Source organism: Ostrea edulis, chromosome 4 (genome assembly GCF_947568905.1).
Source record: "Ostrea edulis chromosome 4, xbOstEdul1.1, whole genome shotgun sequence".
NCBI lineage: Eukaryota > Metazoa > Mollusca > Bivalvia > Ostreida > Ostreidae > Ostrea > Ostrea edulis.
In genome coordinates, this window is record NC_079167.1 from 66,292,817 (window position 1) to 66,415,316 (window position 122,500).

A 122,500-nucleotide genomic window follows, 5' to 3' on the forward strand; every position below is an offset into this window, starting at 1 on the left:
TGAATCATCAATCTTTGCTTACGACAGATGTAACGTTGACTGTTCGTATCCAGGATATATAAGGCCATTTTGACCTATAAAACACGTGAGAAATTATCATCATTTTATAATCCTCTGTACCAATATAAATTCTATGTTTCCTGAATTCAATTAACCTGCTTACATATTCGCTAATTCCAAACTCTTATATAGATTCTCTCCTTTGTTTCAGGTATCAAGCCCTAGAACTTCATTCCATGAGATGGGTACACTTCGAATGTGCGAAATTTGTGGTGAGGAATTCAAGACCAATTCTGAATTGCGTAGGCATGTAAAAAGAAAACATCAATCAGAGAAATTGTCTTCGTTTGTGACCAGTGCAACACACACTTTTGCACATTATAAAAGAAATATGAAGTAAAAAAAAAAAATACATTGTTTTCTGAATACACGAGGTGCATACTTATACCATGGCAGCCGCTTTATATATCCGTTTATGTACATTATGAAACGATTATTTTTACGGTATTATGCTTTGTTTTACAGATATACTACTAATCTTTTACATTGCATTTTACACATGTTGATTTGTCATTTCATTGAACCAGAAGTATTCTTAAGTTTTACTTTTTATTAAATATATTTCAATGTTATTGCGTTTGTATTGAACTGATAACAACTAGTGAAAAAATTGTATTGAAGAGTAATCTCTGATCTGAGCAGCAAATATTGAAGAAGAAAAAACACCATGGACAAAACTGCTTTTCATTTAAGTTCATATTTCAGCTACAGGAGTGATATTGCGAATTTCTGAGAAAATATCCTTTTTATTTGCTTCATCAGTAGATGCACTATAAGGTTGAATTCAATGTAATTACAAGAAACGAAAGGTTTTGAAATACAAAAATGTTGATATTTACTACATTCCAACAAACACTTTTACCGTAAGTAATTATCCTTTAAGTGAGTTGGCCTCGATATCTTGCACGACATATGCACTCAAGATTATTAGAATTAAAATGATAGGGACATCTTTCAAAAGATAATAAATCCCGCTTTAACAATCAAAACTGGTTCCAGCAGAAGCATACATATGAAAGGCACAAATGCATGTGGACAGATCATTAAGTATTGAAAACATGAACACCTCAACATCTTATATTATTGTCTTTATTGTCATTGAAAAGCTTTGTGAAATGTAAACCATCATGCCTGAAGAGATTATTATACATGTACGTCAAACCATGCTCACTTTTAATAATTCCATGCAGATATCACAAATGTTAAGTGGTTGGGAATCGAACATGGTCTACATGTATATACAATATAAATGTATTTGCTTCTGCAAAATGAAGACTTTCCAGCATGTTGATCTTCGAAAACAAGGATCCTTCTAACGTGTGGCAGAACTTTAGATTCATGTGCGCGGTGAAATTCTCAAACACTTAAAGATTTTCGAGCTGGCTCTTCCCGCTTACTGATAGTTTCTTGCACCACGTGCTCTTTAAGATTTGTCAAAACCATGGTTTTAGTAGGAGACATAAAATAGAACACACTTCATTCACTTGCAACTTTTAAGCTTAAGAAAGTCCGCTCTTGACTGGATCTGTAAGAAAAAAAATGCATGTATTTAAGAAAGGGTCCAATCCTGAACCAAAATCGAGGTCCAATCCGGCACGTTTATCGTAGAAACGACCACAGTCCAATCCTGCACATTAGCAAATGTTCAAGTCAAGATATTTATTTAACTAAGGCGATTTAAGGGACAAGTCGCATACACTGGTTCAAGTTTTTATCAAAAGATATGTGCAGAGTCTATTTTACCGAAATTATTTTTCTTAAAATGCATGAAAACATGATTAGAAACATCTTCGCCCGCTTCGAATTCTATCGAGGCAATATCGTCAACTTTGATCAATGAATTTAGAGTTGTATGTGTACATGAGTAAGAATTCCAACACCCAATCAATTTAATGATGCCTCCCTGGCCAGGTAGTGTTTTAAATTCATAAATTCGTCGTCTAATAAGTCGGTAAAATGGAGAGTTTTAAGAGCCTACCTTTGTTTGGAAATGCCGTCTGCCATCTTGTTTTGTCCAATCCTGCACACGATCATGACAGTGAATCCGGGTTAGAACAATCAAGAACCAATCCGGGTTAGAATAGGTCCTCAGTACCCCCTTGCTTGTCGTAAGAGGCGACTAAATAGGGCGTTCCTTCGGATGAGACTGCAAAAACCGAGGTCCTGTGTCACAGCAAGTGTGGCACGATAAAGATCCCTCCCTGCTCAATGGCCATATACTTCTTTGTAAAACTTTGTCAGGAAGCTTTCATGAAAACTTCCCAGTGGTTCTTGAGAAGAAGATTTTTAAATGACCCCACCCTATTTTTGCAGTTTTCTTACTATATCCCCTTTGAAGGGGGCATGGCCCTTCATTTGAACAAACTTGAAAGCCCTTTACCCAAGAATGATATTGGCCAAGTTTGGTTATAATTGGCCCAGTGGTTCTTGAGATTGATTGAATATTGTTTTACATCCCTCTCGAGAATATTTCACTCATATGGAGACGTCACAACTGCCGGTGAAGGGCTGCAAAATTTAGGCCTATGCTCGGCGCTTATGGCATTGGAGCAGGGAGGGATCTTTATCGTGCCACACCTGCTGTGATACGGGACCTCGGTTTTTGTGGGCTCACCCGAAAGACCGCCCCATTTACTTAGTCGCCTTCTACGACAAGCAATGGGTACTAAGGACCTATTCTAACCCGGATCCCCACGGGATACCAGTATATGTTATTCAAATACGTCACTTTGGAAAAATGGGGGGGGGGGTCACCTAAAATATCTTTATTTGAATACCAGTATATGTTATTAGTCCCCTACCGACGAAGTCGAGGGGACTTTAGGTTTGCGCTCCGTCCATCAGTCCAGTTTTCCGCACTTTTTTCCTCTGTTCTTGTAGATTTTTATTTTATATTTGGTATGTTGCTTGCCATAGCAAGTTACAGATCAGGTTTGAATTTCGTCTCAGTGCATTGATTTTTCACTTAGTTATGGCCCTAGGACTTAAAAAAATAGCATGAATAATCAGTTTTCCGGACTTTTTTTTTTTTTTTGGTTGTGCTTGCAGATATTCATTATACCCCCCGCAACAAGTTGTGGGGGGCGGGGGGGGATATACTGGAATCGGGTTGTCCGTCTGTCTGTCTGTCTGTCCGTCCGTCTGTAGACGCAATGGTTTCCGGGCTCTAAAGCATTATCCTTTCCACCTACCGTCACCATATCATATATATAGACTACCCATGGGATGAAGATGTTCCCTATCGATTTTGGGGTCCAAAGGTCAAACGCACTGGACATCGAAGTAGCAAAATGGTTTCCGGGCTCTAAAGCGTTATCCTTTCCACCTACAGTCACCATATCATACATATGAACTACCCATGGGATGAAGATGTTCCCTATCGATTTTAAGGTCAAAGGTCAAGCGCACTGGACATCGAAGTAGCAATATGGTTTCCGGGCTCTAAAGCGTTATCCTTTCCACCTACAGTCACCATATCATACATATGGACTACCCATGGGATGAAGATGTTCCCTATCGATTTTGGGGTCAAAAGGTCAAAGGTCACACGCACTGGACATCGAAGTAGCAATATGGTTCGGTTTGTCATGCCATTTGTTTTTTACACTCAGAAAAGAGGTAGTTTATGCCTATTACCAACACCCTTTGGGAGATTGGGGTAAGCGGAGGGTATTCTTAGTGAGCATTGCTCACAGTACCTCTTGTTTGATATTTGGTACATTGCTTAGCCATAACAAGTTACAGATCAAGTTCGAATTTCATCTTGGTCCGTTGATTTTCCACTAAGTTATGGCCCTTGGACGTAGAAAAATAGCATGAATTGTTAGTTGACATCCAAGTTTCTTATCTCTATAGATAAGAATTAAGAATACTACACTCATTAAAACTTCCAACATAGTAATACGACAATATAGCTAAATTATTCATGATTATCTACATGTCACAGTTTATTGACCTGGTTAAAGACCTAAACCTAATTATAGATTTGTCTTTTTTCTTGATATACATGTAGTCTCTACTCGGATATAGTAGTTGATTTCCAACCATACCTATCCTGGTTCCCCAATTTTCCCTTTTACCATAACTTACATAATGAACTTTGAATACTGTTGTGGTAGAGTAATTTTTGCAACCGGTAGGGGACTATGTATTGCCATGCAATACTCTCAGAATGCTTATTCAAATAAAGATATTTTAGGTGACTCCCCCCATTTTTCCAAAGTGACGTACCTATTGTGGCTGATTTGTGCCACTTGACAATTCGTCGAGGCGAAAAGACGACAAAATGTAGGCGAAAAGATGACAAATAAAACCGTCAAATTACAAGCGAAAAGACAACAAACAAAACCCACAAATTAGCGACCAAATTTGTCATCTTTTCGCTTGGCGTTTTGTTGTCTTTTCAAGACGACAAAACGAAAAGTCGGCAAAACGATGATTAGCGAATTTTCGCCTCGAAATAACAAAAAGACGACAAAATAAAGATTTTCTAGGAATTCAATATCAAATTTGCTGTGTTTTCGATAATTATTAACAAGAGGTACTGTGAGCAATGCTCACTAAGAATACCCCACTCTTACCCCAACCCCCCAAAGGTTGTTGTTGATAAGTATAAATTACCTCTTTCCTGAGTGTAAAAATATGGTATGCCTTTGTAGAAGAAAATGGAAGATATAGTCCGAACACAAATCCATGGTATAATCCTATGAATTTTACCTTGAGATCAAAGGTCAAGGTCATAAATGTACATGACACATAGTCTCGTGGTGATACACCCATGTTTTATGGTATGGCTATGTCAAAACCCTATAATCAATTTTTACCTTGAGGTCAAAGTTTAAGGTTATTTAGAGGTCATGAAGGTACCCGACACATCGTCTCATGGTGATACACTCATGTGTCAAATATGGTATGCTTATGTCAAAGAACAAAGAAGTTATGGCCCGGACTCGAATCCATTGAAAAAAAAACAAACCAAAAAAAACTTTAATTTTGACATAGAGGTCATGAAGGTACTCGACACATCGTCTCATGGTGATCCACCTGTGTGTCAAATATGGTATGCCTATGTCAAAGAACAAAGAAGTTATGGCCCGGACACGAATATGCACAGACAGAGTGATTCCTATATACCTCCCTGAACTTCGTTCGGGGGGGGGGGGGGGGGTATAAATACATTTACAGAAAGGAAACATCTAGAATTAAATTATAGTTCTTATGTATTTGTATTCTATTGAAGAAATCTCTTTCTTTTTTTTGTAAATGTTATACCTGTCATGTTGAATTGGAGGCAGGGGTCCTGGTCTCTCCCCCTTTTTGTCCCCCACCGCAACGCGGAAGGGGACATAGAAATACCAGTGTCTGTCCGTCCGTCCCACTTCACTTTGTGGATGCAACTCCTCAGAAACCGCTCAACGGATTTTGTTCATATTAAGTAGCATTGTTAGTCATCATGTGTAGTTGATCATACTTCGCTGCCATTTTGATTCGACAATCTTTACAGGAGTAATGGGACTTTGTTGAATTTGTACGTGCTACACTATAGGAACACTTTGTGGACGCAACTCCTCAGAAACCGCTCAACGGATTTTGTTCATAATTTGTAGGATTGTTAGTCACCATGTGTAGTTCAGTAGCAACAACCACGCTCGCTAGGTGGCGCGTCATGTTTTATTTTTATTTCTACAGGAAAAGTGGGACGAGGTTCCATCCTGTTTTTTACGGGCTAGTATGGGTAAACCTAGAGACTACGAATGATGCGAAGTTGATTGTTCTGCTCCAAAATAGCTATTTTTAGCGTATCTCACGTGATTAGGCACATTCCAGAAAATCCCTTTGAGATTGACGCGGTTAAGCAGAGTGAATATATGTAAACATTGACTTAACGGTGAAATACGCAACAAAGAGTGACCTATCAATAAATTTTATATATGAATAAATTATACTGAGGTCAAACATGGACGATAATTGCCCGTGTTCATATAGTATTTGATTGGTTTCAATATCCATGGAAAGATAACTCCTGTTATTAACGTACACACAACGTACCGGATGTATACAATAATACAATGTTTATACATCACATGTATTTCTGAATGATGAGTGAATCTTTATTTTCATCAGAATTTTTTTCATCACACTCACATATCAGGTCCCCATACCCCTACTAGTGTCAACCTGTGACTGATAGCAGTGCGGTATTTAATTTGATATAGTCTAGAGGAATCACTGTTCGTTATCTTCACCTTTCATGGTAGTGACATTAAAGAAAAGTGGAGTATGGACTGGGGGGGGGGGGGGGGCTAAAAATGCTATTTGCCAAATTTTCAACAATATTAATTACAAGGCACGGCAAATTTAAAAGGGGTCATAAGCTACAGATGATACAATTTTCACATGCAAGTTGCACTGCCACTAGTTACACTTACTGACTTACTTACAGATAAATAAAGTAATTTGCAGACAAATATTTTATTTATTTATCTATCATTTCATCTCATTTTTTTATATCATGGTTGTACTTGAAGAGTCATTGTAGTAAAGGGACATTATTGATGTTACCAAAAAAATCTGATCGTGCAGTTTTTAAATTTCTGAATTCTGAAAAAATAAAAATAAACATTTCAACCATTCATTCTCAGACAGATTCTGATACCACTCAGCCCCCAGACTGGCCAGAGAGTTCTGCTTCTGTCAGTTCTGATGCAACCCAGACTGGCCAGAGAGTCCAGTGTTTCGGTAAATTCTGATAATGATGCAACTCACCACCCCCACCACCCCCGACAGCTCTACCAGGAGTTCTCGGAAAAGACTTGTTGATGTTTAATAAATCAGTTTTCCTATTAGTTTTACTTTTGCTCCTGTTCATTAGGCTATGGCCCAATCTGATTAAAGTTAAGATTTTTGATCCGCTCCGTATACCTCTTCTTTTCCCGTATCTGTGAAGTCCAGAGGTGAGATGTATTCTTTCCAAAACAACTAAGAATGTTCATGAAACAATTTAGTATCAATTGTTTTCCTTTCTATGTTGTATGCCTTATTTCAAGACATAACTTTGGATCACTTTTTAATGTGAAATGGAACATTTTCCGTTTTTGACAACACGGTAGGGGTGTTTAAGACACTATACCTCATTTTCTGTAAGAAAGTGGAGTAAAAGGAATTCAGATTTGTATTCAGCATACTCAAAATTGGTAATTACACCTGATTTTTATTGTTTTGGGTAATGATGTTTCAAGAAATAAAGTTGGGTCACTTTTTGATGTGAAATTAAACATTTTCCGTTTTTGGCAACCTGACGATAGGGGTGTTTAAGACACTATACCTCATTTTCTATAAGAAAGTGGAGTAAAAGGAATCCAGATTTGAAATTAGCATATTCAAAATTGGTAATTACACCTGATTTTTATTGTTTTGGGTAATTTTTTTAAAATGGATGGTGGTTGCTACTAGTAGTTGATCACATTATGCCGCAATTTTGATTCGACAATTTTTACAGGAGTTATGGGACTTTGTTGAATTTGTACATGCTACACTATAGGAACACTTTGTGGACGCAACCCCTCAGAAACAGCTCAATGGATTTTGTTCATAATTTGTGGGATTTGTTAGTCACCATGTGTAGTTGATCATTTTGTGCCACCATTTTGATTCGACAAATTTTATAGGAGTTATGGGACTTCGTTGAATTTGTACATACATGTAGTACACTATAGGAACACTTCTCCGAAACTGCTCACCGGATTTCATTCAAATTTTGTAGGATTTTTAGTCACCATATGTAGTTGATCATATTGCGCCGTCATTTTGCTTCGACAATTTTTACAAGAGTTATGGGACTTTTGTGCTTTAATATTTTTTTTTTTTTGCCGCGGTAGGGGACATGGCTACGTATAGCAATCTTGTTACAATTTACTTTTCCCGTTAATTTTACATACAAATCTCGTATTTTCTGCATGCAACGTTTGATTGATCTTTTCAATTTTAAAGTAGTAGTACTAGGTAGTTGAGGTTTGAAGTGCTGAATTGAAGAATACATGCAATGAACTAACCCCACCCCTCCTTCGATGTATAGGATATTGAGATTTGGGCAGAAGTACCCTATATCCATTTTATCTTATTTGTCAAGAATTTCATGGCAAGTGTGAAATGAACTCCGGCTTCCCCCTTCCCTACGTCGTAGGAAAGGGGGTAGTTCATTGCACGTATTCTTCAATTCAGCACTTCAAACATCAACTACCTTTAAATACTACTTTAAAAATAATCAGAGTACTGAAAAGCGCTAAGCTGACTTCATCAATTCTGTCTGTAATGTAATGAGCAGGAACAACAGTAAAAAAAAAAAAAAAAGTTCATGCGTTATTTCGCACAACTAAATAATACCTTTTCTATAAGGAAATAACAAATATGGATGAGAAACAATGTCCTGAAACTTTTCATCATGATGAAATATAAACTTTATATGATGTTGTTAAAAACAAATGGTCACTATAATAATTTTCGTCTCACCAGGAACTAAAACCCTGTCCTTGGATCATAAAATATACAGTTTTGGTCAAGGACACCTGCTCCTTTTAAATATCTATTTAATCAGAATTTAGTATCAATAGCATCACCACCGCTGCGGTGTTCTAGAGGTAGAGTGTCCGCCCTGTATGCGGACGGTCGGGTTTCGAATCCCGGTTGCCACAGACCTAGGTCGTTAAAACAGGTAGTGACAGTTCCATCGCCAAAACGCTCGGCACCAGGTGTGAATATCACGGGTCCTCGGAGATGACCTTGAAAACGATGTTCCGTGTCACAGTAGGTGTCGCACGCTTCAGAACCCTTACTGCTCAATGGCCGTAAAGGCCGAGCATAGGCCTACATTAGTAGTCCTTCACCGGTCTTGGTGACGTCTCCATATGAATTAAATATTTTTGAGAGGGACGTTAAACAAGATACAATCAATAGCATTAAAGGCGACGTTATTACAATATTTAAACATAAACACTATATACCCAGTTTGGCCCCCACCCTGGATTCATGAAATGCTCTACATGCCTATGCAATTTTTTTTTCTTATAGATGTAAAATTTATACGGTACCTATTTTGATGCACCAGATGCGCATTTCGACAAATATTATCTCTTCAGTGATGCTCGACCGAAATGTTTGAAATCCGAAATAACAATGAAGTTTTAGAGCTATTTAAGGAAAAACAGAGTGCCAAGAAAAGTGGAGTCAAATTCGTCTAAGGATAAGAGCTATGCGTGTGATGTTGTAGAGAAAAATGTTTTTGGAAATATTAAGTTTTGGTATAAAATGTGAAAACAGTTGTAATGGTAGTTTTCGGTAAGAAGTGTTCAATTGTTATTACACAACGGACGCTTATCAATTACATTAGATCTAGAAATGAATGGAAACTTTGAAGCCCATCTTCATTCACAACAACTAATATCTACAGAGTGTAATAAATAACTTGCTGTTGTATTCCAGTTTAATAGTGTATGAAACATTTTTTGGAATACAACTAAAATGAAGTAAAACAATAGTATGACACATACATGTATGTCAAACAAGAAAGAAAGGAACAAACAAAACAACTGGACAAAAGAGAAAAACACACATAACCACATATACTAACTAACAAGTGCCACAGATATGCAGGTCAAAACACACCAACATATGTAATAATGCAGGTCTGTGAAACACTCTACATTCATTTCATCACCTCACCAGAAATCATTTAAATGCATACATAAACATGCATCTGTATGACTTGTACTACAGAGTCCAGTGCATAATTATCTGAATATAGCAATCAAATCATGAAAGTGGAATTATTTATTGTAGTCAATAATGTTGATTTCAATTCAAAATCAAGTTGGAGAGAATGTGAATCCAAATAAGTCAGATAAATACACGTGTAATTGAAAACGCAATTTAGGAAGTTGTTTTAAAAAGATGTTCATCATTCATGTGCAATATTGATAACTTTAGAACTGAATGTTATCAACAGAGTGGAAAGAACTCATTTTTAACATGAAAGTTAGTGCAAGAGGACAATCTAATTAATATCAGACTCCATGGATCCGCGCCGTATACTCTGCGTAAGTAGCGATTGTGAGCGTATTTTAAGATCTGATTTTAATTAGATTGTGCAAGAGGATATACTAAATCGAGTATGATAAGTTAGACTAACATATGTGCATGGATTTACATTTAGGCATTTTCGTGATTTGTTTGTTATACATATAAATCTTTTTAAAAAAAAAACCACAAGTACATTAAACACTGTATTACACTCCTTGTGTAAAAGCTCATATTCATATTGCAAAGGAAACTCACCTGTTTGTCTTGGGTCTGAATGAGACATCATTCACATTGCTATTGTTTGAATTTTATAAAACGGTTCTTTATATGAAAATGCAAATAACCTTAGCAAAAAAGCATAATATTCGCCGCAGCTTGTGTAGGAATCCTAATATGAAAAAAAAGTAACAGAAGTGACCTGCAATAAACATATAAGATTTACAACATGTAAATGTATAAGTTCAATGAGAATCCCAAGCTAGGCACTTAAAATTTACAAAAGTAATTTTCAAACGGTAATGTTCAAACCGCTGTTATACGCAACTAAGCTTGACTGGTCCCTTAAAGGGAAAGGCAACCCAAAAAATGTTTACATTATAAATGATAAGATTAATTATATGATAAAGATTTGTCATATTATTCTGTTAATACATGGCCTAGATAAGCCTCAGTACTAATTTTAAAACGTTAAAAATTGAAATTCCTGCCTCTATAGAGGCTGCCATGAAGCGGAACGCTTTTGTATTCAAGACCACCAAAATCAATAATTTTGACGTCACACCGTCTATTCCGGTTTTGATGAGATTATAAGATCATCATTGATGTGCATGTAATAAATTTTAAGAATACATTGTAAATAGGTGGATGCCTTCTTGTCAAGCAGTTAATTACACTAATGCGAAGGGGAGATGTGGAAAAAAATTCCTGACCCAACAAGGTTGTTTGAAAAGAAAATACTATGTAAACTGTGGATCCATCATTTGCGTGATGACAAGTTGAGGTTTAAGACATGTACATGTATGAAGAAACGAGTACCATCTGCCTGGTTTGCGACTCGACTGAACGTCTTCTTTTCTGAAATTCCTCTTACGAAAGAACGGGCTCAAATCTATACGACTCCAAACTTAACTGTTCGTGACTTGTCATGTTTACAGTGCTGCTGATGAAATAAACTGGAACCGACGGTGTGACGTACGGGTATCCAGATACTCCAGAAGATTGCAAACAGACTGTGGCAATATATGTTTTCCTGAGAGGATACTCAAACAAACAAGCGGCACTTATTGCAATGGACAAGAACCCAACATCAGTTGACATTGCGATACAATACATGAAAAGTGCTATAACAAATCAAAAACTAATATTAGGTGCAAGAAAGTGTGAAGAAAGAAGGGTGAAATTTGAGAGTTCCGAAAGTGATAGTGAGACTGACGAGGAAACATCAAAGAAAGTTAGGGCTTTATACAACACAAAGCAAACTTCAGAACAAACAAGTGTATCAAAGTTAGAGTTAAAGGTTAAGAGAATGGAAGAAGACAATAGGGAGATCAAACATAGTCTTCAAAATATTCTACAAGTCTTCAAATCCTCTAATCAATTTAATAGATCCAGGTCAAACAGTCGAGAAAATTCAAAGGATAGATCTCCATCTAGAAGCCCGAGTAGACAAGTTTGCTTTTTAAGTGTGATAAAATTGGACACTTTGCTAGAGAGTGTCCTAATTACAGAAGTGGGTCACCATATCGAAATAGAGAGAGGTGATCACCTAACAAAAAGGGTTTAAACTTCAGCAGGTTGGAGATGTAGGTCATTCTTCAACCTACTCTGACACATCAGACAGGCCTCGCCCAAAAGTGAAATTTAAACTCCAAGAAATAGAACTTTACAGGAATGAGAATAAAACTAAAACACACTTTATGTTCCTTTTACAATAAATAACAAAACAACCAATGATGTGATAGATACTGCCGCACAAGTAACAGTTATATGAGTTTTGAATTTTTGGAAACTCTTCAGCCCAAGCCAATATTTCAAAAGGAAATTGTATTGAAAGGTGCAGGAAAAAATAACACCATCAAAGCAAAAATTGCAGAAAATGTGACATTAAGAATTGGGCCAATGGTACAGAGATGGGATGTGGTTGTTGGAGATATAGCAGATTCTTTATTACTTGGTCTTGATTTTATGAAAATGCACAAGGGTATTGTCAATATGAGAAACATGAAACTTACATTAGATCAAACGACAATGCCCATTACCAAGATCAAAACAGAAAATGTTGAAATTGATAGGGTTTCTCTTAAAAAAAAGAACTGTTATACCTCCTCAGTCGGTCAAAATTGCATCAGTCCAGACTGACAGACCATTTAAAGATTCATTATGCATAGAAACAGACAAAGATGTTTATAATGGTCTTTTGTCCCCTAATTCAATTGTCAGTTTAAATCAACAAATAATTCCTTTTCGAAACCCCACAGATCAATTTATTACTTTGAAGAAGGGTCAAAGTGTAGGTTTTGGTATAGAAAATGAGGATTTAGAGTATCTGGAAGATGATCAAGTCTCTGTTAACAAAATTGAAGTAACTAAGTCTTCTACTGTCATACCATCATCATCAGAATTAAGATCTAAGTTACCACTGCACTTACAAGAACTATATGACAAGTCAATTATTAATTTAGAAGAGAAAGATCTTTATGAAGTTTTCTCCCTATTCGATAAATGCCAAGGAGGATTTTGATCTAGGTCTCTTCAATGGGGAGATAACTCATAAAATTGATACCGGTGAAGCAAGACCTATCAAACAAAGGTTACGTAGAACACCTATGGGTTTTGAAAATGAAGAAAAAACACGTATTGACCATATGTTAGAACAAGGTATAATTCAACCCTCTATTTCAGAATGGGCATCTTCTCCTGTATTAGTTAGGATAAAAAGATGGGAAAATGAGATTTTGTATAGATTTACAGAGCTCTTAACAATATTACTACAAAAGACGCTTTTCCCATACCCAACATACAGGATTGTATAGACACTTTGGGGGGAAATACCTTTTTTAGATATGGCCTATATGAACATGTCAGGCTACCCTTTGGTTTATGCAACAATCCAGGCACTTTTAGTAGGGTCATTCAGCAAGTTTTAAGGGGTTTAACATGGCAAGAATGTTTAGCATACTTGGATGATGTAATCATTTTTGGTAGTGATATGATCTCCCATACTAGAGACCTCTCAGCTATACTTTCCAGATTTGGAATGTACAATTTGAAATTAAAACCTCAAAAATGTGCACTATATCAATTAGAAATCAACTTTCTAGGCAAACTGGTTGGCCAAAATGGTATCTCAGTCAATCCGGATAGTGCAGAAATTATCAAAAATTGGCCAATACCAAAAAAGAGTCATTTTTGGGATTTCCTAATTACCATAGAAATCATGTGAAAGATTTTGCAGAACTGTCACATCCATTGTACCAGGTTATAAAAATATCATTAAAGTCAAAATTTGAATGGTTAGAAATTCACCAAAATGCATTTGAAAACAGAAAACATATCTTACAGGCTCTGACTCATGGATATCCAAATTCACAAGATACTTTTGTTCTGGATACAGATGCATCAGACAATTCTATTGGTGCTGAGTTATGTCAAATTCAAAATGGGAAAGAACAAATTGTAAGTTTTGCAAGCAAAGTATTGACACCGGCCCAGAAAAAATATTGTACCACCAGAAAAGAACTCCCGGGAATCATCACATTTACTAGACAATTCAGACATTTTTTGTTAGGGAACTCATTTATTCTGAGAACCGACCATAATAGTTTGATTTGGCTTTTAAACTTCAAAAATATTGAAGGACAACTAACTCGCTGGATTGAAGAATTGTTACAATATAATATCATTTTACAACATAGGTCAGGTGAAAACCATGGTAATGCAGATGCTCTCTCTAGAATTCCTGATAATCTAGATCTCTGTAATGAATACATATCAGGGATAGAGTTAAATCAATTACCATGCGGAGGTTGCCATTTCTGCGCTAGAGCAAAACAACTGGTCCACCTTTGAAAATGACATAGATTATGTGGTTCCATTAACAGTACGATCTGTTGACAATTTAGATTCAATCCCTCTAGGTTTGTCAGACGTTTTCGTCGCAGAGGAAATAGCTAAATCACAAGATGAAGATGATGACATTCAGAAGATCAAGACAAGGTTAGAATCTAAGAGTTTTCCATCTCAGAGAGAAATATCTTTATGTAGCCCCAGTGTTAGATATCTCTGGTCATGTGAATCTCAATTACATCTAAGAGATGGTATACTCTATTACCTATGGGAAGATCAGGTACAACCTAGATATTTATTTGTAGTGCCAAAGAATATGCAACTTAACATTTTAGAATATTGTCATGACAACAGAGCAACAGGACTTCAGATTGAGAGGTCAAAGAAAAATACAAAGACCTAAATACTTGTCTGACTATGTTCAGGACTAAACTAACAGAACTGCATGTGACTAATCAACTTTATCCACAGCTGTTTAAAACAAAAAAAATAAAAAATAATAAAATACTTTTAAAATGTAAAATACAATTGTTTTAGAAATGTGTGACTCAGAAGAAAGTAAATTTGTGCCAGACTATGATGAAGATCCTCTACCAATCCACATTCAACTTTGAGTAAAAAAGGAAAAAATTGTCCTGTGTGTAATGCAAAGTTTACACATGTCAGACGACATGTTATTCAGGAACATATCCCATGGTATATATATCCCAAAACTTCTTGCTGGGTATGTGAACTTGGTTTTGGCCAAGAAAGGGTTTTTAAAATTGCACATAGAAAAGGAACATTTTGATGACTATTCGTCTTGCAGATATGATCCTGACAATCATAGTCAAATGTGGATTCAAAAAGTATCGACACTCATAAACAAGTTTAACCACATGAACTTAGAATTATTTATCAACTCTGATGATAGATTTTCAATCTGTCAAGGAGCAGTTTGGCAAGAGGATGACCTTGTACATATCAGATTTTATATGAATAGTACCAATCAACATCATACAGTACCAAATATGCCATATCCAGTTCAAAACTTCACTAGCTTGTTTCCATTGGAAAATATTAAGTATTCTTTTAAACATTACTGACATACACACAAATGTTCAACAAAATATTAATCACCAGAAGAACAAAAATATCCTTCTGATAGGTTCATCTATTATCTATTGGGCTCATCAAAGAGCAATTGCAGTGAATTCTACAGATCTTGGACTACAAAATTGTAATGTAACTTGGCAGGGTATTAGGGGTATAAAATGGTTTTCTTTTACAGAAACTCTCAACTGTCTGACAAAAGACATAACTCCTGATATTATCATCATACACCTGGGGTCCAATGACATCTCCTACTGCAGTCCTCTCCCCCTCATCAACAAAATGAAAAAGGATATTGACTTGTTCATGGGAAAATATCCAAATACTCTTTTTAGCTCTTCTGAGCCGAAGGCTCAAAGAGCTAATGCTATGGCCATTTGTGCGGTGTGCGTAAACTTTTTAGAAAAAGGGCTATAACTCAAGAACCCCTTGGCCAATTTTTTTCAAATTTTTTACTGGGTATCATTGGCCCAAGGGCTTTCATACATACTGAATAGAGGGATGTGACCCTTTAACAAGGGGAGATAATCAGGAAAATACGAACAAAAGTAGTGGTTGCTAAAAAATCTTCTTCTCAAGAACCACTGGGCAGATTATCACCAAACTTACACATAAGGATGAGGATATGTTGTAGATTAAAAATTGTTCAAGGCATTACCCTGGGGCAAAGGGCGTGGTCTCAATGTCACTTCAAAGTTGACCTAAATTTAAATTTCCTTAAATCTTTGATATTTTAGTCATTATAAGGACTAGGATCATCAAATTTTGACAGTTGATGCATCTTAGGACCTTGTGTCAAGTTGTCTCAAAAGTAGGTCACGGTGACCTACTTTTTGAATTTGGCAGGTATTTATTTTAAAATTAATTTTGATGCATATCTTGGACACTTTGAAGCCTATGATCATCAAAACTTGTCAGTTGGTGGATCATGGGACCTTGAAATGCGTCAACTGAAAAATAGATCACCGTGACCTACTTTCTGAATTTTATGGCTTATCATTTATAGATATATTTTAAGTTGTTATTTCAAATACCGAGAGGTTTAGAATCATCAAATCTTGTAAGTTGATGCATCTTGAGGCCTTGAAACATATTTATAAAAAAGTAGGTCACAGTGACCTACCTTTTGAATTTTGCAGATACTCAAATTTCACATTTTCAATTTTAGATGCATATTTTGGGCACTGTAAAACCTAGGATCATCAAACTTTGTCAGTTGATGCGTCTTCAGTCTTCGGTTTGTGTCGACCAAAAAGTAGGTCACCGTGACCTACTTTTGGTATTTGACAGCTAAATTACTATATTTCAGACACTATTTGACCTACAATCATCAAACTTTGTCAGTTGATGCATCTTGAGTCTTCCGAGTGTATCGGCCAAGAAATAGGTCACTGTGACCTACTTTTGGCATTTGACAGTTATATTTATATATTTCAGTCACTAATTGACCTACAATCATCAAACTTTGACAGTTGATGCATCTTGAGTCTACGGAGTGTGTCGACCAAAAAGTAGGTCACCTTGACCTACTTTTGGAATTGGACGGCTATATTTATATATTTCAGATACTATTTGACCTACAGTCATCAAACTTTGTCAGTTGATGGGTCTTGGATGTTCAAAGGGTTTCGACCAAAAAGTAGGTCACCTTGACCTACTTTTGGAATTGGACGGCTATATTTATATATTTCAGATACTATTTGACCTACAGTCATCAAACTTTTTCAGTTGTTGGGTCTTGCATGTTTGAAGGGTTTCGACCAAAAAGTAGGTCAACTTGACCTACTTTTGGAATTCGACGGCTATATTTATATATTTCAGATACTATTTGACCTACAGTCATCAAACTTTGTCAGTTTTGGGGTCTTGCATGTTTGAAGGGTGTTGACGAAAAAGTAGGTCACCTTAACCTACTTTTGGAATTTGACGGCTATATTTATATATTTCAGATACTATTTGACCTACAGTCATCAAACTTTGTCAGTTGATGGGTCTTGCATGTTCGGAGTTCGCTGACCAAAAAGTAGGTCACCATGACCTACGATTGGAATTTGACAGCTATATTTCAATATTCAGATACTAATTGGCTTAAAATCATCAAACTTTGTCAGTTGATATTTCTTGGGTTCTCAAAATGTGTAAACCAAAAAGTAGGTCACATTGACCTACTTTTTTGAATTCTTAGGATTTGACTAAAGATTTAGAATACTAAGAGGCTAAGAATAAAAATGGTGATGTTGTACAATTTATCAGAAGAGCGATTCTAGGCCCTTGGGCCTCTTGTTATCTTCTCTGAATTATTGTCCAGGAGAATTTGGGGAAACATCGAAGGTTGGGAGGGAGAAAACAAGAAATTACAAATAAACAAAGAAATAGGATTATTTATGAAAAAAAGGGAAGGGAAAACAATAATTCATCAGCAAATACAGTGGAGAGATAAAACACTGTTCAGGAGAGACGACATACATCTGACAGACAAAGGGAATGACATTTTACTTGCAGACTTTAAAGACTTTTTACAAACAATGTAATAAATGAAGAATGTAAATATAGATTTTAAAAGCTTTTTATGTGTTACATGTTGTATATATGTTAATTCTTATTTTGGTGACATTAAGTCGGATATTCTGATTTATGTCATATATGAGGAAATTTAATTAAAATAGGGAGGAATGTAGTATAATTATGTTCGGGTTCGGGAATCAGATCTATAAATAGAGGGACGTAACAATCAGCTATTAGTTGTACTCAGGGGATGCTTACTCCTCCTAGACACCTGATCCCACCTCTGGTGTGTCCAGGGGTCCGTGTTTGCCCAACTATCTATTTTGTATTGCTTGTAGGAGTTATGAGATTGATCACTGTTCGTTATCTTCACCTTGCACTCATACCCTGGACGAAGACGGACCATCCTGTCCCTTCCAGAGCCTACAACTCAGGTTGGTTGTAACGTTAGTTACCCATCACCATTACTAATTCATTATATCCCTATCTGCTAACAGCACTTCACAACAATATATAGGATACTTTTTTTTAAAATCTTCTCAACAGGGCCATGATTAATAGTACTGATATACAAGCATTCCCAGGTAATGCAGATTCAAGTTTGTTGAAATTGTGGTCCCCTGGGGCAGGGTGAGGTCATAAATGGGGATTAAAGTTTTCCATGGGGATATATAGGATAAATCTTTTAAAAATCTTCTTCTCAAGAACAACAGGGCCATGGTTAGTCATATTAATATGCAAGCATCCCCAGGTAGTGTAAAGTCAGGTTTGTTCAAATTGTAGTCCTCGAGGGTAGGTGGAGCCATAATAGGGGATGAAATTTTTAAATGGAAATATATAGGAAACAATATTTTAAAAACTTACATCAGGCCCATGAATACTCATATTAATATGCAATAATCTCCTGGTAGTTCAGCTTGAATTTTGTTCAAACCATGCCCCCCAGGGGTAGGATGAGGCCACAAAGGGGGATCAAAGTTTAAAGGGAATTTATATAAATCTTTAAAATTATTCTTCTCAAGAACAACAGAGTCATGATTGAGAATATAAGTATTCCCAGGTTGTGCAGGTCAAGTTTGTTCAGATTATGGTGCTCGGGGATAGAGTGGAGCCGAAGTAAGGTATCAAAGTTTTACGTGGGAATGTATAGGGAAAACATCCAACAATATTACTCCTGTTCTAATATATCGTCACTGGCTCCCAGTTGAATACATAATTCAATATAAAATCCTTCTTCATACTTTCAAATCTCTCAACAACCTATTTCAAGTTTACATAAAGGATATCCTTACAGTTTACAATCCCAACCGATCACTAAGATCCGAATCTCTGCATCTTCTCCAGGTACCTCGGACACGTACGAAAACATGGGGATCGATGTTTGGATAAGGCCGCATCGAGTCTCTGGAACTCTCTCCCTTTTAAACTCAAACAATATACTTCACTGTCTAGTTTTAAAGCGGACTTCAAAACGCATCTTTTCAGATTAGCTTTTAATTTGTGATTTTTTTTGTGTGGAAAAAAACTCCTTCAGTTGCTATTTGAAGTTTGTTATACTTATGTCTTTTCTATGTATTTAATCATTCCTAAGGGTTGTTTTATATGTTATTAGGGTAATTATATCATTACATTCGGCACTATATACATGTGTATTAATGATAATGATTATGCGTTTTAATTCTGACACTATGAATATTTTAAATGTATGTGCACATCGATTTTATATTATCTTTTCTCTCCTATTTGTAAAGCGCTTTAGAGAACTAATGTTGATATATAATGGCGCTATACAAATCTTTTAATAACGTTTACAGTAGGAAACATCTTCTTCTCAATAAAAGGAGGGCTGTGAAAAGTCATATTGATATGCATCCCCAGGTAGTTCAGATTGCAGTTTGTTCAAGTCATGACCCCCGGCAGTAGGATGGAGCCGCTATAGGGGATCAAAATTTTATGTGGACATATGTAGGATAAATCTTTTAAAATCTTCTCAAGAACAACAGAGCCATGAATACTTGAATTAATATGCAATCATACCAAGGCAATGCAGATTGCCGATTAAAATAAAATGCAATTATATGTTGTATTGGCAAACTAGACAATATTATTTATTTATATAGCGCCCTATATGACTATAAATAACCAATCTAAAGCGCTCCACACAATAAAAATGATACAGCATGTTATAAACGTAGTAAAAGGAAATTATAATAGCATTAAGACAGATAATATCAATACAATGCTAGAAATACATCAATAATGTGAAGTAAAATTACTAAAACATGATATGCATGAAAAAAAGTTCCACGCCGTACAATCAAATGATATAAAATACAATAGTTGAAATAAATATACAATTATACACTTGAAAAAGTCATGTTAAAATGATGGTAAAGAAACCATAGAGATTTAACCACCAATAATACTAATAATATGCAAGTCTAAAAAGATGTTTTTAAATGTTTTTTAAAAGTGTTCAAATTCTGACAACGGCGGAGGGTATCAGGCAGATAGTTCCAGAGTGTAGCTGCTGCCACATCCAAGCGCCTGTTTCCATATGTGGGGGTTGGACATCTAGGTCTAACTAATTTCAGTGAATTTTCAAATTCTTAGGGAACGATTCGGTTGGTAAACAGTGATCACCTCCAAGTATTTTGGCGCCATCTTCTGAATCACCTTGTATGCGTAGAGGATAATTTTGTATTGGTATTGGCTGCGCCTGTCAATAGGAAGCCAATGTAAAGAAATCAGCACTGGAGTTATGTGATCACTTCTCTTGGTACGAGTGATGATTCGTGCTGCCATATTCTGTATCCGCTGCAATTTTGCCAAGTCGGTTGTGTTAATACTGAAAAGAAGAGCATTGGCGTAGTCGAGCCGAGATGTCACGAGAGCACATACTAGGGTCTTGCACGCATCTTCTGTGATGAGCGACCGTATTCGTCCGATGTTACGTAGTTGATGATAGCAAGCACGAGACACAGATGAGATTTGCTTTTGCATGCAAAGTGTCTTATCAAACCATACACCTAGGTTCTTCACAAACGGTGTCTCACTGATAATAGTGTCGGCAAAGTTCAGATGGTACGATGGTGAGTCAGTGACTATGGTTTTCGGTGAAAAAAACAATGAACTCTGTTTTGTCCTGATTTAATTTTAGCATGTTAGCGGACATCCACATCTTTATTTTGTCCATACAAGCCTCAAGACGGCTAGCGGTATTTTGCCAGTCATGTTTAGGTTTGAAGACTAGATAGGCTTATGTGTCATCTGCATAACAGTGATTAAGGACATTGTTTATACGACATATTCCACCAATAGGTTTGGGGGAAATGGCATAGAGCCGAGGTCCTAGGACAGATCCTTGTGGTACGCCGCAATTGAGACGGAAATCATCGGAGAAGGTAGATCCTATGGCCACTTTTGGGGTCCTCTCTGAGAGATATAACTTAATCCAATTAAGGACCGAGCCAGAAATACCAAAAGCAAACTCAAGACGTCTTTTCAGAATAGGATGATCGATGACATCAAAGGCCGCCGAAAGATCTAACATGATTAATGCAACGCTGGAACCACAATCTAATGCTGCTACAATGTCGTGGTACACACGTAGTAGAGCTGTCTCCGTTGAATGGCAGGCACAGTATGCTGACTGTACATTGTTGTGTAAATGATTCAACTCAATGTGATGATCCAAACGTTTCAATCTTTTCAAGAATTTTGGAGAGAAACTGGAGGTTTGAAACAGGTCTGTAATTCCGGTATTCCTGTGTATCTATACCTGATTTGTTTATGAGAGGATGAACAACAGCTCGTTTAAAGGATAATGGAAACACAGTCTGACTGAGTGATTGATTAATAATGTTTGTAACTAGAACGCTATCTAGGCATGTTTTGAGTAAGTACGTTGGTATTGGATCCAATTCACAAGATTTAGGAGGTGCTGACATAATGACTTCAATGATTTCATCTTGTGATGCTGGTTCAAAAGTTCGCAGATGCACACCGGCAAACTCTTGATCGACACATAGTGGGTCAACATCAAGCTGTATGCCATGACACAATTCCCTCTGGATTTTTTGCATCTTAGATTGGAAGAAATCACCGAAAGTATTTGCCAGGATGTCTTCACTCCGATGAATTGGCAACACAGCCTCGGCCTTATTACTCATAAGTTTATTGGCCAGGCGATACAATAGTTTCTGATCTTTACCAGCTTCCTCGATTTTGTTTGAGTAATAGTCTTTCTTGCAGCGTACAGCAAGTTTTGATGGACGGGCGGAAATATTACGATACATTTCTTTATGGACAGTTAGTTTAGTCCTGCGCATCTGTCTCTTTGCCTTTCTCCGTTCCCTTTTGATAGTCCGTAGCTCAATAGTGTACAAAGGACAGTCTGGACGCAAGGTAAACCACTTTAGTCCGCTCTGGAGCGACAGCATCTAGAGCACTTTGAAGAGTGGAGTTGTAAACTTGTACTGTTTTTCAAAAGAGTCATCACAATTTTGAATGTTTGTATAGGCGCTAACAGAGTTCTTAAGATCGCTGTTGTCAACATCCCGTAATTTCCGAAATCTGATGGTTCTGCTTTCCCTTGGCGGTTTCGAAAGTGCAAGTTTCGAGCAAACAGTAAGATGATCACAGGTAAGGTTGCCATTTTTGTCATATAATGATGGATCCTTAACTAACCGTTCACCGATCAATATCGATGTCTCATCCCTCACTATAATAACATCCAGGGTGTGGCCTCCTGAGTGCGTTCATCCTTTGACACGCTGATCCAGCCCATGATCATCTAATAGCTTCAGAAACTTATCAGCTTCGGAATTCTCTGCATCGTCAACATGAAAATTAAGGTCTCCTGTGATAATACATTCCCTTTGATCAATCACCAAACTGTCCAAAAAATGAGACCATTCATCGAAGAAAACAACATTCCGCAGTTGTTTTTATAGATCATTATAAAGACCATATAATTTGCGAAATGCTGACTTTTAATAAGATTTTTGAAACTCCTATAAAATCAAATTGTTTGTCAGTAGCCTTCTTTGATCTAAAAACTGATCATACACAGAACAAGCTCTTGCGTATCCATTCAATTGAGAGATAGACAGGTGATAATGAACTATTGCCAAATAAATATGGGAAGTTGAGTATGGAGAACCTGAAATCACCCCGTTCGTCATAAAGTTGAGTTGTTAGTTTGCCGTTAATATCTATTTTCAATCAAATATCTAAGTATAAGTAAGAAGTAGATGTGTAGAACTTCATGATGTCTTTTATCTCAAATTCTGTCAGTAATGGGGTTTGTCATTACATCGATAACTCCATAAAGTACTCAGTGTTGTTTCGTTAATATGTTAAATGCATAATAGCTGTGACGCAGGATTTTAAACGTTATGTAAAGTAGTGAATCATGTTCCTACCAAATTTGAAAATTTTTCTGACCATTGTGTTAAGGAAGTAAATGCCATTTTAAAGATGTTTTATTCTGGGTCATTAAAATTGCTTGATATGGTGTACTTTTTATACGCCCGTCTTAGGACGGGACGTATTATGTTATGGCCTTCATGTCCGTCCGTCTGTCCGTCCGTCTGTTAGCTTTTTCGTGTCCGGCTCATAACTTAAATACTATGAGGCCTAGAATAATCAAACTTTGTCAGATGATGCATCTTGGGTAGAAGGTGTGTCGCACATTAAAACCAGGTCGCTGTGACTTTTAATTAAGAAGATATGACCAAATATGGCAAAACCCTGTCCGACTCATAACTTGAAAACTATGAAACCTAGAATCACCAAACTTGGTCAAATAATGCATCTTAGGTAGAAGGTGTGCCACACCCTACTTTAGGGTCACTGTGACATTTAATTAAGGTGATTTTTTTTTTTAAAAAGTGTATGTTTTAATGGGTACAATCCCTTCTGATCTAATGGTTTTTTAGTAACCTTATTCAAAAATTTTACATCAAGAAAATACATATTTTTTAAGATATACTGTACAGTTTTTTAAGCCTTTATAATGTTTCTTTTGTTTCTAACAGTAACAAGAGAAATTCCACTTGTCCCATGGGGGTAGCATGCAAAGGTCATTTTGATAAGATTAATTCATGGGTTTAGTGTAAGAAGACTGTCTTAATCACTTCTGGTAGAGCATCTCTGATCAAGCAGGTGTTATCTATATCTCTAGGGAATTGGGCAGAAGGAATCTAAGCCTCTTAATTAGTAGTGATCTGTCTTGGTGGCTAGCCTTTATTTTCAAAATGAAGTTATCAAAATTAATTTGACATTGTACAATATAATTTTTTTATTTTTTTTTACTTAGCAACCAACATGCAGAGTGTCATTTCTGAGTAAGATGAACAGATGGTTGCAATATGTATATAGGCATATTTTAATGATAAATAATTTGATGTTTTATTAAGATGTGGCAATAAAAAGATATACAATGAGCAAAGCTGCAGATTTGGCATTTGTTTAAATCCAAAACTACCAGTTGAAAAAATATATAAATGCACTATTTGTTTTCATTAAAAAACTACAGCAGAGAGAAGTACATATAGCATTATGAATGGAAAAATCATTTTAGATCTTTTTACTATTAAAGTTTGACATGATTTTCTTTCATCCACTCTTCTCTGTTTTGTGATAATTAAATAATGATTGACGGGCGTATCATGTGCTGTGGCGATGCACTTTATTAAGACACATTTTAATCAGCAGATCCGATTCAATTCATTGGGAATGGAGTTATTCCTCTATATCTTATTTGATAATCTCATCTGGTCTAAAACAATATTCTATAATGATTATAAATGTATCTATGAAAGGTGAAGATAACGAACAGTGATCAATCTCATAACTCCTATAAGCAATACAAAATAGATAGTTGGGCAAACACGGACCCCTGGATACACCAGAGATGGGATGAGGTGCCTAGGAGTAGTAAGCATCCCTTGTTGACCGGTCACACCCGCTAACACTGACAATCCCGCATTTAACTGCGTTTTCCATCCGCAGTTTGAACATTTATATGACAAAATCAAGAAGTGCATAAGATCAATAGGTCTACGAGTTAAAAAAAAACATATACGTGATTCTAACTTACCTTTGGACATCGTAAAACCCTCATCACCTTCTGAAATACCACCATGGAAACTACTAAAACCCAAAGTAGACACATCACTTTCTGAATCCAAAAAATCTTAAACAAATTCCGCCATTTTCAAGCAAATATTATCCGAATGCATATCTTGTGACTGTCCATTAACTATACATCACATTCTTTTAGAATGTAGTGATTTACACCCATACGAAATAGACTTTTAAGATCAATTCTATGTAAAAATCAAAGAAATCAGATAGGGTCTGGCCACTCAATGTCACAGATTTCTTTGATTTTCACAGTATTAACTTTACTTGCACCATCTTACATAATTTCAACCCCACCACCGAATTTCTACCATCCGTTGCCATGGAAACCGACAGCAGTCTATGAGGGCTAATTGAACTGCAAAATTCAGCCCGTTTTGCCCATGTTTTGTCCTTGTGGTATATAAAAAATTGAAAAAGACAACTAATTTTCTCCATAAATCTCGATTCCCCATAAAATTCCCTCCTTATTTATGATATCTATATCCATCTATGGTAAAGAGTGTGTTACTGACCGCTGTACCAATGTATTATAATTTGGCACTTTGCCAAAAAGTGATTTTTTGTTGGATTTCATTGATGAATTTAGATAATTTGGAAAATACATACAGCATAATCAACTGCCATCAAAGGATGTCCATATCAAAGACTCTTAATATATATAAAAAGATTAATGGTGAAACATAGTGCAATTGATCTGTAGTAGCATGAAAACTGTAGATTTGGGCATTTTGCCAAAACGGGATTTTTTGTTGGATTTCGTTGATGAATTTAGATAATTTGGAAAATACATACAGTATAATCAACTGTCAACAAAGGATGTCCATATCAAAGACTCTTAATATATATAAAAATATTAATGGTGAAACGTAGTGCAATAGATCTATTGTAGCATGAAAACTGTAGATTTGGGCATTTTGCCAAAACGGGATTTTTTGTTGGATTTCGTTGATGAATTTAGATAATTTGGAAAATACATACAGCATAATCAACTGTCATCAAAGGATGTCCATATCAAAGACTCTTAATGTATATAAAAAGATTAATGGTGAAACGTAGTGCAATAGATCTATTGTAGCACGAAAACTGTAGATTTGGGCATTTTGCCAAAACGGGATTTTTTGTTGGATTTCGTTGATGAATTTAGATAATTTGGAAAATACATACAGCAAAATCAACTGTCATCAAAGGATGTCCATATCAAAGACTCTTAATGTATATAAAAAGATTAATGGTGAAACGTAGTGCAATAGATCTATTGTAGTAAGAAAACTGTAGATTTGGGCATTTTGCCAAAACGGGAGTTTTTGTTGGATTTCGTTGATGAATTTAGATAATTTGGAAAATACATACAGCATAATCAACTGTCATCAAAGGGTGTCCATATCAAAGACTCCTAATTTATAAAAAAAAAAAAAGATTAATGGTGAAAGGTAGTACAATTGATCTATTGTAGTGCGAAAACTGTAGATTTGGGCATCTTGCCAAAAATTCATACTAATGACAAATAATACAACCTACACCATTTTCAGTTAAAATGAACAATATGAGCAATTGATATTTCAAAAATAAACATGGAGAAGTTTAACATATTAATAAAAATTAGTTAGAGTGATTAAAAAAAAACATGTAAACATAAACTGTAATCCAGTAGGACCCCCCCCCCTCCCCAAACACCAAGTAGATTTTGCAATCATTTCCATAAACGAGCTATATTACATGTACTGTATTGTCATGTAAACTATTATCAATAACTATAAAAAGTCTTCTCAAGATATTGGGTAGATACCAATAAATTGTTCATTGTACTGCCTTGTATTTGTTGACCTTTGACCTGGAAATCATTAGGGTCATCTACTATTCATAACCAACCAACATATGAAATATCATAATTGAACAACAGGCCCAAGATATTGGGGGGACTCCATTGCATAGAGTACTAGCTACATTGCACCTAGTCATTTTTAATTGATTGATTTATTGATATTTTCCGCCACACTCAACAATTTTTCAGTTTTCTGATGGTGCCCAGTGTTTATTGGTGAAAGTGAGAACCCAGATACAATGTACCTGGGAAGAGACCACCAACCTTCCGAAAGTAAATTGGGAAACTTTCTCACTTAATACCAGCGCGAGCGGGATTCGAACCCGCGCCGACTGAGGCAGTGTCATTTTGAACGCTATGCTCCAACCACTCGGCCACGGAGGCCCCTGCCATTTTTAATCTTTTGACCTGAAAATCAATGGGGGTCATATACTACCAGTGACCAACCCCTGTATGAAATATCACTATCAATCAAAGGGTTCTGAAGAAACTGGTCAGACATCAATTGTACAGAGTATTGTATTGCACCTGGTGACCTTTGGACCAGAAGATCAATAGGTGTCATTTTCTACTGCAGAAACTGCATGAAACTTTAAAATTTATTGAAGTTTGTTCAGTGTTACTGTAATCTATGTTGACATACCAGTAATTAGTAAATTTATAATATTAACACAGAACAACTCATTTTTGCAAAGTTGTTTATTCAAAAAACATGGATCACAATGTTATCCAAACAACACAATCATCTTTTTTTAAAATCATTATAGTAGTGATTTTCCTTCAACTGTTCAGTAATGAATCCTTATTCAGTAGGCTCACATAAGACACTTGCAGGTTAATTTTGCAATGTTTTAGTTACATTAGTCTTCTGACACCAAAACTTGATCTTAACTAAGTCATGGTGTTTCCTTAGAAGAACAGTTTACTGAATCAGGATGGACTTGTGTTGTGAGGTGTGTTCATTGACTGTAAAACTCGCAGTTTTTTTCCATTCTCAAGAGCTCTTCTTTGTCTTCTATATCACATAAGAGTCATGGAATGCATCTTCTGCTCTTCAAGTTCTAAAAAATGTGTTGAACAAATATTGAAAAGTTCATCTTATTTTTCACATTTTCATACAGTACACACCTAATTCAATTTGATTAAACTAAATTTACATGTACAAGATCATTCATGATGCTAGAATAGTAATTTTACCACTTAATTAATTACTTAGTTGATAGATTATCATGCCCGCCCACCCGCCCCTCAAAAATCATCTGTGAAATAACATAGATTTATATATCTGGCATTAAATTATGCACTTCTGTTGACAAAAACTTGTTTGTCATCAATATATTTCTCAGAAAATAAAAATTAAAAAATAAAATCTTCCCACAGTCTGCCCCATACTTTTTGGTGACCCAGGATGATAATCTTACTAATTAAGTTGAATTGGCCTAAAGGATGTTATGTTTTGATACAGTTTGTATACATGTGTTTATGCTGTATTGAAGAGCTATTGATAGTGTTAATACTCATAAATTAACAAGATGTCCACAAACCTTATTGGTTACCTGAGTATTAATCAAATTTAAAAAAATTCAAAGTATCACTATAGCTCTAAGGGCTACAAAATCCATGTTATACACTATATGACTCTTTTGGACCCACATTCACAACCCTGTGTTTTCGAAATTCGCAATTTTGGTACCCCTTTCTGTTTTTCCTTCATAAGCATTCAGCTTCATTTAAGGTATTTCCACCCTCCTGTGATGTCATAATATTTTGCGGAGTCAATGATTTAATAAGATTTATGCATAACATGAACATAAATTGTGTTCGAGTCTTTTTCAATAGTTACTGTAAAAAATCTTGTATAACCATAAAATATTTCAAACGTATATGAATATAATCAATGAGCTACATTTTTCACAATGCTATACGAGTTATTTCCCCCTGATTACAGGGAGCGCGCATCATATTACTGTCATTCGATGGTGTCAAGTAAGGAATAAATAGAAAATTTGCAATTTCTGATTGCAATCAATTGCCAGTTAAGGAATTTTTCTAAGAATTAAGTGTAATGGCTTGAAAACAGTATAACTGAACAAAATGTCTTAGTCACTGATTGTGTTTTTCTTGCAAGCAATGTATGGTCATGATGTAACAAAGTATGTAAATATTAACTAGTCCTCAATTTCTTTAGATCAGAATCATGATGTCCTTAGTATATCAGCAATTCTTCATTATTAATTTCTATCAATATTTTCAACAACCAAACACAACAAAACATGCAATAAGATATGCCTAAAACACATGTACAACCAACGCATACATGTACATTATCAATTTATCGTTTCACAATGAACAACACTACTTGTTGCTAAATGTACACCAGATGCCAATAAACAAAGCATGTTAATTATCTTGAATTGGCATCTCTAGTGTAAAATTTTTGTTAAAATTTAATTGTTAAGAATTTTCAGGCATTGTTATGAAGTCACCCCCCCCCCTCCTTATCACATGTATGCTTTCATTGTGCTCTTAATTCTAGGTGTCTGTTGTTTTAAAAACAGACTACTACTGAGATCCTCAGTATTAAGTACATAATTTGGACACAAATAAATGTCAAATACACTTATACCCCCCCCCCCTTCCCCAACTCTACAATTTAACGAAGTGTATATCTGAAAAAGTTTTCTCCATAAAATTGAAGAAATCAAACCCTGGTTCTAAAACAAAATTCTCAATTTTGGTATAGAGCATTTTTAAAAGTACCGTCAATCCAGAGTCCTTAGATTTACAATCTATGTTAATTCCCCTTGTCCCAAAGATGCTTAAAAGAAATTTGAAAAGAATTGGAAGGGTGGTTATCAAGAAAAAATATTAATGTTCAATTAACGTCTTATGATGACTGACGCACACAAATAGCAACATGTAGGTCACTTGAGTGATTCTCAACATTGACCTAATTAGAATTAATCATTTTTACAATTGATACTGAGCTCATACACATGTGTACATATATATGTGCGTCATTGACAACAAAACAACTAGTCTTTTTGAGTATGCTAATTAAGTGAAGTAATAAACATTTTTTAGGAAGTTGTGATGAAAACGTTTCAAGTCATCATGTCGCATAAAAAATGGATGGTCTCCTGTGATTATTCTAGAGAATTCAGTTTCCATGCAGGCTCCATAACCAAGAAACTAAACCCAATGTACCACATTCCCCACATCTATTAATTTGTTTTAGGATTTATAATACTGGGATTCAAATTTGAATTTCAAATTATGTATTCAATGTGTATGTATTAATGCTTAATATTTACCTCCTCAAAGTCAGCAACTTGGTCAACTCCATCTTTAGGTGATTTGCACAGTATGATGCTCATACAGCTGAAACACAGAAAAGCACACATTAATTACATAAAATAGTGGTCATGTACTTTGGCCAAAATATGTGATTATTGGATGAAAAAGTAAGAATTCAAAAGTATTTGAATATTTACAATTTACATTTAATATTTTTTGATTTACTTCAGTTGACAGGACCTACATGTATTAAAATTTGAGGGCCCAGTTACAGGACCCAATTCAAAATCATCAATTTTTCATAAATTAATTTTTCCAAATCAAGTGTCCTAAAGTTCATAATTACAGATATGAGAAAACTTTAAATCATAATAGTATTTGTGTGATTTCTTCTGTAGATTAGAACTATCACATATTAGTGGGGGTTACCACAGGTAAACAAACTTGAAAGTAGCCTGGCTCACCAATATATATGATTTTAACAATCTTTATCTAGAATGCACACAGGCATTCACATGTTTGTTTTTATTGTAAACTTGACAGTCAGAGAGAGAGAGAGAGAGAGAGAGAGAGAGAGAGAGAGAGAGAGAGGGAGAGGGGGGGGGTCATCACTTAGTATTACATAAATTAAGCCTAGTCCTTTTGAAAATTTCCACATGAAACATGATTTTATAAGTATTCCCCAATTTTTACAGATCCTGAACTCTGTGTAAATGTGATAGGAAACTCCCTGAGTGAATGTTAGGTTGGGGACATACTTAACTAGTATTCTATATTGTACACCCATGCAGTAAATGGCAGGACTACTTACAATGTTCAGTCTACATGTATACCACTATAGCTGACTAGCCTGGCTGGCAGTATAAAATAAATTGGGGTTCTCATATGTTTACTAAAAGCCAAATTTTCTGATACATTTTATTCAGCTTTTACTTTAGAATTTGAATTCTAAATCAAATAGAATACTTACGTCAATACAAGTTCCAACACGGCAACAGGCAGGGCTTTTTCATATTTTCTATGAATATGTCTGTAAGCCTTCTGTTTCCCTGGTCATTTTTTTAGTCGGATGTGATGCAATAAAGCGTTAAATTCCACAACATTTACTTTTTCTACGAATACGTAGACGATTGGATGCTAGAGCCCGGTGACTATGGCAAAGATCAAACGGATTTGTATTCCATGAAATAAACCGGAATCCTTTAGCACAATTGAAGATAAAGATCGTGGTAGTGAATTAAGTGAACAAAGAGCATCTGATATTGATAAACATCTGAAGAACAAATTGAATAAAAACTCAATTTCCACCTCCTGCCATACTGAAAACAAATGAAGGCTGTTCATATCTCCAATACAAGAGAGTGTTACAAAGGGCAATAACTCTTTCTGGTGTATTTTGGTTTGTGCACCAGAGGAAACTACTGGTTTATGTGTTTACCTTTGGTTTCTCCACAAATGTGTTTCTGTACTTTTTTAAAGTAAGATTCAATACATTTTACTAGCATGTGAGTTTACACCAAATGACTGGGCAAATATATTTTATCCCTCTCTAAAAATTACATATATCAAACCCTTATACATCATAAAAATAATTATTTCTATTGTTTCCAAGGATTAAATAAATACAAAAAATTTCTAAAAGCTAGAACCTAGCTCAAAATAATTTTTACAATTGTTGTTTTTATAAACAATAGCGTTTAATTTTTGATTATTCAAAATATAACATACATGTGCATATCTTGTCCAGCTGTTGTGAGAGGATCGGTTTCCATGGCAACCGTTGCTAAGTCAAACCTTTGCATGTCCTTTTTGTTTTATATCTATCATAATATTGTTACACACAAAGTTTCATAAAAATCTGTGACATACCGTGGCCACTGAATTTTGATAGTTACATAGAATCAGTCTTAAATAGTGTACAATCAATGAAAGAACTATTTACAAATATTGACAATCATTATATTATACAATATTTACGAGAATGTGACTTTTACAGAAAAATTTGAAAACTTATATAATACAACTGTTTATATACACGAATTGTTTTTAGTTTTTTAACCTCTTTATATATTTTTAACTTTTATGTCCGTCGGATGGGACGTCAAAGGGTGTCCCGTGTCAAGGATCACAACCCCCTTGGCACGCAAAAGATCGTTTCCCTTATGTTCGAAAAAGAGTAGGCTCACTGGGGGCCGTCAGGGAAACTCAAACACTCACAACCAAACATCATTCAATTAGTTAACCGCCGTGGAATGGCTGAAATATTGCCAAAACGGCGTAAAACCTCAATCAATCTTTGACATTTGCATACCATATTTGGCACACGGATGGATCACCATGAGACGATGTGTCAAGTTCCTTCATGACCTCCATATGACCTTGACCTCAAGGTCAAAATTAAAGGTTTTTTAACAATGGATTCGTGTCCGGGCCATAACTTCTTTGTTCTTTGACATAGGCATACCATATTTGACACATGAGTGTATCACCATGAGACGATGTGTCGGGTACCTTCATGACCTTCACCTCAAGGTCAAAATTAAAGGTTTTTACAATGGATTTGTGTCAGGGCCATGACTTCTTTGTTCTTTGACATAGGCATACCATATTTGACACATGAGTGTATCACCATGAGACGATGTATCGGGTACCTTCATGACCTCTATATGACCTTGAACTTTGACCTCAAGGTCAAAATTGATTATAGGGTTTTGACATAGTCGTACCATAAGACATGGGTGTATCACCATAGACTATGTGTCATGTACATTCATGACCTCTTTATGATCTTGACCTTTGATTTCAAGGTCAAAATTATAGGTTTACACTATGGATTTGTATTCGGACTATATCTTCCATTTTCTTCTACAAAGGCATACCATATTTTTACACTCAGGTAAGAGGTAATTTATGCCTATTCACAACACCCTTTGGGAGATTGGGGTAAGCGGGGGGGGGGGGGGGGGGTATTCTTAGTGAGCATTGCTCACAGTACCTCTTGTTCTTAATGCTTTCGACTGATTGCAGTTATTGTTTCACGTAAAAAAGCATGTTGTGTTTATAAAACAGAATTTGACTTAAGACTTCGAAAGGAGAATGGAAATGTATACCAATATACTACTACATGTATGTCACTAGCATAGTTTCGCAGACAGAGCTCACAGTGCCGTTTTCATATGGAATATTTATGTATACTGTTGGTGCACTTGTATTTATTCCTTTGCATTAGATGTTAGAAATACCCTGGGTAACCTTTGTGCTTATTGGTCAATACACATATAGTTTATTTTTTCTGTCTGAAATCCCAAATAAATCCGTCAATGGTAGAGACTTTTAAACCTTTACAAAGAAATCTTTATCTTCTCAGAAAATACTAATCGTTTGTGATCCGATTTCTCCCACTTATTTAGCTTTGCATGGTGTAAAAAGACACTTTCAATCAATCAATAACAGAAGCACTTATAACATCAATCATCTCTCTTCATCTGCCAACAGTTGACATCTTTCGTGTCTCAAGCATGATTCTCTGCTTCTCGAGAACACGTGCCAACAATAGTACTAGTCTACTACTCATATTTATCCGTATTCCAAAGACTGGCATTGTGTGTTCATACCTACAATATCAGCATATTATGAAACCTGTTCATTAGTACATGCTGTGGCTATATAATATGTGAGAACTGAAATCATGATAGAAAAAAATCAATTATTTCTCATTAGTCTGTGCGCCGATATTTGCTGTGTGTAGAATACAGCATTGTGAGCAAACTTTTTGACCCCCACCCCCCAAAAAAGAAGTTCCGAAATTATTAACATAATCGTTTGTGTCTAAAATGTTCAGAACATTTTCTTGTAAAGTTTATGTATTTTGAAAGTCGTAAAAGAGACTTCCGAGTGTGATCTTTGAAGCTTCAAAAATATAACAAAAAAGATGACCGACTGCTATTTAAGAGTAGCGTTAGAGTAAAATAAAATTGTTTTAAACTTTCTTTTAAATTTAAAAAAATTATGATCACATCCTTTTATGAAAATACTTTGTAATTCTATCTGTCTTTAAAGAGCATATCTTTATTGTTTGCGGTCATAAAACATTTCTATGTTATCTTAATATTGATCAGGAATTGAATAACTATATTTCTCTATCGTACTTGTCATTTACATATCAACTTGCGTATATATATATATTCTGCTATTGGACGGAGCTACTTTCAACAGATCTGTAGCAGACGTATGGATCAATACGCCAGCTCCGGCTGTTATTCTTCGTTTTTCTTCTTCAATCCATATATGAGAGTAGAGATTAGTTAACAAGAGCGATAGGATGGCGGAAGGTAAGAGATGATAAGTCTTCATTAAGCCTACATTAATGACTCTATTAAATACTACATTATTTGTTGACTATGTGCAACTTGTACTTCATCGATCAAAATTGTTGTTATTGTTGTATTCCAAGTAATTAAAATCAAATATATGATATATTAAGAATTTTTAAGAATGTATTTTGATCAAGCAGGGGGTTTCGATAAGTGGTTCATAAATGATAAGAGATAAAGATTTTTTTTAAATCTAATTTTTCTAATGATGGCTGAAAAATCAACGGATTACGTGGTTTATTTTGACTGTTGCACTGTCTACCTGATCAAGATATACGGATCACGGCAGGTGTGACCGGTCGACAGGGGATACTTACACCTCCTAGGCACTTGATCCCACCTCTGGTGTGTCCAGGGGTTGGTGTTTACCCTAATCTCGATTTAATAGTCTGTATAAGATTCATGAGATTGGATCACTGTTCCTTATCTTCACTTTGTCATTAAAGTCAATAATATATGTTTGTGAGTATGAATTGATAAACAATATAAAAAGTAGTGAATTGGATGATCAAAAATTATTTTTACAGCTATATATTTTTGGGTTAAATCATACCTTTGTGCAAATTGCGCTTTGTATGAACTGCTTTGCAATATTTAATATTATTCATGAAAGTAACCGGCACAAAACTACATGTATTTTATAACCCAATAACATATTGTATTCAATTCATCTCAAAGTATTCAATGTACATGTATTTATGGATAACAATTTATGCGTTATCGTGTCCGGCTCATAACTTAAATACTATGAGGCCTAGAATAATCAAACTTTGTCAGATGATGCATCTTGGGTAGAAGGTGTGTCGCACATTAAAACCAGGTCGCTGTGACTTTTATGCAAAACTACACTTACCTGACGAGGCGTATAAAAAATATGCATGGTTAGAAATATTAAGATGAAAATATTACGAAAAATCCGAACATTAATTCGCTACTTTAATATCATTTTTACAAATGCACCATTTGAGAAAGTATTCGAGACAATATTTTGAATACAGGAAAACATCTAAAGATAATAGATGTATTTCTTAAACCCATGAATTATATCATACTATCTACTTTTCGTTTGCTCTAAAAGAGTTTTTTTTCTTGCTTGGTTTAGTACGTTTGCTCTAAAGTTGTTTTTTTTTCTTGCTTGGTTTAGTACGTTTTTAAAGGCATCCAGTCCTTTTGCACCCATATATTTCATAAACAGGAAAATTTCGTCAAAGCAACAATGTAAATTACACATTTCTAACATGAGTGAAGTGCACTAGCAAAAGAACTTGCCCATACAACATCATTTATTTTAAATTCTGAAGATCCCAATTTCAAAATCTTGGAAGTAAAAACATACTACAATAATTTCCATTTATAGCATTACCAGTCACTTTGTTTTATACACAACATTTTCGATAGAAAACGATTACTAGCGTTCAACCATGGAAGCTCGCCGTCTTCGATTTGATCTAAACCTCGTACGGCACAACGGTGTTACGTGTAATTGTCAGGGAGAGGAATGTAAGTTCGTTCTTAACAGCTAACGCACTTCTCATGTTTGGAAAATTTCTTAAATTCCTACAAGTTTCGGTTACTGTAAAGGTGCTTTTGACCTTCAGGCATAATTTCCCCGCTACATTTTGTTGATGAAACAATATTATATTGATTTTTCCTTTCTGGTAAATCATACCAAATCTGTGAGGTCTTTGATGATCAAAAAAGGCATTCCTTCAATAATGATAATCCAAAGACTCTTATATCTACAATGTCCGGTATGAAATATTACAAAACATGTTTTAGAAACATATACGTCCCCGTGTGACATCAGTGAAAAAGATCAACTTTAAATTAAGAATATCTGTGATAGTAAAAAAAATATACTATTAGGCTATCTACTAGTCAGGGGCAACCACACTACTAGGGTTGATATTGTTTATATCCAGAGTGAATGGATTTATGACCTTCTGAAATTCAAAATGAAATGAAATCATAATAGCATAATACATTTTTGATCAATGCAGGTCGTCTACTCTTTGGAGGATCCCAGTGTACCAAAGTTCATGTTAAGGATTCACAAGATGTTGAGCGGAAAATATTTTTTTGTCGCCATTATAGTAGTTTTATCCTTGACCTTCTGAACTTAAAATCAATATGGGTTATCTACCCTTTAGGATGCATACAGAGCTTGATATCTGTCACCCAAAGGTTTCTAAAGATATTGAGCGAAATATACTTTCCTGTGTCCAAAGTAGTTTGACTTTAGATTTTAAGATACACAGGAGTTATCTACTCTTTAAGATGTGCTAGTGTAATAAGTTTGATGTATGTCAAGGAAAAAGTTCTCAAAATATGGAGCACACACTATCTTCTTGTGTCCAGAGTAGATTGACCTTTTGACATCGAAACCAATAGGGCTCAACTGCATTTTAAAGGGGACCAGTGTGTAAATACTTTGATGTCTGATCTCAAGATATTGATCGGACAATATCTTCATAGCTCAAGATATTGATCGGACAATATCTTCATAGGTCCAAAGTGGATTGACCTTGACCTTGTGACATCAAAATCAGGGGTCATATACTCCTTAGGATGTACAGGTGTACAAAGTTTGATACCTGTCAAGTAAAGGGTTCTCAAAATATCGATAATTGGATTGACTTTATGACCACAAATTATACAATTTTACAATATACCAAGTTTGATGTCTTTCAAGCAAAGAGTTATCAAGATCATGATTGGACAATAGTAGGTCAATCAACCGACGGGTGGAAACCTTTTTAAGATATCCGATCCACAAAACATTAATCCCCCCCCCAAGTATTAATAGTTATGTTCTGCAAAACCCAGTATCAAATGGAATATAATTAACTTACACAGTGAATCATCAAAAAAAAAAATCCAGAATATTTAAGAATTATAAGAAATGTCTATGATAGAGAATAACATTAATCCCTGTGAGAAAAATACATTTCTGACATATAAAGTCAATTAAGAAATCCAGTTCTCAGAGTTGCACTATTTACACAAGTGCTAATTTATGCTCTACGTTTTGTGATAGTCGGATGTCCGTTAAGGCCTGTGAGCCTCTCGTTAAAAGAGTGTTTTACATTAAGTTAAGATATACGATAACTGCTTCAGTGTCAGTTTCTATAACTGGATAATAAGTTAAATTAATTGTATTTACAGATGCAGGCCTTTTATATTACATTATTATATTGATTTATTAGCGCTTTGTCTTTATCCTTGAATATTTCGGTTAAACACCTATCGACCATTTATGATAGTTTCATCTGCAACACGGGTATCTGAGTGCTTGTTATGTAATATTTGTGTGGAATAATGTCGGTAAAATTAGTTTGTTCGTTGTTCTACCTTAAAATAAAATGTTTCAAATTATGTCGTTATCCTTTACTTTACAAAACACTATATAGTTTAAGGTGTTTTAGTGAAACTGCTGTGAAGCTTTAGCGCCTTGGAACAACTTAGACTCTCTATGTTAGCAGGTCTTTTCCCACTGTTCACAGGGGTAGCCTAGAGTGAAGGACGACTACTGCAGTGTGGATTTCGCCCCGTCAAATCTTCGAACATTTGCAAACCTCTTTGGATCGTTAATCTCCGGGTATCTCCCGAGCTTTGCCGAAGCTTTGTGTTGTTTCAGTTCACCTTTGTCTATCTATTTTCATCATAGTTGTGGCCCTCTCCTGAATACCGAGGTCTTAAAACTTGGCTTGACTCCCTGTCTCATATTGCACTGAATTTTCTCACCATAGAGATTACAATGAAATATAACCTCGTCTCAATTCTATGACCCCTGAGCTGGATGACCCATTTTCACACAGGGTTGTGCTCACCAAATAGACCCTGTACATTGTTGGTGTGAACCGTGGTTGAGTAAGTTGCTGTTCCAAACCCAATTACTTGTAATAAACTAGAACGGTATATTTTTTTGGAGGTTGGTTCACAAAAAATCGTCGCGATTTAGCACTATTTTAGTACTAATTTTGATGACATGCATACACACTAATCTACAATGCATATCACCTATATACTAACCTATTGACCTGCACATCATTATTAAATCGCCTTCAAACAAACACGTACATACATGTACGTATCAAGAGACTATGATGCATGCAATAAATTACGATGTCATTTTTTTAATCTTGAATGTTAGATATACAATGCTTCAGCATATTTTAAAGAATATTACATTTTCAGTGTGTACATGTAAAACTTATGTAGTAAAACAAACAAAATCACTGAGTTACCTCAAACTCTCCCAAATGAGAAGAGAATAATTTTTAAAGGGGCCATACAGGGAAAATCAACTTCTATTATATAAAGAATGTCTTTAATGTCATTTATTACTTTAGAATAACATGTTTCTCCTCATTTTAATCAATTTTGTTATTCAGATAGAAAATTAATCTAATGTCGATTTTCCATGGGCTCTTGTATTAAGATATTGTGGTTGAGCTCATTAATGACATACATGTATCGAAGGAAGAACGATTGAAAAAAAGCAATTTCAATATCTGTTACAATAAACTTTGGAAGTACCTGCCAGTTTTCCTGCAAATGAATGTTCACATTATTGAGGGAAGAATTGCGAGTGCAATTTCATTCGTGCCAACATCTCTCCTATTATATCTAACTTTATTGAGGATGGAGTCGACATCATTTTGATTACCGTAGTTCTTTTTTATGACAATGCCTCCCCGTAGACATGTTCTGTGATACCTAATTACATTCATCATTCTAATTTTCTCCACGTGTATATTCTTTCTCCTGTCACTGTTCTAGAAAGTTTCCTTCCAAAACGGGGTTTTTAAAATCACTGCTCAATCGACAGCGTTGATCGTAATGTTTTGTGGTGAGATTTTTGATTTAGACAAAAATCTCTCTTCTTTTTTCACTTTGTTTGAAAGTCTGAAAGATATATCATTCATCTGAATTAAGTATGACAAACTATACTTTCTAATAAAATTGGAAATACTCAGCCTCATTTTAATGAATGTATGTAGTGACAAATTAATTGGTAATTTGGCGCAGTGTTTATCGTACTTTACTTCTAGTCTGGGAATAGGCATCTTCTAATCATGCTGTATTACTATAGTAGAAAATAAGGATTGAAGGTCCGTTTTTGAAATAAGATTAGAGGCAAGTACGATCCCACGGCAGGAGTGTTCACACCATTTGACGGCTATCTGGAGAAGGATATTAAGATAAACTGTAATATATGACTTTTCTTGGACTTTCTCTCAGTGTCAGTTAATTTGGTTCACTTGGCAATTGTTTTTTAAACGCAGTTATTATGAGGGTCTCGTTTTACTTCCTTGCCTTATGGGGACAATAAATCGTGTGTTAATTCTGACAAAGTGCGTTACTTTGCCAACTCTGAAGGTCTGTCTTCTGCCAAACAAAAGACAAAACAATTTATAAAATGTGGATTTGTGATAAATTTCTATCCTTTTGAAAGAAGCCATGAGTGGGTTATTTGATGCACAGGAAATTGTAAAGTCGAGGCTTAATCATTTCTGCGAACTGTCGTATATGTATTTCTAGGATAGCTCCACGTGGGATTAGGCCTGTAGAGCTGTCGTATATATACTTGTAGGGCACACACACACACACACACACACACACACACACACACCCTAGTCTTGCAGTAAGAAGAATTACGCCATTTACAGGTATAATGTTTTAAACACCGGTCGCAGTTAGTGACTGTTGCTTCTCCAAGCCCCCGGAAATTAGAGAATACTCCAAAATGTTATAAAAGTTTGTAAATGTTGTAATACTGCTAGAACTCATATTTACCAGAATTTTTTTTTTGCATTATAAACAAATTTTTCATTCATATTTAGACGTCAACAGTTGTGGATGTATTATCACAAATTTAGACCCGTTATTGAAATTCTTTATAACCTATAGGTTATCAAATATGTACTAAACTATATAACAAGTAGCATAGAATTTAAGAATATACGTCTGTTTTGCACTTTTGTTACGGAATGACTCACCGACTGGCCTTAGATCTATTATCTAACGTTATGTAAGTTAATACACTCTCCATATACTGTTCCTGTATGTCTTATATCTTTATATCTACTGTACTGCCTGTATATATATATTTGTGTGTATGTGAATCCAATGAGCCATATGACTCGCAGAAACAAAGAAACTATCGTGACACACCTAATGTGACATGGGGCCTTGGTTTTTTCGGTCTCATCCGAAGGTCCACCCCATTTAGTCGCCTTTTACGACAAACAAAGGGTACTGAGGACATATTCTAACCCGGATCGCCACAGGACGGGCTGCTTATGACACAAGGGTTGAATCCAGTATTCTTTAAAGATAATAAGGTAACGATTTTGAATATTCAGATCACGGCGATATATTTATTGTTTTGCATTTTGTACTAGCAATATTACGTCATAAAAATTTGAATAAAAATCTGGGAACGTTTAAATTTTTATATAAGCTTAAGACTAATCTACATATAAGCTTAAGACTAAACTACTTATAAGGATGGATTCCTTTCATATTCCCACTGGACTCATTTTGTATGCAACAACTGTAGAATGCATGTACATGCATTCTCTTAAGATGCAGAAAAAATGGTTTTATCGCGGGGTGGTGTTTTTTTTTGGGGGGGGGGGGGGTGGATTATTTGTTTTTGTTATTTTTTTTTTCTTTAGTTTTTTTCTCTCTCTGTTTTCTTTGTTTGTTTTTGTTTTTTGTTGTTGTTTTTTTAGTTATTAAAATAAAAGTCATTTCACATACTTTTTATACCAAGGAATATTGGATTTCCATTAGTTCAGATGTACTTTTCGTTCATTTCACATATTTTCTTAATCTGCAGCATAATGACTTTGTATGGACATATTTCTGTCTGTTTGCAGAGCAAAACTAATAAACATTAGCAAACTCAGTAAGATAAGGTAGACCGAACTCCCTCTGTTAATTTGAGGTTTTTGTACATTGATCGTTATTTCTGCTATACTACTACTTTTTATATCATGACTCTGGGTGTAATATAATACACAATAAAACAAAGAAAGAGAAAATGATTTTCTCATTTATTTTTCAAGTAGGAAAATATGAGGAGTATGATATTTGAAATTGACTTTTGTCAGTAACGACTTATTCCTATAGTTTTTGAAAATCATTTATTGCTTTGATTTTGTTTTACTGGAAACAAAAGTTAATACTTTCTCGACATTTTCAAATGAAGGAATAAGTGATATTTTACTACTCCGTTGATTCACTAAAAATATAGTCCCCTCTAATTCAAGTTTATCAACCCTATTTCTGCGTTAAATGTTACAATTGTATGTAAATATAAGCAATGTGACTCTTTAATTCACGAGGTTTACAGGTGGAAAAAACACGCGCACATATGGTGCATATCATCTGATTTGTCTGAAAGACGATAAGAATTCATCCTTAAATTTTATATGTACGACTTTTCAACACCTTACACCACCATTCATCACGATATTTTAAAGACTGGGCTTTTGACATTATAAACAGCTGCTTCATGAAACTCGGAAATATTCATATCCTGTGATCAGTTATCCAAACTATTACTTTGTTATACACCACTCTGATTCAACACACAAGTACCCTGTGTTGATTTTAAAAAGATCCCGAGGTCATCATTGACAATATCTACACAGTCTGGTAATCAGGTGTTCCCATTGGGATCCGGGTCAGAATAGGTCCTCAGTACCTATTTGCTTGTCATAAGAGGGTACTGAATGGGGCGGTCCTTCGGATGAGAACGAAAAACCGAGGCCCCGTGTCACAACAGGAGTAGCATGATAAAGAACCCTCCCTGCTCAAAGGAAATGAGCACCGAGCATAGGCCTAAATTTGAAGCCCTTCACCGACAATGGTGACGTCTTCATATGAGTGAAAAAATTTCAAGTGGGACGTTAAACAATATACAACAAATCAATCAGGTCTTTCAACAGTCTGTTGGAATTCTCATGGGCACGAAATGTGCTCCTTATTGTTTTTTGTATTCTTATGATTGATTGATGTTTTCCGCCACACCCAACAATTTTTCAGTTATCTGGTGGCGCCCAGTTTTTATTGGTGGAAGAGAGAACCCAGATACAATGTACCTGGGAAGAGACCATCGACCTTCCGAAAGTAAATTGGGAAACTTTCTCACTTACCGGCGCGAGCGGGATTCTTCTTATGAGGCAGAATTTATTCAAAAGCTTCTACACGAGAAAAAAACCTAGCTGTGGTCTTCAATTGGATATTTAGATACATCAACATCGACAACGTTTTGTCTATTAACAATACTCACATTCATTCATATGTCGATTCGATATATCCCAGTGAAATCGAAGTAAATGGTATCACAGTCTTCCACATCTGCTTCGTATTTCGATATTTTATTGAACGTAAACCTGACAGCAAACTGACAACTCATCTTTATGACAAACGGGATGGCTTTAGTTTCTCCGTCGTCAACCCCCCCCCCCCCCCCCCCCCGTATTTATGTAGTAATATTCCATTATCACCAGCATATGATGTGTATGTCTCTCAACTGATTCGATACCCAAGGGCATGATCTGCGTGTGATCAAATTTTAAGTTGAGACAGGCTAATGGCAAACAAGGTGATATTATAGGGGTTTCAACAGGTTCGTTTAAAATCAGTATTTCACAAAGCCTATTGTCATCATAATCATATAATAAGGCAACCTTTCATTCATTCGTTTGAATGTAGTCTGACGTGTTTCATACCAATTGTTAGGCCGTTCTTTACATACTGATTTTGACTAAGGATGACTCCGTTTACCTGAACAAGATGTAGGACTCACGGCGAGTGTGACCGGTCAACAGGGGATGGTTACTTCTCCTAGGCACCTGATCCTACCTCTGATGTATCCAGAGGTCCGAGTTTGGTCTACTCTCAATCTTGTATTCTTTATAGGATATATGCGATTGATCACTGTTCGTTATCTTCACTTATTCATCGTCTTGTGCACATACACATGTTTTCTTTTCTGACATTGTTATACACAAGGTTAATCAAAAATGTGTTTTCTATTAATTTTTTTCTGCAAAGATGCATATATCATTATTCGAGCATCATACTAATCAAAAGCTATTGACAATAACACGGTGCATGGACTTTTCCTAATCCCTTTGCAGTTTGGAACTCCGCAAAACTAATAAAACACGTTGAATAATATTCCCATTTGCTGTGTTGAATAATTTTTGCAGCACATTAAATCAATCATTGTAGTTCCCCAAGTAAAAACGACATCCTCTGTAAATCAGTAATCAAATTTTTATGCAGTCTTTAAAGAGAAAAAAACCCAGCTAAGATTGATTGTCACATTGATGGAATATGTACCGGATCAAATGACGGCCGCTAAAATAGGCTAACATAGCCATAGCTCTAATTGCAAGAACATCCCGATTTTGTAACTGCTTGAATGTTATGTAATTGTGAAATATTGAAACTTCAGGGTGTCTCTAATTATCAGAATACACATTTATCAAACGATGTCAAGGGATATACATGGTGTGATATGAAATCTACCACCATTACTTTGTTCCGAGTTCTTTCTACGCATTACGCATTGACATGTAAGGCATGCTGGTTAGAATACACATGTTTGGTAATCAGATCCTTGTGCGTATACATGCACAAAATGTAAGCCATCGAATGAAGCAAATAGCGATTATTTTCCGTTTCTGTAAAAAATATATCAGAAAATTCCTGATTAATGGAAATTCAAAATGTCAACTGCGGAGAAAATGTCTCTCTCATTTTCATTGTATAAACACATTCTCTCATTTATTTCAAGGTAGGAATATATTCTCACTCTCTCATATAAAATGTAAAACTCAACTTTAAAATGAAATGAGTGAGATGTGTATTTAGTCGTGTCTCATCGTTGTGTCACAACCGTAGGATGTTGTTGGTACACAAAATATATTCAAGTCATCAACGAAACTTGAATGCATACATTTTAAGAATTTATCATCCGTAGGAGTAACTGTTAGATAAACAGACACGGAATTCCAGTTTATCACATCTTACCACTGGTTACAAAAATAGCACAAAGTAGTGTATGCAATCTATAATAGAGTATTCAATCATATGCTCCAGTACAGTGTTCATTTTTACCCACCCCTGTCTTTGAGTAAATATATACCTCTGTTCAAATCAATTGACGTTTTATCTACTAACAATAATAATTTTCATTTATATGTCGATTCGATTTATCCATTTGAACTCGAAATAAAAGACACTACAGAGTCGTCCACTTCTGCGTCATACTTATATATTCCATTGAAAATAAATACTGTAAGCTACCCAAGGATAGGGGTTTACTTGTATATTTCTGAATCCTCAGCAGATCCACTCATGTCAGGATAATTCCAAAGATCATTTAACTTCAATAAACAATATCTCGGTCACACTTCTCTTCCATTTTTGGTGAAGAATACTAGAAACTTTTCAGTCTTAATCTGTATTTATTATGATGAATAAACAAAACAAGGCACAAATAAAATCTCTTCATGTGGTGAACTCTGTATACTACGGCAGGCTTTATACAAGTGATGAATTTTCAGAAATACAAGTTTTGGTTGTCCAGTGTGGTAGGAGATTTCTAACTAAGTTTTTACTATGATTATTACATTATGAGTAGCCTCACCTTAATTTTCTTCTAAGAGATTTGAATGTTACCGCCGCTCAACTTGTAGAAATCTGCCGTAGTAACGTAGCGAGCTTACTTATATAACCTTTGGTCCTAGACCACATGACTACAGTTAACCAATCAAAATATGCCGTACAGGCCTCTAACCAATCAGCGACTTGTACGGTGGCATCGGCTCCCACACAATTTCCCACACAGAACTACTTTTTCCCGTACAGGCTACCGTACAAGCGCGAAAGGAATATCAATAAGTACCAATAATTAAAACTGAGTAGCATACATTAAGAAGCTCAATTTGCTAACCTAAACAAGTAAATAAATATCACAATATCTCATGCATGTGGGTTAAACATACTCTGTCTTGTGTGCGCATGAATACAGTTACTATCAACGATACCGTAAACAAATATAGTTCCTTAAGATATGACTGGTTACATGTAGTATGTAATAAATACCAACGAATTCTCAAACTCAAATTGTTAAAGAACATTAATTCATACGTCTAAATGATTCACATAGTAAATACTATCTCACAACCGTCGTAAATATCTTCGTCACCAAACCGGAAGTGACGAGTGATACTGCACTCGTAAAAAGATGATGGCAGCCAAAAACATGAAATGTAAATATCCACCCGACATTCCCCAATATTATTACTACTACTACCCCTCGTGAAACTAAAACTGGTAATTACAACAGGAACTAGTTCTAATTGTAACGGGGACCGTTACAGATGTTCCCCAAACCTCCCCCAATTAAAAAGTGATGTCCTTGTGAATCTATAGGAAAAAATCATTTTATTTTAGCCTTTAATTACATGTAGTACGTTCAATATGGTCATTTCAGTACCAAGAAATGAAAGAAAGCGTTGCACGTGCATACACGCGCACGCGTGTATGATTCCGAATTTTTGTTGATGTCGTTCAACAGGCATTTGTATCATATACCCACAGTATGAATTTCATAACGTTTTCACCAAATATAAGGAAGTTATAGCGATTTTAAAATCGTCCAATCAGAAATCAGCACACGTGCATGCACGTGCTGAGCAGTAATTCTAACCACAGCAATTTGTAAGGAGTACCAAGATACATCTAAACCCCTAATATGAATAGAATTTGATGAAAAACAAAAACGTTATCGGCCTTTAAAAATTGAACATTTAAAAAACGTTGCACGCGCATGCGCGTGTGCGTTGGCATTTTTTGTTACACCAACCTATAGATACACATATTGTCTACGTATGCTGTGAATATCATCTCATTCGCTTCATAAATAAGATAGTTACAAACGTTTTAGCATTATCCAATCAAAATGAAGCGCACGTGCATGCGCGTGCAAATTGGTAATTTTGACCATGTAAATCAGTTAAGGGTCTCAATATCTACCTATGATATGAATTTCAAGCCATTTCAATGAACAACAAAAAAGTTAGACTGATTCCAAATTTAGCGTACAAATTTTGTAATGCGCGTTCACGCGCATGCGTGCGCGTGCTGGCAAAATAACTATTATTTTTCATATGTACAAATGATATACTATCATCCTATTTAGGTTTTATATCGCTTCCTTCAATATTCTGATTTTCCATTTTTTGTACCAAAATTGCAATGCACGTGCGCGCGCGTGCATGCACGTGCAAACAAAATGACTATCACTATGCACATCTACAAACGCTATACTATCATCCTGGAAAGTTTCATATCGATCCCTTTTGTAGTTTCTGAGAACACTACCGGACAAAAAAGTACCGGAGAAAAAGAATAATAATAACTAGTTCTAATTGTAACGGGGACCGTTACAGATGTTCCCCAAACCTCCCCTAATTAAAAAGTGATGTCCTTGTGAATCTATAGGAAAAAATCATTTTATTTTAGCCTTTAATTACATGTAGTACGTTCAATATGGTCATTTCAGTACCAAGAAATGAAAGAAAGCGTTGCACGTGCATACACGCGCATGCGTGTATGATTCCGAATTTTTGTTGATGTCGTTCAACAGGCATTTGTATCATATACCCACAGTATGAATTTCATAACGTTTCCACCAAATATAAGGAAGTTATAGCGATTTTAAAATCGTCCAATCAGAAATCAGCACACGTGCATGCACGTGCTGAGCAGTAATTCTAACCACAGCAATTTGTAAGGAGTACCAAGATACATCCAAACCCCTAATATGAATAGAATTTGATGAAAAACAAAAACGTTATCGGCCTTTAAAAATTGAACATTTAAAAAACGTTGCACGCGCATGCGCGTGTGCGTTGGCATTTTTTGTTACACCAACATATAGATACACATATTGTCTACATATGCTGTGAATATCATCTCATTCGCTTCATAAATAAGATAGTTACAAACGTTTTAGCATTATCCAATCAAAATGAAGCGCACGTGCATGCGCGTGCAAATTAGTAATTTTGACCATGTAAATCAGTTAAGGGTCTCAATATCTACCTATGATATGAATTTCAAGCCATTTCAATGAACAACAAAAAAGTTAGACTGATTCCAAAGTTAGCGTACAAATTTTGTAATGCGCGAGCACGCGCATGAGTGCGCGTGCTGGCAAAATAACTATTATTTTTCATATGTACAAATGATATACTATCATCCTATTTAGGTTTTATATCGCTTCCTTCAATATTCTGATTTTCCATTTTTTGTACCAAAATTGCAATGCACGTGCGCGCGCGTGCATGCACGTGCAAACAAAATGACTATCACTATGCACATCTACAAACGCTATACTATCATCCTGGAAAGTTTCATATCGATCCCTTTTGTAGTTTCTGAGAACACTACCGGACAAAAAAGTACCGGAGAAAAAGAATAATAATAATAATAATAATAACTAGTTCTAATTGTAACGGGGACCGTTACAGATGTTCCCCAAACCTCCCCCAATTAAAAAGTGATGTCCTTGTGAATCTATAGCAAAAAATCATTTTATTTTAGCCTTTAATTACATGTAGTACGTTCAATATGGTCATTTCAGTACCAAGAAATGAAAGAAAGCGTTGCACGTGCATACACGCGCACGCGTGTATGATTCCGAATTTTTGTTGATGTCGTTCAACAGGCATGTGTATCATATACCCACAATATGAATTTCATAACGTTTCCACCAAATATAAGGAAGTTATAGCGATTTTAAAATCGTCCAATCAGAAATCAGCACACGTGCATGCACGTGCTGAGCAGTAATTCTAACCACAGCAATTTGTAAGGAGTACCAAGATACATCTAAACCCCTAATATGAATAGAATTTGATGAAAAACAAAAACGTTATCGTCCTTTAAAAATTGAACATTTAAAAAACGTTGCACGCGCATGCGCGTGTGCGTTGGCATTTTTTGTTACACCAACATATAGATACACATATTGTCTACGTATGCTGTGAATATCATCTCATTCGCTTCATAAATAAGATAGTTACAAACGTTTTAGCATTATCCAATCAAAATGAAGCGCACGTGCATGCGCGTGCAAATTGGTAATTTTGACCATGTAGATCAGTTAAGGGTCTCAATATCTACCTATGATATGAATTTCAAGCCATTTCAATGAACAACAAAAAAGTTAGACTGATTCCAAAGTTAGCGTACAAATTTTGTAATGCGCGTGCACGCGCATGCGTGCGCGTGCTGGCAAAATAACTATTATTTTTCATATGTACAAATGATATACTATCATCCTATTTAGGTTTTATATCGCTTCCTTCAATATTCTGATTTTCCACTTTTTGTACCAAAATTGCAATGCACGTGCGCGCGCGTGCATGCACGTGCAAACAAAATGACTATCACTATGCACATCTACAAACGCTATACTATCATCCTGGAAAGTTTCATATCGATCCCTTTTGTAGTTTCTGAGAACACTACCGGACAAAAAAGTACCGGAGAAAAAGAATAATAATAATAATAATAATAAGAAACAGAGTAAAAACAATATGTTCCCAAACTTTGTTTGGGGAACATAATAAGAAACAGAGTAAAAACAATATGTTCCCAAACTTTGTTTGGGGAACATAATAATAATAACTAGATGCAATCTCGTTGCGAGCAACGAGTGGGTCTTCCGTCCAATTTTAGATGTGAGGAGATAAGAATTTGACTGAGATTTTCGTTCATAAATAATGATACAAATATATTGTCTAGACGTACAATTTAGCTTCGGTAATGTTTTACAAATATTGATCATTTAAGTGCTATGAATTAAAGAATCTCTGCCGCGCTCGGCCACTAATGAAAGGGGTCAGCCTTTTTTTCGACAAAAAAGTTAATAATGTTATTTACTGCGATACAAAGTCGACTGATCAGGCGAGTCATGTCGCCCGGAGGCCTTTTTTTTTTTTATCATTCTAGATATACCTCGCAAAACTGAACAAATTTTGTTCTACATGTCCTATTAAAATTTTCTTGAGAAAAAAGTTATTGATTGCGACATTTATGAGACTGTTAAGGCGAGTCATAAGGCCCGTGGGCCTTTTTCTTGATATCGTTTGAAAGATCTTGCAAAACTGAACAACTTTTGTTCTACATGTCTTATCAAAAGTTTTTCGAGAAAAAAGTTATTGATTGTGACACTAATCAAACTGTTCAGGCGAGCCATGAGGCCCGTTGGCCTTTTTCATGATGTTGTTCGAAAGATCTTGCAAAACTGAAAAACTTTTGTTCTAGATGTCTTATTAAAAGTTTCTTGACAAAAATGTTATAGCTTGCAACAATAACCCAACTGTTCAGGTGAGCCATGAGACCTGAAGGCCTATTTCTTAACATCGTTAGTTAACGCTTGCGAAACTGAACAACTTTTGTTCTACATGTCTTGTCAAAAGTTTCTCGAGAAAAAAGTTATTAATGTTATTAATTGTGATACAAATTCGACTGTTCAGGCGAGCCATGACGCCCTGAGGCCTAGTTTTTGATATCATTAGATAGATCTTGCAAAACTGAACAACTTTTATTCTACATGTCTTATCAAAAGTTTCGTGAGAAAAAAGTTAATCATTGTAACAGAAATGCAATGGTTCAGGCGAGCCATGAGGCCTATGGGCCCATTTCTTGATATGACACGAAAGATCTCAATAAACTGTACAACTTTTGTTATATATGTCCAAGCAAAATATTTACGAGTAAAAAGTTATGATTTAAAACGTGGAAAAAAAAATGGACACTTTTTTAAACTCCATTTTCGACCCCTACCGAGCTTCCATACTAGGCACTTCCGGAAATTTTTAAAACTGATGTGCACAACTACAACATGTCGTCTAACATCACTGAAAATTTCAGCACTCTAGCTTTTATCGTTTTTGAGATTTTGGCTGGACAAAATAGTCATCTGAAAATCGATAAAAGGGGGATAACTTCCAACCTGAAGTGAATTTTCAAAAATTCAAAAAAAGATATAAACTTCAAATAGCAATGCATCAACCCTGAAAATTTGAAGTAAATCGGTCAAGCTATCTCTGAGAAATCCTCTGCACAAAATCGGTAAGGAAAAAAAAAAGAATAAAAATAATAATAATAATAATAAGAAAAGTGAAAAATCAACAATAGAATAATAGAAGGTTCTTCCGATGAAGACGGAAGACCCTAATAACTAGACACGATCTCGTTGCGAGCAACGAGTAGGTCTTCCGTCCGATTTGTTGATGCACTCGGAGTTAAAAAAAAAAAAAAAAGACAAATGAGTCCCAATTTAGTTTCCGACTTTAAGACACTTAGATATAATCAATTTTTCATATCATAAGCTTCTGAAGCAAAGTTGCGGTGAAATTCGTTTGAAATTCGACTCTCCAGGCGAGCCATAAGGCCCGCGGGCCTATTTCTTGATGTCATTTGTTAGCCCTCTATAGACTCAACAACTTTAGTTCTATATGTCTTTACAAAATATTTACCTGTAAAAAGTTATTGAGATCGACCGATATCGACAAAAAATCGACTCTACAGGCGAGCCATTAGGACCATAGGCCTATTTCTTGATATCAATCGATAGATCTCCATAAACTGAACAACTTTTGTTCAATATGTCCTTACAAAATATTTACCAGTTACAAGTTTTTGAAATCGACTGATATCGACAAAAATCGACTCTACAGGCGAGCCATAAGGCCCACAGACCCATTTTTTGATATTGATCGATAGGTTATGACACATTGAAGAACTTTTGTTCAATAATGCTTTTCAAAAAATATGTCGTTTTAAAGATATGAGGCGTCAAATATTTACGATTTTGGCCCTTAAAATCTCTAATTACGTAACATATGACCTACTTTTTGATTTGATAAGATCAAGCTCGTTGAGATGAACATTTCCGCTTCTACAACTTATTATAAAATATTAATAGTTTCTGAGATATTCTCAAAAACATTTGGACCCTTCTGAACCCCTAATTTAAAGGGCCAGCCCGTTTTGCTTGATATCGTAAGAAAGGCCTTGTCATTTTAAACATTTTTTGCTCAACAAGTATTTAGAAATTCTTTACCGTTCTCGAGTTATCTCTACAAGAAATATTTAGGGGCCAAACTGTAGCTCCCTAACGGGGCTACATAGGGAAAAAACGAAATGTACATATTGTTTAGATTATCATTCTGAACAAGTTTTGTTCAATAATGCTTTTCAAAATATTTGTCGTTTTCAAGATATGAGGCGTCAATTATTTATGATTTTGGCCCTTAAAATCCCTTATTACGTAACATATGACCTACTTTTTGAATTGATAAGAACAAGCTCGTTTAGATGAACATTTCCGCTTCAATGACTTATTACAAAATATTAATAGTTTCTGAGATATTCTCATAAACCTTTGGACCCTTCTGGGCCCCTAATTTAAAGGGTCAGCCCCTTTTGCTTGATATCGTAAGAAAGGTCATGACATTTCAAACATTTTTTGTTCAACAAGTATTTAGAAATTCTTTACCGTTCTCGAGTTATTTCTAGAAGTAATTTTTAGGGGCCAAACTGTAGCTCCCTAACGGGGCCACATAGGGTAAAAACGAAATATGCATATTGTTCAGATCATCATTCTGAACAACTTTTGTTCTTTATTGCTTTTCAAAATATTTGTCGTTTTCGAGATACAAGGGGTAAAAAAAATTATGGTTTGGCCCTTAAAATCCCTTCTTACGTAACATATGACCTAAATTTTTATATGAATAGATTTGGATTGTTGAGATGAACATTTTTTGTTCTTTGACTTATACCAAAATATTAACGATTTTTGAGATATTTGATCTAGACTTTGAGCCCTTCTAGATCCCTAATTGAAGGGGTTAGCCCCTAAATCTTGATATTTTCGAAAAGATCTCGTAAATGTGCACAACTTTTGTTCTACATGTCTTAACAAAATATTTGCAAGAAAAAAGATATTGGAGATCAAAGGTCAAAAATCGCCGAAATCGGCGAAAAATTTTGGCATCCATTTTTTCAGGTCCAGGCGAGCCTTTAGGCAAATCGCTACCGGTAAAATCGAATCCCCCACAAATCTTCTAAAATGTTTACTCTATCTTGTGTAGAAATTTCAAGACTCTAGCTTCAAAACTAACGGAGGAGATGCGTGGACAACAAGGCCCTTCAAAAAGTCACTAAAAGAGAGATAACTCCTGACCGGAAGTGACGTCAAGCACGACATTTTGCAAGCAAAGTCTCGTCACCAAAAGACATCTTTCCTGAAAATTTCGTGAAAATCGATCGAGAAATGGCTGAGAAAAACGCGTGTACTACCAAGGAAAATAATAATAATAATAATAATGAAGAAGAAGAACGCGAACAATAATAGTAAGGTCTTCCACAGGAGACGGAAGACCTTAATAAACAGTAGAATCACTAGAAGGTCTTCCGTTGGAAACGGAAGACCTTAATAATAATAAGAAACAGAGTAAAAACAATATGTTCCCAAACTTTGTTTGGGGAACATAATTATTCAAGGGAAGGCACGTAAGTACATGAAATGACTCGAGATTGCACTAAACTCGTAAATGAATAACTTAACTATCGGAACACGTGTAAACATGAGACATGTCAAAATATACGAGACCATTTCTGAAGGAATACATCGTAATGCACAATACAATGTCACTAATTATTATTGATCCAAACATGTTAAAAGTAGAAAATCAAGTAACAGGTTACACTACATATATTAAAGACAAACTAAACTTAACTTTATTATAATGGGGATGATTTCAGCTCTTCCATCGTCAATTTTCCATATCTATGTAGCAATATTATTTTATCACCTGCATATGATGTTTATATCTCTCAACTGATTCGATACGCAAGAGATTGTTCTGTGTATGGTCAGTTATTAAATCGAGGCAGGCTACTGGCGAACAAGTTAATGGGGTAGGGGTTTCAACAGTCTTGTTTAAAATCAACATTTCGCAAATTCTATGGTCGTTATAACGATCTAGTTTGCCAATACAAGCTCTCTTGGGTCAAATGCTGTTTGACCTATTTCATGCCGATTGTTAGAACGATTTTGACTACGGATAACTCCGTTTTACCTGATCAGTATATAGGGCTCACGGCGGGTATGACCAGTCGACAGGGGACGCTTACTTCTCCTAGGCATCTGATCCCACCTCTGGTGTGTCCAGGGGTCCGAGTGTGCCCAACTCTCTATTTTGTATTATTTATAGGAATTATGAGATTGATCACTGTTCGTTATTTTTACCTTCTACATGTATTTATTTGTAACGACACTTCAAAATGATGTCATGATTTAAATCATCCTACCATCCATTTACTAGATATGAAACATGGTCGATATACATTGCTTGTAGGAGTTATGAGATTGATCACTGTTCGTTATCTTCACCTTGCATTGAATACCTTAAAGCGTATTTATTCAAAGCTTGTGATTTTGTGGAATATGATCGCATTTATTGTAATCGGTGGGATATGCTGCAACAGTTTAGCTAAGAACATTGTAGTTTGTTTGCTTGGTTGTTTGGACGGATGTCTTTTGTTGGTATTTTTGTTGTTTTATATTTGGCTTCATGATAAAATTATAAAGTTTGAATTCACTAGATAAAAAGTCCAAATTGATGAACTGTATAAGATAAGTAAAAACTATATTATTATACAACTGATAAAGATCATGATCAAATTTGCCACAACTTAACGTGACCACGCTGATGGGGTTCATATTGTTAAAAACATGGATCTTACTATCATATGCAAATTTCACATTTTTGAAAGTGTAACAGAAAGGGAGAAAATCCCCCCTTTTTCATTTTGTTTTTTTTACCACCTTTTTAATGGTAATTTCTGTGACTACGTAAGGCGCTGGTGAATCATGCAGTAATTTTCAGTATACTGTAGGTCACAGACACTAAACATACGTAACACAGTCGTCAGGTGATTTCATCGAGTTAATTCATCAATAATCGTGTGACCGTAGTACGTCACTTCACGTGGAAGTCGTTGAAAACATTGGATTAAAAATATTTTTGGAAAACACTTTTCAATCCACAAGGTGAATATTTAAATAAAATTCAACAGAAATAGTCAGGTTATTTCTAAGTTTTAGCAAGAACCCTACATTATTTATTTGGTCGTGATAGCCTAGGGGTTGGGGGCACTAGTTTCGCTTCCGGGATTTACGAAATTCGATTCTCGATCCCTTCCCACCTAAGGCGTTCAATTTAGGTAGTGATCGTTCCCTCGCCAAGCACCATTAGAGATGAAAAGTATCGGTCTTTGGGATATTGGTCACGATAGACGTTGTCACGTTAAAGAACCCTCACCGACCGCTCTGAGCGTCACGGTAAAGAACTCTCACTGACCGCTCTGAGCGTCATGCATTGTTAAAATTTTGTGATTGTTGACGACGTCTCTATGAATGAAAAATTCTCGATCAACATTGAAATTTGTTTTAGGGTAAATGGGGTGTGTGTGTGTCTTTATTAGCTACACTACGCGAAAGTGACACTATGGGGTAGACATGAATTGCAGAATGCTGGACGACGACAGGAAGATGCCACCCTAATAAGCCCATCTATTGTCTTGTACAATTTGCAGTATACGTGAACTCACAGGGGAAATAACATTGATAGTTATGTATTGGTACCGTATAAGTTTTACATTACACAAATTAAGACGTCATTGGTAGCTTTTAATACGACCTCTATTTTTCAACAGGCTTGAGTGATTGAAAAGCAGGCAAAAAGACAAATATAAAACGACTTCGAAAGCAAGATTTTATATTATCCATCGTCATCTTTCCCATATTTATGTAGCAATATTCCATATCACCTGCATATGGTGTTTATGTGTCTCTCGGCTGATTCCATATGCAAGAGCTTGTTCTGCATATGATCAGTTTTTAAATAGAGGCAGGCTGCTGACAAACAAGTTAATGGTGCAGGGGTTTCAACAGTCTCGTTTAGGGTCAGTGTTTCGCGAATAGTATGGTTGTTATAACGATCTAGTTTGCCAATACAACCTATCATTGGGTCAAATGCCGTGCGACTTCTTTAATACCGATTGTTAAGCCGTTCTTGGCACACTAATTTTGGCTACGGATTGATCCGTTCAGCTGATGAGGATATAAGACTCACGGCGGATGTGACCGGTCGACAAGGGATGCTTAATCCTCCTAGGTACGCCCAGGGGTCCGGGTGTGCCCAACTCTCTATTTTGTATTACTTATTGGAGTTCTGAGATTGATCACTGTTCGTTATCTTCACCTCCCATACTATATACTTACTACATACCTGTCTTGCAAATATACGTCATAATGATACGAATATTTATCAAGAGGTCGCTCAGAAGCTAAATAGATGGTAAATTGCTTCGTTTTTGACGCCAAATGGCATGGCACACATCGATTCAAGTTAATTCAGCGCAACAAAAAAGTATTACTTTCAAATGTTTTTCGCGGAGTGACAATTTCACATGTTACGCTACAAAACATGTAATACTTTTGAAATAAGTCTCGCGGGTCTTTCGGATTAGACCCAGGTTACAATAGGTCCTCAGTACCCCCTTGCTTGTCGTAAGAGGCGATTAAATGGGGCGGTCCTTCGGATGAGACCGCAGAATCTGAGGTCCCGTGTCACAGCAGGTGTGGCACGATAAAGATCCCTCCCTGCTCAATAGCCATAAGCGCCGAGCATAGGCCTAAATTTTGCAGCCTTCCACCGGAAATGGTGACGTCTCCATAAGAGTGAAATATTCTAGAGAGGGACGTTAAACAATATTCAATCGGATTAGACCTTACAAACCGAGATCCCGGAAATCTCATTTATTTAGTCGTGAATAATTTTGTTGCATTTGTTAAAATTACAAAGGTCTGCCTCCTATAGATCTTGAAAAACGCGACAAGCATCTAGCAGTTTCCGGATTTGCATACCTTTCAAAATTGGACCGGTATAGGTTCTGCTAAATAGGCACACACACAATCCAGCTGGCATCACAAGATAGACAAAACTCAATAGTAGATAACAGAAAGGGAAGGTCGGAAGGGTGAATAAATTACACCCTAATTGCAAAAAAAGATAAAGTAGATATTGAGAACCTTAACTATTTTGCATGTTCAAACTTACCAATCTGCACGCGCATGCATGTGTGTTTCTTTTTGATTGGTTAATACATGTACTAAAATATCTTTAACGTTTGTCTTAACTCTCTAATGAATGAAGCGAATGAGTTGATATTCACGGTAGATAATGTGCATTTATATATTGGTGTAATAAAAAATGTCAATGCGCGTGCATCGTCTTTCGAAAGTTCATTTTTTAAAAGTACGAACGTTTTTGTTTATCTTCGAATTCTTTTGATATTGAGGTTTTAGGTTTGTCTTGGTACTCCTTACAAATTGCAGTGGTTAAAATCCAGGGCAAAGAACCTCACTGTTGCGATCCTGAGCGCTATAAAGCATAGATCTAAATTATTCCCTTACAGCTGGTGACGTCTCTGGATGAGTGAAAAATTGTCGAAGGAGCATGAAACAAATAACCAAACTAAACTTACGGTACATGTGTTCAGAGTTACTTCTTGTTTGTTATAACAAAACTTTACAATGATACCAACGTTCTTAATGAAAAATCACAAAGGCGGTACATGTTTTTATTGATGGTTATTTGAATGACCATTAGATTCCTGCTGACAGACCTCGCCGCTACTAGCAAACGATTACGTATTAAAGCCGATTCCACATGTACTCAGATAACGTGCAGTCCAATACGTACATGTACAGTGTAATTTTACTCTTGTGTATTTTTACGACCATTGATACCGTACATGTGCAGTATAATTTTACTCTCGTACTTGATTAATCTGTTAGCTCGCCATTATTTTTCTCATCAAGGTTGTTTTTTATATTCCGTCACATATATCCAATCTGCGCTTCCAGTAAGAAATCAGACGATTCTAATCGAATTCACGCAAATTAATTTCACGGAAAAAGTACAAAGCGCGAGGAATATGGTATTTTTACGTGGAATTACACATCGAATATAATGATCCTAAAATTACTAGAACGAATAGCGGGAGATGTGTCTCGCGCCTAAAACCCTTAACTCTGTTATTCATTAACAAGGGAAACTTTATATTCACCTGGGATCACAATTTCGATATTATTTGATGTAAGCTCGGATGGTGAGAGGGACTCTTGTTAATTGCTATAGATGACCAGCCTTAATCGCCTTATTCTAGCTTTGATATTTCATCTCCTGCAATCAATTGCAATTCTGCCCATGGAATGACTCCATTTGTCAGCGAAGAAGGCTTTCAGTGTTTTTCTGTTTTCATTTATGCTTATTCGTTGCTTAGTTTGTCTTTATGAGAATTGAAGAACCATGCAAGTTACCCTTGATTAACATTTTCTTTCTCTCTTTCGATATAGCCTCGATTTTTTCAATCATCACACTTAACCAGGGATGGATATTTTATGTGCAGCCTAAAATCATTGAACCATTTTCTTTATCCATTGCTACTTATTTTTCCCTTCGTCTTCCCTACTTTGTATTTACAAAAAATCCGGCTGCTAAAATCGTGCATGTCAACACGCGTGTCATAGCCAGGAAACCACATGCGGAGGTGAGAACACCAATGTATGTCAAAAGCATTCAACATATCGACATACGTTAATGGTACATGTAGATCAATGAAGGAGGAAGAATAAAGAACAGAAAATGTTCGGTGTAAAAGTGTTGGGTTTTTTTTTCACCGAAGCCGTCAATTTTGCAGTTGAATCACGCGACATGTAAACAAAATTAAGAAGGTTAGATGTGTTAAACACATCTTGAGACTTATTGCTACGTTTTACAAGAAATCAAATACGATCATATTAGTTATTAGATATCTAAATAATTTTTGTACCAAAATCGTGCCCATACCTCTTTAAATAACAACCTGATTAAACGGTACTGGGATCCAAAACGGGTTGGAATTTATAAAATCGGTTTAGAATCTTTTCAAGCCCAATAGCGACATCATTAACCGGTAGATTAATGTTACTAATTTCGTGAAACAACCCGGTGTGTTTTGTAATGAGGTCAAACGAAATGAAGTCATTAAAACTGTTGACACTGTTAGGTCATCTGAGACACCAAGGTGGCCTAATGGTATCTGTTTTCGTGGGCTTGTCGTAAACTTTTGAACATTTTCAACTTCGCTTGAACGGTTGACCTAATTTCAACCAATTCTAGTATATAACATCTATGGGGCAAAGGGAACACACACGTGAATTTCATGGCTGCTGCCTTCCTGCAACCTTAGGGGTGTGGCTAAAACCATCTGAATTAATGTAATCTTCAAATATTTTTATTCCTGAACATCAAGCAAACTATGACATGATTAATTATTGTAAGCAATGAGCCCTTTACCAAACCTTACAATTACTGTGAAACTCATGACTGCTGGGTTCAGGGTTTTGTGCCACAGAATGGAGCTAAACTGGTCATATATTGAAAATACATTATATCTCAGGAAAAAAAACATTTTTTTTTCATTCCACCGAGATCGAAGATGGAAGGGGGGGGGGGCAGTTTGGTTTTGTCCTGTCTGTCATTCTGTCTGAAACTTTAATCTTGCCAATAACTTTTGAACAGCAAGTGCTAGAGCTTTGATATTTCATATGAGTATTCCTTATGACAAGACCTTTCTGTTGGTACTAAACATTTTGACCTTGGCATTTAACCTACTTTTAAAAAAATTGACATTCCCTGAACCAAAACTGTGAAAACCCTGGATTCAGAGCTCATGTCTACAGGTGGAGCTAAGTTGGTTAGGTACATGTATTAAAAATACATTTTATCAAAGAATATATTCGTTACTTTGGATATCAAAGAGGCTAAATGTTTGCTTGATTATAATGAACATTGTGCCTTGTACGAAATTTGTGAAATTCAAGACGCCAGGGTTTAGGTACCACAGTGGGGCTAAATTAATCATATATATTATGTAATAAAAATGCTAAAGAAAATCTTCTTTACTACTGGAGATCAGGCAGGGGAAAAAACTATTTAAAGGATTAGAGTAAGCAGTGTGAAATTTATGACCCGCAGGGTGGGGCTTGGTGTATGTTGGAAATGCAATATATTTTAGAAAATCTTCTTTACTCCTGGAATTCTAGCAGACAAGATGTGTGCAAGATTATAATGAGCAATATGACATTCATGCCCCTGAGTTCAGGCCCCATTGTGGTGCTTAGTTGATCTTATGTTGAAAATGCAGTGTGTTTTAGAAAATGTTATTTATGTTCCTTATTTAATATGACCTGCCAAGTAGCCTTTGCTTGTTATTTGATAAAGGCAATGAAAAGAGACGGATTTGAATTGAAAAATTGTCATTTATTTTGAAAATAACGGAGTCATATAACAGAATAATTTAGTGGGGGCCAGAATGAGTCGAAAACAAAAACACAAGAACATATGTATCACATAGGTATGATTATGCAGTCTGACCCCCTACAACACATAATGAAATGTCGAAATTATTTACTCCTGGACATATTGAACTCCACTGTCACACACTTTACTGCATCTCTTCATTTTGAAAAATAATATCTAACACAAAAACTCTAAATTGTTTTCTTTCGTAAAAGATTTCATTGGCGAGTTTGTTCAACAAATGATCTTTTAGAACTCTAATAGAAAATAGCATTTTACTTCGTTGTGAAAAATGTTGTCTCCTATAAAGGAATTCTAAATTATCAATTGTGTATGATAGTTGTATGTATATTAACATATATATATATATATATCCTCAAGTACAAAGTAGAGAAGTATAAAAAGCACACAGTTAACACAATGATTATTAAAGACCAAAAACTGTGCATATTCGGGTTACTGTTAAGGCCTATGGGCCTCTTGTCCATCGTTAACCTAAATAAGACACAGGTGGATCTTAGATTTCATAACGTCTCCACGTAATTGGAGATTTTAAAATGTGACCATATTGAAATTCCAATTAATAGGGGGGTGCTTCAGGGTCAGAAACCGTGATTGATAATTAAGTGATAAGAACCTACAATTTAAAATATGTTGTTTGTAAACATAGGGAGGGGGGTAACTTACTAGTTACTTCCAGAAATACATATATTGGATTTGGGCAAAACAATGATTGGTTGATTGATTGCATATTGCTCGAGAATCTTTCACTCATATGGATTGATTGATTGATTGATTGATGTTTTCCGCCACACTCAAAAAATTTTCAGTTATCTGGTGGCGCCCAGTTTTTATTGGTAGAAGAGAGAACCCAGATACAATGTACCTGGGAAGAGACCACCGACCTTCCGAAAGTAAACTGGGAAACTTTCTCACTTACCGGCGCGAGTGGGATTCGAACCCGCGCCGACAATATGGAGACGTCACAACTGCCGGTGAAGGGCTGCAAAACTATTGGCCTGTGCTCGGCGCATATGGCATCTGAGCAGGGATCTTTATTGTACCACACCTGCTGCGACACGGGGCCTCAGTTTTTACGGTCTCATCCGAAGGACCGCCCCATATAGTCGCCTCTAACGACAAGCAAGGGGTGCTGAGGACCTATTCGAACTGAGAGAAAAAAACCCAGCACCATTTCTACACTAAATTAGATAAAACTACTCTCTGCTTAAACTACGTGATAGCATACAATTACATCGACATAACAATTAGTCCGTCTCACTGATCGGATGTGTTTTATGAAGCCCCGTGTCCAGTCCAAAACCCAATTATGTAGTTCGCAAAGTAGATGCTTCAATAATTTCGATGGTTTGGGAACATCCTACTGAAAATAATGTGTTTGGTCCGTAGAACAACCGTAGTAGACGATGAAATGTTTGATTAGATCTTCTGTTAATTCACAAAACATGGTACGAAATAGTAGGGTTCACAAGACCAGAAGTTTCAAATTTCATATTTCACTTGATCATTAAAAATTTATATCACTTCCTAAGGGACCAAAAGTAAGTCCTTGCCACATATATTCTATTTCTTTCAGAATTACTAAAATTTTGGCTTTGTTAGAATTCCCCAAAGATTGAGATAAGAAATTTTGAAACTGTTACAACAATATATGGAGAAGAAAAACTCATACTACACTTTTTCTAATTTTCCGTTTAAATGAACACACTTTCTGCTTCATGGAGCCAAACAATCAGATGATGAGTGAACAAATCTATTCTGATTTTCATTTTCCTGTCAACCGAACTTATATTCCGTCAGGAGCATTATTGATTTTCAGTGTTTTATCAACCATACTTTTATGCTCTCGCACAAATTCAAATCAAACCTTTCTCAGGAAAATAATTTTTATCATGAATATAACTCCAATAAATGGATTAATATTGAATATGACAAGTTCTCGACATCATAAAGAAAACTAAACGACCCCGTGTTACTTGTCGACTATGGCGTCTTGGCGCTCACTCTTATATTTTCTTTGTGATTCAACTTTCATCTTGGTCGCACGCAACTTTTCTCAATAATATATCATTTTTCTTGACATTTCAGGTACAATTCATTTGTATCCTACCTTGTTTCAATAATTAAAAAAAAGCATTTGGGTATATGACCAGGTCTGTTTTGGAGTTGCATGTTTTGATAGTTCTTGATTGTGGCAAGTGAAACTCTCCAGTATTAAAGAGGATGTATCTATAGACATTACTAAGTTATTGTATTTATAGACATTACTAAGTTATTGTAGCAAAAATAGGGAGACGTTTTTGGTATCCATTGGACAGGGGATTCTCGCATTAGTAGTTAGATTATCGATATAACCACTGAGCTAACCAGGCCGATATACAGATATACATTGTAGTTATCTTACTACAATATAAAATTTAAACCTATTTCTGATATTATACAAAAGCTCTCCTTATCGAGGAGACGAAAAAATGAATAGCAGACACGTCACATATGACCTTAACTGTAGTGTGCTGTTTGCAATGGAACGCAGTCACACAGATACAAAGGCTAAGATAAGTGACATACTATGTGTATGAATATTAGGTTCTTGCTCAGAATTCTCTAACTCTGTGTGTGAATTTTAGTGTACATGTACATGTAGTTAAATAGGTCATCACTCTGTAAAAAATGTTATCACTGGGTGTATGAATAAATTATTACTCTATAAATGTTAAATAAACTAGGTACATGTATGTATGTCAGTTACGAAGTTCCCACTCTGGGTACATATATTGGAATAATCGGTAATCACTCGTGTATGGATGTTAAGTACATGTAAATTAGATTCTCTAATTTTATAATTAAGTTGAAAGTAGGTTATTACTCTCTATAGGAATGTTAAGTACACATAAATTATATTATCTATTGTTATGGGTATCTTGAAATACGCCAGTTTCGAGATAAGAGCTCTCCTGTGTAGGAGGTACATTTAGTAGAACTTTGAGTGCCTAAGTGGGACAGAGTGAACCTACAGTCAGCGAGTAAGACGATAAAATGTATTAAAAGCGGCTTCTCTTTAAATATGTAAGTGTAAGAAATACAAAATACTATCGAAAGAAATGTTTTACTAAAGCAGAAACATAAAAACAATGTCATATTTGAAAGCAATATCCTGGATATGATACCTACAACCAACAAAATTACGTGATATAATAAGAACTCCATGTATTTAATTACTCCCTGAATACTTATCACTTACTTAGTTTGTGTATCAGTTGAATTCAGGTGATGAAATAATGTATGAGAAAAATACTGAGTACATTTACTTATGCAGTGATGAATATTCGTCCCACTCCCACATGTAAACAAGTTATTTCGCGCCTTACTATGTACGAGAGTTTTTCAAAGGGAAATAACTCTAACATATCTCGAAACCTGCGTATTAGGTTCTATGTATGTATGTTAAGTAAATGGGTTATTATTCTGTATATGTTAAGTAAATAGGTCATTATTATTTTTAAATAGGTCATCATTCTAAATGGGTTATTAATCTGTGTATGTTAAGTAAATGGGTTATTATTCTGTATAAGTTAAGTAAATAGGTCATCATTCTAAATGGGTTATTAATCTGTGTATGTTAAGTAAATGGGTTATTATTCTGTATATGTTAGTAAATAGGTCATCATTATTTTTAAATAGGTCATCATTCTGTGTATGTTAACTAAATAGGTCATCATTCTGTGTATGTTAAGTAAATAGGTCATCATTCTGTGTATGTTAAGTAAATAAGTCATCATTCTGTGTCTGTTAAGTAAATAGGTTATTATTCTGTTTAAATAGGTCATCATTATTTTTAAATAGGTCATCATTCTGTGTATGTTAAGTAAATGGGTCATCATTCTGTGTGTATGTTAAATAAATGTCTTGTTATTTTGTGTATGCTAATATGTGAATATTCTGTTTAAATGGGTCACCATTCGGTTTATATTAAGTAAATGGGTTATTATTCTATGTATGTTAAGTAAATATCTTGTTATTCTGTGTATGTTAAGTAAATATGTCATCATTCTGTTTATGTAAAGTAAATAGGTCATCATTCTGAGTGTGTATATTAGGTAAAAAGGTTCTCACTCAGTGTAAGACAGTTTTGGAAGTTCCATGCTGAGCTGCTCTGATATTTTGTTGTTGCAGATCATGAATCCTTGGTGAAATCGGATTTTACAGGAGTGTGCGAGGAAAACTCTTGTATCGGCCATTATGACACTGATGACATTTCGTTTGTGGACTGTATTCACTTCGATCCACTGGAAGACGAGTTAACTCAAACGGAGAGCGTTGAAGTGGACATTTTCTACACGGCCCCTCCACTGAAGGACCTTTATCGATATCACATCTTTTTCTCGCATTCTCTAGAGGATTCTAAGTGGATTTCCGGAATTGTTTACCGACTCGAATCAGAGCCTTACAACTACAAATGTCATTACAACGACAGTGTTACACAAACCAAACAAAACATTCAACAAACTCTGATGAGCGCAGTGATTTTGAGTGAAAGGGTTGTAATTGTACTTTCGCCTAGCTATAACAAAACGAATTGGACGGAATTTCAAGAATTACTCCAGAATCTCACTACGTGTAGTTTACACCAACAGCGCATGCTCGTTGTGTTGCTTAAAGATTGTACTATCCCAGAACAACTCCAACCATTGGGTTTTCTCGACGCAAGGGAATGTGATTTCTTCGATTGCTTAGTCCGATATCTGAGAAGTGGTAATATGATTTACAAATTCATTTCATACAGTGCACGAATGTAAGTCTGCACTCTACAAGGGGTCTTGTTGGTCTCTGACTCTACATTCACCTAAAAAAAAAAACAATAATTCTAAATAAATCAATTACATGAAATGTTTTTCTTCACCAGGCTGGAATGAAGATCTATTCAGTTTCTTTTATAGTTGATATATGTTATAGCGTGTACTTTTATGTATATTGTTAAAGGCAACAAATTGCACTCAAACTACAAAACTGCGCCGAATTAGATCGATATCATGCAATGAATTTCTCCCAAACAATCACGACTGAAGTCTCAGAAATGAGTTTCCAATACTCAGAATGCCTCTTGATAGCTGATTTGTTTATCAAGAAATGTACTTTTCAGTTGACTTTTTTTTTTTTAAATCGCGAACTTACTTTTATGCCGTATAGCTGCTTCACTTAATTGTTCTAAAAGCGACATTTCACCGCTATTACTACTAGTAGTATATCATTTTGCCGATAATCCCTGAATTCATGTTCACATGCATTGCTTGATAAAGCTTTATGCTTTCAAGTGATTTTTTTCTCACAACTGTGCAACTTTCTCGTTTAACGGATTCTCGGACTTGTCTTCCTTTACTGTTCATCCAGTGGTGGGGATAAACAGAGAATTTGTTATGCGAGAATGCTGCATGTTAGTGGCGGATCCAGAACATTTTTAAAGGAGGAGGAGGGAGTTGCGATCCAAGTTTGTGCCGCCCTCCCCAAAGAAAACGTGGGAGGGGGTGAAGACCCCAACATGGCAAAACAAAAATTACTTGTTTTAAAAAGATTATTCAACCAAATGGGGAAGGATAGCACCCCACCCACCCCCTAGATCCACCACTAGTTACAACTACTGTAAAAGTGGTTATTTACACTGGGGGTTAAGTACGCGTTTCTGTAGGTCCAACATTACGAGCGGGGAAAATTACGCGGTAACTAAATATTTATATTTATACGGGTGGAGGAAATATACACGCTTACTACGTAACCACGTTATTAGTGTAAATTTCCCCCACGCGTAAATTACCAATTTTAAAGTACCTAACTACCTACGCTCCAAAAACAATTTCAACTTTTGGAATCCCCCCAGTTACCTTGTAAATTCAACCTCAAAAATTTGACCATAGTGCAAGATAGAATTCCTGCAAGTTTGTTGTTAAAATCGAATGCCAAATGTTGGATAAACCAAGAAACGCACGAACAGGGTAGTACATCCCCAATAATGTAAGACAAGGGTATATTTTGTTTATCATTTTGTTACTTTTCATATCCCGTTTTCCATTGTTGTAAATCACTTCACACAACCAACAAATTAGACAGTGATTCTTTATATTTGAAATAAAAATATTGAATCGACATATCAAAAATACAGCCTAATAGAAATTAAAATACACATGACATTCCATGTTAATTTCCATAGTCCCACCCACGTCACTGACCTTTTATTTAACATGAACTGAGAAATTCCATGTGGGGTAAATTAACATATTGGCACTTCAAAGGTCACAGAGAAAACAGTTGGAAATATAAATTTATACATGTACTGTGAATGATAAAACTATGCATTATCCACTACATTACAAATATTTTTTCTAAATGCATGAGAGGTTGAGATACACGTACGATTCCTGAATTTTTCGACTTTGTATTTGTAAAACAGAAGCTATAAAAAGGCAGTTTTGTGTACAGAACAATGACATTTTTACTTGGCAGTTTTGTGTACAGAACAATGACATTTTTACTTGGCAGTTTTGTGTACAGAACAATGACATTTTTACTTGGCAGTTTTGTGTACAGAACAATGACATTTTTACTTGGCAGTTTTGTGTACAGAACAATGACATTTTTAAAATGATTTAATGATATGTACCGGTCGTGAAAGTTAACAAGACAAATTCTCCGAAGAATTCTGTATTGTAGTCACTGAGCAGTAGAGTGTCTAATGGTTTTAAAACAAATTGTGAATAGATCCAAATATCCCACTGACGATATGACACTAGTCGCGGCTAGTGATCAGTACTTCCGCTTCACAACCAAGAGGTCCTGGTTCGATTCTCGATCCGACCGTCGCTTCCAACCTTAGACATGTAACACAGATATCGCTTGTTCCTTCGTCAAGCGCCCGGCGTTAGAGGTAAAAGTCATGTGACATGACCTTAAAAACGGAGATCCCGTGACACGGTAGGTGTTGACACAAAATAGAACCCTCAGTGCTACGTTTCTGAGCATCATGCAAAGGTCAAAATTTGTGACACTTCACCTAAAGCTGCATATATATGAAAAATTCTAGCATGGGATTTGAAACAACAACCAACCTTCCCCTTGGGGAAACATGTTGGAGTTACCGGTGGCGGATTTTTAAAAAAAAAATTAAAACTTTCGAATTTAAGGTAAATCGTGGTCTCTTGTTTAGAAAAATGTAAATGATAAAAGAAGCAATAATTTATTCTACTCTCGGAGAAATAAATGACAAAAATGACCAAATCTTTTGATTTATGGAATTACTTTTATTGGGATAACTTACATTTTTTTTCCAAAAACCCTTAAAGTCTGCGTCATTTTATTAATTTCACCTTATGAAAAATGACAGAATATAGTAGAAATAACTATATAAGTGACATATTTCAAGCCCTATAAAATCTGTTAACGCCAGGAGCTTCCGGGGGCTTCGCTCCCTGGGCTTCAAAGCTCCCCCTTTACCGCAATTTCTGGATCCGCCCCTGGTTACACTATTTACATCTATGGAACCTTCTGATGAATAAGGTATCCAATGTATAATGAACGGATAATGATCAATTTTGAATGATTTACATCAACATAAATGTTTATTGTTAAATAATGATGAAAGTGAAGTCGATCAAATTTACTTGACTGGTACAGGATTAGAAACTGGCCTTTTTGCACTTTAGACTTTTTTAAAGTTATCTGCCCTTGGTAAAATTAAGAAAAATCTAATTTTATAAAACTGTGTGCGTTAAATGATTAATTTTATTTCGTATTTTCATAAAGAGAAAGTTTATGTAACTTTTTACCAAGAGATTTGTATGAAAATATAATTTCTTTTAAAAATATGTTGATAAAACATGCCTTTCCCATTGACTTCAATGTAAAATTCTAGGTAAAATAAATCAAGCAGTAATCAAAATTCAGAGAATTCCTATGGTGGATTATTTTTATTTGATGAACCCTTCAGAATGATACCATGATTACAAAAATCCCACCTTTCATTTACTACAGTGTATATATGAAATATGATCGTTATACATTGAATACCGTATCTGCAAAGGTTCTTCACCTTTCTCATTGTTAGGAGGGTTTTTCATTACCGTGGATATATTGATATTCTGACGATGGTGTATCATGTACACTTCATTGATTAGCTATTCGTTCAAAGATTCAACGGGAAGAGATTTGGGTGTTTTTAAAGGTATATTTTCCTTGCTTGTGTAGTTGAGGATTTATAACTTCGATCCAAATGTTCCATATATATTTGGTTTGAAGAGAGACAGTGTAACTTGTCAAAGCGCGAAATTTAGGTGCATTTTTTAATTTGCCTGTATTTTATAATGTTTTATACAATACAGTTGGTCACCTTAAGGATAGGCAGAACACTAATCACTAGTCACGTGATTGAAAATAAAGGTAGCTGTCTTCGTTTTACAACATGTAGCTATGACATCACACCTACTAATCCACGTTATGATGTGCAGTAGGTTGTGACGTCATGGCTATCACTTTACCAGATAACATTGGGCTAACTTTCAATTTTCAAGTGCAAAAAGGTCCGCTTCTAATCATTTACCAGTCATGTGAATTATTAAATCGTTCAAAATTGCTCAATCTCCTTTCGTTATAATTGAATATCTTAAATTGTTTCTTTCGATAAATAGTACGAGTTAACAGATTCTGTATACCGAAAATGTTATTAATCAAATCCATAATAAAATATATATAACTACTTAATTTGATTTAATAGAATGATCATATATATAATCAAGTTTACTAAATTTCATTATGTTGACTCGTAGTAGTGAATTACCGTCGTCTTTCTAAAACCATAACATGTCATCACCCGCCTGCTGGCAGCCAGTGATGAAAGGCATTTCCTCATGAATGCAATGCAGTTGTAAACAATGCACGCATGAATCTAGTGATTAATCATCCTATTACTGAATCCTTGCTTCTTGGAAGATAAATCCGTAAAATAAAATTGTAAACGATAGACAAAGCAACATACATGTCACAATATAAAAGCGGGGGTAAGAGTCAGGGAGATCTCGGATTACATTGCAGATAAAAACCTCGTTCTGTCAGAATGAAAATCCTTTTAAAACTCTGTTCACAAATAATGACTTTGCCAGTTGGTATGCATCCAGTAGCTTGTTCTACCTTTCTCCTTTCATTTGCATAATGATTCGCAACCATTGTATCTTGGAGACATTCTCTATATTTGGATGTAAATGCATCTAAAGTAATTCATAGCATTCCAGCTTTGATTTTATTCTTTGATAGAAACGATTTCGGAATATCATTCATGCTTTTACAGAACCTTTACAGAAATAGCAATACTATCGTTATTTATTTACACTTTACGTCTATCTTTCACTTAGATAATTCCAATTTGTGCAATTTTGACACATACTTTCCCCTGCAGTTCAAAACGTGGAACCCTTTGCAGCATATTTGTATTAAAATAATACTCTCCGATTACCTTTACGTTTCTGTAAGGGGGTACCAAATATAAAATACAACAGAAAATATATAGCCTTGTACAAAGAAAATTAAATTTGGAATTTCTTTTCCATTGGCACTACTCTTTCATCATTAGCATTGAAAACGTTTGGCATTCAGGTACATGTACCATTACTGAAATTTAATAATTTCACAGTAACCTTTAAAACCAGTCTGAATAAATTCGCGGATTTTGTGGTCGTTGAAATGATCTTATTCACAAATACGCCTTGTCATTTGCGTCGAATGCTGTCTGGTATGTTTCAAGCCAGGTCGTTATATGAGTAATGATTTCGATAATGGATTGCTCCATTTGCCTGGTCAAGATAGAAGGTTCGTGGCCGATCGGCAGAACGTGTGCTTACTACTCCTGGGCACCTGGTCCCTTCTTTAGTGTTTCCGGGGCTCCGTGTCTGTTCCGCCCACTGTTTCGTAGTCTTAATAGGATTGAGGTTCGCAGTTCATTGTCTTCACCCTTTTCATGCTTTCACATTACCTTTGTAAAAGTTCAATTAATACCAGATAAGAAAAATAGCTTGAATCTTGTTTACAAAAAACTTCAGACCCCATTAAAGCCAGCTTCATCTTGTGTATTTTGACCTTGAAAACAAATTGGAACGCAGATCTATATTCGTGGTGCCGTGCCTGAAAGATGATTTAAACCATTTCAACACTGCATGACAGAAATTTTGGGATTTCACTTTCTGTGACCACACCCTTTTACATTTGACCGTGAAAACAAATTAGATTCCAGACCGTTGAGCTACAGTTCATTTCTGACTCCCAGATCTATGCACAAGGTGCCTACGAGTATTATTAAAACGTGTATGAAATGTAACAATACAACAAATGTCGGACTTTCATATCCAGTGTTCTTGATCTTTTACATTTGACCTTGAAACTCAATGGAATCCCTGGTTTTCATTCTAAATACCCTTCATGGACCAAAAAAAAAAAAATAGAATCGATCAAAATGATCTTATCACTCATTGTTTTACTGGAATTTTCAGACAGATTACCAAGAAGTAGCGAGTCTTTTTCTAGTGAGATGTCCAGCATTCTCTATCGGCCAGTATGTATGTATCTCAAAAGTACTCTCATTCATCATAGCTTTGCAAGATTTACATGTAATGTTGCGATATTTACATTAGCATGTTTCTTTGCATTGCAGCTGTTGCCAATGGCCAGGTGTTGAGCTCGGCTCAGATCTCGTTTTGTGGTGCTTGGAACGCCGAACTCCGGTACACAGAGAATGATGACGTACCCGCCTCACTATGTTGCCATGGCATAGGGGTAAATTACAGTTTTATTGTATACAACATGATATCAATTTTCAGTACGTACAATATCAATGATTATTAAAAATGTAAGAAATGTCTACTATCTTTTATGTGTAATTATTATAGATGAATTATGCAAGATACATGGAGATTTTGACATCCATGACAACCATAAGCGGTTGTGACGACTACCGCCTTCTTTTTTCCCTCCGTCCCGGAATCATTCTCGCCGTTACTATGTTTGTGTGGATGGGTGCATTCGTCTTTGTTCTGGTTTGCATGATGGATGACTCCGACAAGAGTAAGTTAATGATACATGTAGAATTATACATTACACCTGATCCCACCTTTTGTGTGCAGGGGTCCGTGTTTGCCCTATTCTGAATTTGTATTCTTTGTAGGAGTTATGAAGAGATATAGGGCCCACGGCGGGTGTGACCGGTCTACAGGGGATGGTTACTCCTCCTAGGCACCTAATCCCACCTCTAGTGTGTCCAGGGGTCCGTATTTCCCTACTCTAAATTTTGTAGGACTTATGAGATTGATCACTGTTCGTTATATTCACCTTTTCATTAAGAATTTCTAAAAACAAAATCGTTACCTATGAAAATTAAAGAATATGTTTTCACTATTGTTTTACATGAACTATTCTACCAACATACCAATACTGAAACCATTTGATCTTTGATTTCAATATATTTACTTTGATCCTTTTATGGGTAAACTGTAAATATGCGCCACGGTGCTTTTGTGGGTAAAGAAATAAACAACGCTTTACAGTGAACATGGTATTATGATCAACATTCACTCTGCAAGCATATCCCATGACACCCTAGTGTAAATATGTCTGCAGAGCAACTGTTGTTCATAATCATAAATTATCCCATATTCACTGAAAAAATGTTTAATTCTATTGTTTAAGTGAAAAGATAATTAATTGATGGGTAGTATATTTACGTGGATACAATTTGCTGGATCTATCCTCAATATGCTTTATTTTGGTGAAAAATAGTAATCTGAGTCTTTTTTATCTAATGGTTGAAATTGTGGCAAATAATCGCAGAATATTTTGTGTATTTTGAAAGAAAAGGCGCGTATTGCCAACTGTTTAGAAGAAATCAGGCAAGGAGTTTTTGGTTTTGTTATTTATGTAAAACTGGTCACAATTGGCTAATTTTTTTATTTATCTAATTAGCTATAGTTATGGTAATGACATTGGGTTGTGGTAATGACACCCTGTTAAGGTAATGACATATTGTCTAATCAAAACATATCTTCCCAAGTCAAGGGTTTCTGATCCGCTCCTCTCCTCACAAAGGAGAGGAGCAGGTCAGAAACCCTTGACTTGGGAAGATGATCAAAACATCACAATGATAGCGTTCAAATTAATATTTCTCTGAAATTCTTGACAACCAAACCAAATATCGAGGAAAAGGGGGTTTAGGGTCCTCATAAACTAAAACTTCCTCAACTCTTACCCAGGTTTCGATTTCTTTAGTGGGGTGGGGTAGAACACACCCTTCACCACATGGCTTCAATTCATAGCCCGTTGGGATCCGGGTTAGAACAGGTCCTCGGTACCCCTTGCTTGTCGTAAGAGGCGACTAAATGGGGCGGTCCTTCGGATGAGACAGCAAAAACTGAGGTCGCAGCAGGTGTGGAACGATAAAGATTCCTCCCTGCCCAAAGGCCGTAAGCGCCGAGCATAGGCCTTAATTTTGCAGCCCTTCACTGGCAGTTGTGACGTCTCCATATGAGTGAAAGATTTTCGAGAGGGACGTTAAACAATATTTAATCAATCAATCAATCATAGCTTGCATTCTTCTCATTCACTACTACCATGAAAAATAGTGACAGTCACCCAAAATATCTTCATTTGACTATGAAAATAACAATTGCTGATTATTGTCAAAAAAGTCCCTCCCCCCAATTCTACGTTCCCGTATTGCCATGATAACCCCCTAATATTCAAGTTCAGTCAGAAAAATATCTGTAATCAATGTTGCACAAGTATTACAAAATGAAATGCAGAACTAAATAGTATTCATCCCACATTTTTACAGTGTAAGCGTTTCATGTTCACTGAACAGTGATATAGTGTTTACACATATAATAGCCCTACATGCTATGTCGTTAAAAACGTCATTATAGTTTTGGAGACGTGTACTGAATCATCATATGGACAGTAAACTTCAGTTTGTATGCCCGCGTGCATGTAAGAGTTAATTCATACATAAATCCTCGTATTTGATATTTCATTTTAATGCATTAAGAAATTGTATATGAGAGTAATATATCTGCGTAACAGTGGATGACGTGCTAATTGTTAATTGCGCAAACAATTGTACCAAATTACTTAATTTTAAATATTTCTTTGTATTATAATAATTTCAAATTAATTCACAATTATCGCGTGACAAACTGAAAATCGCAAAAGGAGCAAACTTTTTGAAGAGTGCATTATGGACTTTTCTTTTAAAATGTTGTGATGGTATATTCCTGTTGGTTTAAAATGAAATATTTAATGAAGATCACGGAGGACATATAGACCAATATTCCGACTAAGCTGCAAGTTTAGTTTATCCGTTACCTAGATTTAAGGAGGAATGCTACACCAGAGAAATTTGATATGGATGAAAAGAGGCGGATATATACAAAAATGTTTTGAAATTGAAAACTTTCAAATTTACTTTATTTAGTCAAAAAATGCAATATTGGTAAAAAGCAACCTGGACAAAAAAAATTGAAAACCCTTGATGGACTTTGGCTTGTGATCTACAGTTCAACAGACGACGTATTATCCTACTCGGTTAGACAATGATATTTAAAATGAATTGACAAATATTGCTGATATTTATATTTTCATTCATGTTTTAAAAGGAAGTCAGCTATCATGACGATGTAGAGTACCTCCTAAATTCATCAGGAAAAATATCTTAGTTTTATGCTGCGCTAGCCTCAACTGTCATAACCATGGTATATTCTTTCATCAAAATTTCTTTTAACGTAAGTGATATAGATGTTCTGACGTTGCGTTTTTAACGTTGTTTTGACGTGACTGAAATTGACACCAATAACATACACAATGTCCATCTTATTCAAACAACACAATGATAGTTCTCAATGAAATGAAGTGCCGAAATTCAACAATGTTGGACACGAAATTTGTTAAGAACGTCAAAAAGAGGATTATTCAATACAAAAAGTGTTTTAAACGACACCAATGTCGTCATTACCGACACGAAATGAAACTTCAATATATTTGCGGTAATGTTTGTTTCGCTGGTGAGATTTTTTTTATTGATATAGGAGGCGGGTACAAAAGTTAATGGCGGGTATTCTTCGATTTTGCTCAATTGTTACAATTGTACAATTACCAGTGAAGAAACAACACCAACAGAGTAAACAACACATACTAATATATCAAATGTTCAGTAACGACAGGTAATAAATTCAGGGCTCGTGGTATCTGGGGAAAATGCTTTCTTTTACCTTGACATTGCCGGCTTCTTGGATAAAAAAAACCCACATTAGTCCGTCATTAAAATTGCGCTTTCTTCATAAGGATCTGCACACTTACAGGCTGATATAATCATACGATGTCGTAGTAACCAAAAAACATTCATTTAGAACAGCACATTATTGATTTTTTTCTCTCTCGAAATTCTAGAAATACGGATATTTCTTGGTTCGTATAAGAAATAATGACGTCGTTTTCTTAAAGGAATTATCAGTAAAGAATTAAACGAAACAAATCAAAATTGTTTATTTAACTCGGTTGTATTGATCACGTTGAAGAATAGGGGCACATGGAAAGTAAATAATATTTGACCTTAAATCTGTCTTGAAGTATGAAATACTGCTTTATTAGGGGTAAATATGGATGATTTTATTGTGATAAAGGTTTATTCTGCCCATTGACAAGGAGCAAAGTCTAGAAAAAAATAACATCAATGGATTAACAATGGTCAAACATTCCAGAACATGAGTTGCTGGTGTAGTTGAAAAATTGTCCTCTTGGGCATGGGTAATTCTTTGTACTCCAGTTTATTCTATTCTTTGTCCATTTACCTTAACTCATTAAATATTCGTGTAGGATCCCTGTTTGTGGTAGAAATCCATATTGAAATTGCCAAAAGTAGCTAAATTGTCACCATCTACTTTAGTTCAGCAGTAGATCAAGGCAGACGATCAAAGAGCACACCGAATATGCACTATTTACTATAAATATTTTTTTTAAAAACTACATTTTTCGATATTGTTTATGTTTACATTATCATGCTTATTCTGTGTAAAAATAGTTCCCCTCTTTTCTTATATTACTACGCTAAATGACGTGTCAAAAGATACATAGACATATATTCTGTAGTTGTTGCAGACAAAATATAATATCTTAGCGCATCCAATGAATATGAGAAGAATTTATCATTAACGAATAAACCCTTTCAAATTATAATTGGAAGAGGCATCTCAGCAATATTACTTTCCTTGAAATAGGAGTTGCATTCATGCAAATATGTGTACAAGATGTTAGGTATAATTTATAGAGGGGAAAAATACCACAAATATGCAAACATTACGCTTTTATATGCACCGAGATCCTTTTGTATGCATATTTAAGAAATAAATTTCATTTTTGAAAATACACGAGGGTATGAACTGCGACACTTTACGTCAGCATACTTCATGATGGGCGTTTGCTGTCGTGAAAAATTGCGGTCCATACCCTCCTGTATTTTTAAAACTGATTTTTATTTTTTTTTTTTTTTTTATATATATATATTTACATTTTACTTTCATTTCTGTCGAAATGTCCCCCACCCAAACTTCCGCCAGAGTTCGTTTGCTCATAAACGTAGGTGACGTAATGAGGCCTCGACGGGGAGTTTGGTCCCCAGCCGTGAATTAGTCGCACTACATTCATGAAGATTTATGAGCACATTGTTCACATTCATGAGGAAATGGCTATCATTTCATATTACTAAATATACCGAAGGTAAAAACATGGAAAATCTAAAATATTGTGCTTTATCATCGTTGGAAACCCACGGTTGATTACACTCTGTTCCTCTCTCCATCACCCGTGGGTCCATTCATACCTACTTGCTCGTTCTCATGAATAATTAATGAGGCAATTTGATTGGGCGCTCATCCTACACCCTGAGCGAATTTGTCCAATCAACAAGACGCTTTCAGCCCAATTTCGGTATACAATTGTTGTGATAGCAAAGTTAAGTTAATGCTACCATTAAAAACAGAAAAGATCCGTTACTATAACGATTACTTTGAATGGACGATATTTTTTAATGTTTATTCACGAGAACGAACGAGTAGGAATGAATGGACCCACGGGTGATGGAGAGAGGAACGAAGCGTAATCAACCGTGGGCTTCCGACGATGGTGCTTTCTATGCACTACAAATCTTCAGTAAGTAAATCGTGTTTTATGTATACTATGATTCTCTGTGTAGGTATTTTGCGCTTTATGTGTATCGTATGATTCTCTTTGTAGGTATTTTGTGCTTTCGATTGGTTGTGTTCTCCATGCCTATGTTGTTTGTTTTTGTGGGTTATTTTCTTCGATGGCGGAGACAAAAAGTGCGACTACGGGTATGATCCTTCATTAATCAAGAAACCAAATTAATCACGCCAACAAAATATTCGTTTATATTCACTTGTGAATCTGTCCATCTTCTCTAATCCATAATGTGTTGTAGATTGCTAGGAAAATGGTACTTCGATGCATTCCAATAAACGAAGATCTATACAAACTGGAAATGCCACTGCTGCTGACTGCAACTCTGACGAAAAGTGGAGAATTCAATGTATCCTGAACCTAATTCTCAATTGATTTTGTCGTATTACGATTAATTTAACCTTGGTGAATGCGGAAATTGATGTATCATTTGGGGGAAAATATTTTAAATGTAACAAAACCATGAATATATTTACCACCAATTTCGCGCCATTTCTTCCAAAAATAAATTCACCAAAATTGCCATTTCAACACCTGTTTTCATTTAAAAACAAAGCGATTTCGTTTATTGATACATCAATGACGTATTTAAATTTCAAAGCAATATATGTAGCATCTACATGTATGTGAATGTTGTGTATCTGGAATTGAAAATAATTCTAAAATGTGCAAGTTTTCGTCAAAATTTTCAGAAAACCGTACAAAGTCTTAACATTTATGACGTCATACCTTAGGATTGCCAACAATAATATATAAAAATAGCATGCATAAGAAAGTTTACCTGCAGAACTGTAGCTCTCTTGAGAAAACTTTGGATATTTCAGAAGGCTACAAATCCCCCCTTATAAAAACCTTCGACTTACTAGGCAACTTTTTACAAGCACGATTGAGGTCGTATACCGCAGTATTCTTGCATCATCTCATTTTCATATGAAATTTTTAAAACATAATTATTTTCACACTACACTTGTATCAAGACATTCGTTTAACATTACGGTTAGATTGCCAGTCAATTTTAGCCTTCGTTGATTATGCATAATTCTAATATTACCGTATCCGGTCTTTATATTATCATAAATACAAAATAACTTATATAAAATGGGGGGGGGGGGGTCCTATAGACATGAAATAAGCTCTCGAGACTCAGCTTTGTGTCCTATAATTTAATATTCAAACCCATTTAAATAATACTTTTTTGACCAAAGTGCTATTGTTTCATCCAATATATTCGACTTGAAAATATTTGAGGAAAAAATAGTTAACATAGACAGGATTGTTTCTAAACTGCCTGTTATCAAACTTTCGTAAAAATTTGAACGAAATCCATGTTTTGGAGGTTTCTTTATCTCGTACACGGATTAAATCAAAACAAAAAATGCGATATTTTTGAGACATTCGCGTGTTATTTCTTTGTATTGATTGGTTTTCCTTATCGTTAGCTAGATACATTTCATATACTATTCATTGTCCGATTGCACGGTGAGTTTTAAAGTACTTTTGTTTGAAGTGTTTTCACATTGTTTATAGTGTAAGCATGCACCAAATTCGCCCAAATATCCAAACACTATATTAGCTGAACATTTTCTGTTGTAGGGCATTGCAGAACTATTGCTTCAAGCATGTAACGGCGGTGAAGAAAGGAAAATTACAAACTTCATAAGTCGATATACGGCTCGTGACGATTTTCTGTTATCGGTAAGTGCTGGTTACTTTTAAATGATTTTACTGTCCTTAAACTACCTTTCATCAGTGTGATGCCGAATGTCGTCGGAAGAATATTTTGAGATCGTTTAATTTCAATTTTATTTCAGGGATCTTTAACAGAGCGCCTGTGTGTGATGGTATCCCCAATCTACCTCCACAGATTCATCATGCATGAACTTCCGGTGTCCCCACAACAAAGACACACGGAGTTCCGGTTGTGTTTATGTCAATACATGGAACACGTGCTGGATGATTTCTTCAGATGCTTGGAGGCCGGGATAGAGACTGCCAGCCTTGTCAAAACTTACCAAGAGAAGTTCATGTTTCGTGTACCGGTTGTGAAGTCGAAGCAGGACATTGACATACCCACATATGACAACACAATATCTCTGTAATTACAAAATTTTCTTTTAACAATTCTCCGAGACGTAGATTCAATATCACGTGTAACAGCAGACGAAGTAATTTGTGCAACAGCAGACAACCACATCAAACGTTAAATTTATGTTGAGGTAATAAACGTTACTGTATACACTAGCACATTTATTGTAGTACATGTATATACCCCCCCCCAAAAAAAACGGGCCCAAAAATAGGATGTGCCTGCTGTCCATTCTTTGGGAATAATAGATGAAATTATGCCTTTTGTGCGCATTTGTTTTTGTCCAAATTTATGCTCAGGTGAGCGACGTGGCCCATGGACCGCCTCTTGTTTTAAAATTTAAACATGGATATAAAATTTTGTTAGTGTACATCTACTAAGAATATCATATCTATCATTATGTGCATTAGGTTTTTGAGCCAGTAATGTAAACATTGATCTTCGAAACTTTTTTTCTAGTTGGGGTGGAGGAGTTTGCATTCAACCTGGTTTGTAATCAGAAAGGCCGTCATAGATCACCCCCTCTCGATTTTCATGCCAGTAAAATCCCAGATTCTGTATCATGACTATATACAAACAATCAAAATTTACTCGCATATATATATATATAATTATGATAATCTTGATAAAAGACAAGATTTCGACGGTCACGTCTATACACGAGTGAAACATTCTCGTATGGGACGTAAAACAATGTACAAATACCAAGGAGCCTTATGGTGGTCAAACCTACAATGTCCGCTGAACCAGAAAAGAAATTTTATTATAGAAAATGAACACCTTTTTAAAGGGGCATGGACACGATTGAGCTGAAATTTTTAAGATAATACTACATGTATATGGGAACTTGTACTGCCTCGCTAGAGAGCTAGCTTTTCTGGTGATGTGGTAGAGTGTATCTCTTCATCACGCAAGTTAAGCAACGGCCAGCGTGATCAGTACTTGGCTGGGTGACCGCTACACGTTACAGTCTAATGAAAATCACATGTCATTTATCATCATGATCAAACAAATGACATTATAGATCAAAATTAATTGGCTGGGACAACTTAATGCAGACAACCGTTTACTAATGACTAGGTTTGCAAATGAGCAAATAAACATGTAAATTACACAAACTGATCCCAGCCAATATACATCACAATTAAAGCAATTAAACATGCGAACAAGTTGCATGTAAGTGGTAGCTGCGCCACCACATCTATATATGTTAGGTAGTCACGATATTCAAAACGAGGCATTACAATCTCAACATCGAAGACGTGTTGGTGTAGTCATGACGCCCAATGGTTTATCGCAAAGTAATGCATAAATACAATTGGCAAAAATCATTAAAAATGAAAACATTGGTAGTGTGTAAACGTCAAATATGTACTGTCCGCTGAGTTGCGACATTATCCATGCATTACGATCAGACTTGGATTTGCAACCTTTGTGTCAGAAGTTGGAGTATATTTGCTGAAGTTTGTCTAACCTTGTGAAATTGGTATCAGCTAAATGTAAATATAGAAAATAAATGTTATGAGGGTATGAACTGCGACGCTTCGCGTCGGAATATGTCACGCAGCGCGTTACTTGAATACACATTTTTCAGACTTAAAAGAATATATACATCTGTCTTTCAGTTGTTAACAATGTATAGTGTTCTTTTACTGTTGCCTGTCACGAAACCAATAATTACTCTCAACACAGTGATCAGGAAATACTCCGCCATTTTGAATAAAGATTATACAATTTAAATATGGTACACCGTCGTATATATCAGACATAAAGTAGACAGGGAAGCTTCTGAACGTGTACATGGATACCATATCTAGTCGCCAACTTTGTTAATTAACAGGAAATTCCAACAAAATCTCCAGGGTTGATATAAATGGTCAATTACAGTGCAAGCATTTTGCTATGCGCAGTTCCCTTCGGTTGTTAGTCAGATTATTACATTTGTACGTGAGAAAAATTGTGTAATCCTGCTGGGATGTCGGAGCGGGGGTTGAAATGTTCGCCAGTGTTCACTTATTTGTCTGAATAGTTTGGTTTAAACTTGAACATGCCTAATCAAAACTTGTTTGTCTTATTTCAATTTCAGCGAAACTCCACGTGTGCCTCCGATAGAAGTTTCTTGTCTTAGCACGGAATGAAGGAAACACGAGAATATGTGTAATGCAACTACATTTAATATATAATGTTGACAACATATTAGTGAAATTTTCAGAATATATATATATATATATATATATATATATATATATATATATATATATATAAAGCAATGAACTCTTAAATGAACAAAACTGTCCTAAGTGAAGAAATATTTAATATAAAGCACAGAAAATTTCACTTTATTTGGATACCCACACCAAATTTGCTTCCGCAGGTCGTGAGTTCAACCCTGGGTAGGGGCGGAAGTGGGTATATAAAATATTTCAAATGCAATGTGTATCTTGTATGATCCTCTTAGATGTACGTTAAATAACTGTAATCCATTCTCAATGACCGTGTAGCGTGTAACAGCATGGCGAGAATTCCATCGTCATCGAAAGCAAATTTAATTCCTTGTCTAGATGGTCGAGCGGTCTAGCGCGCTGGTTACATGCTGAGCGGGAGATTTGGTTCCGCAGGTCGTGAGTTCAACCCCGGGTTGGGGCAAAAGTGTGTATCTAAATAAAGTGAAATTTTCTGTGATATATATATATATATATAATATATATATATGAGAGAGAGCACTAAAATTACCAACGTCACGTCCAATATTCTAAAGCCTAAATTTCGGGACGACTTGTCCCTTCTTCCGATCGGTAGAATATATCTATACTTATAAATTTAACAATTTTTGCCAATAAACTCCGAAACGCTTGCTCCAGAGTTATTGCTTGCACCTTTGATATTGTTCCATATGTGAGTCCGTATAAAGCTATAATAGAATCTTACTTAATTAGTTAATGTCGTAAATTTAATTAAAAACCTACTTTCGTTTTCGATAAACTTCCCTGAAATACCAAAAATGAGAGCACAGTGGCGGACACGCTTTGGCGGATTTATACCAGTTTTATTTTTATTTTATATTTTTAATGACAATTTAAGATAAAACAATATGGAATAAACCCGTTGTCTATCGATGCTTGATTTTGATCTTACAAAAGAAACAAGTTTCGATAAATTTTGAATGATTAAAATTTGCCTGTTCGTTTCTTCAATCTGTGATTTTAGTCTTGAATCAGCCTCACGAAAATTTCCAGTACGAAGCGCCAAGAACGAGACATTACATCACTATAAACGCTTAGGTTTACAAGCAATCGTAAATTCTCGGGCCTTTCCGGCAAGCCGAGAAGTTGTTATTGGTTTACAACATGATCAGTATAAAATTGTGTAGGTGTTCAATGTTAGTTATACTTATAATACATTTGGTGCATTATGTTTTAATTGATTATCGTGTTTGACGAGAAGAAACGACGTGTATTCATAAGTTTGTCCATAAATTGTCGCACTGGACAAAACCTACCATTATAAACACATTCGCAATACTGAGTTTCAAATTTTGAAATTATGAACGACCGTTCATTTTGTCTTTGGTCGACTATTCGGCATGACGGATTACAAATACACTCGTAAAATCATATCTAATGTTACATAAGGGACATAATTTGGATCTCCAAGTGACTTCCTAATAATCAAGTTTTATTTACCGTATACTGTATGATATCAATAAATATAACAGAACTAATGCTCGCAATTATTCATAAATTGGTCTTAAATTCATTTGAATATTAAAGATATCTCTCATTCAATACATGTGCGCAACAATTCAAACACACATTAAAAAGTATAATAAAATAAAAACTGGCGCTAAATCTAATATACAAAGATCAGGAAGAAACAGGGCGTCTAGCTATTCAAATCGTCAGGTTTTTCACAGGGCATTGTGATAACACACACACACTCTCGGGAGGTTGTGAGTTCGAGGCCCCCTCGTGCCATGACCACGTCAAAATAGGTTGTGATTGCTCCTTCACCAAACTTTTGGCATTTAGAAGTGAGAACAAACGGGTCTTTCGGATTAGAATATAGAAACCGAAGTCTCTTATAGTTGGCTCAAGGAAAAATCTTTACTGCCCCGAGCATCATGTATAGGTCTAAAAATATGGTACTTCACCTACGGCTGATGGCGTCTGCATATGAGAGGAAAATTCTCTACGGGACGTAGAACAAACAATAAAACACACACATATACATATCACAGAACAATAAGCTGTTGTAGTATACACATAGAGGGATAACCACGACATATTACCATTATAGATACATGTACATTAACCAAGTTAGTTTGGGGGGAAATCTTGATTATAAGTCCATGTGCGTATGCACCTTTAACTTTATGTAAAATAATCCGGAAAAAAAAACCCAATGGCTGTGTAAGTTTCAGCATCGAATTTATCGACTGTACGAATAGGAATAAAGACCTATCCTACTAAATTCATTATGCCAGATCATGTGTAAAACTTTAATGTGGAGATCCAGATTGTTAGAAAAATAGCACGTGGTATACTAATAAGACAGTCACGTGGTCAGTATTCGGCTCGTTTCGGAAAGAAAGTGTGTTTTGAGAAAGACAGGCTGTATTTTGAAACTACTATTATGTTATCTCTACAACCGTAGATTTTTGTATGCATGTTTCATTTTATTCATAGAATACCGTAGTATTGACATCTTCACTAGAATCTAACATAAAAATTGGAACATATGTACCTTAACTTTAAATTTAAATGACGGCCATCTTGCCAGTAACTCTTACAGTTTAAATTTAAATGACAGTCATCTTGCCATTAACTCTTACAGTTTAAAACTATCATACAATTGGTTCCAGACATTTACCTTTTGGCTTGCGATTCTTTGAAGGTTTCATTTCGAAACTTTTTAAACAAGAGTACCGCAAACGGTACATAATACGCCCGTGAAATGCTTACATAGGGTGTTTTTCTTGTGCTATAATTTGTATAACTTTGCTTCAGGTAGTATCAGCCATCATGAGGCTGTGACAAACTTTCATATGAACAAAGGGTCTTAGCTTAAAAATCGAGATTTCCTCAAAATGGACCAAGTTCAACAACCTGTAATTCTTTCAAAAATGGAAGAAAATCAAAATCCTTCCCCAGAATTAATTTCCAAATAGACTAAGTTCAACAACCTGTAATTTTCTCAAAAATTGTAGAAAATCAAAATCCATCCCACATGCACATCTTCAATACCCATACAAACACTCCACAAAATAAGAAGGTCCTCACGTGAAACCTGTGGGAGGAGTAGGGCGTACAAATTATGTACCCTCCATAGAATATTAATTTCTAAATAGACTAAGTTCAACAACCTGTAATTTTCTAAAAAATTGTAGAAAATCAAAATCCATCCCACATACACATCTTCAATACCCATACAAACACTCCACAAAATAAGAAGGCTCTCACTTGAAAACTGTGGAAGGAGTGGGGCGGACAAATTATGTACCCTCCATATAATAAGTATTTCCAAATAAAGGGGCAAAACTCCTGGAAAAAAGGTCGAAATGGATCAAAATTGCGGTATGATCTAGAGTGACCCACAAAGAAGCTACACAGCACGTTTCAGCATATGTGAAAGGGAAATGAAATTATAAAGAGAAAACCCCGAACAGACGGACGGACGGACAGACGGAAGGACGTACAGACATCGCTGTACCATAATACGTCCCGTCTAAAGACGGGCGTATAAAAATGCATTTGATTACCTCCAAAGTAAATAGTATATTCAATATTGAAATGTTTGCAGTGACTGCAAATTTTCCTCGTTTTGTCCGATGGCCTTTTTATTACTTTTGTGAAAGATTTCATTGTAGAGCGAACTATCGAAACACCTCTTGGATTCCATTCTACGCATTCTAACTTTGTGAAGTTCGTGATATCATAATAGCACGCCATAGTTAGATAACAGTAGAACACGCCGTATCAATAGTTACACAGATAACGAGAAGAGACGTGACTAAGGAAATGACACTGTTTATACAGTTACCGTAGTCAGTCGCAAATAATCACTGTACATTTTATATACTTACAAGTCGACACGACTCGGGTACACAAGATAGAGACGGGGTTTTTTGGGGGAGAAATTTTAAGGAATTTGACATTGGTGTCCGAACTATAATTTCACATCTTAAAACTTAGACATTTAAGAAACAAAAATTTATTATGAGGTGCCCAATGTCCAAATTATCTTTCCCTAGGAGGTGTTCACTGTCTAAGCCATCCATCTGGTAAAATGTGATATCGGGTATCGATATCACCGCGTGCGCCTCTTTGACCATACCGCGGTCCGTAAATGCATAATGACACGCACCCCTTTTGAAAATTGAATATGTGGTGAATATCTTGGGCACTGTATCCATACAATGAATCAGAAAATACAGAATACAATTACAAACAATTCGGGCTCGTTCTTCGTGAAATGCTCGCATATCGCAAAGTACGGTGGTATATTTAGGAAATTATTTTTCTGATCGGGAAATACTATCTTATAAAAACAAGATATTATCTCATGTGCACGACATACTATCCTGTGACCTTGACATATTATACCATGCGCACGACATATTATCGTGTGACCACGACTTATTATCTCATGCGCACGACATATTACATCGTGATCACGATATTTATAGGTTATAGACTTTGTATGGGAAAATATGACGACCGAGTTTTTTGGCGCGTAGACGGACCGAACTTGCGAGGTCCGTTCGCGACAAAAAACGAGGTCGTCATATTTCCCATACAAAGTCTATAACCTTTTTATTATATACTTTCAATTTCATTTAGAAACTAACAATAATTTTATTTTTAACAATAACTTTATCGGTTCAACTTAGTAAAAGATGAAAAACACGAAAAATTTGAAAATTAACGGCGTAGAAATTTGATTGTGACGTAATGTTTGCGGGCCGGAATGTTTCCGGGCATATATCGTGTGATATATGCCCGCAAATTTTTAAAGAAAAAAGAAGAGATGAAATTGAAAGTATATAATAAATCATCTTATGACCATTACATATTATCTCATGCGCACGACATATATATTATCACGTGACCACGACATATTATCGCATGCGTACGACATATCTTGTGACTACGACATATTATCTCACGCGCACGATATATCGTGTGACCACGATATATTATCTCATGCGTACGACATATTATCTTGTGACCACGACATATTATCTCGTGAACAAGACATTTTATCACGTGACCACGACATATTATCTCGTGACCACGACATATGATCCCGTGCACCGTTCTCCAGAAATATGCTGTTTCCCCATCTATCACCTTCATAATTCGTTTTGAATAGTCAGTTTGTACTTACTGTAAACTTTAGAATGAGCACTCGAGATGTAAGGAAAATACTATGCAATCGTTATAATTAATTTAGGTAAAATGTATATAATTACAAACTAATTTGATTTTTCAAAAGGAATTAAATGATATCCAAGTCTTTGCAACCCATTCGAAAGTAAAAAACAAAACAAAAAAACAACAACAACCATGTATGCAGCGGATGCCCCGTTATATTGTATCACCAGACGAATATAGTTCGAGAGATTATAAAAGTAGACTTAATGACTAGTATTTAAATGTTTGCAGAAATGAATGCACGTATGATGGCAGAGCTAGGAGTGATCCAGAGACTGATAGCATCTGTCGCGTTCTAATGGAAGGAAATGGATGGCGAATGTCAGCTTGCGCATTGCCTGGCCGAGATTTGTATGAAAAACGGAGAGACAAACTGCGAAGCTTTGATTTAACAACAGTACAAACATTGCGTGCTTAGCTGTGAGGGAAATGTGCAACTAGACATAACATTGCAATAATAGGTATCGTGATCTGGATAGAATGAACGAAATGATTTAAATTTGTACTTCCGTGTCGCCGCATTGAAGTCCACTACATACAATTACACCAACTTGACACAATTTACTCGTGTTCCGTGTCGCCGCATTGAAGTCCACTACATACAATTACGCCAACTTGAAACAATTTACTCGTGTGGTTCTTGAGAACATTGGTCATATATTTAGGGAAAAATAGATATTTCTTTCAATAAGTACTAAGGTACAGATTGACAAATGAATATGGACGTATCCTTAAATTTTGTAGTGCTGTTTCAGATTTATCCATACCATCATACCCGATGTAGGTTGATATGTCAAAAATATATATCAAAATATCAGTTGAAATTGTAGATGCATCATATACTCACTACTATAAAGTCTACATTTAAAATTTGATTATTATGACTGGTGTGGTTTATTTACAAATATATTTTTATATTTATGTATGTGACTTGGATGTTGTACAAATGACGCGGGAAATGGTTTACGTTAAATGTGATAGGCAGCGCATTTATTATTGTACTCAATACTGTATTTCAATATCATGTACATGTATGTGTATAATACACATCTTGGTAGTTAAAATATATGTTAGAAATGGTTTTAAAGGCAAAAGAAAAAGCTAATTCAGCACAAAATCGCAGATGAAGAAAATGACGTCAGAGCATGTGACGTCACCAATTTTTACGAGTATTACCAGGGCCGATACCTTAGTACTTGACCATAGTGATTAAACTAAGTGAAACCAAGTTTTAGATTTACCCTAATTTAGGGGCGAAAATAGGGCCTAATGTAACTAGCTCTTTAAAACGGACAGCGCCATGATATATATATATATATATATATATATATATATATATATATATATATATATGAACAAACTTTAACCTACAATAAACAAACATGTCGATGCACGAACAAGTTAACCCTCTTCCACGCATGTGTAATTTTCTTCGACTGTGTATTCGAAGCATTTAATATAATTCGTCAACATGAAACTAAATACATGAATTTTTTTTTTTCAAAATAGATCTAGTACACCCTACTATCTCATCTTTTTCGTCAGCAAAAAACACATCAGTAAACCTAGTCCGTATCAGATATATATATATATATATATATATATATATATATATATATATAAAGTCAAAAAATAAAATCCAGTACTCAAACTTTTATCTATAGCGCTTTCGCCCTACGGCTCGTCAGTAGATTTTTAAACAATGTAAACAAGTTCCATTATGACGTCATCCTCGTGACGTTATGTGGGCAACGTTAAACATAATACAGTCACGATTGTCACATCAGAACATTTATATATAAATATTGCCAAACTTCCACCAGAGTTCGTTTGCTCACAAACCAAACTCTTCCACTTAGGCATTATGGGATATCGATTTCTTTGGCCGCGTATACTGTGACGTCACTGTAGAATGACGAAAAAACATAACGTCAAACGTAAACAACTTTCAAAACAAGAACGTAAACATCAAGTTCATTACTTTACACAATAATTTGAACAGAGTCTCCCTACTTTTTAATGATCTTTTGATCATTTTATGTTTAAAATAAAATCCATACTTTTATATTAAAATGCTCTTAATATCAATATCTTCAAACTTTTAACTACTTCTTTAGTGTTATTTGCCTGCGTGATAATTGCGGACTCACAATATACAAATCTGTATATTGTGCTGCGTCACATAGGAGAGGTCTATTCGTAGGTGACGTAATGAGGCCTCGATGGGGAGTTTGAAATATTGTATGTAGTTGAGGGTAACATTGAAAATTTTCACCCCGAGAAAACCATTGTCAACCGAGGCGCAGCCGAGGTTGACAATGGTTTCTCGAGGGGTGAAACTTTCAATGTTACCCTCAACTACATGCAATATTTGCTTTATTATACTGAATGTTATGTAAACTGGAAAGCAGAAAAACTTACGTCTGTTGACATTTGATCAATCACTGTCATGCGATATTTCGTATTTCGATGCGGGTACTCGCGTTTATTACAAATGCTCAAACGACGTCGTCTAGCAATCTACGGCGAACTGTACGCACATAATTTTGACGCATGTGATAATTTTTTATAATATCACCCGTTGTCAAGTACTGTTACCCGTTGCTAGATACTACCACCCTGGGGCGCGTGTTTTCTGTTCTCAGAGGGTAACAATATGTTTTTTCAAATGCTTCTCAACCAATCAGGTTCGAGTATTTTACATGAAAGTATAACAATATACAATGTTAATGTTAGGCACTTTTAAGAATACAGACATATTTAAAATAGTTCAGTCTATAAGTTTTAAGCGCCTCTGAATTCCTGTACATTAAAGGTGACATTCTATGTAAAATGTACATGTTAAATAACATGAAGTAAAAAATATTAACAGTTTAGTTTCGGTTTAAACAGTTTTATGAAATAGTTTTCCTTGGCTCTGCGTAATTGTTCATTTTCCTCTTTTACTTTGTAAAATGGAAAAATATAAAAACTGCCTTCCCCGCACGAATCAAAATGTCCGCTACACGGTGTGTTTCTTATTGTAGGATCTCTGATCTGTTGTTTATGTACACGAACACGGTCAGCCAATTTGGTTCCTGTTTGACCTATATAGTTTTCTCCACATGTAGAGCACGTCATACAATAAAGTAGATTTTTAGATTTACACGTCATAGTTGAATTTACATTGAAGTTCATTCCGTTTTTGAAAGTTATGGAGTGGCCGGTTTGTATAAATTGGCAAGTACCGCATCGTGGATCCTCGAATTTGAAGACTGCTGGTTTTTCGGGGTTTGATGTAAAATTGGCTTTAGTGAGAATTTTTTTTTCAAATTTGGTGGTTGACGTGGGCTGAATGAGGTCATTTAATGTTTCTGATTGTTGAAGAATAGAGAATAACTGCTTGGCTGTTTTGAACGAAAGGAATTTTGTTGTTGGTTTCTTCATGTTGTTTAGATATATATATATATTTTATAGCTCTTTCTCTCTCTCTCTCTCTCTCTCTCTCTCTCTCTCTCTCTCTCTCTCTCTCTCTCTCTCTCATTTTTAAAATTTTAAAATAAAAAAAGGGGGGATGATAATAAGGGAAAAAATGTATTGACCTTGAAGACTAGTATTTTATTAATATATCATCTTAAGACCTCTAAAATATGGTAAAACATTATTCTAAATCAACATAAATTCGGATTCGCATAGCTCTTTATGTTGGGATATCAGAATTTCTAGAATGCGGCTTCAATTTGTCTGACCTTGAAAAATATATTACCTTGAAAAATAAAAATATTATTGAATCTTTTTCTTTAGACTTCTCTCCCATTCACCTATTCGATTGTTGATTTTAATGCTAGATCAGTGTCCATTGATTGACTTTGTTTGTTGTTTAATCGTGTTCTTCTGGCAATCATTATTTTTCGCTGTTCACCATATCCGAATCATCAATGGTACGGACTACCTAATATTGTTTTGAACTTAATCACTCCATATCATTATCTTCCCACCATTTTATTCCATAATCACATTGTTTTGTAAGATTTCCCTCTAAATTTTTCTGATTTCTGTAATTTTTCAAGAATAATTTTATTTTCATCCCGACCCGACCATGGTACAAACTCTCTAAACCATAGTCAGTAAACACGCTTTACAACGTAACCACCACCATTTTTATCACTCAGTACAATAGTGTATCACTCTTCTCACCAATGTAGTTTATCGATACTTGTTTTTGTGTGTTATTTGTTTATGTAATTTATGTCTCTTGATAAAGACGCGGGTTGCGTCGAAAATTTGAGTTTTAAATAACCAACAGTGTCGTGGCCTTTTCAGTGCTTTTATAAATTTCTTTACTGGCCTTGTATCTTCTCAGATCCGACACTTTAAGAAAGCAGGGTGTTGTTGGGTTTTTGTGCTTTTATATATATATATATAAACGATTTCCGAGCCGGCCGTAGCACAATAAAAATAATTCTTATTTTCGTGGATAATGTAAGATAACCTCTTCGGTCTCGAAATGTTTGAAATGCAAAAACCTCAGCTTTCAAAACAACAATTGTAGACCTCTGAGGTTATCCTGCAGCATCCATGAAAACGTGAACTTTATTTCTGAAATGTATAACAATTTTAATTACTATACTCTTCATATCGTAAAAGATAATATGAGTAAACCTGAACCTTCAATCAATGAGGATGGCTGTATATTGATTTGATGTATTGTGCTCTTTTGGTTTTTGTATATTATACTTAAAGGAATACATGTTTAAATTGTTTGTATTTTGGGTAAGTGTAGGTGAAGGAAGGCGGGGTAGTTTGTGTACATGGTAAAGCCTATTATTCAGAAATTACCCTATGTATCCATTGTTTAATATACATACAACCTTGACATTTCCCAAAATTGACAACAAAATCATAATTCATTGTTTAATGTTACAACAGCAACAAATGAGCGGAGTATTGGACGCGTTTGTAGGTCTATAATACAAGTATACGCATTTAACCATGTTACGTAAAGTAAGGACACTAAATGGAACAGCAACTATAAGTGATCACCTTGACAGTTATTATTCAAAGTCATATTTTGCAAGATATAAAGGATAGAGATATTTTTATTCTGAATAGCGTTCCATACGAAGTAAATCTTTTCATGATGTAAGCACGAGTAAGTAGTGGCTGATCCAGGAATTGCGGTTTGGGGGCGCAACTTTATGAGGCAGGGGGTCTGGGGGCTGCCTTGAGTGGGTCCAGGGTGTGAAGCCTCCGAAAGCTCCTGGACTTTACTTATTTTATAGGGCTTGAAATATGTCTCCTATGAGTCATTTTTACTATTTTCTGTCATTTTTGATGAGGTGAAATTGATAAAATGACACAAATTTTAAGGGTTTTTGGAAAGAATGCAAGTTCTCCCAATAAAAGTAATTTAATAAATCAAAAGATGTTGTCATTTATTTCTCCAAGAGTGAACAAATTTATTTCTTTTTCTATCGTTTGCATTTTTCTAAACAAGATGCCACAATCTACCCCTTAAATCCGCCACTGATAAGTCGAAGTTGAAAATCAAGTGAAAGTTAGGGGTCCGACTAATAGGCGAGACATACTGTCAGGTTTTTCTTCAGGGCAGAAATTTCTTCGATATTTTGGACGCCATTACAAGTCACTTGTCAAATTTGGACTTCCGATCCCGACTACACAGTTCGATTTGTTTTTTATCACGAGATAAAGATATGCTAAAAATTATGCAAACAAAAACATGTTTTTTATTGTTATTGTATATTCATATCATAATAGTAGTACATATCAAATAGAATTTTCATCGTTGGAAATTCACGGTCGGTCGCACTTCTTTTACCTCCCGTGAGACACAAAACCGATGTTTTCCCATAACTCATTAAACTGCATGACCTTACGTAACATATCGAGGACTAATGGGAATCGCCGTAAATATTCCCGAAACTCTAAGCGTCAACATCCAGTGATGGCGGCGCCCATGAAAGTGTGTGTTTTGTTGTACCACTATCAAAGATCGGGGTTACAGGGCTCTGTCCATGGTTTCATCAAATTCCATAACTTCTCCAAGACCTCAACCCATTTTCCATGACCTCAAAGACAGACAACGGACTGATGACTATGACACAAATATGAAGTTTTCTTCTCACCTACGAAAGTGACTTAGTAACTGCACTGTCAGGAAACATTTTCATTTGATTTGTACGAATTATGCATTGTTACTGTATGTATAGTCCACAACATTTCACCCTAAAACGTTTCATTCCCCTCATATGAAAATGGTAGAGTGGTTACTACGTAATTCGTTGACATTGTCTCCGAGTGAACTATACTACCAGTACTACTGCTGCTCTTGTTCATTCGCACCTAAACGCTTACAGCAACAGAAATTGCTTTGTGTCAAGCACTTTTATGATGCAGATTAAAACTAATACGGTTTTAATAGTTTCAGATTATGGAAAATGATATCGATTTATTTTAAAGGAATTTGAAACCAGGAAAAAGTGAAATTCCATGACTTTTCATGACCTCTCTAAAAAATCCATGATTTTTCAAGACCTAAATCCAAATTCCATGACTTTCCATGACCAAGGTCAAATTCCATAACTTTCCATGACTCGTACCAACCATGCTGTCGTCAAAAACTTCACTTGAACAATATAGCTATGCTCTAGAGTGCTTCAACAAACGCATCATTTGTGTGCAGCTTTTGTACGAATAAAATCATTCGGGTATGCAAACTCATCGTGTCAAAGGTCACAAAAGTGGACCAAATGAAGGAGGAAAGAGATATGTTGTAAAGCATCTCGCTGAAAGCTTTGTAACTTGTCAAAATCTTCGCTTCGAAAGCCATGTTTTTCTATACTCCCGAACACTAGAAATAAGGGGCTTTTTCATCGGTTGAATATCGCAATAAGGAATGGTAAAGCGACCAATCGCATAAAGAAGCCGAGACACACCTTTCAGCGAAAACGTCGGTGTTGTGTCCCACGGGAGGTAAAAGAAGTGCGACCGAACGTGGGCTTCCGACGATGAGTATGTATGTGTTCTTCAGTAACATGTGTTTAAATATTCATGAAAATCGTCATGATCGAGGTCAGTATGCATATACTTTAATTTTTGACACCAGTTAAGACAACTCCAAAAAGTCCATAGAAAAGTTATATTATTGATGGTAAACTGTGGTAATTTCTGTAGACCAGTTGTTGTAAAAAAAAAAAGTGACGCGACATAAAAACGGGTCAACGATAAAACTTTTCAAAATTAAGCTGAAAAAATCAACCGACTTATAGGTGAACATATACGGGAGGAGGATATACTGGTATTGAACGGACACCGGATCATTATTATTGACGAAACATTAGAGAACTTACCTATAATCCCAACAATATGTAAAACTTTCAATCCCTCATGTGGCCACATCGTAGCCCCGGAAATGACGGTATAAACAAACTCGAACCTACATTAAAGAAGGATGATTGTACATTGAATTATCGTAAATTTTCATGAATATGCCTGCATAAAACTTTGAACCCCTATTGTCGTATAGGGTCTCATACTTCATTATGACAAATTTGGTTCATTGGTTTTTGAGATTGTTTTAAACACAGCACCCAACTTTCACCTTTTTGAACTACCTCCGCGGTGGCCGAGAAGTTAGAGCGTTCGCCCCGCATGCGGAAGGCCGGGGTTCAAATCCCGGCCGAGACAGGTAGTGAAGGTTCCATCGCCAAACGCTCGGCATCAGGTGTAAATGTGACGGGTCCTCGGAGATGACCTTAAAAACGGATGCCCCGTGTCACAGTAGGGGCACGCTAAAGAACCCTCACTGCTCAATGACCCTAAGCGCCGAACATAGGCCTAAATTTGAAGCCCTTCACCGATTTTGGTGACGTCTCCATGAGTGAAAAATTCTCGAGCGAGACGTTAAGTAAGATACAATCAATCAATCAATCTTTTGAACAAATCTAAATACTCTTTACCCAAGAGCGCTATGTCGAAATTGGTCTAAAGTTAAAAAAAAAACAAAAAAAAAACAAAAAAAACAAACAAACAAAAACCCCACAAACAAACAAACAGAAAACAAGTTTACAGAAGAGAGACAATTTTGTTTAGATAAACAGCTAACCCACATGTCAACGTTTAATCAATGTACTCTGTCGATGTGCGTGCTGTGTAATAACCTTCACGATTTGGTCCATGCAATTCTGACATGCGGTACACAACATGTTGCGTAATCAATAATACTGGAAAGGTTGTCGGTTTGTTTGTTTTACGTTCCATCGAAAAAAAATGTCCTCATATCACACGTCACCAGCTCTAATTGAATCTATAACTTTAACAATGATTATACTACACACAAAAATAAAATACATCGCAATGAATCATTTGAAGAAAAAAAGATGGTCAAAGTAGAAATATTTATTTCAAAACAATGAGACATATAGAAGAGTGCAAACTTACATTTACTTTAATAAGGCTCTTTGTCACATGAGGAACATACACCATCGATACTCCTCTATTTAACTATGGGCTGTCTGTGGCCGAGTGGTTAGAGCATCGCGCACAAAATCACACGGCCTCTCACCTCTGTCGGCGCCGGTTCGAATCCCGTTTGCGCCGGTAAGTGAGAAAGTTTCCCAGTTTACTTTCGGAAGGTCAGTGGTCTCTTCCCATGTACATTGTATCTGGGTTCTCTCTTCCACCAATAAAAACTGGGCGCCACCATATAACTGAAAAATTGTTGAGTGTGGCGGAAAAACATCAATCAATCAATCAATCAATCTTTACTTCTGTTCAGATGGTTCCTTGGCTCCTCAGCTCTTCCGTGTCTTGCCTCCAACTGTTTCGTGGTCGTCTCTTCCTCATACCTTGTGGATTCTATGTCAGATCCTGCCGTGTGAGGCTGGATAAAGGTGGGCTGAGCATATGTCCACTCCAATCCCATTCCAGGCGTATGATTTGTTGTTTTGCAATCGATTCTTGGCCTGTCCCCCCCCCCCAGAACTTCATTAATAATCTTTTCTAGCCACCAGTTGTTGAAAATAAGTCTCGGACTGGTATTGATGAAATTTTGGATTTTTTGCTGTGTCGCCTTCGTTGTTCTCCACGTCTCTGAACCGTAGAGCAATACAGATTTGACATTACATAGTTTGGTGGCATGCGGATTTCTCTAGAGATCCATATGTTTTTTAGCATGACGAATACTGTCTTTGCTTTGCCAGTCTTGGCGGCGACATCTCGACCAGTACTTCCCTGTTCACCAGTCACACTTCCCAGGTAAAGACTTCAATTTCTTCTTCACCTACTATTATTGAAGCACCATCAGAGGGGTTGATCTCTATGATGTTTGTCTTCCCTTTATTCATGAAAGATGGAGATAGCGAACAGTGATCAATCACACAACTCCCACAAGGAATACAAAATAACGAGTTGGGCAAACACGGACCCCTGGACACACCAGAGGTGGGATGAGATACCCAGGAGGAATAAGCTTTCCCTGTCGACCGGTCACACCCGCCGAGAGCACCATGTCTTGATAAGGTAAACGTAGTAATCCATAGTCAAAATTAGTGTACCAAGAACGGCCTAACAATTGGTATGAAATACGCCAGACAGCACTTGACCAAATGAGAGGTTGTATAGACAAACTAGATCATTATAACGACCATAGAATTTGCAAAATGCTTGCCTTAACGTAGTTCTACCCTCCTGTGACGTCATAAGATTTCGCAAAGTCAATGATTTGATAAGATTTATGCATGACAGGGAGATAAATTTTGTTGGAGTCTTTTTCAATAGTTATTGTATAAAATATTTCAAAAGTCTAAGTTATATATGAATAATTTAATTCTTATTGTATCCTTGTTTCTGATTAGTCAAATTCCAATTGAGGAACGCAAGTTATTTTTGTATAACCTGGTTTGGTATGGGGACACATCCCCTTGACAACCAGATGTCGGAACTATTTTTTTTTTTTCTCTCTCTAAATTTACATCGCAGCACTGTTTTTAGCCTTCTATGGAATAGAAAGTCAACGTGCACAATAAGATACTTCGGTTTGATACACATGTTGTTTTCTCCTTGTCAATATTAGCATGTACTTGTACGCAAATCACTGTTGTAAAACATCTTTCTCTGTATGTATGGTCGAATAATAGATTAAAACAAAGATATTATATTCGAATTAATGATTTGCCAAGTAAGCATTACCCTGTTCATTTTGAAATACATTTCTCACTGGGGAAAAGGAGGGGGGTGCGTTGTTTCATTCCTTGATCCGTCTTTCAACAAAGCAAACAAAAATTCATACATCACATTTTATCACATGACGTCAGACACATTGACATGTGGATCGCTATTTGTTACTTGCTTACATATTTTCTTGTGTCGGATTTACTATTAGCGAGAACATTGCATACCAGGGTAAGTTTTCATCTAGTAGGAGTTTTCACAGAGTTGAAAGCCGTAAATTATTGCATTTTCTGATATTTGAAGATTTATTTTGGGTAGGCCTAAACAATGCAATTTCCCGTATTTTCTCAATCTGTCGGAGATCAGCGACTTCAAAGTCGATCTCTATCTCTAAAGGGCAGCGAAATACGCATTGCATGGTTAGTCTACACATAGTTTCTATCATGATAAACTTCACTTACGATACAATATTTTGATAAATGGCTGGGCTCCGTAGAACTAAGATTAAAGATGGCGACCTTCGGCTTCGCAGCTAGACGCTTCGTGTCGCTGTTGCTAAGTAAATCATTGCGCGGCTTAGTTGACTTCTATTTTTCCGAGTTGTGTACATTTTGATAAACGAAGGTTAGCATCTTTGTCTCTTGCATTAAATTATAAGGAATGATTTTGATTCTGGGGCAAGTTATACTCGTATAACTTGCGCCAGAATTAAAGTCATTCCTTGAATAATCAATTATATATTTCAAAGTATTGAATTTATTCAAAAACTTCTATGTGAGAAGAAAAAATCTCTTGCTGTCGCCTTCAATTCGACATTTAGATATATCGACGACGTTTTGTCTATTAACAATAATAACTTTCATTCATGTCGATTCGATATATCCCGGTGAGCTCGAAATAAAAGACACCACAGAGTCGTCCACTTCTGCTTCATACATAGATATTTTATTGACAGTAGACATTAACGGCAAACTGACAACTCAACTGTATGACAAACGGGATGATTTCAGCTTCTCCATCGTCAACTTCCTATATTTATGTAGCAATATTCCACCATCACCTGCATATGGTGTTTATATCTCTCAACTGATTCGATAAGCAAGAGCTTGTTCTGCGTATGGTCAGTTTTTAAATCGAGGCAAGCTACTGACAAACAAGTTGACGGTACTGAGGTTTCAACAGTCTCGATTAAAGTCAGAATTTCGCACATTCTATGGTCGTTATAACGATCTAGTTCGTCAATACAACCTATCATTGATGCTTACTCCTCCTAGGCACCTGATCCAACCCCTGGTGTGTCCAGGGGTCCGTGTTTGCCCAACTATCTATTTTGTAGTGGTCTCGTATGTTAAATGCCATTATGCAGTTTTAGTAGAAAGCAATCTGAGAAAATTTTAAAACCCCTGCTGGACTCGAACACGCGATCTACAGTTCAGCAGTCGACGTGCTAACCTACTGAGCTATTCAGCTAGGTGAGAATGTTCAGGATGGATAGACAAATGTTGCTGATATTTTTGTTGTCATCAATGTTTTAAAAGGAAGTCAGTCATTAGGACGATGTAGAGTACCTCTTTAAGATGTTTAGGGTTCACGGCGGGTGTGACCGGTCAACAGGAGATGCTTACTTCTCCTGGACATCTAGGACTGCAACGGATACCCGAAATAACCGAAAACTGCGGATCGTGTTCGGTTCCATTTTTCCGTATTTCGGTTCGGGTCTGGTTTTTAAAATAGAATCATTATTAGAAATCCGTTTAAACGAAATGTTGTCAAAATCCTCAAAGGTGGTGTATTTTGATCAGTTGTTAAATGATGGCATTGTGGACAAAACTGTAAATAATGACATATTATATATGTAAGATATGTCAGATGCATTGAAAATATGCCACAGGATCAGTATCGTCAATGACAAAACATTGAAAGCATGGATGGAAACGAGTAGAAGTGACAATGCTGTTTCTAGTACCATGGATGTCGAGTCTAAACCGTCCACGTCCCCGAGTAATTATTGTGACAAAATACAATAAAGGTTTTTGATTTTAACTATATTATATTTTTGAAATATACTTATATATACCCGAACGGAAATACCCGAACCCGAAGTAAAAAATTTAGAACCGACCCGACCCGAAAATTTTTGGTACCGTGACAGCCCTATAGTCTATATCCAAACTATCCGACCCCTGAAGTACCACCAGACACCCAAGCAGCAGAGACGAAACTACCAATCAGCTCTGTTAAGCCAAATCAAAAAGACTATTATATAAATTAGAAAACAGTAAAACAGCAGGTCCAGATGAGATACCGGCAGCAGCTATCAAAGAGACATGGGGACTACAGTTGACATATTGCACGGTCTCTTCAGCAAGATCTGGGGAAAGAAACTATTTTGTATTGCTTGTAGGAGTTATGAGATTGATCATTGTTCGTTATCTTCACCTTTCATTGAATTCATGAAAAAATCAGAAGCATTATCAAAAGTAAAGCATGTCTGCCAAAAAACATCAAATGCAGATAACTGTTTACCTAGGGTTACTGTAGCAGACCAAAGACGAGCACATGCCGAAAATATTCCCATCATTTCAATAAATCCACGAAATAAAATGATCAACTGTTAATATCCCCAAGACAAGAACGTTGTAAGGCTGTGACACATTTTGCCCACACCAGTCAACTGCATGTCTTCAGATGGGAGACATCGGAGCAGAATATGCCTACAGCAACTTGCAGCTTTGGAAAACCAGGAAACTATTTAGGTACGTACACTGTACATATAAATGCAGTATCTACATTTCCTTGATCAAAGTACTGAAAGTACTGATGGGAGTCTATTTTAACCAGATGCTTCTAGGATTGAGAATTATTGCATATAGAACAATAGAGAAGTACACTTAAACGTCATAAACTCACGTGTATATTATGTATGTTGTGTCTTTATAACAATCAACGCGAAATTGTTTATGTCTACATACAGTCAATGGACATTTAAGTATTCGGCATTTTCCTTGGCGTTGCGTCAAATTGTAATACAATCCTCGGCTATTTTTAACTCGCGCTAAAGTTAGAATGTACAAAAATAAATGAAACTTTCCACCAAGAAACTAGAGAAATTGCTTCACGAATTGGTCATTCTGTCATCTGCAAGTGCGTAAACACTGAAAATCACTGCTAGAAAACATGGGTCGGAAATCGAAAGAGTTGAGCACGGAGGTGAAAGAAATGATTATAAAACCTGCGAGTCATACACCAAATAAAGCAGAATTGGCAAGGATGTTTGGTATACCTAGGTCGACAATTGTGAGTATTTTGGATAAATTTCATAGGCAGGGTACCGTTGAAAACATGCCGAGATCAGACCGTCGACTTTCGTTTACGACACAGGATAAGTCGTCTCGCTAAGGCCAACAGAAGAGACAGTTTACCTGATATGACACGCAAACTAAACGAAGGAAGGGGAAGACAATTTAGTGAAAAGACAATGTTTAGAAAGTTACATGAAGAAGGGTACAAAAGGAAGCGTGCAAGGAAAGCGATGGTGGTGCAATGTGTTAACAGAAAAAGCCGGGTTAAGGTAACTCCATACTCGCAGTTTTATCTGATACAAGTTTAAATTGTGTATTTATTTCCATTCATTAGAGTTAAAACTAACAAATTATCAAATAAAATACATAGGTCATCACACTTTTTAAGATGTAAGACGTACATAATCAGAATCATATATCACCGTCAGAAAATTGCAATTTTCATTAAACAGCGTTATCAAAATCTCATAAAAACGATATAGTAGTATTCATAACAATTTCATGAAACTGTATCTTCACAAAAATATACAATATGTATGTAAAAAATAAAGGAAATCATTGCATAATAGACTTGATAAAGAAATCAATAGAAACAGAATTATTGCCCTTGGATTCAATATTTTGAAACGTATCATTTGATTATTCATCTATAACTTAGACTTTTGAAATATTTTTTTAACAAGAATTTTAGCTCACCTGAGCTAAAAGCTCAAGTGAGCTTTTCTGGTCACCCGTATTCCGGCGTCCGTCCGTCTGTCCACTTTTAACATTTTTAACTTCTTCTCAAAAACCACTGGGCCAATTTCAACCAAAGTTGACACAAAGCATCCTTAGGTAAAGGGGATTATAAATTGGTAAAATAAAGGGCCAGGCCACCTTCCAAGGGGAGATAATCAAGAAAAGGTAAAAATAGGGTAGCGTCATTAAAAAATCTTCTTCTCAAGAACCACTGGGCTAGAAAAGATGAAATTTATAGATAAGCTTTATTAGGTAGCGAAGATTCTAAATTGTTAAAATCATGGCCCCCGGGGGTCGGATGGGGCCACAATAGGGGATCAAGGTTTTACATACAAATATATAGGGAAAATCTTTAAAAATCTTCTTCTCAAGAACCACTGAGCCAGAAAAGCTGAGATTTATATGAAAGCTTCCTGATATAGTACAGATTCTAAATTGTTAAAATCCTGGCCCCCGGGGGTCGGATGGGGCCACAATAGGGGATCAAAGTTTTACATACGAATATATAGGAAAAATCTTTAAAAATTTTCTTCTCAAGAACCACTAAGCCAGAAAAGCTGATATTTACATGAAAGCTTTCTGACATAGTGCAGATTCAAGTTTGTTCAAATCATGGCCCCTGGGGGTTGGATGGGGCTACAAGGGGGGATCAAAGTTTTACATACAAATATATAGGGACATTCTTTAAGAATCTTCTTCTCAAGAACCACTGAGCCAGAAAAGCTGAGATTTATATGAAAGCTTCCTGATATAGTACAGATTCTAAATTGTTAAAATCCTGGCCACCGGGGGTCGGATGGGGCCACAATAGGGGATCAAAGTTTTACATACAAATATATAGGAAAAATCTTTAAAAATCTTCTTCTCAAGAACCACTAAGCCAGAAAAGCTGATATTTACATGAAAGCTTTCTGATATAGTGCAGATTCAAGTTTGTTCAAATCATGGCCCCTGGGGGTTGGATGGGGCTACAAGGGGTATCAAAGTTTTACATCCAAATATATAGGGACATTCTTTAAGAATCTTCTTCTCAAGAACCACTGTGCCAGAAAAGCTGAGATTTATATGAAAGCTTCCTGATATAGTACAGATTCTAAATTGTTAAAATCCTGGCCCCCGGGGGTCGGATGGGGCCACAATAGGGGATCAAAGTTTTACATACAAATATATAGGAAAAATCTTTAAAAATCTTCTTCTAAAGAACCACTAAGCCAGAAAAGCTGATATTTACATGAAAGCTTTCTGATATAGTGCAGATTCAAGTTTGTTCAAATCATGGCCCCTGGGGGTTGGATGGGGCTACAAGGGGTATCAAAGTTTTACATCCAAATATATAGGGACATTCTTTAAGAATCTTCTTCTCAAGAACCACTGTGCCAGAAAAGCTGAGATTTATATGAAAGCTTCCTGATATAGTACAGATTCTAAATTGTTAAAATCCTGGCCACCGGGGGTCGGATGGGGCCACAATAGGGGATCAAAGTTTTACATACAAATATATAGGAAAAATCTTTTAAAATCTTCTCAAGAACCACTAAGCCAGAAAAGTTGATATTTACATGAAAGCTTTCTGATATAGTGCAGATTCAAGTTTGTTCAAATCATGGCCCCTGGGGGTAGGATGGGGCCACAAGGGGGGATCAAAGTTTTACATACAAATATATAGGAAAAATCTTCGAATATCTTCTTCTCGTGAACCATTGGGCCAAAGAAGTTCACATTTACATGAAAGCTTTCTGACATAGTGTAGATTCAAGTTTGCAAAAACTATGGCCTCCAGGAGTAGATTGGGGCCATAATAAGGACTACGGTTTTACATGCAAATATATATAGAAAGTCTTCTGATATGGACCAAGGTGACTCAGGTGAGCGATGTGGCCCATGGGCCTCTTGTTTACAATAACTATAGGAAATGACTCAAACAAAATTTATGTTCCTATCATGCATAAATCTAAATAAATCATTGACTTTGCAAAATCTGATGACATCACAGGAGGGTGGAATTACTTTAAATGGTGTCATGAGCGGAAATGTTGGAAGTGACCACGAGTGGAAACAAGAGATGTTTGTAAAACACATATGCCCCCCATGGTGCAAAATTAAAAAGGATTATACACACACACATCATTTAATTGAGAGTAGTATCATCAATTCAAGATATTGAGCAGACAATATCTTCCTATGTCAAGAGTGGATTGACCATGTGACCTAAAAATCAATAGGGGTCATCAACTCCTGAAGATGTACCAGTGTACCAAGTTTGATGTCTGTCAAGCAAAGGGTTCTCAAGATATTGAACGGACAGTATATTCCTATGTCCAATTTGACCCTTGACTTTTGACCATGTGACCTTAAAATAATTAGTAGTCATCTTCTCCTGAAGATGTACCAGTGTACCAAGTTTGATGTCTGTCAAGCAAAGGGTTCTCAAGATATTGAGCGGACAGTATATTCCTATGTACAGTTTAACCCTTGACCTTTGACCACGCAACCTCAAAATCAATAGGTGTCATCTTCTCCTGAAGATGTACCAGTGTACCAAGTTTAATGTCTGTCAAGCAAAGGGTTCTCAAGATATGGAGCAGACAGTATATTCCAATGTCCAGTTTGACCCTTGACCATGTGATCTGAAAATCAATAGGGGTCGTCTTCTCCTGAAGACGTACCAGTGTACCACGTTTGATGTCTGTCAAGCAAAGGGTTCTCAAGATATTGAACGGACAGTATATTCCTATGTCCAGTTTGACCCTTGACCTTTAAACATGTGACCTCAAAATAAATAGGGGTAGTTTTCTCCTGAAGATGTACCAGTGTACCAAGTTTGATGTCTGTCAAGCGAAGGGTTCTCAAAATATTGAACGGACAGTATATTCCTGTTTAGTGTGACCCTTGACCTTTGACCATGTGACCTCAAAATCAATAGTGGTCGTCTTCTCCTGAAGTCGTATCAGTGTACCAAGTTTGATGTCTGTCAAGAAAAGGGTTCTCAAGATACTGAGCAGACAGTATATTCCCATGTCAAGTTTGACCCTTGACCTTTGACCATGTGACCTCAAAATCAATAGGGGTCATCTTCTCTTGAAGATGTACCAGTGTATCAAGTTTGATGTCTGTCAAGCAAAGGGTTCTCGAGATATTTGATGGACAGTATATTCCTATGTCCAGTTTGACCCTTGACCATGTGACCTCAAAATCAATGGGGGTCATCTTCTTCTGAAGATGTACTGGCGTACCAAGTTTGATGTCTGTCAAGCAAAGGGTTCTCTAGACATTGAATGGTCAGTATATTCCTATGCCCAGTTTGACCCTTGACCATATGACCTCAAAATCAATAGGGGTCATCTACTCCTTAGGATGTACCAGTGTGCCAAGTTTGATGTCTTTCAAGCAAAGGGTTCTCAAGATATTGAGCGGACATTATATTCCTATGTCCAGAGTAGATTGACCCTTGACCTTTGGACCTGAAAAACAATAGGGATCCTCTTCATAACTAACCCACATATGAAATATCATTATCATCAAGTGAATGGTTCTCAAGATATTGAGCGGACAACACATGGTCTACAGACCGACCGACAGGTGCAAAACAATATGCCCCCTCTTTTTCAAAGGGGGGCATAAAAATACATATTTTCTGATGAAAGTCAGATTCAGATCGGGACATATAATCGTGTGTATATATGGAGAAAAGACACCGAAGCTAACAGTCCTCACTTAGTGTCCGCTCCGTCTAAGAGGAGGATATCATTAATGATCTGGGGATGCATGTGTTTTGATGGCATGGGAACTATTGTACCTGTAGAAGGTAATATAAATGCTCTAAAATACATGTACATGAAATAGTTGATAATTTCTGGCCGGTAATTGCCCGAAATTTTCCCAACAAAGGCTTCAGTTTATCAAGACGATAATGCCCCGTACATAGTGCCCTCGTGGTGACAAACTACATGAAACTGCACAGAATGGCCAGCTCAGTCTCCAGATCTAAACGCGATTGAAAATGTTTGGTTAAAAATCAAAGCTGAAAGGGGTGTCCGCGACTCTAAAGACACGCGATCAGCTGTTTGCAGCTATCAGACAAATATGGGTATCTACGCTTCTATTCCAGACAGGATTAAGGAAGTAATCCGTATGGAAAGGAATCTGACAAAATTTTAGACAAGTGTCTTCAATTTTAATTACACTTTCAGTTTAAATATTCCGTTGTTAACGTAAACAACGCGACGCCATTTTGAAAATGCCGAATATACTTTTGTCCATTTACTGTAGAGACACTGGTAAGTAATCACCGAGAATTATCCCCCATAGCCGTAGGATTCTTTATTGTGTCAACGCCTGCCACACGAAACCTAGCTGCTTTAAAGGTTTCATTCAAAGATCCACGATGCTGAACGTTCCGCGGCGCAGCAGTCACACAGTAAGGTCCAACGTACCCAAGGCACGACCAGTTACGTAGAATTCACATTACGTTAGTGGCAAGTTACTTTTCCTCGTCTTCCGGAAAACCATTTCCTATTTTGACAATTTCCAATCCAAGTCCATTCTAATACTATGAAGCATTACATAAACCAAGTTATTCAATTTTTGTTCAAAAACATTCCAGGTTCATTTCCCATACTTATGGAAAACAAACTGGTACCTGGACATAGTAGAAAAAGCGCTTAAATATGAAATTCTCATCACTGTACTGTACATTTCATTGTACCAATTCCGTACTTTCAACAAGCCCCTTCCACCGGTTATATCTCAAGTTTTCGGCAAATCAGTACACCCGGTTCTGAAAGCAATTACTATTTCAAGATTAATCATGTTAATCGACAAGAACAAGAAAACTTTCCCCACCCCCGGATACCTGGGCAATTTAAAAGGAATGTACGTTTTACCGATATTTGTATTTCAATTGAGAAGTCCGCAATTCTGACGATGCATTATTCCTCCTCAACAAAGCAAATGAGCACTCGTAGAAAGTCTCCGTGCCAACTCGTAATACGCAGATGCGACTTCCATCAAGTCCACTATGATGAGGATGGAACGGTCTCAATTATGAAAGGCACGATGTAGGTACTTTCCCCCCTTCACAAAATGCTAAAGTATCAGTTTATCTATGAAAGTTTAATCTCGCCTTTCATTCAATCACAAATTCTAAACATCAGGGACAGACAGGAAAGCATACATTTGAAGAGGTATATATACCACAGTTTATTTCTCTTCAAATAAAGTGAAATAAACAATTAATTACAAATATTTTTCACACCAAATATCAATTTGTTAATGTCATTATAACAAACTGAATCATAACAGTTTCATGGTCAATATTAAATGAATTGTCTGTAAATGAAAAAATTAACATGCTCATGGTGTGGTGTGTGCATCATTTGTTACATACGGTAGTTTGAACATCGTAAACGAATAATAAATACCTAAACAAAGCACTTTTTTAGCACAGTACAAAAGGTCATTACAACCAATCACGTCTTTCTTTCACCAACTTTTAATTAATATGTCCCATCTCTCTTCCAGGCAGTTCACTGTAGTTCCGACAATTCACACAAGTTTATGTACCATGATTACTGTTGTCGAGATCTTGGTTGGTTGCCAAGTGCAACCAACATCCACAGAAATGTGGACAAAACAAATTTACATAATACAAAATAATGAAAAGATGGATTCACATTGAGTTGTGTCCTGCAAGAAACTTCACTCCCATATTTTCGCTTCTTCAAGCAAGTTCCTAACACGCAGTATGAAACTGTATAGTACTTGGGGAAAATATTGTAAGCAGCATTGCTGGGCATTATGCCTCAGTCTTCACCAGACTGGGAAAGTCATTTTCATCATCGAACTTGGGGGCAGATTCCCGAGGTCCCCGTCTGTCGCCTCTTCCTCCGCGGCTGCCACGTCCACCACCACCACCTCCACCTCTCCTTTCTCTGGGACCCCGTCCACGTCCTCCTCTTCTGGTGTCAGTATTGAATACAAACTTGAAACTATTCACCAAGTTCTTCTGCCTGGCAGCTTCTTCATCCTATGAAAGAGAGAGAAATTACAGGTTAGGACATCCACTAACTCTTTTTATTCATATGCTCTTAACCAAGGATATTTTGTACATCGCTCTTATGCTTCAGTACTAGTAATTTAAATAAAATTTCCTGGATTACTGTTTCAAATTGCTGTAGTGCAAAAATTGTCACAATACAAGAGAAATTTAATTTTTAACTATACAATTTTTTCTTCTATTTTTAGTAAAAAAAAATTCTTCCATTGACATTTTTATTTAGAATCTCCCTTCCAAAGCTGATTTTAAACAGTACAATTTTTTTCTTCTGTTGAATTTTTTTTTTTATAATCTCCCTTCTCAAGCTTATCTAGCTCATCGTTTACAGCTGCGCCAAGACTTATCTTTAGAAACTTGTTCAGCATTATATAATGCCCTCAATATCCACCACAGAACACTATAAAACCAAACCATCCTCAGCTTTCTACCTCCATCACAATTTACTCCGTTAATCATTTTAATAATTCCATGCTTTGTGTGCTTGCATATTAGAATTAAAAATTTTAATTTCTCTTGCCTAATCGTATCCAAGATTTCCAACCCTTCCAAATAAATAGAGTGAAAGTCTTGCATCTAAAGTAGGTCTTGGGCAGAACTGAATTACATTCCAGTATAGTGAGAAATTCTGTCTACTATTGCAGTATTTTCTAGAATACTTCACAACAAAATATCCTTCAGTTTACAAACTATTTCTATAGTTTATGTTGTCTTCATGCTACAAGGTAACAGTATTACCTCTTCATATTCCTCCTCTTCATCCGATTCCTCATTTTCCTCTTCCAGCTTCTTTCGGTAGACTGTGCCCTTCTTCCATTGGCTGGTTGAAGTGTCACCCTCACCTGGTTTTCGAATGTTAAACTGGTTTCGTAGTCGATTCTTTTCTTGTTGGGCCTTCCATTCATCAAGAGTCATCTGTTTGGGGGCTTCCTCTGTGGGTTGTTCAGTTGATTCCGTGCTTTCACTACAAGTTAAAAACACTACATCTCAAATTTCATTAAAAACTGATTACATCAAAAGACTTTCACAGCACAATTTCAATACCTGACAATGCATATATTCTCATCCCTCAACAGTCCAATTTCATTTAATAATTGTCCTATTCCAAAACAATAAGACAGTCAAGAAATGCATCAGCAATAACAATCCCAAGAAGCCTGAGCTGCAATCAAGGCTTACACAAAAACCAAAACCTATTATTCAACAAATATACACTACGTCTTTACCAGCGTGCCTACATGATTTTAAGGTAGGTCCTTAGTCCTGGATTTTTGGGGTTTAGGTAGCATTTTTTTGTTTGGAATCAATAAATAAACATTCAGAGTAATGAAAAAAGGCAAAACAGTTTAGGGTTTCCATATTAATTTTCATTACATACACCACTAAAGTCATATACCCCGATGTAGATTTTTATGAAATTCATTGGAAACAGTTATTTGTTGTTATTTCAATATAAAAACAACAAAATATTTTTTGAATTGCATTTATCGGGAAACATGTCAATAACTAAAACACATGTCATTTTCAATATGTTCATCAAGTTTTAGATTAATATGTGGAAAAATATTGAATTAGTGTTATTCCCCAAAATGTTAAAAAACAAACAAATGTGGACGGCATTTCCCTTATAGCATGGTTTACATATCATTTTTTCTGTTTATATTAGTAGAGTTACATCTGTTATAGTTATTCATGGGAAAAAATCCATACCTTTCCTTAATAATTTCAAATCTATAGCTTCCAGATTATGTATACCCCCATCAAAAACTGAAGTCTGGCACCATACAGCTGAGCTATTTAAATCACTCGGGATTAAAATTGTATGTAATTTCATGAAAAAACACAGATAATGATTCCTTATCACCTTGGTAAAATGTTTGTCAAAAATAAAGGAAATATATCGCATTATGGACTTGATAAATAATTGAATGAAAACAGAGTTATTGTCCTTGGATTCAATATTTTGAAACATATAATTGACTATTCAAATATAACTAAGAATTTTGAAATATTTTATGGCTAACAAGATTTTTTACAATAACTATTGAAAAAGATTCCAACAAAATTTATGTTCCTATCATTAAATTATTCACTTTGCAAAATCCTATGACGTCACACGAGTGTGGAACTACGTTAACAATTTGTGACGGGCAACACTTCCATCCCTCTGTGGCTCACGCAATCATTTTGGCCCTCAACCCCAATCAAACTATAATAAATTGTCCAAAAAGTTTGTATGCCATTGTAGCATTATGGTGAAAATGCAACATTTAACATTTATCACAGATGTATCAGTCAATCACACATATATACATGCACATCGTTTTGTGGCTGCACGGCTTCAATAACATTGACACTAAATGAAAATGCTTGCATTCATTTAATCATAACTACTAATGTCCTACAATATCAAAGATTAGGGTGTGGTTGATGCATTGTATATTGTTGAACATCCCGCTCGAGAATTTTTCACTCATATGGAGACATACCATTGCCGGTGAAGGGTCACAAAATCTAAGCCTATGCTTGGCGCTTATGGCCATTGAGCAGGGAAAGAGCTTTATCGTACCACACATGCTGCGACAAGGGGCCTCGTATTTTGCAGCCTCATCCAAAGGACCGCCCCATTTGGTCGCCTCTTACAACAAGCTAGAGAGTACCGAGGACCTATTCTAACCCGGATCCCCATGGTTTGATTAGGGTGCGAGTCAGCCAGACTTTTGGGGTGGTGGTGTGGTGTTTTGTTTTGTCTGTCTCCAACACCTAGGCCAAAAATAAAAATTGATTTGTTTGATGTACTCCGACCGACCCATCAAATTTGCTCCTACCCGACCATTTTTTTCCGCTATTTAAAATTTCTTTTTAGGGTTCCCTTGAAAAATAGAAAATTCTCCTTATTTTAGAAGAAAATAAAAAATTTCACGACGTTAAAAAAAAAAAAAACCCAAAAAAAAACCCTGCCTACCGACCCATCTTGAAAAATGTGGGTCGGAGTACATCAAACAAAAATATTTTCAATGATGGCCCTAGAAATTACATTTTGCACCTCAATGACCTCCCATGACGGGGGCTATGACCTGAACACATCTAAATCTACACTGCATGAAGATGCTTATATAATGCTTTGATATATTCCAGTCTTGTTCAGAATGATATTCCAATTGTAAAGCTACATCCCTCATCTGGCCCTCGAGGTCATCATTTTAATTTCAAAGTACATCATAAGCCAAGAGGATACTTGCAATTGTATTTTGTTTCTGCAAAATTGTAGATGATGTTCCTTAACATTAATTTCGGTGTAAAAATTAGACCCACTATAGTTCTCGTCTAGGTTAGTGGTTTCTTCAAGAAATCAGGTCAATCTTATCAAAATAACAACCTTTGATCTCCTCGTGTACTTCACTATGATCTATTTATTATTAGGGGTCATGTCAGCAAGTGAAATCACTTGTGGAAATCTTTGCACTTTTTTTTTTGGTGTTGGAAATTCCAAGCTCCCCCCCCCCCCCCCCCCCCCCCCCAATCATTTATAACACTGCAAGGCATGGCTAAAAACTGGAAGTTAATGCTATATATGGAGAGTAAAGACCCAATTTCTCTTTACAAGCAGAGTTTAGGAACAATGTGTTACGACAAGTGTGATAATGAAAGAGATTTCCTGATTGAATGTAGATATGCTATATGCACGTTTGGCTCCCGGGAAACAAACCTGAAGGTTAGCTACTACACAAGTTGATACTTAAATATTACGTCAATAGGAAAAGAACTTTCACCTACACCACTCCAAATGTTGCGTATTTAATTTGTGCTATTCTGCAACATTTTATTAACAGGCAAATAAAAATCCCATTAATCCAAACATATCCATGCTAAAACAAAAAGTAAACGAAGACTTTAAACTCTCTAATTTCTTGCTTCACCGTGCTGCAATTGGCTAAATCAGCATGTTGGTTATTCATTATCTAAGATCACCAGGACATAACCCCCATTGCAATGTTGTGAGACGTTAGTGTACTATGTATGCGAGCCAATCAAACATTTTAATTTCAATTAGACTGAACTCTGGGGGAGCTTAAACTCGATTCCACGAGTTGGAATTCTATGATGTCACATAAAACTGGACTTACTTGGGGTCCTGGTTCTCCGCGTCTTCTGATGGGTTCCATTCCTTTGTTTCCGTTTCCACATTATCCTTCATTTCCTCCCTAGAAAAACAAAAGGACAAATATACAACAAAATAAAAAATTTCTCTTGACCCTTAGTGATCCACTGATCCTTCTGCGATCTACACTCCCCTCATTCAGAGGTTCATACCTGCTTTTGAACTCGCAATATGTGGAAATGGTGAAGCATGCCTGCCTCTATCATTCACCAATTGTTATCAACATATATGCTGGCATTTCAGACAACCTTATTGTATCGAGTTGGCATGGAAAATAAATTCCAAGGTCTTGCATTTCCCTTCCAACTTTTAATAGTCAACATACAAATAGGCCCCCATCAACCTACTTATTGTAAGTTTATCATATACAACTTCCATGAAATTCCATCTTAACAACTTTGCATGTATGAACAAAGGCAAGTTGGTGGGGAGGAATAATTTCCTACTTTTACATAGTGGGCGTGAAAGTTTCTTCACCTCAGACATAATTGTGACTCGGTGCCCATTCATTAATTAATGACTGTTCAACTTTACACAGGATTTTCATCAAGAGTAAAAATTTTATAGTAAAGGCAAACAAGAGGCCCATGGGCCACATCGCTCACCTTGGCCCATATCTGAAGACTTTCCATGTATAGTTGCATATAAAACCTTATTGTGGCCCCAACCTGCCCCTGGAGGCCATGATTTTAACAAACTTGAATCTGCACTATGTCAAAAAGCTTTCATGTAAATGTCAACTTCTTTGGGCCAATGGTTCTTGAGAAGATTTTTAAAGATTTCCCCTATATATTTGTATGTAAAACTTTCATCCCCTATTGTGACCCCAACCTAACCCCGGGGCCATACTTTGAACAAACTTGAATCTGCACTACGTCAGGAAACTTGCAAGTAAATCTCAGCTCTTCTAGCTCATTGGTTCTTGAGAAGATTTTTCCTATATTTTTCTATGTAAAACTTTGATCCCCTATTGTAGCCCCTACCTAACCTCGGGGGACATGATTTGAACAAACTTGAATCAGCACAGTGTCAAAGCTTTCATGTAATCTCAGCTCTTCTGGCCCAGTGGTTCTTGAGAAAAAGATTTTTAAATGACCCCACCCTATTTTTGCATTTATCTCCCCTTTGAAAGGGACATGGCCCTTCATTTGAACAAACTTGAAAGCCCTTCTCCTAAGGATGCTTTTGACCAAGTTGGTTGAAATTGGACCAGAGGTTCTGGAGAAGAAGTCAAAAATGTAAAAAGTTTACAGACGGAGAGATGACAGGCGATCAGAAAAAGCTCAGGTGAGCTAAAAAAGTTGTGCTGTATCACGATTAATTGAATGAAATACTGATGTTGTCGTTCGGGAGTAAGCCATTCTTACAAACACTTCACAAAGCAGGGTTCGACACAAACGTTAGTCTCAGACTAATAAATTTTAATTCGGACTAATAAAAATTTCTGCTTGACAACTTGTTCAAATTTTTGATGTACGATTGTCGACAATTTACTGGAAAACCCCAATGTATTTCTAGCTATCTAGCATGGCGGGTAGTCACGCAATTCCTAGTCAAGTCAACGCTTACTTGGAGTAATTGATTTAAAACATGATTAGTTTGACACATGCCACAATGTAGTAACTAGTCTCGTATAACCAGACGCTCTGCGTTCTCCGTAAATCTGACGAAGATTTGCAGAGACAACTGAGTGTCTGGTTGAACGAGTCCATGAAGCTACAGAAGCTGTTGGACTTTTTCAAAGCAGATACCAAGAGTATTAAAAAAGCGAAAGGTAGACACAAGTATTGAGAAGAAAGAACATGATCGGGAGTATGATCGGACTCGCCAATCAGATTTCCAGGAATCTTCCAAGGACGAAAAATCGAGACTGGTTATGTTATAAGTGCATTGTATTAATTATAAATTACATGTATTTTTGTTTTTATGACGGACTAATAAAATTTCCCGCAGACTAGTAAAGGAATAATGCCTAAAAAGTAAAGTGTCGAACCCTGCAAAGACTATTTCCGGTTTTGTTTTTGGTTATCCTGATTTTCTTTTCAGCAAAATGAAAGTAGCGTCTGTATCATTAAGAAATAACAGGTTATTTCGCAAAGAAACCCACTCTACATAGCATTCATTGGGAGTTGAATCTTGTGCAAATTTATGATAACCTTTCTACATATTATGTTGAACTTTTAAATATTGAAAATACTAACACTGTTAGTTTGTTACATCATACAAGAACAAAAGTGAACCATTGGTCATACGACTTTTATAAACAAGTAGTCAGACTCTGAAGCACTGATATTTCCCCCCCAGCATTTTGAAGATATTGATTATAACATTTGTAAAGTCACTAGGCTTGTGGGGATACCAGCTAGATAGAGGGAATTAAGAACTTGTTATGCTTAACAAGTTCTGTCCCATCGTCTGAAACCTTGGGTGCCAAATCATGAGTTTTCATCTATATACACCTTTGATAGTGGCACACAACAAAACATGCACACTTTCATGGGCGCCACCATTACTGCTGACAGAGTTCTGGGAATAATTACGGCGATTCCCATTGGTCCTCGACTGGTCATGCATTTTAACGAGTTATGCGAAAATATCGTCATTGTGTCCCACAGGAGGTAAACTGCCCAAGCTCTCATCTTTTCGATCGCATACATGTAAATTGACACATTTTGCCGACACTTTACAAATGACTTTAATGCCAAGTGCCCAAAACAAAGAAATGCTCACATGAACTTCTAATCTTCAAAATTTTCCAAAGGCATGGGTTGGGGGAGAAATGCCTTAGACCCAAGCAGCAACATGTACCCGAAAATAAACCGCAAGTCAGCAAGTCATGTTGTTCAATTCCATTTTTTAAAATTTCAGTTCAGGTCCAGTTTTTATGATGGAATCATTATCACCATTTCAGCGATATTTCATCCTAGTGATGAATTAAGTTTCATCGATCTTGGTGTACCAAATGCATGATGGTCAGGTGGCTGCGTTTTTCTTACCACACTAAGATCACTACATGTCTCAGTTTTGAGGTATTCAAATTTCGGAAGTCTGATCAGTTTGTACCTACACAAACCTGACACTTTCCTTGTCAATCGAGTACATCAGTTATCTCCATTTAGGCATTGGTTTAGTTAGGCATTAACCACGAAAAATTGCTTTAGTTATAAGAAATGTAAAATATTTGATATAGAAGAACTCGAAACAATATTTCAAAAGAAATCAATTTTCTATAGAACAAATTGACATGCACAATACATAAGTCATTCAGTGATTTTTCAACATTTTGGTCAAATTGGGAAAAACCAAAATCATTGTAAATAAGCTATCATTTCAAACAAGTAATCAAACAGAAATTGATTTCATTCTTCCCTTATTTTACATCCTTATCTGTTTTTTGTTTAAAGGGAAAGGCAACCCTAACCACATTGCTGCTTTCAGGAATGAAGTATCACTTACTGATATAGTAAATGAGTCTTTATCAACAACAATCCTTGCTTAACGTTTAAATCAATATTGATCCATAATATATTTTAAATTACCCGCCACCAAGAGTGCGGATTTTTTAAAATTTATGACGTCACAACGTCGGTTCCTGTTTATTTCATCAGCAGCACTGTAAAAATGACAAGTCATGACCAGTTAAGTATAGGTCATATAAATTTGAGCCGGTTCTTTTGCAAGACGAAATTAAGAAAAGACGTTCAGTTAAGTTGCAAACCAGGCAGACGGTACACATTTCTTCAAAAAAAGGGTCTCGAATCTCAACTTGTCATTGCGCAAATGATGGATCCACAGTTTACATAGTCTTTTCTTTTCAGACGACTTGGTGGGATCAGGATTGGGGGGGGGGGGGGGGAAGAAAGAACGAATTTTTTTTTTTTCACCTCTTCACATTGGTGTAATTAAATGCTTGACAAGAAGGCATTAACCTATTTATTTGTAAAATCTACCACATGAACATCTTCGAATCTCATCAAAACTGGAACGGTGCGACATCAAAATTGATTTTTGTGGTCTTGATTACAAAAAAGTTCCACATCATAGCAGCCTCTATAGATAGTGGGAATTTCAACGTTTTTAAATTTGTGTTGAAGCTTATTTAAGTCATATATAAACTTTTCATCATATAATTAATCCTATCATTTATCCTTTAAAAATGTTTTGGGTTGCTTTCCCCTTTTATTCTGACCTAAAATGGGTCTGAAAAATCACTCTATTATAATGTGTTCTTGCAATTTACCAATTTGAAAAATTTCACTTACTCAAATTCCATAGTTCAAAATACATTTCATTATTTGATAAAAATCTTGAAATCTCAGATACCAGAAATATATTTCAAGAACTGTATAAAACTAAACAAGAGGCCCACAGACCTTATCAGTCACCTGAGTACTAGTGAAAAAGTATCACTACTCCCAAGGGCTATGAAATCTAGAAAAATTTTTTTCCTCTTCTGAATATTTAAGCTAAATTCTAAGGAATAGCAGAAAAGGATGTACAAAAAAATGGTAATTTTACACATCTTGTTTTATATTGTTGCTGAACATATGTATGCATTTAGATTTTATACAGTATCAGCAAACTTACAGATAGATACTGTATACTAAATTTGGCCCCAACCTGGGGTCAGAACCCCTACCCCGGGGATCATCAAATTTACAATTTTGATAAAGGACTACCTGCTCTTTCTAAATATCCATTTAGTTTCAATAACACTAAAGAAGATGTTATTTAAGTGTTTTACACATAACACTATATATATAGGAAGTTTGGCCCCGCCCTGAGGTCAAAATCCCTACCCCAAGGATCATGAAATTCACAATTTTGGTGGAGGCTTTCCTGCTCTACATCACTTGGCATTTAGTTTTTCTTACACGTGCGGTTGTACAAAAGAAGATTTTTGAAAGTTTTTGCCCCACCCCCAAGGGTGCAGGAATCCTGAAATTTACAATTTATGTCCCCCTTGTCCCACAGATGCTTCATACCAAATTTGAAAAGAATTGGAATGATAGTTATCAAGAAGTTAAAGATGTCTAATGTTCACACACTTAATAACTGAACATTTTAGTCCCACCCTCATACCAAAACCCTACCCCTGGAATAATCAAATTCTGTTCTTTCTAAATATCCATTTAGTTTCAATCTAGTATCAATAACATTAAAGAAGATGTAATTTAAGTGTTTTACACATAAACACTATATAACAAGATTTGCCCCGCCCTGGGGTCAGAACCCCTACCCCGGGGATCATGAAATTTACAATTTTGGTTTGGTTCTTGAAATTTTTTGAAAAATGGTCAATTTTGGGCAGTTTTTGCCCTACCCCTAGGGCCCCAGTGGTGCTGGAGTCCTGAAATTTACGTCCCCCTTGTCCCAATGATGCTTCATACCAAATTTGAAAAGAATTGGACTGGTAGTTATAAAGAAGAAGTTAAAAATGTTCAATTGTTAATGCACGACGGACGAAAACCAATTGCAATAGGTCACCTGAGTTTACTCGGGTGACCTAAAAAGGTGAAGGTAAATAACAGTGATCAATCTCAGAACTCCTATAAGGAATACACTATAGGGAGTTGGGTAAACATGGACCTGTATGTGATTAGTGTAACAAAAACGGTGGCACTACAAGCCAGTCACATGCGGAGATACCACTGCAATTTTATCATCAATTCAGGGCTCGAAAAACTCGCAAAATGCGAGTATATTTGAAAAATAGCGAGTAAAAATAGTGGACACTTGAAAATCTTAGCAAGTGGTGATTTACAAACTATGATTGTATTCGTTTTATACGGTTATGTGCTATTTGCTTTTCTTAAATTTGCACTCTGAATCATACAAACGTTTACATGAATGATCGATTTCAACAACCGTTTCTATCCAGACTTTTCAAAGAAACTCGGAGTCAAACAAATGTTTAGAGGTCGGACATCACATGATGATGAAAAATATAGACATGTGTCATGAGTCCTGTTCACCTACAGTGGTGTTTAAATCGAATTCCAAGTATGAGGTTTTTGTTATTCATTTATCTAAAAAAAAAAAAAAAATTCAGAGTCTATGTCTTATCTAAATTAATTTAATGTCATATTGAGGTCGGGTTGTAGTGATGACGAGTGCATTGCTCACTGTGTAGACGATAATCGAAAAAAATTCATGGGGCTTGTGATCGTGCTGCTTATAAAACCACGCGTTCGGGATTCGTTTTGAAAAATCATTTGTGACAACCCTGATGTGGCATGAAATTGAAAGACTGGATCTAGACCTGCAGTAAACAGGTTGTGGATTAAAGGTGCGATAATCAAGAGACCTAAACATTGCACCATATGACTTGTGTAACTTACTGTCCTAGCTGTCCGAACGATGCCTGTAGACACACTAGTCTCAGTAATGATGGACAAAATAAAAAAAAAACACCTTAAAATTAGCCTGTGGTAGAAAAAGTTGATTTCGACCCCTGTCAACTAGAGTCAACATAAACGGGATAGTGTCAGGTTGTATCGACTTCTACTAGTTTGGTTGAAATTGACCCAGTGGTTCTGGAGAAGAAGTCAAAAATGTAAAAAGTTTACAGACAGACGGACAACAGGCGATCAGAATAGCTCACTTCAGCTTTCAGCTCAGGTGAGCTAAAAATCTAGTCAGTAATGTGCCGATTTAAAAAAACATGCATGGGTAATCAAAATGAGTGATGGCAGTTAGAGGTGGGACAATACACACACACCAATATTTCTCTCCCATAAATGCAGTAATATACATGTAGCTACAAAACGATACAGAACCAGGTCCTATCAAGAAATTGAGTTAGGAAAATTAAGTAAATGCGATTCGATTTTTATTAAACCATACTCTTTCCATTTATTAATTTAATAAGACATATAATCATTTTGTTCTATATTTTCATTCATCATAACAAGATACCTACAGGTATTGTTTCATCTTGATGTACCAAGATGTCTTGTATCACAAGGTCTGTCTATCATCCCACCCCTTAATGCCAGTACCTATTAAACTCACAGAGATATACAGTACTTTTGATAAAACTTCACAAATTTTGGTTTAGGTCATCACACATACATTTTATGTTTTTTTTTTGTTAGTCTAAGGATAAACCCCACACCATGAACCAGTTTCTGACTTACTGTATGTCGTCTTTGAATGATCCCCAGTTATGAGAACCACTGCCTTCTCTCTTCTCTGTGGGCTTCACACCACTGCTACAGCAAAACCAAAACAGTGAATTTATTTACAAAACCACTGAACTTTCTGCCACCATGGAATGGCATAGACTGCCATCATCAATAGCATGATGTTGTTTTTCTGGTTTGTATAGTATTGTGCATGAAATTTATAGAATAAACTAATTGTAACCCTTACGTTTTGTCACTGCCACTGTGACGCTCAAAGTCCCGTTTACCACCCCTGTCGAATCCACCTCGACCTCTGCCTCCCCTGGCGCCTCGGCCCTCACCCCGTCCGCGCCCTCGGTTACCAAACCGTCCACGAGCACTTTCTGGTCTGTTGAAATTACCACCACTGCCTTCTGTTCTCTCTCTACAGCGAGTATGCACATTTCTTTATTCAGTAATACAACATTCACACGTACAATACAAGTAAATATTCAACAAAAAATCAAGTGTTTAACTTTCCGATTTGGATAAATTACTTGATGTATCCATCTACTAGATTTAATGCTTAAAGATCGATTTTGTCATCAAATTCAATTCAATAAAAATTGCCCAACCTTATATATTTTTGTAATAACACCAGTATTAATCTAATGAGTCAACCATTTTAAAACTTTAAATTTAAGGTGAAGATCCACAGCAAAAGTAGTAATATTGTCCAATCATTTCCACCTTTCGAACTTGAGTCATTCAGTGCTGAACAACCACAACATGGTTGACTTGTTTAAACTCGGAGGCTAATAGCTGTTGAAAACGAATCTGATCTGTTGAAACGGACAATCAACATTCATTCAAATATTGTGAGGGTGACCACAACTAGCTATATTTTAAATTGGTAATTCCAAGTTGGACTGCAACAGATAAAATCTAACGTAATGAAGGAAAATTGCATAGAGAAAATGGTGAAGGGTTAACGACGGTGACCTAATTCTCAGAAGTTGGGACCTATTTTTTCAAAGTTTCTGTGAAGTCCGGTAAACATTTTTGTATTACTAAACAGAACAATATTCTGGCTTTCAACTGGGAAAACTTTTAATGCATCATCACGATTAATACCCAAGTTTTGAGACTTTGAAGCAAGCAACCGAGAATTTGTGGCTGCTTTGTTGTCTCCCTTCTCACTATTATACTATATATACCAGTTTGCTCAGATTGTGTCAAAACCCTGTGGGAATCAATAAAACCAAGACACTAAATTTGAGTTTTAAATTTATTTGTCTAAAAATTAACTAGAAATGCACTTTTGCATAAATGAATTTTGTAAATTTTTCAAGGAACCCCCAATCCTTGTAGGAGGGGTCAAGCCTCCTCCTGCATCATCACTTGACAAATCAGTCATCTACCTTAGGTAGCTGGACTAGTTCAATCGGAACTCCTCGAATGTCTCGCGCACTCGACATAGATCTCGGATGTAATACGATGGCATCCATGAGCGAATTTGATGCATTGCTGTGACGTCACAATTGACAATGCATCAAATTCGCTCATGGATGCCATCGTATTACATCCGAGATCTATGTCGAGTGCGCGAGACATTCGAGGAGTTCCGATTGTGGACTAGTTACCTATCAGCAAGACTTGTAAATTATAGAATCTACTTGTCCGTTTACTTAAAACTTCATGAAAAAAACACTCCCTTTAGTGTTAAAGCAGATCAGTAAAATTATTCTTGTGCTCTTATCAAATGTTGCTACATGCTAATTCTTTTTGCAAAATTGGATGATAATTGCAAGCATAGCGTCTTTATGTAAGAATACCTGAACTCATTTTGAGCATTTTCATCACGCCTCCTTGGAGGCCTGGAGTCATTGTCGTCCTTGATCTCCCTTGGTTCCCGGTTCTGTCGAGCACTGCGAGGGGGACGGGACTGTGTATTGGGTTTGTCTGCAATCACACACAAGTCAATTGTACTGAGAAAGTTATTCGTGCACTTTGGGACTATTCAGTCAAACAGTACCGTGCCTTAGCAGTTTAAAATCAAAACGAACTATTTCCTGACTAGGCTATACATAGAACGACACCATGTATACAATAGGCATGTCAAGACTCACCCACGTGGTGTTGGGTCAACCACTGGAAACTCGGAATATCAAACGAATGTCAATTTTTTTTCCAAACCTAATGCAAATCTGCAAACAGTGCATTTTTATTCAGATCTCTTGTAAACTACTATGTCTTCTCAAACACAATTTCATTCAATCATGCATGTTTACTTCACCTAATGCTCTTCTCCAGTCACCATGTGACATTGCAGTGCACGTGTTTTCATTTGGAGCAATGTGCAAAACATACAAGTGTTCAAAACATCTAAAAACTCATTACCTTCCTTCTTTTGGATCGGCTGTTCTATGGATTTATTATCGGACTGTGAGGCAGTTTGCTTCTTCGCCTTCTTATCCTTCCCTTGTTTTCCCTTGTCCTTTTCTTTTGCGAGTTCCTGTTTCTTCTTCAACTCCTCCTGCTCTTTCAGGAACTCTATGGGATCAGTAACATCATCCCCGAAAAGGTCAAATTTATTAGTAACTGCTATGCCGTATTGTGAGTCCATTGTTCCTCTCTTTTTGGAGGATGTCAATGGATTTTACGGCCTTCCAAATTTTCAGACAGTCAATATGGCGTGTTTCTTGCTGGGCAACCGAGCATGCTCGGGAATTTCGCGAAACACTCGGAAACATACAGGAAGGTAATGTAAAATCTAGAAAATCCCGATGGTAACAAGGTCACAGTGGATTCGTCAACAATCCAAATATAGCTTTATTTGGCGCGATTTCTCACTCAGGTAAAAAGGCTTTAAAGTTTTGCCGTAATGTTAATTAATAGATGTACAACGTGAATCGACGATAAAGTGAACTGTCTTACGTAAAAAGCTTTCAGTAATTAAAATTCTACCAAGGGGTCTAATAATAAGCAGAGGAAAGAGATCACCCCTATGTTATATTTATAGCACCAGGTAACCGATTGGTCGGATTACCTGTGTAGGAACGTTAACGGGTTTATGCATGACAGTGTAGTTAAATACCACTCAGACACCTACCAGGACTGTTTCGAGTAGATTATAGTTTACATTTGTATGATTTCTTAGGATAGTGAAAAGCGCAGAACGATGCCGTACAGCCCCTCACCCACAAATTTCGGCAGGGGATCGCCGGAGGAGGACTCAGCCGACGGGGACAGTGAATATGAGGACCCGAATATGCGGCGTGGACGACCCAGAGCGGATATTGTAAATTCTTTGATATACAAAGGATCAATGTCGAACTGTAGTATTCGTTGTGAAGTTTGCAACCGAGTGTTCCCCCGAGAGAAATCATTGCAGGCTCACATGCGTACCCATACAGGTAAGTTAATAAATATCAATCGAAATTTAAAAGTCTCTGGATATTTAAATCCCCCATCGTAATTATATGCTGTCCACGACATTGGATTGGGGGGTTTAAACTACTGAAAGTTGTTGTTGTCAAACAAATCTTCTCAGTGCACGTGCTTCTAATTAATATTGATTCAGTTTCATCAACTCATGATCAGCCGATAAACCCCAAGTTTCCACTTGAATTTTGCAATTTTTCACAAGTTCCTGATTGGGGGTATTGCAAAAGACACCATTCTTGACCTCCATTACGAATCAAAAGTGAAAGTTTATTTTCCATAACATTCGATAAATTCATATAAAATGGGGACCGGTGTATGTTTTGATCAAAATTTACTACGTGAAACTTTTAAAGTTGACCAAAACTTTTATCTTTGCAAAACGTGAGTTTAAATGGAAATTTAAATACCAACATTAAATCAATAACTAATTGTCTATTTATTAATAGATTGATAAATATTATGAACTTTAAAGATGAACATTTAAAAGTCTCATGGGGATTTAAACAGAATCATTTTGGGGAAAACTTTTCCCCCAACTGGACGGGGTCTGACGTTACAAACTTGGGAAAACTTTAGGACCGTGATTATGAAATGCCACAAAACCGTTCTCCAAGAACGACTTTGAATTGAATAGCTCCTACATGAATAATCACTCAATGTATAGTTTTGAACAAAGACAGGATTTAAACTTGTTTGAACTAGTGTCCCGTTATTTCTGGGCGATTATGTGCGTACCGCGCTTGAAGCTAGATCAAATATCGATCCGCAATATCTTTGCACAAGGTTTTAGTTGACAAAAATCATTAGACAGGTAGTCGAAATACCCAACCATGGACAAGACCACTTGAAAACCCGAAGGGCATGATTATTAAGTTTGGACAAAATACATGCTTGCTTTTGTTTCTTTTTGAGAGTTTTAAGAAAGATTGGCAACTTTATGTGTCAGTGTATATGCTGTCATTGGAGTAGCTATACCCGCTGTCCGCCCCATTGGTTCTATTATCCCAGTTTTTATGATCACGCTAGTTAGGTTTCCACACGAAGGTCTCGTATGAAGAGGTTCGATTTTGCCATAGTTTCTAGGGCTACGATCGATAAACAAACAGTGCATCAATTTCGTTCGTCCCGTTAAACAAAGGGATATGGGATATGTTTAGGCGTGCTTAGCAACCCCAGACTTGTTTGTATGTACAAGCCCAGACGTGAAAGTTAATACCATGGATCGATTCACACAAACAACTTTTTCCATCTCATATTTTCACATCGGAAAGTCAAAACGATATTTAGTTGATAGTCCTTTCCCAAGTGAAAATAAATTGTGCAGTGCCCTCACCTCGTGGGTAACCGATGCCACGTGCTTTTTGGCCATTTAAATTCGATCGCCTTCCCCCATTCGATTTATTTATTGAATGTTGTCAGTTGTTTATATCTTCAGGATTTAAAACTCACTCTACACGTGCTTTTATTATTGACATCATGTTTAAAATGACGGGGCATTTAAATTCTGTCATAATTATAGAAAAATCAAACTTTGGGTAATTAATAATTTAAATGTACCACAATACACGTGCACATTTCCAGATGAACTCTCTCTCTCTCTCTCTCTCTCTCTCTCTCTCGTTCCTCTGGGTATCGGTAATAAAAACGCCGTTCATTTTCACTAGAATCATTTTTCTTTATTTACTGGGATATAAACTTGGAAATTATATAAAATTTTATTGTCAACTATGTATCATGAATTTTTACTCTTG

At 36.0% G+C, this 122,500-nt stretch overlaps 3 protein-coding genes, 1 long non-coding RNA gene and 1 pseudogene across 6 annotated transcripts in view; 3 read left to right on the forward strand and 2 right to left on the reverse strand.

The window, feature by feature from the left end:
- The first annotated feature begins 14,738 nt into the window (after positions 1-14,738).
- On the forward strand, positions 14,739-17,822 carry LOC125669110 (uncharacterized; annotated as a pseudogene).
- Positions 17,823-27,534: 9,712 nt separating this feature from the next.
- LOC130054277 (uncharacterized) lies at positions 27,535-31,493 on the reverse strand. The gene is made up of 3 exons (XR_008802574.1): positions 31,038-31,493; positions 30,085-30,151; positions 27,535-27,831 (listed from the first exon to the last, which is right to left on the reverse strand). It is a non-coding gene; the product is annotated as an uncharacterized LOC130054277 (long non-coding RNA).
- Positions 31,494-34,368: 2,875 nt separating this feature from the next.
- Positions 34,369-78,517, forward strand: LOC125669111 (uncharacterized). Its single transcript, XM_048903558.2, has 10 exons — positions 34,369-34,398; positions 64,158-64,736; positions 70,508-70,573; positions 70,669-70,790; positions 70,904-71,078; positions 76,290-76,387; positions 76,495-76,602; positions 77,697-77,732; positions 77,847-77,948; positions 78,065-78,517. Exons 1-10 carry the CDS (start codon positions 34,389-34,391, stop codon positions 78,350-78,352), a joined length of 1,584 nt encoding a protein of 527 aa, XP_048759515.2. The 5' UTR covers positions 34,369-34,388; the 3' UTR covers positions 78,353-78,517.
- A 26,558-nt stretch (positions 78,518-105,075) lies between these two features.
- LOC125670869 (plasminogen activator inhibitor 1 RNA-binding protein-like) lies at positions 105,076-120,082 on the reverse strand. 3 transcript variants are annotated; one of them, XM_048906300.2, is made up of 7 exons: positions 119,703-120,082; positions 119,138-119,264; positions 117,571-117,747; positions 117,336-117,407; positions 110,162-110,239; positions 106,773-106,998; positions 105,076-106,007 (listed from the first exon to the last, which is right to left on the reverse strand). In XM_048906300.2, exons 1-7 carry the CDS (start codon positions 119,926-119,928, stop codon positions 105,777-105,779), a joined length of 1,137 nt encoding a protein of 378 aa, XP_048762257.1. In that variant the 5' UTR covers positions 119,929-120,082; the 3' UTR covers positions 105,076-105,776. The 3 variants fall into 3 exon arrangements, with proteins under 3 accessions (XP_048762257.1, XP_048762256.1, XP_056019480.1); XM_048906299.2 differs by having other exon boundaries at positions 117,336-117,410; positions 119,703-120,065; XM_056163505.1 differs by lacking the exon at positions 117,336-117,407 and having other exon boundaries at positions 119,703-120,065.
- The window catches only part of LOC125670870 (zinc finger protein 367-like), a 12,022-nt gene continuing 9,553 nt past the window's right edge, over positions 120,032-122,500 (forward strand). The window contains exons 1-2 of the mRNA XM_048906301.2: positions 120,032-120,159; positions 120,463-120,718. Coding sequence (XP_048762258.1) covers positions 120,484-120,718 — 235 coding nt within the window. The 5' untranslated portion in view covers positions 120,032-120,159; positions 120,463-120,483. The remainder of the gene's footprint in view (positions 120,160-120,462; positions 120,719-122,500) is intronic.

Bases quoted from the DNA above. Each gene is read 5' to 3' on its own strand.
- LOC125669111 (XM_048903558.2), top strand. The intron at 64,737-70,507 runs GTAATATGATTT...TGGAATTTTCAG, and splicing joins AGTCCGATATCTGAGAAGTG to ACAGATTACCAAGAAGTAGC. The intron at 77,949-78,064 runs GTAAGTGCTGGT...ATTTTATTTCAG, and splicing joins GTGACGATTTTCTGTTATCG to GGATCTTTAACAGAGCGCCT.
- LOC125670869 (XM_048906299.2), bottom strand. From the start codon at position 119,928: ATGGACTCACAATACGGCATAGCAGTTACTAATAAATTTGACCTTTTC. The intron at 119,265-119,702 runs GTAATGAGTTTT...GTGTGATTGCAG, and splicing joins GCCGATCCAAAAGAAGGAAG to ACAAACCCAATACACAGTCC. The intron at 106,999-110,161 runs GTAAGTCCAGTT...TTTAACTTGTAG, and splicing joins GCGGAGAACCAGGACCCCAA to TGAAAGCACGGAATCAACTG.